The sequence below is a fragment of the Apteryx mantelli genome, chromosome 18 (genome assembly GCF_036417845.1).
Source record: "Apteryx mantelli isolate bAptMan1 chromosome 18, bAptMan1.hap1, whole genome shotgun sequence".
In the NCBI taxonomy this organism is placed as follows: Eukaryota; Metazoa; Chordata; class Aves; order Apterygiformes; family Apterygidae; genus Apteryx; species Apteryx mantelli.
In genome coordinates, this window is record NC_089995.1 from 4030444 (window position 1) to 4171971 (window position 141528).

Sequence of the window (141528 nt, forward strand, 5' to 3'; positions counted from 1 at the left end):
GGACGGGCCTAGGGACTCTGCAGCTGGGTCAGAGCAGGTGTGGAGCCCCCCGGGGCCAGAGCAGGCCTTGGAGCCCCCTGGTACCGGACCAGGCCCCAGGGCTGGCCTTGGAGCCCCCGGTACTGGGGCAGGCCCCAGGACAGGCCCCAGGACAGGCCTTGGGCCCCCTCCAGAACCAAAGGGGGCCATGGGGCAGTGCCAGGGCAGGCCTCAGAGCCCTGCGGTACCCGAGCAGGCCCAGGGCAGCCCTCTGAGCCCCCCGGTACCTGAGCAGACCCAGGGCAGGCCTCAGAGCCCCCCGATACCTGAGCAGGCCCAGGACAGGCCTCGGAGCTCCCCGGTACCCGAGCAGGCCCAGGACAGGCCTCGGAGCCCCCCGGTACCCGAGCAGGCCCAGGGCAGCCCTCGGAGCCCCCCAGTACCTGAGCAGGCCCAGGGCAGGCCTCAGAGCCCCCCGCTCCTGAGCAGGCCCAGGACAGGCCTCGGAGCTCCCCGGTACCCGAGCAGACCCAGGACAGGCCTCGGAGCCCCCCGATACCCGAGCAGGCCCAGGACAGGCCTCGGAGCTCCCCGCTCCTGAGCAGGCCCAGGACAGGCCTCGGAGCCCCCCGGTACCCGAGCAGGCCCAGGGCAGCCCTCTGAGCCCCCCGGTACCCGAACAGACCCAGGGCAGGCCTCGGAGCCCTCCGGTACCCAAGCAGTCCCAGGACAGGCCTCGGAGCCCCCCGGTACCCGAGCAGGCCCAGGGCAGCCCTCTGAGCCCCCCGGTACCCGAGCAGACCCAGGGCAGGCCTCGGAGCCCTCCGGTACCCAAGCAGTCCCAGGGCAGGCCTCGGAGCCCCCCGGTACCCGAGCAGACCCAGGGCAGGCCTCGGAGCCCCCCGATACCCGAGCAGGCCCAGGGCAGCCCTCTGAGCCCCCCGGTACCCGAGCAGACCCAGGGCAGGCCTCGGAGCCCTCCGGTACCCAAGCAGTCCCAGGGCAGGTCTCGGAGCCCCCCGATACCCGAGCAGACCCAGGACAGGCCTCGGAGCCCCCCGATACCCGAGCAGGCCCAGGGCAGCCCTCTGAGCCCCCTGGTGCCAGCCCAGGGCAGTGCCAGGGCAGGCTTTGGAGCCCCCTCACTACCCGCGCAGGCGCTATGGTAGCGCTGGCCAGGCCTCGGAGCCTCCCAGTAGCAGAGAAGGCCCCAGGGATTTGTTCCCCTGGTGCCAGCGCAGGGCCATGGAGCTGCTGCAGGCGCTGACCAGGCAGCACAGCCCGGCCTGCTCTCCTGCGAGGGGCTTCTCACAGGGCGGCCTCTTCTGCGAGCCTCTCCCCGCCATGCCGTAGCAGTTAAACGGCGCGCTGCTGGTGCCGGGCATGCCACTGCAGTCACTGAGTCACTTCTGCCTGAACCCTGGACTTGGCTGAAGTGCGTCCTTGTTCCCAGCCTCCAGCGAACGAGCCAGTTTGCAGGCGCAGGGAGAGAACGGATCAGGCAGGCCTGTTGGCTGCCACAATGTGGCCTCTGCCCACGGCGGCAGCCAATGCCCGCTGTGCTGGCGGGACGCAAGGCCCTTTTTCTGCCTCGCCTAGGGGTCCTGCGTACATTGGCTTTGCTCTTATTCCTGCTCTAACACATGAATGTTTTTGACAAGTCTAAGTCATAAACTGGGGAGAATTTTGCCACCAGTATGTTTTATAATAGGTTCACCTCTTTTTTTATCAGTGTAATATTTACAAGCAGATGAGGATTTCCTCATACTTACTCAGAAATTCTCAATTATTTTGCAAAGTTTGAAATAATTCTCTGAGTGGATCAGTGCAGAGTTTGTCTCTGCTCCCTGTATCTGAGGTTCAGTATTTGTTACCTAAGCAGCAATTTATCTTCTGTGACTGGTCCTACAGAGAGCAGTTCAAATGAAGATACAGAAGTCCCAGTGGGAAACCAATATAGCTAGTATATGTGCAAGTGCTAATATTCATGTTTGATGTTCAGAGTGCTAGCAGGCTGCACCATCACATCTGATGCCATACCAAGCAGTTATGTAAGTCAGAAGGTCCCCAGGGGAGCAACAGGCCAGTTCTTCTGGGACAGGTTCACCTAATTCAGTCATGCTTTCCTCTTTCCAGGAAAGGCAGCGGTGGGGAGGTAATTTGTTGGTGTACATTACTAACAACCCTTTGTCACAGCTCCAGTACACTGGCTCGCAGCAGTGGGACAGCAGTTTAGGTTCTGGAGGTTCCCCACCGACTAGCCAGATACCTACACCAAGGCTGCATCTGCTAGCAGGACGCAGCTTCTGCATGCCTCTGCGTGGCTGCCTCTGCAGACATGTAAATGAGGGACTTCCCAACAGCCCTATTTTATACAGTGTGGCCTAAAGGCAGCAAAACACCCCGCATACGCCTTGCCTTAGATGCCAGCCCACAGCCTCCCCAGCAAACATGATTGTCAGTTTGTCAGTTATAGCAAATGTCTTTATGCAGTATCCCACAGCGACCTCTACACATAAAATGTCCTTCCTAAATTAATCAGCAAGGCCAGGACAAAGAAATCATTTCATATAACTCCTGCTAATTTCAGCTTGAGACATACTTCCCTGTGAAGGCTGAAAAGAACCAACCACCTGCAGATAAGCCAAAGAGTGGGTGGTCGGAGTTGATATGTATTTATTAAATGAGGACAGATCAGCCCCACCTAGAATGAAGATGCTCCACCACTTGACAAAATATTTCCAGTTGTTTATAACTGTGCATAAAGAGTACTTGAAGATAAGTCGTTAGCTTCTTATTTTGCCCTGACCCTTTGATTTAAGAGATAAAGATAAAAGAGAGAAAAGATAAAGACCTGCTATCATTGCATTCTATTATATCTTCATTAGAAAGTCAGTGCCTCAAATATTCACGTACACCCTGGGTCCCTTCATTGTTGCTGTCAGTGGTGGATTTGGGACACCAGATGGCACAAGATAGGTATGAAATGGCAGGGAGTAGGACGGAGTGAAGCAGAGGGTACAGGGAAAGAAAAAGAAGAGTCCAAAAAGCGCTCTGCAGCAGAGAACACGAAACAATAGCAGGATGTTTTTCATGTTATACATCCTGTTACTGTTGCATTTACTGCAGTAATTCAAATAGGGAAGTTCTGGGCTGTAAATTTAAATATCTCAGAGTCACTGAAAAGCTGTGAAACTCAGGGGAAAAAAAAAGCTTTTTCCTCATAATAAGCATATGACAAATTGAAGAACTGTATTTAAAAAGATTGGGCTCAAAAGCCTTGGTTAGGAAATACTGTAACTTTCAAGACTAGGAGAAAACATCAGTCTAAACTTTTGTATAATACAGGTGATATTTCATGCAAGTACTCTATACTAAAACAGTTAATTGCTTGACTAAGGCAAATTATACATTATATACATTATAATAAACATATTATGCAATATGAGAGCACCTTTTATAAAAAGAATGCCATTATTTGTTCAACAGGATTCTCACGGGATAGCGCACTGGGATGGCCAGTGTTGAGTGTGAATTAAAGTATACAGCAAATGAGGCTGTTTGTAGAACTTCATTGTCACAGCAGGTAGAAGACATGTATCATACAGCAGCAAGAACGGTCATACGACTAAGGAGCGCTGTGGGAGCATGGAGAGCTGCGTTCTACCCCTACCTCAGCCCAGCACCCCTTTGTGGCACTGGCGCAGTCTCTTAGGACAGGTTTTGCGTGAACAATCATTAACTGAATATTCCTCATTTTCTAGACGCCTGCATTAAAAAACCTGACACCACATTTTATTTGGCACACAGGTTCAAGCTATTACCTGACTCCAGCTTCACAGGCTTTATGTAAGCCTGAGAGGCAACAAGGGGAGAAAGCTAGATTCACACTTAGTGGTACCTACAGATCAGCCCACAGCATCTAACCCACACCAGCTACCATGTAGCCTGTCACCCCTCCCCATGATGTCAGGTGGCCAATAAAAGTCACACAGTCTCTCACCACTGCAGGCCACAAAGGCAGAGGTGATATGTGGGATGCCCAAGGTCAGGCTGTCCTTAGGATCAGGTTGCTGGACACAATGCACCCAGCTACAGGCATCCTGGAGCCTGTGAGGAGCAGGCTATGCTCTTTCCTATTCCTAAATCAATGTTCTGCCGGGCAGTGTGGACTGAAGTCCAGAATACATCACTGAGCTTAGAAAATGCTGCACAGTGCTAAATATTCTGACAAATCAAACCCTGCGTGTCTCAAAGTGGTACCTGCAAGCAGTGAGAACATTTGATGTTATATTCTGTACCTCAGTTTTCCCTCACCTATAAAAAGAGACAATGATTCCACTTACCCACAAACACACACATACTGCAAAAATAAATTCATTTCTATCTATGAAGCACTAAGATATTGTGGTGGCAGCATTCAGGAGCACCCTTAAGGAAATGAATGTTGTTTTATCCTGCATAAAGGTTTGATGAGAAGCAGTAAAGAAGAATCCTCATACTGAATGATGCATATAAAGTAGATGCTAGGTAACTACTGTTTCACCAAGGACGAACCATTCTGTGCAGTAAGGCAGAGAGAGTGTCCGATGATCCAATTAGACTGTATGATGGTAAATGTCACAAGGTACCTAAAGAAGGTCATGACAGTGATTCGCATCTACTAAGTAAAGCACTTTGCTCTGTAGGCTTAGTGTTCTCTTAGCCAGAGCCAACAGTAGGTTTGTGAAGGCCCCAGCCAACAGTTGAAGGTTGCAGCAGCCTTCTTAGATGCACTCTGGCTAACTCACACTGCTTAGTGGGGGTCCCATGTGGTCTAGAGCCTTTGTTGTTCATGCTTAAATTGGCTTTTAACATGAGGCTGCTATAGATAGCATATACATATGCTCATAATACTCACAAATATATTACAGCTCAGGTTGTGAGTAAGCCCTCCCTACCTGCCTCAAGCATAAAATCTCTGAGACATGTTGCCGTATGTGTTTGCACAAAGTCCTTCAAAATGTGGTTTCGCATTCTCTATCATCTTGTGCAGCAATATAGATAACAACAGCAGGGTTCTAGTTCAGCTTTGAGTTATACTATCTCAATCCACAGAAGCATTTATATCACTGCAACTAGCACTAACATTGTTATGATGATATCATTTGTCCCAATGATGTTAAATTCAACACATTCCAGATTCACCACAGCTGACTTTCTCCTCGTATGTCCCTGGTAAAGACTTCTGCACTTTCCAGGTTCTGATTTTGTGTGTATGGTGCCATCCACTTTCCATCATTAACTCCCCAACAGAGGGCAGAGAGAGCCTTCAATTTGACTTCCTTGTGAATGCGAACTATCAACATTTTAGGTAAGAGTTTGGTATGACCAAGCTGGTGCCTTCTGGGAGGAGCATGGGTGGTCCAAGGATTTCAAGTAGGCTATGTTTTTGCTGCAAGATCACTAGAAATTATTTACATGAAAACATGTAGTCTGTACACCCAGTGCAGGCAAGAAATGAAACAAGAGCTAGAAGAGAATAAATGAACTAGTGTGAAGGGAAGTTTGGACTAATTTTTCCTCTTGCCTCTTATTTTCCCTATGGCACCGACAGGAGAAAAACAACCAGTTTTTGTTTCTTAGAGAAACCCTGTGGCCAGCTTAAGCTACACAAGAAGCTGGTTCAGTCCCTGACAGCTTTGCAGCTCTGGGTTGGTGGTAAGTCTGTGAAACGTCATCTTCACCTCCCTCTCACCGTTGTAACAAGCATGAGCATAACATGAACTGAGGACCAAGCCCTGAGCCTTGTAGAACAAGTTTAGCCAAGTAAATTCTCTCTTAATCCAGTCTGGGAAATCATGAGAACTGTATCTGGTATGTTAATGGCATGCGATGGGACTGGTATAGCAACCTTCATGCTCCATGCTGTTACTCACCTTAAGTTTGCAATTCAGCTGCGCAGGTACTTAGTGCACTCAGAGCATAAGAAAAGCTGGATAAAGTAAATGGAATGAATGAGCAAAATTGCCAGTCAGCAAGGGATATTCAAAGCCTGGACCTGTAGTTTCTGTGCAGTCCAGGACCAGAGGTTTGGTTCAGAGTTCTTGTCCAGAAGGGTAATGTTGCGGCTCCAAGGGACAGAGGGACTTAGTGAAACACAGAGCTCAACCTCTGGCTTGATGGAATTTAGAGCTTGGGTTGTTTTGTTCCTTGTAGTGGATGGGAGGAGCTCAGGGATTTGGAATATAGGGGCATTGGGATACCCTGATACTAGGGACTGCAGAAGGTAAAGAAGGTACAGACTTCTGAAATTGATACACAGACACTTGCTGAATTCATAATGGAAAAGGTTCCCATTGGCTTTATTTGGCTTTGGATCAAGCCCCAAGTATTTAAACAGAAGCTTCTCTCTTTGCATTAGTTTTGACATTACATAGCTTTTTATCACCACCTGTTCTGGTCTGAAATGCAAGCTGATTTATACTAGAACAATTTGCAAGGAGGTAAACCACTTGGGGGATGAGTCAGCCGTTCTGATGTAGATAATTTACAACTGTACAAATGAGGGAGGTTATTAGGGTGGGACAGGAATAAACCTGGGTCTAAACAACATAAAGGTTTCCTCTCTGTTATCATCTCCATTTCAAAAACACTTCTCAAGGAACCTGGTAGAAACAGGCATCCAGCTTGCACAGAAACGGAGTAAATGTATGTGTTCCAGTCCTTTGAAAGTCCTAGCTGTAGCATTTGGAGAGCAAAGCTGTAAGTGGGATCCAAGGGGTGCCTGTGGGTACCTTGCATGTCTACCATGCTGTATCACTACTGGCCCAGCTGAAATGAAGGCTGCCTACAAGGCCGCTGTGTAGACAAGAGCTGGGCAGAGCTGTCAATTAAAGAACACATGGTATGCATCAACACATCCCAGTATCAGCATGTGATGTCTTTTTCTGAAAAATCCCCAGGAGATCTATGTTACCGTGTTCTTCAGTCCCAGGGTAAAATAATGTTCAGCCTTCTGTGTGGGGAGGAAAGAAACAATTTTCCCAGTATCTTGTCCTTCCTTTAAAACATATCCATATCTTAGTTGTGTCATTTCCGTTCCCAAGACACTTAATCATTCCCTCCCAATTTTCTGATTATGCACTGGAGAGCAATTGAGCAATAAAATACTTAATTAAATAGCCACATGTCTTTGTTTTACCCTTTCATTAGATTACCTGAAAATAATAATAGTCTCTCACCAACCTTGAGGGCTTTGTTCATTTTTTCCACAGATAACAGGAAGTAATTTATCTTTTCCTACTAATACTTTTCTATATCCCAAGTCAAAGTTATCAATTCAGATTTTAAAGGCAATTAGAAATAGACACACTGTGACGTGGTATTTTTATCTTCATGAGGGAAATCACGAGTTCAGACTCTGATAACAAGGCAGAACAACAAAAATTCTCTTTTTAAGGATGGTGACTTCAAAATAAGAAGTCTGATTTTAAAATATTAATCATTGCTGGAATAATTACCTAGCTGACAAAGACTGTAGAAGACTTATTTATAAGAAGACTTACTTTACAGTTGTTTATAAAGTGCTTTAAAATCTGATAATGAAAAATGCTGTGAAAAATGAAATATTCATGCATTTATTAATCACTAGCTTTACAAAGCCTTAAGTCAGGCAGAAGTGTCAAGCCACTGTTAAAGATTTAAAATAGCTCATCAGCTAATGGATGTTGGTGACATCTGATGACTACTCAATACTCATTGTGTGATACTTGCTTGGGGCTGTGTCTCTCCCCAGGTGGGTAAGCATCCACACTACCAAAACTGCTTCCCTGGACAGATGTCATTGTGGTCTTTTCAGTACCAGGACTGGCTTTATGTTATCAACTTATTTAGCATTAGTGGATGGAGGACCTAACCCATGGTGGACAAAAACCTCATGAAACTCAACAATGACAAAAGCACAGCCCTGCCCCTCGTAGGGAATAACCCCATGCAGCCGGACACGCTGGGGGGGACTGCCTAGAGCAGTTCTGTGTAAGAGGCCCTGGGATCATGGTGGACAAGTTGAGCAGGAGTCCAGTGTGCCACTGTGGCAAAGAAGGCTGACCACATCCTGGGCTGTGTTATCAAGCATGCAGCCAGCAGGATGAGGGAAGGGATCCTTCTTCTTTATTTGGCAGTGGTAAAATCCCATCTGCAGTGAGGTGTCCACTTTGAGCTCCCCAGTATAAGACAGACACTGACATACTGGTGCTAGTCCAGCAGAGGCCATCAGGATGGTCAGGGCTGGAGCACAGGATGTAGGAAGAGAGGTTGAGACAGCTGCGCCTGTTCAGCTGGAGAAGAGAAGGTGAAGGGGGATCTTACCGCTGTCTGCAACTGCCTGATGATGGGAGGGCGCAGAGAAGACAGAACCAGATTTTTTATGGAAGTGCACAGGGACAGGACAAGAGGAACACATAAAAGTTCCTACAAGTGAAATTCCTGATAAGAAGTAAAGAAAAATGTTTTCAGTATATGGGTAGTCAAACACTGGACCAGGGGCACAGAGAGTCTGTAGCATGTCCATCCTTGGAGATAGTTAAATCTCAACTGGACAAGGCCCTGAGCAACATTATCTAAGTTGGACCTAGTTTGAGCAGGCGGTTTGAGCAGTTTGAGCAGAGACCCCTTCCTACCTAAATTATTCTTTATTTCTGTGATTCTGTGTCTGGATTTACGTGTGCTTCACTAACATTAAAACAAAAATTAAAAAATTGAGCATTAAGCACTTGCCAAAGAGTTGAGAAATCTGGATTCTCTTTCCAGCTCTACCAGTGACTTGCTATGCAATCTTGAGTAAATTATGTAATCTTGGAAAAAACAAGTTTGTCATCTGTGAGGTCCATGGGGACCTGTCTGCTGGGAGTGGAAAAAGGGAGTGAATGAAGGCAGAGTCTATATTAGGAGAGGGGATCCCATGCTTGCAGAATAGGAGGATAAGATGGGGGTCCAGTGCTTCTGTTATGGGGTCTAGTCCCAGCCCCCTAACTGAAAGATCCTGGGGCTTAGAAGAATCAGAGAGAGCAATCCCCATTTACAGACTCCTGTTCAAAAATCTAATAGAATCACAATACTTCAGTGATACTGCAGCATTTTTTATTACCACAGCATGAAAGATTCAAACATGGAAATGATTCATACAGCTCTATACAATACAGATGCTTATCCTGAGTGGTTTCCCAGTCAACTCCAAGCACCAACAGCACTAACCAACTGTGCTAGATATGGCCGTAACAACACAGTTAAGACCACGTTAGTGATTTGAATATTATTATTTACAGTAGCATCTAGAGACCCAACTGAGAAAAAACACTGTATATATTTTGCTGTGCCACAAGAAATAATCTCTCTCCCAGAGACCTTAAAATCTACATAGATAGGACTACGGAAATCTACATAGATAGGACAAAGAATGGGAAAAATATTATCAGCCATCTGTATCATCTCTCAGAAAATAATTCACAGAAGCATTGTTTGACTGTTGTTTGACCAAGCCTAGAAAATGTGGAAAGCTAAAAGGTATACACAGCTTTCCCAAACTCCTTTTACAAGATCATTCTGACAGTTGTTGCAAACCATCCCAGTCTGCTGGAGTTTTTAGCAGTCAAAATGAAGTTATGACAGAGAATAGCAAGAAAATTCCATCCTGTCTGAGTATCTTGTGGCAATCACAACCTTAAGTATAGGGAAAAAAAAACAAAAAAACCCCCCAGTCTTTTCCTTTCCCCAATTAAGTAAATAAAGCAGCAGAAATAGTAAGGAACGTACAAAAGAATAGGTAAAATCTTGGATATGCAGCTCTTCTGCTGCTCCGTTACATTCATCTGTGCTCGCCACATTGTTCTAGTGTTAATTCATTATTTGATGTTCCAGTTCATTGACAGAGCGTGACTTTTAACAGGGAAAATGATCTCTGGAAGAGTCTGAATGTAAAGATTGCATTAAGTTCATCTTGTCCTGGCAAGCATGAACTAATCAGTAGTCTGTGCACCTGGAATGTGTTTTCTTTCTCATGAATTTTACAGAGCAGCCAGCACCAAGGTAACTTGATTTGAGATATCAGCAGGCTAAAAGATTAGGGTTGCTGAGGCTGAACAGTAACACTTTTCTGAAATGCCAGTTACAAAAGGAGGAGAAAAATTCTTACACAAGGAAAACTGAGCGGTGTCCTTGAAAAAGGCTACTGGTTGTTATTAATCTATCTCTGCTTTAGCAACCTGTACCTTGGAAACCTAAAAATCAGCAAGACAAAAATAGAGATTGCAAGTGGCCAAGCTGCCCAAGTAATATATGCACATCTGTTGAAGTCTATAGGAGTCACACATACATGTTTGTGACAGCATTTAGCTTTTTCCTGCAAACACTGAACTTCCACTAAAGTCAGAAAGAATTCAGATGGCTGGGGAAATGCTCATGGTATAACTAGCTGTCGTGTTCCTACAGTTTGGGGAATCAAACTACAGATACTCTACAAAAACAAGCCTAATATTATGTACCAGTTGTGGGACGGAACAAATACACCACAGAGGAAACCCAGCTCTGCAGATGTGGAACTCCAGCTAAGATCAACAATAAGGATGTGTACCTCAGCAACGGATGGGAGATGACTGCTTATATAGATGACGCATGAGAAAGAAACTCCACATGTGTAACGCTTGCAAAAATTCATTTTTATTATTAATTTGAATGGACCACTGTAAATATGTAACTGTAAATATGTGTATATATCTGTATATCTGTAATATCTGTAAAGGAATGTGAACCTAAAGCTGCATGGAAAAGCGTTATTGAAAAAAAAATCTCCAAATTTATTTCAGCCTTTCAGTTGGTTTGCTTCTTATATTGGGCTGTAACCTTGTCTTCAAACTTGCTTCCCCGGGATGCACATTTTTCTGACAAATCCACACACTCTTCTGACTTTTAAGTACCTGCAGGCTCTGATTCAGCAGCACTTAGCGTTCTGTGCTGAAACAAAAGTGACTGCTGGGTTCGAAGTTATATGTGTGTATACCTTGCTCAGTCACAGCTGGGGATTGCTAATTGGCATTGAAAGATATTTATTATTCTGCCAAGGGAAAACAAGCTGAGTTGTTTTCTGGCTTAGGCCTCACCAACAGAAATGCTAACTTAATGCCGGCTGTGGGATCTTCACTACGGGAGTTTGTGCAAGCTAGGGATGACAAGCTGAATTTTCAGATCCCTAGCAGTTATGACCCCCCACCCCCAAACTTTGCACTTGTGAAGTAAGCAGTTTTACTAAGAAATTAGTGAGGATCTGCTCCTGCTTTTTGAAAATTAAGGGGAGTCTTTGCTCTCATTTCAGACCATGGAAACTGAACTTGCATATCCCACTTTTAAAAGAGGAAGCGTGTTCTAGTTTCTGTGTACTCAGTTACGCAATTGTGCATTCCGGTTATGCAAAAACAGTCACTTTAAACAAGAAAGGTTTTCAATACAAAGATTAAACGAGATAAATATCTGCAGCGGAGACGTTAGAAGCTTACTCGCGTCTCACAACGCCTGCAGCGCTGCTCACGACGCTGCTGTTGCCCAGCCGGTGGAAGCTCCGGATTGCACAGCGCTGCCTTCGGCGCCCTCGGAAACGCTCGGGCGGCATCAGCGCGTGCCGGGATAACCGGGAGCCACGCGGGCCTCGGGCGCGCGAAGGCGGTCTTGAAACTTCAGACTAGCGCCAGCCTCGTCTGTAGAGTTGTTAGGACGATCAAGCAGTGATTTTTAGTGCACTTTTAAAATAAATGAATAAATAAATATGCCAGCACATATGTTTTTATATGCATACACACACACACATATAGTTTATTTTCCAGGAAAGCTGTGGTACGAGGGCAGGGAGTGGGAAGGAGCAGGCCCCGGCGGACCTCACCGGAGCGGGGCAAACCGCAGCCGCGCCCCGGTGCCGGCTGCCCGGGCACCACGCTCAGGCGAGCTCAGCGCCAAAGCCCCGGCTGCCCCAGGCCTCCGGCTGCTCCCGCGACGCGCACAAACCGCAGCCGCGGGCCAACGGGAGAGGCCCCGCCGCGGCCCAGCCCGGCCCCGCCCCCTCAGGAGGGCGGAAAGGCGGTGCGCGCATGCGCGGGGCACGCCGGGACTTGTAGTCACCGGGCCCCCGCGGCCTCTCGGAGACTCCGCGCGTGCGCACGGCCCGCCCGACTTTGGAAAGTCGCTGCCTCAGGTTGGGCTCGGAGCGGCTGCCATCTTGGCCGAGGGACGGAGGAGCTGCTACGCCGCCGTGCCCGGTGAGGGGAGCAGGGGGTCTCCGCGCTGCGGGCGGGCGGAAAGGGCGGAGGCGGCGGCGGCGGTGGGAACGGGAGCGCGCGGGGCGGCGCGGTGCCGCTGCTGTCCCGGCTCGCAGCTCGGCGCGGAGCCGGGGGGCGCGGGGACCCGGCGGGCGGAGGCCTGGCGTCTCGGGGGGCTCCTCGCCCCCGGCCGGCCTCGCTGGGGGGGGGGGGTGGGGGCGCCCCCGCCGCGCTGCCTCGCCGTGCCCCGGCGGAGGCGGCTCTCGGGGCGGGGGGCGCGACGGGACGGGACGGGGCGGGAGGCAGCATCGTCCCTGCCCGGGGCCCCCGGTGGCGCTCCCGGGACCCCGGCGCTCCCCCGCGAGCGCTGCCTGCCCCGGGCCCGTCTCCGGCCTGTGCTGCGCGGCGCCGCCTGGCTGCCGCTGCCGCTGCGCTGGGGCCGCTGCCCGGAGCCCGGCCCGGGGCGGCCGTTTCCCGCAGCTCTGCGTGGTTTGCCGCGGCTCTGCCCTGCCGGATTGGCTTCCCCTGCCCGGTCGGTCCCTGCCTGCCTTGCCACTGAGCTCCGTGCCTGAACCTGAGGGCCCCGGGGATTCGCTGCCGCCAGAGGCTTTGCTTTCCGGCGGTGCTTCCCTGCCACAGCCCTGCCTGTAGCCGCTGCGCGCAGCCCCCCCGAGGGGGGCGGCCCGTGCCCTGCCCTGGGGTCCCTGTCTAGGGGGCTGCTGCTGCCGCCGCCGTTTCGCTGGGCTTCGCTTTGTCTCCTCAAGGTACAGCCGCGGCTTGAAGTAGTGGTCCCCAGCGGTAAAGCGCGAGTGTAGCTGGAGGTTTATACTGAACTGTGTTCCCTCTTAGGAACACAGCAGAATGGCAGCACTGGTGCCACCGTTTTATTTTGGAAACATTGATAAGTTCTGGCTGTTAACCCTCCCACTTCCAGATGGGTGTCTTTGACCTTGTGTGGCAATAATATCTAAATAACAGCAGAAGAGGATGTTTATGTGGCTGCCTTTAGTTGGCTCTGAAATCTGAGGACTTTTGATAGCTATAATTTGTCATCTTAAATTGACAATAGAACTTCAGATCTGTGTGTGATGCAGAGAGAAAACTGAGTGTAGCATTTGGGATATCTATTGTCACTTGTGTGGCATCCTTTACCCTTCAAACTTCAGAAAATGTCCCCAGCAAAACTAATCTTTATAGCTCAGTTAGAATTGAAGAAATCAGAAACCAGAGTCTTCTAGACTATCTTTTTCTCAAGGTATTATTATTTCAGTGAGTTTCTCATTGCTTTCTTCCATCCCTGTTGCCTTGTCACTTGTCCTTTTCACAGAGAAAAGGAGAGAATTCTGGACTGATATTCATGAGAAAACAGTCAATATGACAGTAGATCAAGACACTGCTTGCTTCAATCTACCTGGAAAAAGGCATAGATGCTTAGGAATGAAGCATCAAATGGAATCTGTCATCACCTCTCGGGAACTTAATGCTTTAAAAAACATCTTGTTTGAAGACATGAATTTAAGCTCTGTTCTCTCTTCTTACAGTGAAAGTCTAAAGCAGTTCTGATTTAATTACAGTTACATTGCTCTTTGCTACAGCCGTTTAAATCTGAACTTGGTCTAGTGTGCATTCTTAGTTGTGGTTTGACTGACAATTTTAATCACCACTCTGAATGCATTCACTTCCAAGTGATCATCAGAATAATATGCAGCATTCTGATCCGAAGTGAATTTTCTTGTCTTTGAACAAAGAACTGATACAGTACATGTGAAAGATGGTGTTGTAGTGGAAAATAACTGAGACTTCTGAGTGCTAACTTTGAAAGCTTCTTACAGATTAAACAGTTATTTTGGTGCTTAAGAGATTGAAAGAAGATTATTTATATGAATTTATTACTTAAGCAACATCACCTCATTTTTTTTCCCCACTCCATTATCTCTCCCTGTGTAAAGTTCTGTTTCTTCCATGGTGAAACAGACCTGAAATATGAAGCTGTTTTGTTTATTTGTTTAAAAGTTTCAAAATGGTTTGGGGAAGCTGTCTGCAGAATAAACAAAGTAGTAGGAGGACATGTATTAAGTATCATAATGTTTCTGTTGTAGAGGTTACATCTATCACTGTTTTTAAGAAAGCTTGTCCATAGGACTGCTTTAAAGCTATGTGTGCTTCTTGAGTGTTTTACAAAATAAATGTATATCCTTCTATTTTGTAGCATATCCAATAGTTAAGTCACTTCTCAACAGTGTTATCAGTTCATGTCTGTTGATGATAGCATCCAAACAAACATATTTTGTAAATTTGAGGTTGTTTAAACAAAGTTATAAGCTTATTCAACTGTAGTAAAATATCTTTCATGTTGCAGCAGAAAACAATTTTATCTCTGCTTAAAAGCAAGGAAAATAATATATAGGGTTAGAGGAGAAGAAAAACTCAGTGTAAAGGATAATAATGAAGCTTCTGAGAGTACTGTCACTGTTGCTGTTTATTTTTAAGCCTCACTGTTTGGCTATCCAGTTATGCTCACTCGATGTTGTAATTTTTGTCAGTCTGAGCTATTTATGCCTAAAAGCAGGAACTACTTTGTGCTTTTACACCTAAGGAGAGGGAACATGCATGCCTAACTGAGAGGAGAGCATTTACCTCTGTTGCTTACCCTATCTGTGCTTTGCCCAGCTATAGAAGCACCTGGAAGTGTGTGCTTGCCTCTGAAGAGGAAATAGATAAGCTGTGTTTAAAGGCTAGCTTGGGAGTATTCTGTTTTTCTAGATATTTACTTTGTGCTATCTCATAAAATGAGTATTTTTAAAGGTTTTAAGCAGTCTACTTGCTTGTTTTCATTCCTTAGCTGTGGTTCGACTTATCTAATTCTGCCCGTATTTTGGAGATGGGAAGGTGTTTTTTGTTTACTCTCATCCAGACAATGAAGCAGTAAGGACTCAAGCATTTTCTCTAAGTGTCTAGCACTCTGGTCCTACTCATTGTACTGCAGAGTTGCTGTAGCTGAAGGACTTATCTTTTTCTTCATCAGTATTGCAAATTACATTGCACAGAAATGAAAGTAGCGTAACAAACTGGGAAAGAACATTTTAAAAAAATGCAGCCCTGTTTCATATGACCAGCTCTTAAGTTATGTCTGGAATTTCTACTTTTACTATAGTGGTGTGCAGAACAAACGGTGATAAAACATCAAGGACATATTTTCTTTCTTTCTTTCTTGGGAAACATGATACTAGATGTTGTTACACTGGTTATTCAGATAATTTAAAAAAAGCTGGCAGTATGTTCATATGCTTGTTCTTTTTTTTAAAAAAAAGTTTTATTACAGTCGTCTCATTTAGAAACTGATAACGCCTGCTTTCCACCCACCTGTCTAAGCTATTCTAAACTGTGTTCGTAGGAGCTGCCTATTGTTTCACTCATGAAGAGAACTACTTATATGTTTGCCTCTCAATGGTCCATCTTGAAGTTCAAAGCTCAGATTCAGATAGAGTTGTGACTGAGCAGGAAAAGGCTCGTTTTCTTCAGGTGGATTGTTAAAGTACGATTGTGTGAAACTGTTTCTTGTCAAGAGGAGAAAAAGTTAAGTAACACTGCCTTTTACCTGAGCTGTGCAGAGCTTGGGCTTTAGGTTAGGCAGATCATGAAGCTGGAGCTTTCAGGGAGAATATTAAATATTAGCCTCCATAAAATCTTAATGTTCTCTGTTAACAGTTCATTATTGGTCTTTTTGTCAGGGTTTCACTTCAGACATACTTTTTCTCTGTTAGTATTAGCTTCTGGCTGGTAGATACTTGGTAATCTTTCTAAGGTTTAATACCAAGAAAAAGTTCAGTTTAAGTTGAAAGAGCTCTTGAATAGGAAAAGACATAGTAAGGGTCGTTAATCTAGTCCTACTTTATTCATTAATTCATCAAATGGTTAGCCGTCTGCAGTGAACTCTCCATCAAGAACATAAAATTTGTGACTGTTTGGGAGCATATCCATTTACTTAAAATTAAAGCGGGCTGTTCATGATTCCTTCACTTTCACATGACTGTGACTGAACTTCCTCCTGTGCAAGTCTCATGTTCTCTGCAGGATTATATCTGAGAATGGATTAGAGTGGTTACAGCCTTTTTAGCTTTGCTCCTTCCAGTGCAGTAAAGTAAGTTAAGGAAAACTAGATGCTGAGTAGGTTGAAGAATGTGTACTGAGACATGGAAGAGTGGGGTGTATTAATTTTTAACATGCTTTTGATCAGTATCCGTCCCTCATGCCTGCTCCTATCCTCAGTGCTAGTTGTCTTTTAATTATATATTAATAACCATTACTCTTGCTTGGCAGTTAGAGTTGTTGAACATCCACATTTTGACTTCTCCAGTGTTTAAATGGATTAAGTCCTATTGCTCCAAACACCACATTTGTACTTTCCTGATTCTGTAACTTTTGCTCTGCCAGTGCCATGAGCTGCTCTTTTCTTGATTTATTTGCAAAGCAGTTAGATGGAGTGAGTTCTTTCTTTGTAAAGATTCCTTAACTTTGATTTTTATTTATTTACTTATTTTTACTTTGGCTTGTCAGGGCTTGAATTAATTGACCTTTGGATTACTCTGTTTATTTTCTTTTCACAGAGCTTGTCCCTACAAGTGTGTGTGTGTGTATATATTTCCTCTACTACTATATATATGTGTGTGTGTATATACACACACACATATATATGTGTATATATATATACACACACATATATATAAAATTTCCCTTACTGTTATAATTATATCACTTCAAAAAGTAGCTAGATTTAATGATTAATATGTAAAAGTGTCCATAATGGGATGATATGGTTAGTCTAATCTTTAACCAGACTTGGTAACTTCTGTGAAAACAATGAGCTGCCATATACTGACTAGATTCTACCTTAAGTTGAACACCCTTTCCTCCCTATTTAGCCTCCTGGGGTAATCTTGCAGGAGAAGGGCACTTCAGTCTATAAAGAAAGAGAGGAAAAGAAAATACAGGAGCTTAGGAGACTGGAGGAAAAAAACAACCAAACAAAAACCACACAACAGTGTAGCACTGATTGGACTTTTTTTTTTGTATAAAGTTAGCAAGACTGCCTCTTTTCTAAATGTATGCAATTCATCTATCACGTGTGTTGTCATCAATGGTGTAATTTTCAAAGAAGCTTCTTATTTCAGCTGTTTGAAGGAGACTAAAGTGCATACTAGTAACAGGAAAGAGGAGTGAAATGCCAAAGATTAAGGAAAATACCTTGGCCACCTTGTTCTACATTTAAAAAAAAAAAAAAAAAAGTTCTTATAGCTATCCAAGCTAACAGGTTGGCATGTGTGTTTTCAGTTTTTTACATTTTGCTTATTTAGTGAATACTGGTCACGTGTAATATTTCTTATTCCGATTAAGAAGCGTTCATCACTGAAATGTACAGAGGAAAACTTATGATTAATGGGCAGTACTTGTAGATAATTGGCATACTTCTTTCTGTGACTGCCAAATTAAATTTACCAGTAAGACATTAGAATATCTTTTTTTTTAAATATTAGTTAATTTAAACCATTAATATCCCAGTTTAGTATAAAAATCTTAAGGAAGTCTGTGGAATATTCTGAAATAATAGAATACTACTTATCTACATAAAATAAGTGCAAATATTTGTCTTTTGTAAATGCGGCATATGCCGTGTATTACAACGGCCGATTTCCAGAGCAATACTACATTTGTTAAACATTTGCCTGAACCAAATCTAGTTCAGGTCAATGAATAAGCTATCACAAGGCAATGGTTTTCTCATTGTTCCTCTCTTTGTGCACCCCTTGAATCAGTGTGTTTAACCCTTGTTCTGAAGTGTAAATTGGGTGCGTGGATTTTCTCTGTGTAGAAACCTGTTGACATTGCTGGTGGTTTGTTTGAGGTGAAGGTTTGGAGCATAGACCTGTGAAGTGTGGAGTATCGTTATTTTTTTCCTTTTGCTTCCCCCCCCCTTGTGAGTCCTTCAGAGCTGTAGGACTTTTCTGCCATTAGTGATAATTTGACAGTTATTAAAGCAAAAGATAATGTTTAAGGAAAGTCTTGCTTTCCTGTCCATCTGGGATGTGAACTTCTGAACAAAAAGACACCCTCCTCATGGTGATATTGCAGGCGAAAATACACGCAGTAATGTGTGTTCCCTCTAACACTGTGCACTTCATAGTGAACTGTATTAAAGGTGTGTCTGGGTGTAGAAGATACCAACAAAATGAAGTTCACAGTTAAAGGTGGATAATGCTGGGGTGGAGGGTCGGGGAGTTCCTAGACAGTAATGCTAGGGGTATGATCTAATATGAGAGAGAACCTGTGACACAGTTGAATTTCTTTGCTTTCTGAAATTTCACTTTCTATTTTTAAAATACTTAATTCAGTACTTTGTATTTTATAATTCTGCTTTCACGCTTTATAATCAACACAATAAGGGTCCTGATGCTTTACAAACTAAATAAAACATATCTAACAAAATGTTTAGCAGTACAATTATTAGAACTCTTGAAATGGCTTAAGACTCTTTGGTTTTGTATCCAGAAGAATGCTTTGCTGATTACAAAGGTCATTACATTGCATTATAATGCTGTGGACGTATACTCTTATTCCAGGATGCGAGCGTTGTTTTGGTTTGCCTCATAATGCATGAAAAGGTGTGTGTGCGCGCACTGTAATAAGTGGGTTCACACTGGATTATACTCATAAATAAAATGCTAACCAATATAGAAGACTTTGCCAGGGCTCTTTATCTGAAAACATGTTTTGCTGTTATTGGGGATCCTAGGCTTTTTTTTTCCCCTCCCCTCTGAGGATTTACTGAATTGAAACAGGTCAGTGAGTGTCAATTTAGCGGTAGCACTGGCAAAAAGATGGGAAGGGACTGTGTGGCTGGGAGAAAGAGTGTAGAAGGGGAAAAGTGGGACCCCTGTTTCAGCAACATCAGGCTGCTAGAACAGCTCCACAGACTTATGAAATCTCACCTTCTGTGCCTCTGGTGGTAGCTGCGTTGTTTCCCAACCAACTATACTGCTGTCACTCTCACTATACACCTACCTCTAGCTCGCTGTCAAGTTTTAGTTTAGGAACCAGTTCCAGGCTTCTTCGCAGGTCTGTGGGCTTTAAGTCACTTACCTGTAACGTGGCAGTTCCCTTGAAACGGAAGGATGCAAGTAATGTTTATTGTTAGCAGACAGTCCTGTTCTTTTTTTAAACATGTAATCTTCAGTTTCTCGTACAGAAGATCTAGGGCATAAAGCCTGAGACTTTCATTCAAGGGTGTTATTTATTACTACTGTCAGAAGTGTCCTGGGTGATCTAGAGGGTGATCAAGGTTTCGTTTGGGAAGTCTACTTTATCTTCTGATTAAAAAAACACAAAAACAAACTAGATGGAAGAGCTGAGAATATGGAAATAGTGGTGCAGTTCTATGCCATCTTCCTTTTCTCCACTTTCTATTTTATTTTTCAGGGCAGCATGGGCTGAAATGCAACAAACAGTTGCATTTTGCAGATTATTTGGGATGGTTCTGTTGTCCAGTCCTGGCTATGCTTTCATGCTGCCCTCTGGTCTCTTGCAAAAGATCCTCAAGAAGCAGGTGATAGACTCTTTTGCAATTAGATAATATGAAGATGTTTCCTCCAGAATTTAAGAGGGAAAAGATTTCACTTGCAGCAGTTTGCACTTCTAAAAAAGACAGTGACCCCTGCTAGATGTTTACCTAAATTGTCTGAAGACTTGTGAGAAATTCTCATTTCCATTACATCCCTTTCTGATTTATGTACTTGAGTAATGGTAATTTAGACTGGAAAGATACAATCTTTATTTCCAGATAGCACTGAGTTTAGCACACAGGAATATTATTTCACTTTGTCGAAAAGAATAGATTTCTTAGTTTGAGTTACTTTTCTTCAGTCATTTACAGTGTTTCAGAGTATTTACAAAGAAAACAACTTATTTTTCTTGTGGGGCAATGCATGTGTATCCATATCTTGGTAAATAGTTAACTGTAAGAAATTTAGTGCATTGGGTACAATAGCTAAGAGTATATTCCTGTTCTTCTAGCTGAGTCTCAAAGTTGATTGAGAGAAACTGCATCTCCTACCACTGCATTTACTGGTTCAGTTATAAGCAGCAGGTGACAAAGCTCTCTCTTAAAGAAATTTCAAATAATCAGCAGATCTTAGATTCGCAGTTGCGTCATTGGTGGTAGAAAATGATTCATCATTTCTTTGGTAATCCTTGCCAGGTTGAATTGCGAATCTATACGGTCTGTTTTGATTTGGTTTATTGCTCAGGCACCCACAGTGAGAATCTGTTCAGCAAGGTAATTTTTGTCAGGGGAGATCATTTGCCAATATCTTTCTACTGATACCTCTGTGGCCCTCGTTGTGCATGTTCTTGAGAGAAAAGAGGTTGAAGCATATCTGGTGCTTTCTTCGTTTTCATGATCCTTGGAGGAGGAGCCTTAGTACAAGTGTGGATTCTCATCAGTGTTACTGATGCAAATACTTGGAACTGTACCAAGGAACACTCGTAAAACAGACATTATCTGCTGTACAGTTCTGTACAGAGCATATTAAAGAATTATAATTAGTTTAATATAGGCATCATCTTCATTATGCTTTTGAAAAAGTATCTGCTAAACTCCGGTCCTGCAAATACCACGATCTTATTTTGGTTCTGGGTTTACAGATGAGTAGGATACAACAGCTAGCTGTTTTATGGTAATCTTAAGCAGCAAGGTACTTTCATGGGACTGCTGATCTAATATTTTTGATCAAGTGATGCTATTTTTCTAGAAGAGAGTAGCCAATATGCAAGGCCACTTTTTAAAACATTCTTTAAAACAGCTATAAGTGCAGGTGAAGTTTTCATACTTAGTAATGAATACAGATAACAGCAATTTAATGGTCAAGATTTCTCCCCCCACCTCCCCGAGATTGAAAGCTTTGTATGGGTTTGTTTGAATAAAGGTGTGTATGAACCATTTATAATGGAGGGTAGCACTGAGATTGGAATGGGAAAATGTGTTAAAGCAAGCACTGAGCTGTAAACAAGAAGAGAAACTACCTGGCACAGATTACAGAATCCTCTGTAGATGCTGTCCTCTTTTAATAACCGGGTATGTAAGTGCTTCTAAAGCAGCTTGTTTAAAAGCTGCAAGCTGCGTGGTGAAACAGAAGGCGATAGCCTTGTGTTTTGTTTTACTATGAGAGTTTATAATATAGAGGCCGTTTATAATGTTTAGATTCTTATAGACACTTCAAAGGTAATGCCTTTGAAATACATTTAAAACTAAGTGGTTCTCCAGCATAGCTGCTGATACCAGTCATTGTTTTCTCTCCCTCCCCAAGAGAATCAAATTAAGGGGTTCTGCAGTGTTTCTGAAGCTTGTTCGTGAAGGTTAATGAATTCAGCCTTTTTACACAGTTTTGTTTTGTTTTGTTTTTTCTTTAGTTAATGTGAACTGTGTTGTCATTTGGGTATTTCTCAGATAAGTTAGTTGATCTAAAATGTATACACTGGGAACTGAATTTAGTGAATGTTAGTGAGTACGTTGTATCCATAAGGTTAACTTAGTGGAAGAGCACATTGATGTGAAATTGTCAGCTTAGTATGCAGCTATATTTTGACTCCACAGTCAAGATACCTATATGTATTAATGTGATTTTTGGCAGCATAGTTTTTTCATCATAAGTGAAACTGCATTGCTATTCTTTCCCACTTAGTTTTGGAGAATTTATGTGGGTATCCAGGAGAAATTCTTAGAAAGCATTGGAGGATGAACAGGCTTTGAGTGACTCTCTGGCCCAAATTAAAGTAATGCTTGGGATGTTATTTTTTATGCAAAGTAGGGTAATTAATTTGGCTGAAAATACTGCAAAACTTGAGCTAGAGGCTTTGTAGGTGCGTGGGACATAAAAAGCAACACATAAATAACTGTCCAGACTTGCTCGGGAAAGTTATCCCAGTAAGAGTCAAAAAGGAGGAGATTCTTAAAGGTGGAAGCATATGGACACTTGCCAATAACAACATAAAGATATCTTTTTGAGTAAACAGAAAATCAACCATGATATTCAATGACTTTCCCATCTCTGATGTTATATAAATAATGAAGGAATACCACAGGTTCCAAGGCAATGATATATGAATGTTTTATGAGGTTACTTATCTGGGTAAAAGAAAATTAAAATAATCCAGGAAAGCAGTGTGTATATATAAAGTGTACAATGACATTCTTACTGTAGGAATGGTTGAATTTGGCCTTGCTTTTTGATTGTTTTTCGATCTCATGTTACTTGATTCTCATTAACTGAAGCTAACTAACATCTTCATATGTGTTGGTTGTGGACATTTTGTAGAAGATTGACTCAAGCTGCATTGCTTTGTTTTTTATCATAGGGATCAGCAATTTAGTAATTGGAGGTAGTTTTTAAAAGACAAAAAATACCGAGTATAGGCTTGGATTCAGATATAATCAATGTAAATCAATGTTGACTGCTCCCAGGCACCTGCTTGTCTTTAATATGTTTGAAAGTGGCTTCCAGGAGGGTTTACTCCCCAACTTTCCCTGGGATTGAGGTGAGGCTGTCTAGCCTGTAGTTCCCTAGATCCTCCTTTTTGCCCTTTTTGAAGATAGGAGTGACATTTGCTCTCTTCCAGTCTTCAGGAACCTTTCAAGAACCTGGAGAGTCACTCAGAGGGAGTTGAGTGACCTTTCTACTTGCACATGGCACAGCGTGGGCTTTGAGCTCAAACATGACTACAGAAGTTTTACCTGTTTGACACATGATTTCATCTGTTGTGCATAGAATGAATGAGGAAAGAAACCTCAGTTTTTCAGCACCTCTGTGGATGCTTAATACTTCTTGAAATTTGTCCTCTTTATAAAAGCAAGTGTTTGCATTTACAGGGATAGTGGTACTCAAGCTACTGGTTTTCATTCCACACAAATCGAATAGTTCTGTGGTCCGGCGCTCTCTAGTTAACTGCTTAGGTCTGAGCAGAAGTCAGATCTCCTGCCCTATTTGAAGACACAAGTATTTTGTGCTTTGTGACAGAGCTTTCCTTCACCTATAGCATTAGTCATTCAAGTTAAGTAGATGTACGTTCAAAACACAATTTTAATCAATTTAACTCAAAAGATTCTTGTTATTTACTTATTTTTAACTACTTTTGTGTCTTTTCAGTAGTTTTGTAGAAACACTAGTTTTCTAGCCTAGATTGTGTGCAGAAGAAGGAAAAAAGCAAATCTATCCCAATGATCAAGGAAAGCGGTAAATTGTGGGGTCACCTCTCCGTATCATTGTAAAGGAAGGAAAGTGTTGTGTGAAAGCATCTCCAGACTGAAAGGGAGAGAGGGAAACCTCTGCTTAACGCTCTCAGGTGAACCTTTGGGACTGTCAAAACTGAGTGAAAGGCAGATTTTTTTTTGAAACAAATAGACTAAGCATGCTCATGCATGGAAGTATTTATATCTGCATTCACTGAATAAAGAAAAAGAACGGAAGTCGTTGAAAGAAGGAAGCTTGAGTTAGTGTACATAACTGACACCTGCTGAGGTTTACTGTTACAGCTAGAACGTGTATTAAATTGGAACGGGTGAAAGGGAAACGGGATGCACCTACGTTAGTGTTTTATTTTGGACAAGGAGTGCGCTTTTGAAGTGAATTTTCTGACTTTCCTCACTGACTGCACTTTGACTTGACTTGTGAAATGATCGCAGGTCATGGAAGCTGAATTCCTTTTGGATGGAACTAAACTGGAAGCTGCAGTGCAACAGCTGGAGGGGGCCATGGGACCGGAGTAAAGCTGCCCAGAGTAAAACTCCAGAAATGTATACGATGTAGATACTGCGTCCTCAGTCCTGTCTTACTGCCTAGCTCCACTTCTGTTACGTTGCACTCCTTGCTGATGTGGACATAGCCACAATAAGTCAGATTAAAGAATGTACAGTGAGAGTTTAAAGACTCTTATCACTGGCAAAAGACTGTAAGAGGTACCATGATAAAATCGCAGCAGCAGAGCTGTGCCTGAAAGGCAAGGAGTTTTTAGAAAGATGGGAACAGAGGAGGTGAAAAATGGGCACGTAGCAAAATAAGGATCTGTTTAGGCAAGTATTTCCTTCACTGAAGCTAAGAGGCCAGAAGAAGACACCATAAGCTAACATAAGTTAAAAGGTAATAGACAGACCTATTTTTAGATGCAACCATTAGAAAGGAATTATTTTGATTCCCCTTGAATGTGTGCAATATGACCAGCGTCGAAAATGAAGAAGCAATAAAATTCTTTAAAAAGAATAAAGAAACAAGCCCAAAAGAACCCTATTTATAAGCATGGAAAGAGAAGTACTTGTGTGGGTTTTTTATTATTATTAATAAGAGGTGCAGAGAAACATACATCAGAAGGTGTTAAAGGAATAGTTATTACATTTACTAAACCTAGAACTATTTTTGGAAAGCAGTGAGTTGGAGAATGCTTCAGAAAGAGGTAGCAAGGAAGCTGTCCTCTGTTTTTAAATTGGAAACCAGTTAAAGTGAACGTACGAACCTACATTGAGAAAAGAATTGTGCTTCTAAATTTTAATCATGTAGCAAAATCTTGTCACACAAAATGCTTTTTAGAACTTGTAGATTTTACTTCAGATACTAGGAAAGCAATTTGATTTACTGTTTCCATGAACTCCTAAAATAAATTATCTTGACTCTGAGAAATGTCGTATGAAATGAAAGCCGGCTTTGTAGTTGAACTTGGTTGGAAGGTGACTGCTTAGGGTAGAAGAGGCAGTCGTCTTTGGAGTTCATCTGTTTCACTTTATTCACTCTGTTTCTCTATATTATCATAAATATTAAGAGGAAAAATCTAAGGAATGCATCTTCAAATTAAACCGCTTCATATTTTAACTTTCATGGACTCCCCTGTTTTTCTTTGGTAGCAGTATGGAAGGGACATGTGAAGGGCCTGAAAGTTAGGAGTGCAAGGCGTTTGTGTGCATTTATGCATTGAGAAAATAGGATGTGCATTTGTGTAAAACCACAGAGCAAATCTCTTCATTGTTATTATACCTGGAAACTTGGACGTCTATTGAGATACATTTGTTACAACTTGTATCTTGCTACTAGTTTGAGGTATTGAATAAGTAACATTGTTACATGACCCTAAGCAGCCTGGTGTAACTTTGAAGTTGGCCCTGTTTCCAGCGGGGTGTTGGACTGGATGACCTCCAGAGGTCCTTCCCAGCCTAAATCATTCTGTGATTCTATTAAAAAAACACCTGGGAGGGAATTAGAAAATGATTCAGAGAATTGGGTTCTCATTTTAAGATACCCTTGTTTCCTTGTATGGTCTTTCAATAACACATTTTTATTTACATTATTTTCAGATCATTTTCAGATAAGTATTTGTAAATATGCACAGAATAGGGGAGAACTGTAATATATGAAGTAAGAAGGTTCTGAAAGATGAAATATAAGTGTTCCTTGACAGTTGGTTAGGCTACATTCAGAATTGTTTAAGAGTAAACCGAAGCAAACTTGTGTTCTCACCCGGTGTGAACGTTTTCCCCAGGCTTTCTACCATTGCAGTAGAATCACTGACTGCTCTACATACTGTGTCTCCCTGTCCTTCATTTTCTAGGCACTTGGGATCACATGAGGCAAAATTTTTGGTTTGTTTTATGGTGTATTTTTTGTCTTTTAGTTTTGGTCATGTGTATTATGTGAAGAAACTTTTTAACTTTGAATATCTTTCTGTTTTAGATATGGAAGTGCTCATTAGTGTTTTTCCTGGCTATTGCTAATAACTTCTTGCTTTTCAGTAAAACTGTTAAGCTGCTACAAGACAGGAAAAAGGGAGGTGATTTAAAATATCTCTTCCAGGTAATCAATCATCAGATTATCAGATTTCAATCATCAGTTAACAGATTTCAAGGAAGAAGTTTGCTTAAAGGGCAGGGAGGGGGAAGTAACAAAGTTTTGACTTAATATTTTTGCTCTGGGTGATCACATTAAGATTATTGCATTACCCTAATTAAAAATTAATTGAATACAGTGAATAAGTAGCTTATGTGTGACCATCTCTTCTCGCTACTGTGTCATATGGCTAAAGCAGTGATAAGCAGAGGGCCTCCACGTAATTCTTCCTTCACCCTGCTATAACAAAAGGCAGGAGGAGACTTTAGGCAAATTTCTTCAGAAAACTTCTTTTTCATGCTTTTAAGGTAAGGTCCAAAATAATCTGCTGCTGTCAACACCGGCATTAATATTTGACTCTGAGGTGCTGGAGATTAGAATTTTGCTCTGTAGAAACTGCTTAACCTCAGAGCTGGCTGAAGGTTAACAGTACTGTAGGACTAAATGAGGTGTTATAAACTAGACAGAATGAAAAATACTGCTGCTTTTAGTAACTTTGTTTTTTGTAACTGTCATGGGCTTGTTCTCTTAAATATTTGTTCCATGCTCAAAGTTGTCCTTTGACATTTATGCAGAGTGGCATTGAAGAACATAACCTCAAAGCTGTAAAACAAATATATGTATTTCTATGGTTGCAATGGAATCTTATTTAGATAAATTGCAAACAAGGCTGTATGCTGTAGAATATTATCTTTATAAAACAACTGCTATTCAAAGAAAGTACTAATGCTTGTACATGTGTCTGATCAGTTTACTGTTAGCGCACAGTTCAACAGTGACTGCTTATAAACTGTATGGGCGCACTAGCTGCTTTTCAGCTGGGAAAATTTTCTTCCAGGATTGCCACTGGAAAATGTGATTTATGCTTTCTAGTTATTTTATTTTTAGAAACCTGGAAATATGACAATGTTTTCTTTAAAAGAATGAAGTGAAAAGAAAAAAGGCTTTGTCCGTTAGGGTTCAGTCAACACAAGACTGTAGGTTATGTGCTATGTCACTCTTTAACTGTCTTTCCTTCCTCTCTCAGGAAGGATGGCCCTGAAGTTACAGCATGGATATTTTTTTATTTCAGAGAACTATATTTCCACAAAACTCAGTACAGGAGACAGTTCAGGGTGCACAGAAGTGGAAGAATTAGGAGGGAGAGCTATGTCTAATTTCTACAGGATGCGTTAGTTCTGATTGCAGGGACCTGACACCTTTTTATCGGAGATCTGTAATAAGAGCCTGGAAGGAATTGTGTAAGGTTAGAGAAACTTAGGTATTTGAAGGTGCCAGAAGGAATATTTTCGTGTGAGAAGAAGTTAAGAATACTGCTCGTTCTGAGAACTTGATCCACAGTATAATCAGTCACCGCCACTTCTGGAGCCTTCCCCTCTTCAAGGCAGCAACTCTCTAATCATAATATTATCTGCTGATAGTTTTCAGGTCGTGAATTTAAGCTGTGTGTTGGAAGCTGAACTGTTTTTAAACCATCCATAAATAAATGTGGTGTAGTTGTCTGCACTCACAGTAGACCAGCTGCTATGGAGGCAGATTTGGGGCTAAAGTTGATTAGTCTTTTTTGATTAATTATGTTCTGCAGTCAGATGTATAGGGGTTTGTTTCTCCATTAAAAAAGGTCAACCAGCATTGATTTTAAAATTTTGACATATAGAGTAGGCTACCTGAAGAGGGAGCCTAGAAAAATAGTGTTTCACCCATTAAGAAATGGATAAAAGAGCACAAACTCTTACAGACTGACTTCAGTTTTGCAAGTGTATTTTTGGCCCTGATAACACTTGGGTACTTTCAGACATAAAAAGAATAAAACTTGAATACCTGGTTTCTTGAAAGAAAGACCATTTATCTTGCCTTGAGGGTAGCAAGGTGGCTGCTTACTTCCCAATCCAGAATTGATAACATTGCTCTGGATGTGCACTAACAGTGAAAAATTTTCATGAAAACCCATCACATAAGTATTAACACGAGGCTTAGCTTTGAGTCAATGCAGTATTGTGTTGAAACTATATTATAACAATAAACTTTTTTTTTTTAAGATAGAAAAGGCCAAAATGAATTATTTAATGTTGTGGTTTGTAAAATGCAGGAGCCCTAATAGGTTAATGTCGGTAACTCCAGCATAGTTAAGAAATACGCTACGTTTTTGGTAGTTACGAAGCTATCAGTTTCCCGACTCCTCCTTTGTGTACCTAAAAATACTTTAATACTGTCTATTGTGTGTTAAAAAGCATGCCAAGTTTAATATATCTTGTTTTCCCACTCTGGTATTTAAGAGCCAGCCATTTTAAGTATTGCTCCCTCTTTAAGATTACAGTAGTGAACCAGTTTTAGCTTAGTGGTTTGCATGTACGAATTATTGTCTTCCTTGAAATGGATTGCGCCATGACGAGGAAACAGCTGAAATAAAAATAGACTATCTCTTTGTTTTCGCAAATGGTTTTAATTATCTTGTGCAGCTCTGCAGTGGCTTTTCTTGCCAGACTTCTTGGAATTAAGCAAAAGGCATATGATGTTCGTGTACTTTTTTGTCTTTTTTCCCCATTTGAACATATATTAAAAATTAGTCACAACTAACATCCTCTTAGTTACGAAGAATAAAAAATGAATTATAGGAAATTCATTGGCAAGTTATCTGAGTTGGTAGCAAAGCCTGTTTTGTCCCTTGTCTATCTCTCCTGACTGCCACATTTTTACTGTCTTTGAGAACGACTTATGGTTGGAGAAATAATGGCATATTACTGAAAGGTGAAATTACCAAATTATATATTTTTTTCTTTTAATTTTACAAGTTGCAATACTGTTTCTTCGCATTTCTTTTTTTTCCCCCAAGTATTTTATTCAATATCAAATGAATCATTTATACGGAAAAGTTCAAGTGTAATATTTCTATTGAGCTGGAAGTTACACAAGCAGGTTTTGGGTGCACAGAAATGCTAATGAATGAATTCTATTTAATTTTGATGCAAGTCTTTGGGAGGCCTGAAGACACAGTTTAATTCAGATTGCAAGCAGTGCTGTTGGAAGCATTTTTTTCTGCAGATTTAAGTTGACAGACAGGTTTTTCTAACCTGTGAGGTTTGCTTCAGGAACACTGCTGATCACTAGGTGAATGTCGTCTTGGTATCTGGTTACAATGTTCCCAGACCACTTTTGCCTTTCTTTGGGTGGTCTTTTTATTTGGATAGCCAAGACTAATATTTCTTATCTTTTCCAATTTAGAAACTGTGGATTCACAACACTTCCTATGTTAAATTCCTCTTTGAGGTAGGTATCAAGGTAGATATTCAGGAAAAACAAGGAATCAGCCCTGAGGATTAATCTTGCAGAAGTAATTGTCCCAGGTTTTTTTAGGAAAGGTGTATGAGGCTGTTATTAGTTCCCTAGTCCTTCACCACTGCAATTTTTAATCTGTTCATAATGCAAAGAGGAGAGCCATCTTTTGGTCCTAGTCTAGGATATCAATGCGGTGCAGGCAGGTGATCATTCACTCTCGTGCATGAGGTTGCGGGAAACTAGTGTAACAGAAACAAACTAGCAAACTAGAAACAAACTGTGTGAGAGCTATCAGATGCCCTTTCTGTAATTTACTTTGAAAGTCTTTGAGTCAGTTAATTTTACCCGCTCACACTCACCCTCTCATAGATTTCATGTATTCACTCTCTCATGCTCATATACTCACAAGCACCAGGTTGTTTTTCTGTGTTCGGGTGGTTTAGCCAGTATCCCTTCTGGGCAAAATGGAAGATGGACCTCATGCCGTCGGGCAACTGCTTAACATGTCTCTTGGGTTCCTCTTGGTGACAACAAACTACTCTTTGGATAGATCTTTTAAACCTTATAGGAGTCAGTAGCTGTTCCAGGGTGGTCCTTGGCTTCGGGATCTTGCTTGTTTCAGCCTCCGTAAATCTGCAGTGAAGGCTAATGCTGGCTCTTTGTTTCTTCCTCGGTTGGAATATGGGCCTCTTTATAGCTGCAGTACGTTTTCTTTTGGGGGGGCTAACAGGAGAAGGAATGAGGTATGTGATGTGCCATAACCCTGTCGCCAGTCCCCTCTCTTTTAAAGCACAGGTTCTTCTGCTGGCCGGTCATCTGTGCTGTAGTTTTATTGGAGCGAAGGCATTCTGGTCTTGACACAAGCACACTCCTCAGTTTTATTGCTGCAAGAATCGTCCTTTGTTACCAATAAAGGCCATTCTTTTAATCTTTGTTCTTCTGTTTTTTTTTCCTGGTACTTACACATGCACATTTCCATTCTTTCTTTGTTTATACCAATCTTAATGTTCCCATTACAATTCTATACATGGTATGTTTACTTGTTGCAGAAGTAAAGTTGAATAGAAGACTCATGAGGATATTAATCTAGAACAGATTCAGACATTCTCGCACACAAAATATAATTAGGCCATTTGATTTAAAGGACATGTGATTTCTGACGCTGATATACCACTGTACTTTGAAAGAGAGGAAGAAAGATGATCTGTAAGTAGACTGATAAAAAAGTGGTTCCTGTCTTGAGCCAAAAAATACAATAGGCCATATGTGTTGTATACTTTAATTAGATGTCAAAACTCCAGAATACTTGCTTACATCTTTTGAGACAGCAAAAGGGATAGAGGTTCTACTTCAATGTCAAGGATTTCTCAGTAGCCAGTCCATAGCAGGGAAAGAACAGAAGCTGGGCAGCTTTTCTATGTTTCATAGGTTATATATCTTGTTTTTTCATCATTGCAACCTCTGAAAGTCATGTCACTTGACTTGCTTCCCAAACTGACTAAAATGTATTTCCCAGAAAACTATATTTTTAGCTATTATATTGAATTCACTCTAAAATCACAGAATTGCAGGACAGTTGAGGTTGGAAGGGACCTTTGCAGATCCTCTAATCCAACCCTCCTGCTCAAGCAGAGTCCCCTACAGCAGGTTGCCCAGGACCCTGTCCAGGTGCCTTTTGAATATATCCAAGGATGGAGACTAAACTGCCTCACTGGGCAAACTTCCAGTGTTCTGTCACCCTCACAGTAAAAAAGTTTTTTCTCATATTCAGACAGAACTTCTTGTGTCTCAGGTTGCGCCCATCAATTCTTGTCCTGTCACTGGCCACCACTGAAAAGAATCTGGCCCCATCATCTTTACACCCTCCCTTAAGATATTTATACACATTGATAAGATCCCCCCTCGGTCCTCTCTTCTCCAGGCTGAACAGTCCCAGCTCTTTCAGCCTTTCCTCATGTGATAGGTGCTCCAGTCCCTTCATCATCTTGGTGGCCCTTCACTGGACTCACTCCAGTAGCTCCATGTCTCTCTTGTACTGTGAGGACCAACACTGACACAGCACTGCAGATGTGGCCTCACAAGGGCTGAGTAGAGCAGAAGGATCACCTCCCTCGACCTGCTGGCAATGCTCTTCCTAATGCAACCCAGGATGCCATTGGCCTTCTTGGCGACAAGGGCATGTTGCTGGCTCACGGTCAACTTGTCCACCAGGAATCCCAGGTCCTTCTCCGCAGAACTACTTTCCAGCAGGTCAGCCCCCAGCCTGTCCTGCTGCATGGGGTTATTCCTCCTTAAGGTGCAGGACCCTGCACTTGCCTTTGTTGAACTTCATGAGGTTCCTCTCCGCCCACCTCTCCAGCCTGTCCAGGTCCCTCTGAATGGCAGCACAGCCCTCTGGGGTATCAGCCACTCCTCCCAGTTTGGTATCGTCAGCAAACTTGCTGAGGGTGCACTCTGTCCCTTCATCCAGGTCACTGATGAAGAAGTTGAACAAGACTGGACCCAGTACTGACCCCTGGGTACACTATTAGCAACAGGACTCCAACTAGACTTTGCCCCACTGATCACAACCCTCTGAGCTCTGCCATTCAGCCAGTTCTCAATCCACCTCATGGTCTGCTCATCTAGCCGGTACTTCCTCAGCTTGCCTATGAGGATGTTATGGGAGGCAGTGTTGTCTTTGAATCTGCACCTCACTACTGTTTATCAGAACAGTGGCCTGTATGTTAGCTCTGTAAATAGTTAAAATAAATATACGTACAGCAAAACGGAGGCATGCCTGTTGTGTTAGCTGGCGTATCAGTGCTGGCTCTAATCTAGCCTGTACAGTTATTGATAGCAGTGCAGATATGACATCGTGAACTTGCATAGCTCGCGCACACTTCTGTACCTTGCTTCTCTGTCAGGCTCACACAGCACTCAAGGAAATCCGTTTTATAGTTTCCTTGCTCTTGTTAGCTTTGCTAGCTAAAAGCAAGTTGGTATGGCAATGTTTGCCTATGCCACAATAGCATTTTCACTTAGGTGTAAATCTATTTTTTGATGCTGCTTCTGTGCCTACAGTTCAAACAACTGAAAAAGTTTAAAGGGTGCTAAATTCTTTTTAACGCTTGAGTTGTACATGAATATGATCCGTAACGGCTAATATTGGGAAGATGCTTGGTATAACTATTAGGTTTCGTTGCGGAAATTATAGAGTTCTTCCATAATGTGTTACACATTTGCTCTGAATAGCTGTAATAAAGTTATAGTGTTACTTTTGTCTTGAAAACATTCTAGGTGCAAAAGTTATTTTGAGGAATTATGAGACTCGAGCTACTAAGTCAGTAATTGAACCTAGAGTCTATTTTTGGACTCAGCGTGCACTGTATTTCACATCTGGTCAAAACAGGATTTAGGTATCTGGATTTTAAATTTCAGCAGATGTATTATGGCAGATACTGTTTTCAGTGAATTGCTGTAGTGCTGCACACATGCAATAATGGCGAAGGAAGCTAAGCTGCTTTCTGCTGTTAGACCTTTTTGTTTCCATTCCTTCTGCAAATATCCCCTGGGGCAAAACTCATAATTGCTTCCCTTTCCACCCTCTACTCAATATTCTTATAATCTGTGTCTGTTCTTTTCTTCCTTGTTGACACTTATTTAACTTACATATTTCTTCTTGTTTGGGCAAAACGGACCGTGTTTCTTAAAGCTTATTTTAAGGAAAAGCCAATAAAAATGTAGAACAATAGAAAGAGTGTGTAAAACCATTTTTTAAAGGATGAAAGTTGAACACTTTAAATAGCTGTGAATTTGCTATCAATTTTTTAAAATGTTTTTAAACAAGAAAGTTGCCAAACTAACTGTGTCTACTTAGGCTTACTAGATAATTATATTCAACCTTTAATAGAAAAGAACTTTGCTATAATGCAGGCCTGCGGTTAAGGAGAGGTTACAGTATTTGGGTGGGGGACAGTGTTTGTGTTTAAGTTCTTACACATAAAAAAGTACAATATAAGCATGAACAAGTGACTTTGAACTTCCTCTGAAATACGTAGTCTAATCTCAGCTGCATGCAATGCACTTACATATCTGTTGATTAAAAATTAATCTGCTGTAAAGGGAACATAGATATGACATCTGACATGCAGATATTTACACAAAATTTTGTATGGTTTGCACTTATTCCAAAAGTCTGTATTCCTGTGTGCGCAGTGAGGTTTTCAAAACTGTTGTTAAAATTACTCAGCATAATTAAAGTAATATTTTTTCGTTATTGCAAATATCTTTACTGGATCATTAGTAAAATGGTAAGTAGTAAATACCCTTTCTGAACTGACACACTTCTAAAGACTACATGATGATTGCAGTGCTTGAATTGTGTAAAGCAGGCCCTATGCTTCTAAAACTTTGAGGGAAAGAGCAGTTCAGTCTGTGTTCTTAAAATTGATTACTGCACCAACACCATAAAAGTGTTACAGGGGCCAAGCGTGTGCAATTATTTCAGTACTTTTTACATTATAAAGAGCACATGCAGCATATTTTCAAAGCTATGTATTAATAATATGCAACCACAAAATTTCATTCTGGCATAGTTATGTCTTCTGTTCATTGAAATGAATATATACAACATAAAATTACCGTGTTAGATAAGTCAGTTCTTTAACAGATTAATCCTGTTATTGAATAAAATCACAAGTTAAACTGGTATGACACTGCCTAAAGATCTTTAAAGCCTTAGATAGCATTTTTCTTCTATTTATACCCCTTGTTTTTTTTGTGGTAAGAAGCTCCTTCCCTTTTCTTACCTTTGCTTCAATGACGAAGGGCTTAAAGCTCCCCACTTCTTCTCATCCTTTGTTAAAGCAAAATAGGTGAGCGGACTCTCCCTTCCTGCCGCCTTGTTTCCGAAAGTGCTGGTGGTATCTGGGCTGTGTTCCTCTAGAATTTCTTCCTTTTCTCCCCCCGCACAAAGTTGGGTATCGAAGTTTGCTGTCTTGGATTAAAATGCCACTGAAGATGATGTAATTTGGCCTCACAGCATCAGTTTGTGCCTTAGGGGAGACTTTCTAAGAAAGAACTAAAGCTAGAGGTGGGAGTGAAAGAGCTCTGAATCCCCAAAGGATTCGTGGACCAACTTCATTACTGTAGGCTGAGTTATTTTAAGCCCTGGTTGTTGGGACCTGCCTGCACACCAGCGGTGCCATACGCCGTTTCTGAAACTGCACAACATAACTGTAGTTTGTCTTGTTGTTAATATGTTGTGTTAAGCATGCAAAAATTTTGTAGCTACTTGCATTAGAGTGCAAGTGTCCACAGCAAGTCTATTGCTGGTTTTTTATTTTCGCCACTGTTTTCTTCATACCGTGAGTTTAATGAATTCTGACTATCTGCTTTTGTACTGCTCTCTTCAAAAGTAGGAATGAGAGACATGTTTTGCATTGAACGGCCAAAGCATCAAGTAGTTATCAACCTGATAAAACCTGTGGAGATCTCCCTTGAATCTTAGCACTGGGTTTGATTTAATTGAGATATGAAGTACTATGCGTGGACTGACTTCGTTACAACTTAATAGCCCTGTCGAGTGGCAACACAGAACGGTCGCTTGAAGGAATGACAGGATGGGGTCAGCTAGTAGCTGGCGTTGCTTCCCGTTTTGTCAGGACCGGGAAGAAGCTCCGGTTCTGTGATCTCTTGGAATATGTTCGGCATGTCGACCCCATGTTGTGTCCTTCCCTAGGCCTTGTAGGCTACCATACTTATTTCAGTAAGTTTGCTTTTCCAAAGGTGAAATGTAAACTTCTGAAGCTAATGTTGGCTGATGCATCTACTGCCACTACGTCTCTTTGCCAGCCCTCTTAAAGTGGTAACAATTCCTGATTCGTTTTGCATGCACGTACGCAAAGGAAAAATAATAAAAAGCCTTTCAGCTGTTTGAAAACAGTGGAAAATACTAGGTTGCTTAAAATTGAAGGTTGTCAGATGATTTAAAATCAACCAGCGTTGCAGCATAGTTCAGTGCAACTTTCTGCTGGGACCATATAAACAGTGACCAATGCAGCATAATTTATCTAATAATCTGCGCGTTATTGTAGCATGTTACAAAAACAAATCCAGCTGGGAGGATATATGCAGCCACTGAAGTCATTCCTGTGAGCATTTGAATGATTATTTCTGCTGGTTGAAAACATTAGTCCTGTATCATGATGTATTATTTTATCTTTTTGTATGCCCAATTTGAGCTTTAAAAGTCACAGGTAAAAATGATTTAACTGACCTAATACAAAGGCTTGTGTGCAAACCCTTGTTCCCAGTCTAGTTATGATGAAAGGCGCTAAGGGAAAATGTTGCATGTGCTTCAAAAATAAACTTCAGTTTTTCTCATACAACTTTTGTATGGCTATTTTGGTTCCAGGCAGCTGTAGATTAACTCAAGCCTGTGGCTGCCCAGGAACGGTTAAATCCTTATTGCTGTTGATGAGAATGGAGAAGAAGGGTAAATCATTTCGGGCTGAGTTGCAAATTTGGGAATCACAGAAAAAAGTCTGGTTATTTTTAATCTTTGCCATCAGTATGGGAATTTCCTATGTAATTTTAAATACTTTTTCAGAAGTGCACAATGGTTTAAATGAATGCTATTTTTGTAGCAAATTTATTCAGTATAATAAACATATTTCTGCTGTTTCTTAATATCAGCACTTTTCACCATGCTTGAAGCCATCTCTATGCTGCATTGAACTTGCATACTTTATTTAGAACTGCAGGGCTCAATCCAGCCCGAGCAGCTTGTAAAATCTTGTTGTTTGACCTGTGGGTGCAGGTCTTTCCTGCACAGTGTGTGGAACCTGTGGCTGCTTCTATTTTGGGAGAAACAAATGAGACTTCTGTAAAACTTGCTTTTAGCTAGTTGGTGTTGTAACAGGGATAAAACAAATAAAAGCTTTAGAACATGTAGAAGATTTGTATAACGTGAAGAAACTAGCTGACAGAAAACATAGCAAAATTAAGGTCAGTGATTCGAAAGACCGTAGTAGTAGAATAGCTATTTTAGATTAAAACTAAATGGGAAACATTTTTTTTTATTAAGTATATTCAATATGAGTTCCTAATATACACAAGAGGAGTTAAGTGCTAAAAATTAAGTATAAAAATAGAAATCAGCTGGATGTGTGTGTTTTATAGGGTTCTTGTTTTTTGCCGTCTCTCTGGGCTCCTTCAAAATGTTGCTCATTTAATCATCATGGATTCTTATTTAAATAATTAAAGTAATTTTAGCCGTGTTTCCCAAGGAAATGAGGTTTACGCAGTTGCACTGTCAGCCTGCCCTGTTACGCTCTCTTCTTCCCTTTTCCCCCCTCTGTCACCCCACAAACCTAAAATGGATGGGGAGGGAGGTATCAAAGATGATTAAATACGAGTTTATAGATGTGAGTTATGAAAAATCTGGAGAGAATATGTATGTGCATGGCAGGAAAGAGACTGAAAGTGGTGCCCAGCTGAGAGGAGAGCTGCAGTGCGAGTTCGGTAATGCTTCCTTGCCGGATGCCTGGCAGTGCGTGCGTGCGGCTTGGAACCAGCCATGGTGTTTCCTGGCTCTTCCCACCGGTGGTTAAGGGGGAATAGAGGAGGCGCGGGGGTCGGGTTTTAGGAAACACAGAATAGAGTTATTGATGTGCAGGGCACAGTTGATTGGTACAAAAAGATCTAGGACGCGAGCTCGCTTGCTGCTTCTTCCTGCGGAGCTTCCTCCGGTTAACTAAGGAAGCTTGCATTAGGTGAAGAGCCTCTGAGTTTTGGCAAACGCGCGGTGAAACAAAAGCCTTCGTTTTTATTGTTCAAAAAATAATAGGGAACTTTACTGCCGCTGAGAGAGCTGAACAATGTGTAACGGTGTAGTTTCTTATTTTTAGAAGGCTTGGGAAGCTAGTTTCTTGAAATCTGGCTAAAGCTGATTATTAGTAAAAACGGCAGGTCTCATGTCAATACCTGGACAGATCAATGTGATAACAAATTGATTTGTGTGTTTGCAGGACAGTCATTTTCGTTGTAATAAAGCTGCTAGAATTTATTTTTCTGCATATTTTCAATGAAAATGAGATCAAATATTACTAAGATTATTTAATGAGTGTATTTTTCAGGCTTAGAAATGAAAATTAGCTTTGAAGTATTTCTGAGGGAATGTATGCTGTATGTGCTTACCTTGCGACTTCAGATGTAAAGTAATTATCACCTTCAGTAAATGCATTTGTGTTGTGTGCAATGTTACTTCTCCAGGTGGAAAATAGCAGCTCTTCTCTACTGCAAACTCCTTTAGGCTGTCTTATATGTCTGTATTGGTCTAGACACCTTATTCAGCTGCCTCCTTAAAGCATAAGGAATACCTACTTAAGTTTGGTAGAACTAGTTACAAGATCAAACTTAAGAATTGTCCTCTAAAGTCTGTTAAATTTTAGATTGCTTTTGAAATACTTATATTAAAAGCTTTCACACTCTAGCAAGATTTAGATTTGTGTGATTCACACCTGGAATCTAGTAATTAAAAGCACTTACTTCCATCAGTAGCACTATAAGCTATTGAAGCAAGTTGTTAGTATGCTTTTTTGGTGGCGTCATGTTCTCCAGTAGTTAATACCGGTATCACCAAGCTGTTATGTGCAAGGACTTCATATTCTGTCACTTTTGAAATGTGCATGGAGTTCCCGATTTCACGTTTTCACAGAATATAGACTTTTCCTTTAAACTGCTGCTTCTAAAATGGAATTTGTGATACTCAAACTTATTTTCCAAATTCTATTTTGCATGGCATGCAGATGGTAACGTGTTCACCTGTTACTTAGTCTGTTTGTGCTGTTATCAGTTGGGAAATTATCCGTATGAATAGCCTTTTGCACTCGAGATACAAACATCAGCGCCTTAAGTTAACATGTTACTTCCTTTGTTGGAAATGATATTTGCGCGTGGCAAATGGCCTGAGACCTGGTATGTGAAGCCCGGTCTGCTTAAGGATTCGGATTTAGTGGTGAACCAAAGATGTGCAGCAGTGGGCTAGCAGCTTTGCGCGCCGGGAATAGCCGGCCGCTTGGCTAGAGAGTCCTCGGAATAGCTTAGCAGCGGGCACTGCCTCTCCACCGTTGGGAGCCCAAAGAAAGACAAGTTGCACACCTAGGTGGGTGAACGGTGTTGCAGTACGTCATGAACACCGGAGACTCTGAAGAGGTGACACAAGGGACATGGTGTGAGAGGGACTGAAGTATGAAATCTGGGAGGGAAGTGATCTTCAGCTGGTAATTTGGAGTCTTTAATAGGCTGTTCATTCTGCTGTAGGTAAATCCTGCTGTGGGTTTATTAATATAGATATTATAATAATACCATTTTATCATATGATAAATCGTATAATAATATAATATAATCATAATATCTTTATATAATACTACATATACATAGATTTACTAATATATTTAGCTGCTAAGGAAGGTTAAGTTGAGAATACATTTTAAAAACAAATAGGAGACAAGGATATCTGGATATTTCTGACATAACCTTTATTTTAAATGAAATACTACACCATTTCATTTATATCTGTTAACATCAGAGTAATATGATGCATCTTGTCCCTGTCTCCCCCTTCCTCCCCTGCAACCAGACAGTGAATTAAGTTCAAAGTGCAGTAGGAATCTGTTCACTACAGTGTGTTTTGCAGAGGGCGGTGGGACACTCCGGCTGGTCTGGCAGTGGGGCTTGAGGTACGGTAGAGGGGGAAGGTTGGGCTGTAAATTAAATTTGTTACATACTCTTTCAGGAATGATGTTTCCTCTTTAGGAAAGCTCTTTGTAGAGTTTCATACCGCATTGGTGGACTCAATCTGGCCAAGTGGAAGCAAAGACACACAGAAGCAGGCTTTTCTAAATCTGAAATTTACTTTTTAATTTGTAAGTTCCAGGATTAATCTCTTTTGGGAAAAAGAAGGAATGGTTCCTTTGTAATCTTTTTTTTCTCTCCTGGTGGGTTTTGTTTTCTAAACCAAGTAGAACTTGTCTTTGGTAGGTAAACTTCTTATCCAGGATTTATGACATCAAAAAGGGCAGAGGTTGTCAGACACAAGAGGTACAGTAAATTTTGCAAAGATTAGAACTTCATTCACGCTCAGTTAATTGGCAAATTAAGAGGACAAAATCAAAAGACCTTTTTTTTGCCCAGCACGTGAATGTTTGCAGTTGACATAATGGTAGAGACTAGGCCCTTTGTGGACCATATTTTGCGCTTTGAGAAAATGGAGAGCAACTAGAAAGAAAACAAGTGTGGTGGGTTTGCTTCCAGTGTAATGTATCTGCACATCAGAAAGTAGGTCATTTGGTTTTTAGGTTTTCTGAGGTTTTAAACTTTTGCATTTCCTCTTCATCCAGATTCAAGATCCAGCCCATATTATGGCTGGCAGTGGCTCCAGATCAGGATCAGCCAGTGGATTTTCCATGAAATCGCAGCTTCAAATCACTGGTAAGTCTTTTGAAACAATATATCCTTTTCTGGTTAAAAAAATGTAAACATAAAAAGTTTTTTTGCATAATTCAGTAGAAGTTACTAGTATGTTGTGTTTCAGGAAGTTTTGAGTAGTACAAAACTCAAGAGAAGTTGCAAACTAAAATTGATGGTGTAACATCATCATGACTTAGCAGAAACATTGCTTTTTTTATTCAGGGTTTTATTTGAGGTGCCTTTTTGAAATGATAGGTTTTCCTACAAGGAAGAAAGAAATAATTGTTTTTGAATATTGTTAAGTCAAATGTACAGAACAATTCTCTTTTAAATGTGAGAATGTAAGATAATATTCCTTTCTGTTACTAACACTTGACATAACATTGAATCTAGCACTTTCATTTAATAATCAAGCTAAATGAATCGGAACTGATGTTTATCAAGTCTGAGTTCTTGATTCTCATTTGTTAACGTGTTTTTATGGCCAGCGTTGTAAAGGAGCTTTAATCAAAGTGTTAGTGAGAATATTACTGTAAGTGAGCACCTGCAGATTGCATGGGAATGGATTTCCATGGCATACTTCTTGTAGTGCCCCACCAACAGAGTAGCCGTTCAGACTTTAGCACCAAGTTTTCTCACTTGTTCTCTATCTGGCAAATATTACTGAAATATCAAGACTGAATCCTGAAGCATGGGAATGGGACGTCTGTGGATGTATGCAAATCTTTGTTTAGAAGCATCAAGCGTAAATTTTGCACCCTTGGTGTGGAAGATATGTGGGTATGTGAAGAACTTTCACAAATTTTATATCATGGGGATGAAAAGAATCATCAAAAATAAGTGGGAACTTTAAAACAGGAAGAAGAGTGAAACTAAATAAATTATATACTGCCTCTAGCCATCACAATGAGGTCAAGCTTTCTGTTGTCTCAGTGGGCCATGTGACTGAGAGAAATCTTGTCTCCGCAGATGGGTGTTGGAGGGAAAGATTGATGAACTTTGCAAGGAGGTTTGTTCTCCCCATAGCCAAGTAGAGCAGAGCTAAGAATGAAAATAGTGATTCCTGTCTAAGGTTTGTCCCATTAAAAGGCCTATGACTCATATGGAGAAAGTGAAGCTGAAGAAATGTCTCCTGTTTAGACTGGAGACTCTTGAGATGTTTGATTCTTGATTTCTTTAGAACTTCAGCCACAGTCTGCAAGAAAGCTATTTCCTGTGCAAGCAGACTTTACCTTTTTTTGTAGAAAGTTCTGTAAACACCTCTTCCTTCTCTTTTAGTTGTGCTGTCTCCATTATAGTTTTAAGTGAGCTTTCAGGTTTTCTGGGCAAATAAGAACTTTGAAAATAGGTACAACACTGCAGAGCTGTACTGTATCAAACCAGGTCTTGATGTCTTAGGAGAGCCAGTGATGTTGAGGCATGAGATGCTGCAGTATTTAAATACTGCTGATGCAAGGGGAAGGGAAGGGGAGCTATTCATGAAGACTAACGGTGGCTAACTGAAGAAATTTCCATAGGATCTCTGTAATATAAAGAGAAAGAAGTTCCTTTGGGAGCAGTTCAGAGCAGTTTATACTAAGCTACTTCTCTAAATCTCTAAAGGAGTGTAGACTAGAAATGGAATCTAGGTAGATTAGCCATATGGGCTTGAATTAGTCTGCTTTTTTTCTTAAGCCTATAGTGCAGCTGAGATGGACGATGAAAACAGAGGAGACCAGGCTGTCATTTGTCAGAACAGAGTGGGGTTCACTAGCCAGCTAGAAATGGTAGTATATTTGTTTTAAGTACTGTTTTGTGAGCTTAGTGTTGTTGAGGAATCCAAGAACATTCCTTATCTGTGAATCAAATAGACATTGAGGGTGGGCAGGTGCACCCGTACATTTCTTTGGCTAAATGGAGGCAGCAGGATCAGTGTTTGGCAAGATAGCATCTCAGTCAATGATGTTGAATTTTTTTATTTATTTATTTTCTGAAACAAACAGGAGAAGGGTGATGGGGGGTTGCTGTCCAGACGTTATCATCAAGAATATATTCACTACCATGAGTAAAGCTCTAGAGAGTTCCAAGTCCTGTCCAGATTTGTTTTTTGTCTAGAAAAGTAGGTAGTTATTGAAACTCAGAGTTACCTGTAGCTAGTTTTTCTGGAAATTTGCTTTGCTATAGAAAACTTAACACAAAATGCATTCTCTTACTTTTATTTAGTTAGTTAGTTTTGCCAGAAGTGACAGCAGCTGCTCATGACTCTTTAGTGAGAGAGACAGATCATGTTTTGGACTTCTTGACAAGCGAGTGTAATAAACTGCAGGAGTTTTCTCGACAGGTGGAGGCTGTAGAGGATATTTTCTACATTCAACACATAAGTGTGTTTGTAGAACTTATACTGATGATTATCAATTATAGTGTCTGATCCTCTAGAAAAAGTACTGTTGCATGTTTTAGGCTTTCACGTGAGCGATTGCGTTGTATAAAATGGTCTGGAATGCAAGAGTAGGTGCATTTAACGTATTTGTTCTCTTGAGCGTTATTGTCAAGCATCAATGACCTGACACTTGGATACTGAAGCGCCCAACTGAAAAACATCACTTGCAGTTGAAGTCTCATCGAGTCTGTTTTGTTTTTCTCTTTCTTAACAGTTATTTCAGCAAAACTAAAAGAAAAAAATAAATGGTTTGGACCTAGCCCTTATGTGGAAGTCTCAGTAGATGGACAGTCAAAGAAGACAGAAAAATGCAACAATACAAGTAGTCCGAAGTGGAAACAGCATCTTACAGTGTAGGTTTGATGGCTTGGCTTTCCAGTTGGATTAGTTGAGCTAAATTAATGCCATGTAATTGACATCAGACTTAAGGGTTGGGGTTTTTGTCTTTTATTTTATTTATTTATTTATTTATTTTTAAGCAATGTGTTCTATTTTACATGATACGAAGATATCTGTGTAATTTCTGGAGCGCATGCGATACCACAGTCGGGAATATATATCTATAAAACAATTGTATAACTTTCCAATAGAAAGGCACAGTGCTTAAGAGGGAATGCATTGTGTATTAATGTACATGGCATATAAAAACAGCTTTAATTGCATGAGTAATAAGGAAAGCAAGGTAATTTGATAATAAAACTCAGTGTCCCATATATGTTTTTGTTGCCATATTTAAGATTACAACATTGTAAAAATACCATGGCTGGAAAGCATGGCATAGTTTGTGTAGCAGTGTCGATTGTATAGTATGTCATAGCACTGTTAGCTCCATCTTGCACGCTTCTAACTTCGGTCACAAGTACAAAATTCCTGACGAGTTTGTGCTCACAAAGCGCAAAACCAACGTTAGTCTGAAGAGGAATGCAGTTACTGATTTTTGTTTATCCCAGTGTTTGTGTGGTGAGATAATAGCAAGTATAAAGCACAGGTGTTAAAGACAAAAACCAAAAACCTGCACTCTTTATGACATTTTTTGCACAAGAACGCATGACATGAAACATTGCAATAAACAGCACTCTTCTGCTGATACATTCATTTACACTTAAGTCACAGATTATTAGTCTTGGGGCACCTTGAACATTCCTGTCTGGTGGAAAACCTCTGTGCCTGTGCATTTCTTGTAACTCAGGCCGTTGTGAAGTTAGCTGTTAGAATTCACCTTATTTATGTTTTCCACTGTGAAGAAATATATCAAGAAAAAAACGTTCCTTTTGCACTTCATGCACATCACTGTGCTAAGATTCCAAGAGCAGGTTGTTCTAGCTTCTATAACCTGCTTCTTTTATTTATTTATTTATTTTATTTTATTTTTATGTTTGTGGCTTATGCTACCCAAGTCCACACAGTCATACATGGACAATTTTTGCTCTTGTTCCTTGTATGCTGAAAAGAGACACTGAATGCATTTCAACTTCATTGAAGATTCCACTAATGCTACACAGAACTTAGTGGCCTAAGTGTCAAAATGTTTCATGAAACACATGTTGCTTAGGCTCAGAATAGTAACAAAAAATATAACGGTTTCTGCAAGTGATACGGACCATAGCTGCTTCTTTTCAAAGGCAGTCTGTTAGATGGAGCTGCATGTCCTGCAGGGGTTGCCTGTTAAAAAACAGACAAAAAAGCCTATGAGCATGGAAGTGTAGGCTTCTCAACCACGTTTGAGTGAAATGCTCTACTGAGAAAATAAGCAGCTGTTTGTACACCAGCCTCTAGCAAGTAAAGTACTTTAAAATGTTAAAATATTCTCTATAGGAAAGGAATATCAATATTAAACATGACCCTGAAGTTGATGTTAGGGATGTTTTTGGAAAAACAGAAATGTGTTCATACAACGTCAGAAACTAATATTGACATAAATTTGTTTCTCTGTCGTAATGCTTCTCAAAACTTAAGGGAACACATTTTTGTATCAATAAAGCAAGTCTCCTTTAAAATTTAAGACAAGCATTGAGAAAATGAAAGGGAAGTAGAAGGGAACAATTGAACTCTTATTTGCATTATTTGATTTGGAATGGAGAGAAACTGAAACAGGCCTGAAACCTGTTCTCTAAGAACATAATCAGATTGGGATACCATAAAAGGAAAACACCCTGCTCCTGGATATGACGAGGAAAGTTCTTTGAATCATTTAGTCATGGAACATGTAATCTTCTGGTCTCAGGAAATACATTTTGCAACGAGAAGTATACTAGTAAAATGTTAAATAATTTTGTATATATTCCTGATTCTTTGTCATAGCATGATTTAAGTATGTGGGAGCTTATTAGGGGAACAATCGGCTCTGAAAATATGTAAGATAGTTTTGGGTACATCCCTTTTTATGGAAAGTCCTGAATTTTCAGATAACCTCTTCAGCAAGCAAACTTGTCTTACCTCTGTATGTGAACAATTCTAACATCAAGGTACATATGCTCTGAACACTCACAAAACGTGAAACTGCAAGAATAAGTGGGGTTTTTTTTTCTAATGTTGATTACACTTAAATATTAATTGTGAGTTTTTTCCTTAAAAAAAAGTACTCAAACTATTAATAATCTTGAAACAATTTTGACTTTAATGCATCTTTCCTATATGATAACAAGAAGATGACTGCATATTAAAATGTCATAATTAGCAAGGGCTTAATGTTACCACCATTATTTCTTTATTTTAAAATATTTTTAAGTGACAGTTGAAGAGTATTGTTCAGTTCCATGCACATGGTATTCAACAAATACCTTTACACAGTGTTCAACTTTCTTTTTCTTCATGTTTTTTTTTCTTGTTTTTTTTTTTTCCCCTCCTCTCAGAATTGTCACTCCTGTGAGTAAATTAAACTTTCGAGTCTGGAGCCATCAGACACTAAAATCTGATGTTCTTCTGGGAAGTGCTGCCCTGGATATTCATGAGACTTTGAAATCAAACAGTATGAAGCGTAAGTATAAGATGAAAAATACTTTGGAACAAAATTTGTCAGACATCTGTAAACTTGAGTGCTATGTGCAAATCTTTAAAGACTCTGTTGGTCCTTAGGAGTTCCCTTTGCTAGAGACTCTTGCTACTACAGATTGCATTTAAGAACTTTCTCACATTTGTGAGATAGATAGATAGATACACGCACACACATATATGTACATATGTATATGTATGTATATGTATATAAATAATATATAAATATGTGTAATATTTACATATAAATAATATGTAAATATAATGTGTAATATAAATATTACACAGTCTGCTATGATGTCATTGAAAACATGGTGTTTTTCACTTTGCTAGTATGTGCAAGAGTGAAAGCCTAATTGAAAACAGTGTTTTTCCTTTTACATAAGAACAAAAACTCTGACGTGTTCCTGATTCCAGACCAGGATATACGTGAAGTTTATTTTTTCTGTTCTAGACAGTGTTATAAGGGTAATATTGTATTATTTCATGCATCTCAGAACTATTTAGCCTTTAGGTGGTATGTGCATCCTATGAAGCCTGAAAGGGGAATACAGAATGCTACAGCCCATTACAGAATTTATGTCGCTACAACATACAACCTTGTGTTGTCATCCTTGCCTTCTGTCCTTCGATGGAGCATTTGCTTCTGGCCTTTCAAGCGTGTGCATCGTAGTTGCAGCATGTTAGCAGCATTGTAGCGTGCTGTCCTCCTGCCAGTGTTATTCTTGCTGAATCTGGGCGATAATTACCTTGGGTAACTACGTTGTTCTGTATGACACCGGATACCCTGCTGTAATTCAGTGAATTTTGTTTCAAGTCATTTCATCGAGAGTGCGTGCTTATGATTGTGTTTTACTGTGACATGGAGTCATTTATCCTACGAGTATCGTTGGTCTAGGGATGTGATACAAAATCTTATTTTAACTGTGGATCTTGTGGTGATTAGATAAATGTGGAATCTTTTAATCTGAAGGTAGATTTGATATCTGCCCTGAACGAAGAAAAATATGAATTACATTTCCAAACTTTAGGTTTTTGAGGACAGCTGTTCTATTTGCTTCAAAGTGTGGGCAAAAACTTGAGTCTCAACTTTGGCTGTAATGATGATCCTTTCCTTAGGTAGCAATGGGTTTATGCTCCAGTTTTCCTCTTTTCATAGAAACAATATCTTTTTAGTGATATCTAGGCATGATTAATTTTATACAAAACAAAAAATTATGGACACAGAGCTGCGGTTCTGGGATTTTTTTCTTGATTGCTGTGGTCTGTGATTTGCTTCTTGAATAAAATGTACTTTTTTGTCATGTAGTAAGATAATTTCCATTTTTTTAATGTACTTTTTCAGTCGAGCAGGTAGTTGTGACATTGCACCTTGTTGGCGACAGAGAACCAGCAGAAATGGTAGGAGATTTGTCCGTCTGTCTAGATGGGATGCAAGTAGATCCTGAGCTCCTAACCAATGGTGATGCCTCAAGTGTAAGAAGTGAGTAATACTCAATTCAAGTGTACAATGATTGTAGTCTCTGGTATACAAAGCTTTTTTCTGGAAGCTTTAACACAGTATTTTACTAATGAAATATCAGTGGTCACTATAACTTCATGTTTATAAAGACCAGAGCTCGTCTGTGCTTTTATATGAGGTGGACTCACAGTCCACAGTGAAGATTTTCAGCCTTACTGTAATACAAATAAGATCCAAATCTTTATTTTCTGGACGGTGGTAAGTTAACCTAGCATTTCCAAACTACCTTTATGACTTACTTGAATGAAAGCCTCCAGCTCCCTGCCATGTTTAGAACATCATAAATAGAAGAGCAATAAAAATAAGTCAGTTTAATTTCAGAATAATAGGAGGTTGTATTCTACTGGCTAGAAAACTCAGTTTTATATTTATTTTCTTGAAATATGTCTTTTAATTTATGTAAAAGTTCTCATAGACTTTGTTAACTGTGGAGTGCTGCAGAGAGGGATCACTTATTTTTCCTGTTTTGCTGGCATCTTCAGTCTCAGATAACTAGTATAATTTTTAACTGAAAATCTTGAAGAATAAGTGTAAGATGTGTAATTACACTAAAATAACAACTAAGGGTTTTCAATTCCATTGCTGCAGAGCAGGCAAAAGAATATTTTTTGAGGGTGATGCAGAGTGCAAGTTAGGAATAGGTAAGAGATTATTTCCCCAGAAGAATCTGGCATCAGAGATACTGTCTCCTATAGCAGCCAGGTAGGTGGTTCATTGGCTTATTTAAGCAAGGCAGTTTTTAGTTTTCTGTTCCTTTTTAAAGTCTAAAAGAAGTTGCTTTCAAATTCCACCTAAATATCGTAGGAATATTGAATTAGCACACTAGCATTTCTTAAAGTTTTTAACATGATTCAAAGGAAGATGGATTAATAGATCGATCACGTGATCTGAGGGCTTGGGGGGTTATTTTTGTAAAGAAAAGCTGAATACTGGGATTGTATGGGGCTTGTAGAGCAAGGTTGAGGTATGTTGATAGAAGTATGTGGTGAAAGTAACAGTTTCCTGATGCATACTTATTTTTCATCTGTGCTTTTACTTCTTCCCTTTCCTGAAATTCACCTACTGAGTTGAGAAAAAGGTGCTAGTGAATAGAAGAAGGAAGGCAGGTAGTGGAAGTGAGTACTGTGTCTAGTTTTGGGCTCCCCAGTACAAGAAAGGCTTGTAACAAGTGGAAGTTTAGCAGAGGGTTTCCGAACGATCAGCAGACTGGAGCATATGAGGAAGGAATGAAATCTTGCAAAGACGTAGTGCATTCTTGTTGGGCAAGCTAAAGGTGCTCATAGGCAGTTACGTTGTTTACTCAATAGCCTTGTAAATCTAAATTTAAGATATTTGAGTTTCTGGAATTAAAATCACTTCCCTTGGCCCGTTAACTTCACATTACCGTAAGCCTTTACATGACTACATTCTTCTCTTTGTACGTAGTTCCCATCAAAACTGGTAACAGACTTCCTTGCTAAATAACATTTGTTTAATTCTGTGGAACTGAAGTATTTGTGCTATCTACGTGAATGAGCGGTTCAGTGCTGCATATTCAAGTATCACGAGTGCTGGCACAAAAGGCAAATATTTGCAAGATAGCTGAATAAGCAGCTGCAAAATGTTTGCAGATCTGGGCTGAGCTGCTATAATTCTGCTTGGAAAGTAGCCAAAAGTTGCACCTGCTTGAATGCCCTTCTGCTAAATAATTTACAGAGCAAGGGGAGGGTCCGGGATAGAGAGCCCCTGAAAGCAAAGGCCTTGCAGTTTCTTGCCAGCCATCCGGAGAGAAGATTTTAGAGAAGTTGTGGTCCTACCTGCTTTCCCTGTCATCATCAAAAGAAGGGAGAAAATATGAAAAGCCAGATCCACTTGAAGAGTGGATAAAACCTGCTTGTTATTGCTACATCAACAGGAGAGAATATTATTGAACTGTGTGTGCTTGGGAATATTCATACAGTTAAATAATGTCCTGTTATATCTTCCATAAGGAGAAAATATTACTGCTTTTATACTTCACAGCAGCAGTAGTTTACAAAACGAATACACATACACACACGCAGCCTTGAAATGAGACTATAGAGAAGCAGCATGTAGTGTAGCACCTCGCTATTTTAAGGAAATCTGGGCATTAAAGACTGCTTTTTAAGTTGAAAATCATTCAGGATGTTGCTTATAATTTTATTGTCTTTTTCTTTCTGGTATTTAAGGTCCTACACAGAATGATACCTCCAGAGTAAAGAATGATGCACGGTAAGACTTTTTCTTCCTTTTTTTTTGTACTGAGAGAGAGGGGGAAAAAAAAAAGAGAGAAAATTCTGACTGTGTCTTGCAAAGGTATCTGTTAAGATCCAAGCAGATTCTTAAACAAAAATACTGTAACCATTGGACATGCAAATACTAAACTGACTTTTCTGTATCAGCTGTTTTCTAGCTTCAGTTTGCCTCCATACCTGAATGATCTTTTGATTTTTCCCTTCACGTTCCCCACCTCCCCATAAAGCTTTATTTTAGGAGAAAATACACTGGAGAGATCATAAAACGTTTTTCAGCATTATAAAGACTTTAACTAATGCCTTATGGATGTGAATTTATTTAAATGTGTTAAGTGTCTTTAAAAACAAATTAATTACAATTTTATTTAACATATTAGGATAGAAACCTTTTTCCAAAATTAAGCAAAACTGTATCACATCGGTTCAAAATCTTGTCAAGCTTTTGACTCTGCATTTGGTAACTTGTTCTTTGCAGGTCTATGCTGTGTTTATGCACAAGCTCTCTGATTTAACTATTTCATTTAAACTGTTATAAAATTGTGTGGACTTCCGTACTTTGGTGTCAGAACACTTACTTGCATTTGGTTGTGTGTCCAGAAGCAAATCAAGCTGGCATGTTTTAAGAGGTGAATAACCCCAGTAATTTGTTCGGTCCCTACCCTGACCCATACCAGAATTGGTGAAAGAGGTACACAATCGGTGCATATTATCTTTAACTGATCTTCACTGGGCAGTTTAAGCTGACTTACTCTCTGCAGCTGAAGTGCAGGCATGTTCTGCTGTCTCTGTTGTGAGGATGGCAATTTATGTTAAGAGTTCTGACAACTATGAGACCAGTAATGTTTTAATGCCACAGTAGTTTGCTTAGTAAATGTATGTCTTAAACAGAACTGAAATGAGCCGGATATTAAGCTAAATCTCATACATTGATTTGCATTTATAATTCAAAAAATGTGAATCTTTTCACATGCATTATTCTTGGATTTGTAGCTCTTGAAAATTCTTGACCTCAGTGCAGTTTTTTCAGTATCACAGGCAAATTCTGTGGGACGCTTTGAGGACGTGTGGTACTGTCTCTGCGGTGAGAAACTGTTCAGAGTGTAGAGCAGCAGTGTACCTTATTTTTGTGAAAGAAAATTAAGCAAGCAGAAGTTTAGAACTAGTCTAAAAAGGGATTGTCTCACTCCAAAGTACAGAGTATTTCTCGGTTTTGGGTATGTTGAATGTAGCCTCCATTCTTGAGGTTCTTCCTATGTCTCAAAATAGAAAGACCTCTTTGAGAATTCTCAGTGGTTAACGAACTTGTAAAAAATCCTCACTGGTGAGTAAACTAGTTATTTTTACACTGTTGTTTGTTTTAGAATTACATTTAGCTTTGTTAAATAAGATACCAGAAGCAGTCTAGCACTGGCAATTTTTAAGTTCCACATGGGATTACATATCCTGCTGCTTGGTAGGTCGACAGCGTGACCACACTCCATGACAGATTAACCTTCAGTGAGCTCAGAGCCACTTCAGTTAGTTTTCCAGTGCTACAAGTGTCTTAACAATCTGTACAATGCACGACACTTTTGGATGACATCTGGAGTAGCCGAGTTAAATATCACCATTCTTTTATAGATCATGAATATAACTGCCTTAGCTATGTAGTCTAGTCTTCCCATGACAGTTTTATTTTTGTTCTGTTTCTTTTCACCCTCAGAAGAATGTTTTCTAGGCTTGGGCATTCAGAATGTCTGGGTGTTTGAGTAATAATAGCTGCATAGTTTTAGTACCAGCCAGCGGAGATCTTGGTGTTCATTCAAGGTCCATTTTGAGGATCCTTTGTATGGTCATGTCAATGATCTGAACCTGGAATATGTCTATCAGTGCTTGTTGTTATATGTATAAAAATGTCTTGATATGGATCATTATATCTTAAAGTGTCAGGTCAAATATATGAAAGATAAAAGGTTAAGCTTTTGACTTTCATATTCAGATAACAGCACTGTGCCTTCTGCAGCTGAGAAAAACTAGGCTTTAGTTCCTACAAACTTTAGATCAGTAATGACTAGTGCATGCTTGCACAGTCATTTAGTTTTAAGTTTCTTCTGGGTTGATGTGGTATGGTATAAATTATCATGTGCACCATACCTGATGTAGATCAAAGGTATATTTGACATTTTGATATTGAGATCAAATATATATTGATTTTCCTTGATCCTCTATGACTAATGATTTAAATTAAGCCTACCTACTTGCTTTTATTTTGTGCACATTTAAAAGGATGAGTTACACAGATTTTAGAGGTACTATGCTGACACCGTAACTTACGGTTTTATTACTAGGGACCTGTGTATTTGGGCTGTCAATCCACTAGAATTTTTAATTGATAATCTCTTTACTGAACATGCTAATTCTGAAAATAAGATGCTTTGGATATAAGGATTCAGATACCTGAAACTCTACTTACGGAGCTACAAGTATATCAGAATACTATATAGCTAAACATAACTGAACAGTACAGGATGGCTGAAAACTTTAAAGTTTCTGAGGGCTTGAAAAGTTGAGGATAGTAATTCACAACTGTTTGTCAAAACTTCAACACTCAAGTCCGAAATTCTCTGTTACGCCCTGCTTCAGACTGATAGTTTTGAAACAACAAAAACTAGGCACTTCCAGAACTGAGTTTAGGGGAAAATTTGTGTATCTTAATGAAGTCTTCTAAAATTTTCAAGAGTACTGTCTGCTCTGAGCATATTCCAGCCCCATGGGGCAAATGCATATAGGCAATTCCCAGGTCTTAGCTTCTTGTCTCATCAGAACAAACAGAATTCAGGGGAGGAAATAGCTCAGCAGCAAAATCCAGAGACTGGACCAAAGGGCAGGTGTATTGAACTGGGAAATGAAAAAGGAATTTTCAGCAATAAATGTTAGTAATATATGTATATATCTCACAACCTTTTCGTCAATTGACGCCTCATACAGCTTAGTATGTTTATACAAATATATGGTAATGACAGTTTTTTGTCATCTTTAATGAATGTAAGAATCTTACCTTGTTGCATTCTAGTGTCTTCCATTAAAATTTAATGTCTTCCATAAGTTCTTACAATAGTTCTCCTTTCTGTCTTTTGCTGCAAAGGACTAACTCAAATGGCCTTGAAAGCTGTGAAGATGCAGCTCCCAGTGAAAACAAGACTGTTAATGGCGGTGATTCTCCATTACTCTCAAATGGAAGCTATAAACCGTCTAGACCTCCCAGGCCTTCTAGACCACCTCCACCCACTCCCCGTAGACCCACTTCAGTAGCTGGTATGTATTCTAGTGCCAGGCATTCATTTCAGAGCTATTTATAAGCTACACACTGTTTGAATGAACATAGCCAGTTCTGGTACTGTTTTTGAAATACTACATTTTTCAGAGCAAATTTCTCGTGGGCAGATTATTTCTAAATGATTATTTGTAGCTTGCCTTCAATATATGTTGCTTAGTCATTGTTCTTATTATTAGAAATTTCTTGCTTCAGTGTCTGCTAAAGAATGATTGCAATGATAAATGATGCTAAATATAGTGGAGCTGGTCCAAAAGAACATAAGAGAGTGCTACCACTGCCCTAAGACATCCCATTGAATTTGATGAGACTTCATTAGGAAGAAATCTACTGAAGGATTCACAGAATAGTCCAAAGTAGATAATATTGGGTCTGAAAGACTAGTGATTTGTTTTTACAATTCTAGTTAGTCTTTTAAATAGCAGCGCTTAATGTTTTGATTACTCTTGCATTGAAACAGGTAGATGTTTTTTATGTTACCCGATTATTTAAATGCTACGATTCTTAACACTTCTTTTAAATTTTAAAACTTGGTCTCTGATTGCTCCCCAAGCAATCCATCTTAAGCTATATCCGTAGCTGTGTACTGTATGTCATCTGTATTTTGTTGTAGAGTGCTTCCAAAACCTTACCAGAGTTGCTTTTTAAGGGGTTTTAGCAGACTCCCTTTTGTCTTTGTAGCAAAGAACAGACCATCTTAGTGGCTTACTAGGAACTGGGAACCATTAAATGTGGTTGAGAAACAGTTACATTGAATGGCAATCCTTTAATGCAGCCTAGGCAATCCTAGAAGAATAGCAAAACAGAATTTCATGCATACTCATGAAGTAGAATGACTCAGAGGAAAAAAGTACTCCTGCAAAGTTAGTCGATAAATGTTTTTAGGTAACTCTTTCATCCTCATACACTGCCAGTAGTTTCAGCAGTTGCTGAAATGCTGAGTCTGGTTGGGAAACTGGACTATAGTAACTGCTTCAAAAGATGAATGCGGTGTAGTTCAGTACTAAGGCCTGACTTGTATACAACTTTTAATCGCTCTCGCCTCCCGCCCCCACAAATGACATACATTTTTAAAATATTTTCACTTGGTTCTTTGTATCTGTTTCTCTCCCCCTGCTCCCCCCCTTCCCCCCCCCATTTCTTCGCATGCAGATGTCAGGTCTCTTCTTGGAAATCTTATGTTTACCATATCTGAAGTGATTACAAGTAATGAATGATGAATAGCTAGCTTATCAGTGCAAGCGAGAAGGTTTTTGTTTATAATTATTTAGTGTTTACAGAATACAGACAACTTGTTTTGGTAAAGATTATATATCCTATCAGAAATCCCAAAGCTGGGCAGTTGATGGCAATTCTTGGATTAAAGCATTTCTATGACGTAAGACAAAGTTTCTTCTGAGTTTTTGTGTAAGGTGCAAAATATGTGGCTGTATGTGTGCACTCTGAAATACCGATTTTATCTCTGATATCACAGGAAGTGCCAATGGTCCTTCATCCACGTCCACGGAAAATGATGGGGCCAGTGCAGGGTCGCTGCCGGGCACAGCTGCAAGTGCTTCTTCAGAACAGAGCCCCGAGGGGGCAACAGCTGGAACCACAGCTCCTGCCACTGCTGCACTGACCACACCTCCAGTGTCAAGACAAGTCCAGCCAGTAAATCCTCCACCTCAGGCACTTACTACAGTCAGCCAAGGTCCTCTTCCACCTGGGTAGGAGCTCAATGATTTTTTTTTATATTTTTTTTTGTGGTGACACATCTGTTCATTTGGTTTAGGCTTGAATTTTTGGGGGGAGGTGAGAGGGATTGGATTTTTGTTGTTTCTTTTTTTTTTGTCTCTTTTTACTTACAGTAGGTATTACAAAACAAAACATTCGTAACATCAGGCTTTTACCTCATTAACAAATATCCCCCCAATACTCAGTTTGGAGGTTTTCATAACTTTGGTTTGGTAGGAAAACAAAGACTTCCCAATGTGAATGGTGTAACTGGTGAAATGTTATCTGCCTTAATTTGCCAGCAGTTGAAGCAGTACATGGGAGAGGTTTCACTTACCTCACAGAGTAATTCTGAAGTACAAAAGCAGTCTTGAAAAAATCAGTTGTCAGTTTATGACTTCGGTTTCAATAGAACCAGTAAATTAATATGCTTTTTTCCCCCCATGCTATATTTAATACAAATAAAAAAGTAAGTCAGCATCCCAAATACTGCATATACAGAAAATAAATCATCAGTGCCCTTCTGAAGAATTCTGCATATATATGATCTGTGCAAAAGTTGCCTATTTGGGAGAATTAAATTAAATGAATGTTACTATTCTAACATGGGATTATGCTCAACAGGTTACACTGTTTTGATATTCAATACAAAACACTGTTTCATTGCTTTCTAAAATTGTATGCGAAGGCATGAAATTTAGCTTCATTTTCCCATAACAGGCAGTCGTGCAGAACTTTTTTTTTTTTATTCTTTGTCATGTTGAAATAGAATTACTGTTAATGTGGACGTCATACCACTGTATATTGTACAGCATTTCGGTGCATCTCATGAACCAAATATTAGTTATAAGTGTTTTACTTGCAGTTTGTTTTTATAAAATGCTTGTTTATAATATTTCTCATAGTTGCGCAGTAGATGAATGGTTGGAACAGTTTTATCTGGGGAAAGATAAAATTATTGTTTTATTTTTAGTTGGGAGCAAAGAGTAGATCAACATGGTCGAGTATACTATGTAGATCACGTTGAAAAAAGAACCACGTGGGATCGGCCAGAGCCTCTTCCTCCAGGGTGAGTCAGGAAAAGTCATCTGATTGTTTAGGATATGTCTGGACTGGATTTATCTAAAGTTAATTGACGGTTTACTAAAGCTAGCAAGCATATTTGTAAATAGTAATGTGAACGCAGTGCAAAGAGTTGCTGCAGGATATCTCTGATGAGCTCCACAATAATAGTGTGTAGTACGGGAAGGAGGGGAATGTCGAAGATAACAGAATTGGAATTCAGCCTTACTGTCAAAGATTAGGCAAGTGCATGTATATTGAGAGACTGGTCCAAGCTGAAGAAAATAGACGCCCCCAAGTCTAAAAGAGAACCAAAGCTATAAAAAGGTGTTTTGAGATTAACCTATTAGCTTTGAGCAAGAATGTCCTTGGCTACCCCTTTATCCTGAGGTTACTCTTTTCAGGCCTTTGATCGTGTCTCAGGGTTCCCAGCTGCTAATTTACTGTGCTTTTATGAAACAGTTTTGGTTATCAGATTTTTCCAGCTGTTAGTGTCAGAACCGCCAATGGTGTAGTCATTGTTAGAGCCTGTGTTCCCATTTTGTTCTATTTTTCTTGTTTTTTCAAAAACGAAAGGAAAACGTAAGAATTGTACTGTTATGCTTCATTCGTACTCAAGTCATTCACACTTAGCTATACAGTTTACAAAGTAAAAGCCTGCAGAATGGTAAGGAGAACTTGATTTTAAAGAGCAAATCAAGCCTGCAGAAAGTCTCATGAAGGTAGCCCACCTGTCGTACTCAATTGGTCTTAAACTTTGTGACAGGATTGACTATCATGTTACTAAAACTTATTCAAAACCTTCATGTTTTCACTCAAATTTTGTAAATAACTTATATGAACTGAAAACCAAAAAAAACTCCCCCCATACCAAACCCCCCCCCCAGCCATTCCTTGTTTGTGCTAAATCAGACTGAACTTGTGCCAGAAGGGGCATAAGGGAATCTTGTGTAGTACAGACCAGTGTGCCAGGGTTTTTTGCAGTTTTTTAGGAGAAACCAGAAGACTATTATCTTCAGGGGTTGGGAGGGATAAATGCAGTAATAACAGTACAGTAATGACAGTGGTTTATGTAGCACTTGAAAAGTAGGTTTAAACTACTCTGAAACTATTTTAAAAGAACTGAAAGCACAGTAAATGGTATGAGTCTGATTTGGTATACCATGGAACAAAGTAAAAGTCATTCTCTTCAGAAAGAATTTTAGCTCTTTACAATTTTAATGGAGGGTAAAGGGAGGAAAAAATGTCTGCTGATGAGTCCATACTTTTATATCCAGTTCCAAATGTACTATCTCTTTGCTTTGCAATTAGTCTGACCCTAAAAATGCTTCTTAGCCTTTAAAATTACTGTGTGTTATTGAGAACTGTTGCTTGTAATTTTTTTAAAAGCTGGGAGCGACGAGTTGACAACATGGGGAGAATTTATTATGTTGACCACTTCACTAGAACAACCACGTGGCAGAGACCAACGTTAGAATCTGTCCGGAATTACGAGCAGTGGCAGCTTCAGCGCAGTCAGCTTCAAGGAGCTATGCAGCAATTTAATCAAAGATTTATATATGGGGTAAGGAATGTAATGCTGAAGTTGAGAGAAATGCCTTTTCCAGATTCTCAATCTATTAGATCATAATTTCCCTCTCTCTTCTGCATTTTGAAACTGTGTATGTACTTTGTTACTGGGAAAAGTCTACCGCAAGCATTCCCAAAAAAGATATCAGACTTCAATGGTATGTCTTATTCTTCGTGATATATTCTACCTTTGTGTGTGTTGTTACTTCCTGCCATATAATTGGTAACCTTAGCTTGTGTCCTTGCAACAGCTGCAGGCAGCATGTGCAGTATAATGGTTTTTATCCGTCAGCTGAATATAGCTGGTGCAAAATTTCTTTGGTAAAATTCATGTTCAATATTGACAAAAGCCAATGGTTCAAAACAAACTGCGGCTTAGTAATAAGCTGTTTTATTTATATCGTGTCTTGCATTGGTTTGGCCAAAGACCAGGAAGGAAAGGTAGCTCAGAGGAAACAGATTATTCCTGCTTAGGTAAAATGTAATATGTGCAGTGAATGTTATGAAAGCAAGGGGATTTAAAATAACCATTCCAGAATTTCAAATCCAATGTTTATCTCTCTTGAATAGTAGACTTTAGACTTTAGATAGCTCCAAATAAAGCTACAAGTTTATCAAGAATGCTGTAGGTTCTAAATTACTGTTTGTATATGGAGTAAAAATGTACCTCATACATGGCAGTAGGGAGAACTGTACTGAGTGCAGAAATAAAGGAGAGGTGCCTGAGGACTGGAAGAAAGCAAATGTCATTCCAGAGTTCAAAAACCACCCAGGGAACTACAGGCCAGTCAGCCTCACCTCAATCCCTGTGATGTAGCAGCTAATCCTGGATACCATTTACAAGCATATGAAGGATACAAAGGTGATCAGGAGTAGTCAGCATGGATTCACAAAGAGGAAATCTTTCTTAACCAGCCTGATAGCCTTCCAGGATGGAATGACTGGCTGAGTAGATGGGGGCAGAGCAGTGGAAGTCTACCTTGACTTCAGGAAGGCTTTTGACACTGTCTTCCATAACATCCTCATAGGCAAGCTGAGGAAGTACAGGCTAGATGCACAGACAGTGAGGGTGAATTGCAAATTGCCTGAATGGCAGAGTTCAGAGGGTTGTGACCAGTGGCGCAGAGCCTAACTGGAGGCTAGTAACTAGCAGTGTAACCCAGGGATTAACACTGGGGCCAATACTGTTTAATGTCTTCATCAATGACCTGGATGAAGGGACAGAGTGCCTCCTCAGCAAGTTTGCTGATGATACAAAACTGGGAGGAGTAGCTGATACGCCAGAAGGCTGTGCTGCCATTCAGAGGGACCTGGACAGGCTGGAGAGATGGGCAGAGAGGAACCTCATAAAGTTCAGCAAAGACAAGTGCAGGGTCCTGCAGCTAGGGAGGAATAACCCCCTGCACCAGTACAGGCTGGGGGCTGACCTGTTGGGAAGTAGCTCTGCGGAGAAGGACCTGGGGGTCATGGTGGACAACAAGTTGATCATGAGACAGCAATGTTCTCTTGTGGCAAAGATGGCTAATTGTATCCTGGGTTGCATTAGGAAGAGCGTTGCCAGCAGGTCGAGGGAGGTGATCCTTCTGCTCTACTCAGCCCTTGTGAGGCCACCTCTGGAGTACTGCATCCAGTTCTGGGCTCCCCAATATAAAAGAGACATGGAGCTACTGGAGCAGGTCCAGTGAAGGGCCACTAAGATGATTAATTAAGGGCCTGGAGCATCTCTCACGTGAGGAAAGGCTGGGAGAGCTGGGACTGTTTAGCCTGGAGAAGAGAGGTCTGAGGGGGGAGGTCTTATCAATGCGTATAAATATCTGAAGGGAGGATGTAAAGAGGATAGGGCCAGATTCTTTTCAGTGGTGGCCAGTGACAGGACAAGAATCAATGGGCTCCACCTGAGACACAGGAAGTTCTGTCTGAATATGAGGAAAAAAACGCTTTTTTCCTGTGAGGGTGACAGAACACTGGAACAGTTTGCCCAGTGAGGCTGTTTAGTCTCCATCCTTGGAGATATTCAAAAGGCACCTGGACAGGGTCCTGGGCAACGTACTGTAGGTGACCCTGCTTGAACAGGGGAGTTGGACTAGATGATCTCTAAATGTTCCTTCCAACCTCAACCATTCTGTGACTGTGTGATGAAGTGATTTTCTTTCTGATTGTTTTGGGTACCACTGTACTGATTTTCTGTGTAGGAAGGTGCATTTCACAAAGAATATTTATTTTCTTGGCACTGAAGTTAATTAACCATGCCAACTGCTGTAAAATTAGCTAACAGAAGAGCTTTCAATCTTTAGTACCAAGAAGTAAAAGAGCCCCCCCCAAAAGATCAGTTTATAATGAACTTAAGGCTTCTCTGTGAAGAGGGGGGAAAAAAAAAAGCTTTTTGGCATCTTTGCTATATGTAACATTAACAAAAATGCATTTACTTCAATAATTTATGGTGGCTACACTTAGAACATCTGGAAAGAAAATGGATAATGGCTAGTTATTAATGCACCATTTGTTGTATGACTTGCAGAACCAGGACTTTTCTTCCACGCAGAACAAAGAGTTTGATCCTCTTGGCCCTCTGCCACATGGATGGGGTAAGACTGACTGAAACAATGTTTTGTAATGTAATTTAATTAAACATTAAAGCATGCTTCTGCTAAATTTTGTCAGCTGTTTTAGATTTTGTGTGTGTGTGTGTGTGAAAATCCATATTTAAAATCTTCTTAAATTAAATCTAATCAAATGTGCTGTTAAAGTACCAAGTCCAGACAAGGATGAGTGGTTCCAAAATAGATTTAAAAGTTTGAAGTATACTGTTTTGCTTCCAGTAACTGCCATGTTGTATGGCTTCTTTCATACTGTCATCATTATCTTCAGTATTTACATTATGCAGGACTTTTCTCCCTTCCTTCCCTTCATCCCCTCCCCCCCCCCGTTATATAGTGAATTCTTGGAGAGTTTTGTTGGTCTGAAAAGTTTTTGTAAAGACTAATAAGCACCCATCTTCACTTCCCCCTCCCTCCAAAATAAATTTGGGGATTTTTTGCACTTTACATTGCTAACAATTTACAATTAGTATAACTGCTTTCTTGTGTACAAAAATGTAAGTGTAAACTAATTCCTGACCAGATAGGTGACTATGAAGTATATGTAATAATTCAATGATATTCATGATGTGTAGGCAAAGTTTGAAGAGTCATGTAATTTAAATGTCCCTACTTGGCAGAGCTAGACCTAGTTTTTGTCTTAAGGTTTTTCAAACATAGCTACTTGGATTTTTAGTTAAGTTAGGGATGCAATTTCATGTCATAAAATAGTTGTGCCCACACTTGTGCCTTGTTGCACTATCTATATGACATTTCAAGAAATGTTGTTTGTTAGGCTGAAATTGGCCCAGGAAACAACAAAGCTGAGTTTCCACAGTGTACTGTTTGCTATCAGTATAACTTCTATGGACAAGAGTCTACTTCCAAACCTCTCTTCTAAACTGAAGCTTGTTACCTGCTGTAGTCAGATTTTGGCCTGGTTTTATAATTTGGATTCTATATTCTGTGTTACTTTTGCAACACTCTAAATAAAAAAAATCATAAAGAACTGCAGAATGATGCCAGAAGACCAAATCATGGCATTTATCATAAGTAAGTTTCAATCATGGGCATAGGCTTAACTATTTGAGTGAAAGAATTTGTCTATTTTCCTGGAATGTGCACTGATCTTTTTTTTTCTGAATATGAAGGATTATTCCACTGTTCATATGGCTGTGTACTTTCCTGATACTTGTATATATGTCTCTTAAATATTTGTGTTTGCTACCTATATTGTATGTAAGGTACACAGCAATAATCAAAGCACCTGTGGAGAAAACAGCTTACATTTTTGTTTTTTTCCAATTAATTTTTTCCTCTAATTGAAAAAACAAATAGCATAGTAAGTGATCTTTAAATGGAAACTTCAGCTTTATCAATATTTTAATCTATTTAATTTTTTAGCTTTGAAAAATATCTGAAAAAGCTTTTTAAAAACTTTTAGCAGTACGCCAATAGATCTGGTGAAGGTAAATATCCCACATTGAACTTTCCTTCACGCAAATATCTATGCTGTGCTGATACTCAGAATCTGACTTGTTATCAAGATTTCGTCATATAAGCTGTGCAGATGTAGGTAGGTGAGCTTTTCAGGGTAAGCTTTAGGATATAAGGAACTTATCCGTGAACGCTTCAGTGCAGCTTTTCATTCAGGATAGGTGACGGTGAAGTTTCATGTGATTATCTTAATAGTACTGACTGCTAATATAGTCTATTCAGCAACAGGAATCTTAAAGAGTAATGTCCATGTGAATGAAAAGATGTTGAGTCAAAGTAGGTACAGAGAAACTCAAAGACAGAGGCTGGTGCAGGGGCTATTGATTTTTTTTTTTTTTTAATTTGATGTAGTCTGAGCAATACTTTAAGCAGGTATTGAAATATTTTCAATTTTTGCTTCCTTTCAGAAAAGAGAACTGACAGCAATGGCAGAGTGTATTTTGTCAATCACAACACACGTATTACTCAGTGGGAAGATCCCAGGAGTCAGGGGTAAGAAATCAGATACAGTTTCACGTAGATCTGGAATGACAAATTAACTAAGTGGTGACATTGAGAACTAGGAGACATGGCTCACAGCTGAAAGATGGGTTGTCCTATACAGACTTCTCAGAGTGTCCCTTAAAATATGTGCAAAAGTACAAGACGAAATAGAAACTGTCAAAATGTTGCTTGCTAATAGCACAATTATCAGGAATGTCTTGTTAAACAGTGATATGTTGTTATTTATTAGAGAGTTAGTAACTAAGAGAGAGAAAGAAAGTAGACAAACTCCAAAAAGCTGCAGCACCTTCCCCCACTCCCCCCCAAAAAAACCCAAACCAAAACAAAACACCTTCTACCAAACTTCAGGCTGTAGATTAAGACAGGGGCAGTTCAGTTACTTTGATTCTTTGAAGTGGGGAGCGTCGGCACGAGGTTGGAGATGTTCTATCCCAGCTCCTCCATGCTTGAGCTGAAAAATTCCATTTGGTGAAGAAACTTCATCTGTCCCCGTAGAAGGAATAAGAGGAGAGGGAATGAAATGACCTAATATGTGGGCAGGGGCTGCTGGTTTTAGCCAGCACTGGCACCTTTCCATCTATCACATCTGCAGCAGCTGACCATGTAGAAAAGCACTATGATTTTTAGTAGCAACCCAACAACCAAAAGTTCTGGCTTTACAGTTGGAAACATAGTCCTATCATGTGGTTCTGTGGAGGAAAGTACGATCTGAGACTGCTGTGGTGGAGTGATACTACTCAGGCCTTCCAGTTGTATCGAGATCCATTTATGTTTATACCAAACTTGAGTTGGAAGTTACCAAAAATTATACAAGATCGGTATTTGTATTTTCTTGATATTCTTTTATTTTGATCACCCTGAAACCCCTTTTTGACTACTGTGATTACATATGAGGTACCAAAAGCTCATTAAAATGGTGTCAGTTTTAGAATAAAAGTCTAATAGCTAGAAGATAAAACTCTATTACTTAAGTGGAGGAAATATCCATAAAATTTATGTAAGTTTTTTTTCCCCAAAGTTCTTTTTGCTGTTATTCCAGATAGTGCAACTGAATGAGCTAATTCTTGTTTAAATAAGCATTTCACTCTTTGTGATAGCTGACATTAAAATTTAAGATAAAAACAAGCTGAATAAATGTTGAATAGAAAGTTTCTCAATCTGTCATTTTTTCAGTTCTGCTAAATTTTTTACTGTCTCAAGTATTGATAAATTAACTTCATGTATAAAGTTGATGAGTTACCATATATTTTCTTGTATCCACAGTCAATTAAATGAGAAACCCTTACCAGAAGGCTGGGAAATGCGATTTACTGTGGATGGTATTCCATATTTTGTTGATCATAATAGAAGAACCACTACGTATATAGATCCCCGCACGGGCAAGTCTGCTCTGTAAGTGTTTTTAAACTTTGTATTAGGCTTTTAAAAGTAAAGTTTAACAGGCAACATTTTTGAATTTTTTTTTCTTTTCTTTGTATGGCTTTTGCAGGAGGTTTGGCAAGTAGCAAAGCTTCCTAGTTTTCTAGTTTTTCTTCCACTGTCCCTGCAGAAGGCAGTGTTCTGAGCACTTCAGAATCCGTCTTGCCAAATACTAGATAAGATTTGCGAGTTATGGAGGGGCTCCATCAGTCCTTCTGATGACAAGATCCCTTTCTTCCTTCTAGTTACTGGTCTTACTTTTTAGATGTACAGTCAAGCCTTTATTTCCTTGATTCTCAGGAATGAGGATGGAGTTAAAAACAATTTGATTCCCAACTTAAATTAACTGAATGTCACCCCACCCTAATTGTTAGAATCCTTTTGTTTGCACTTAATAATCAGATACTGTTAATAAATACTGCATTTGCATCCCACAATATTACAAATAAGATTTTTTTAGTTATACAAGCCAATTACACTCCAAAAATAAAAAAAATTGTGACTGCATAAGAATCTTCCAACTAGATATATTTGTAGCCAACTAAACAACCTAAGTACCTAACTAATAAACGTGCAGACTTATTTCTTAAATTACCAAAACACTGAAATTCATTTTTCTCCTTTTGGTTTCAGAGACAACGGACCCCAGATAGCTTATGTGCGTGATTTCAAGGCAAAGGTTCAGTACTTCCGATTCTGGTGTCAGGTACAGAATTATTTCTTGGGGATATTTGTTGCTTGTTTGTTTACTTGCTTTAAGTGGACTCTTTGATACCTTTCAAGTAAAGCTAATTGAACTACTTTAAGGTTAAATGTGAGTTAAATTAAGAAGCGGTAAATACAGGCCTTGTGTAAACTCATGTAAGATTCAAAGCTAGGTAAGCTGAGGGCTGTCTTTTAAGCCTTTTAGAATAAAGGAAGACATCAATTTAGTTACAGTGTTTTTGGAAAGTGGTAGGCTTCAGAATAGTGGGGGTTTTTTGTGCTTTTAATAAAGGATTATAGGAAAGCACAGTAGTGATTTTTAAATACAGTTAATAGGAGATCTAGTTTCTGCACAAATACATTCTTCCAGAAGAAAATGCAGAGCACTTGACAAAGAACATGTATGTCTAATCACTGAAGAATATACTGTGTTGCAGGCTAGCATATTCTAACAGAATTTCAATTTATTATGTCAGTCTTGGTCCTTTAAACTTTACATATATCAAAAGATTAAGAAACTTAGTATTTATGAAAAACTCCTGGGTTTAAATATTGCAATTTTCAAGAGTCAGTGAATTATCCTTTGAAAAATAGCAGAGACACTAGCCTGCTTAATTTTTCACTTTGAATTTTGTGCAGAATAACCTAAATTCTCTAATTTTTATTAAATTTTGAGATAGAAGGCTTTGCTAACTTAAAATATATTGTTGATCTTAATGCTTTCCTATGTCTTGTAAGAATAAAGTGTTTGAGCCTGTTCAAGGCAGTGTGAGGAGGTCCTATATACCTCACTGTAGATAACAATATTGGAAACAGTTTGTTCTTGGAATAAATTAAAATTCAGAATATATTAATTACTGATTTTATTTTATATGGGTTAGTGAAATTCACCTGTACCTCTTAAAACAACATATACAACAAATAACAGTCATGACATAGTATTAGAAATTTTAGGTGATTGCGCATTTCATCTCTGAAAAATATTTCATTACAGCAACTGGCAATGCCACAACACATAAAGATTACAGTGAGCAGAAAAACACTATTTGAGGACTCATTTCAACAGGTATTTCATTTAAACATATTTTAGTACTGGTTTTGCAAAGTTGGATTGATGAGCTTCATAGTCAGGTGTCGTTCTTGATCCTTTAACATCTTGCTATTATTTTTAAAGCGACAGAAACAAAAACTAATGCTTAAAATAGTGTGTTTAGCATACAGTTATGCTTATGTATAAGAAGATCATGCTAAAATGTGAAGTCCTGGATCCACCTGACTGTTTCCAGAGACAGTGATTACGTAGCTCAGTATTCTTTTAAATCTGCTGAGCTCGTTTTGAGGGGAGGGCAGTGGGAGAACAGCTACCCGTTCTCAGGAAGTTATCAGTTCAGCTTCTTTTTGTGGGCACATTTTGCTAGTAGTGTTTCATATAAGCATGGTAATGTACCAGAATATATTGATATGTTGATCTTATTCTAGATATTGTGGGTCTTTAAAAGAGTAATGAAATGATTAAAAGAAACCCAAAATTATTAGTTACGTTTAGATTATTAGTAGTAAAAATCTCATCGGTGTCAGTAGACCTAAACCATGATTAAAATTTATGGTTCTACAGCTTTTTGAAGTACTTTTTGAATTTGTTTGAATGCTCATTGTGACAGTAAATCGCTCCTGTTGTTTTGTTAAGTAGAAGCAGAAAGCAGCTGTTTGTCAGTCCAACAAGATACATAGAAATAAGACTGGAAGTGCAGGGAAAACAGTATGAGATTCCTCTGGCCACTTCTGTATTTTTCTGATTTAAAAGTAACTTAAGAAAATGCAGACCTTATCTAAGAAGATAGGAGCTTTTAGCTTCCTCTGTCTTTACTGTCAATAGCTGAGTTTTATGAATCTTCTTATATATCTTCAGACTTCATTTCTTAGAAATTATCATTGATGTGTCAAGGCAGGAAATTCATACACATAGAATAATATGTTTGGAGACAAGAAAACATGTTCTTAAATAAAGCTTAATATCTTCCTGTTCAAATTACTGTAAACTGGCTTAGCAGAAGCAATAAATATTAGTGCAATTGGCTATTCTTGCCTTTTAGAACACTAATGGCTTCAAATAAAAGGGATTAAAGTGGACAAAGTAAATCCTGTAACGGAAAGTTGGCTGCAGCCTTAATTCCTAAATTTGCACTTTATCCTTTTACAATAATTGCAAAGGTAATAAAATCATATTGTACTGAAAAGAATCAAAAGAGATAGATTATGTAATCATGTAGATATCAGCAAACCTAGATTTACTCTAGAAAACAGGGTGTCTCATCAGTAATTTAGATGATATAATCACAAAGATCTGAGCAAATTTTTTTATGCTTATTAATTGCTTATCATTTGCAGGTATTTCTATTGGGGATATAAAAGTTATTGTAATAACTACAGACATATAGGGGAGATTTTAAAATACAGATTTTTCTTCCAAATTCTGCGTCTCTCATTGCAAACAAAAACTTAATGCTCTGAGACACGCAAGCGTTATGTGAAATCACAGCCCTGTTTTGCTAGGAAAACCTCTGATATTTGACCAAATCAGCAAATTTGGTCATTGTATTAAAAATGGCATTGCGATAGTTGCTTTAGCAGCTATGATTCTCCTTGATGCAGAACTGACAGCCGGCCTCCTTTTTAGGGAGTGAAGCTGTAAAATGAAAAAAAAATATATATATATAATGCATGTTTATTATTGTTTTTTTTAATTTATTTCTTTGAGTCTTTGCTCATGTTGCTTCATGAAGTGTAACTGCGGTACTATTCAGAATGTTATTCTAGAAAGCCCAAAGTTACTCTCTGTGAGCCTCTCTTATTTATTGGCCAGGTTTTTGTTGCATACTTATAGGCTGCTGACCTAAATATGACAGTCTTTCTTTTAAGAATTATTTTCTTCTCTTACTTTTCCATCTTTTACTTTTCACATCTGCTAGCAGGAAATAAGTTTGCACTAACCCCTCAAATTCCATGAACATTTCCTGAATAGGTAGCTTATGTATTTCTCATAGTTCCTTTTATGGTCTGATGTATTAAATGCCATATTGTTTGATAACAAATAGTAATAAGTTTAGCCTGTGCTGGCAGCTATTTTCTTTATATAAATTGATTGTTTTTCTTTTACTAAGATAATGAGCTTCAGCCCTCAGGATCTCCGGAGACGTTTGTGGGTTATTTTTCCTGGTGAAGAAGGCTTGGATTATGGAGGTGTCGCAAGGTAAACCAAACTAAAATGGCAAAAAGTCTTTTCTACAAATTGCTGGTGTGAAAACTTCTCCAAAGGAGATACTTAGACTACAATGCTTTAAAAATATTAGTGAGGCTTATATTTCATCTTTCCTTAGAGTATCAACGCATGTCTTCAAATAGTTTTGTGCAGTTTTTAAATCACATAAGGAATTATTCGAATGTCTCAATGATTAGAGAAAAAAGATGCACAGTTTACAGAACTATAGTAAGTCTTTGGCAAAGTCATTAATATCAAAGTAAAGGTCTATTGAAAAGTGAATACAAATCCCCAGAAGTCTTTACTGGAATGTAACTGAAAAGTATGTTAGCATTCCCTAAAAACTGAAAGTTTAGATCTGTGATAACCTCTTAAAAGAACTACTCTAATCTGCCCATTAAGATAAGGGTGTCTTTTCCAAACCATTGATAGTTGTATAACGTGGTAAATTTGCATACTAATTCCTAAATTGTGTTAGTTATAGTTGGTCTAGCCATACGTTCTGGAAAAGAAGTCAGGTTACTGCCTATGTGCCAACAAGTTCCTAAGTCAATTTTCAGCATATGAATTAACTAAAATAATTTTTGAATACAACTGAAATGTGTTTTTTTGTGTTTGTATGATTTCAGGGAATGGTTCTTTCTATTGTCGCATGAAGTTTTGAACCCAATGTATTGCCTGTTTGAATATGCAGGGAAAGATAACTACTGCTTACAGATAAACCCAGCCTCTTACATTAATCCAGACCATCTGAAATACTTCCGTTTTATTGGAAGATTCATTGCCATGGTAAGTTCAAAAGTAGATAAAAGCTAACTTCTGCAGTTTTTCCTATAGATAAATATTGTACATTTAGATGGATAATTAAATAATTCATCTTTGAGCTGAAACTATTATTAGGTGTTTGGATATAACTGCCTTTGGTATAAATGATTTAAAACGTATTAGTAGTCATGATATTCTAGGATGCTTTAATTCTTTGGCTGTCAAATTTCATTGGTACAGAGTACAGAATGTTGTCCTTTTGGGTATTCAATCATCCTTTACATTATTTTGTCTGTTTTCATGTCCTTCAGGCTTTGTTCCATGGGAAATTCATTGACACTGGTTTCTCTCTGCCGTTCTATAAACGTATCCTAAACAAGCCAGTAGGACTCAAGGATTTAGAATCCGTTGACCCAGAGTTTTACAACTCTCTCATCTGGGTAAAGTGAGTTTGATTTGATTTTTGTTCTTGAAATAGCAATAAAATGTTTTTGATTTTCACTTATGCCAGGAAGTAGGTGTAAATTCATCACCGAAAACCCACTGAACAGTAGAATATATCAATTACAGAATAGTACTGGAATTGCCTTTCTGGTTTACTGAATATTCTGCACAGAATCTCGCATTCCATTTTCGCTGCTTTTTGAATAAAACTAGCTAGACATAATACAGATGTGATAGTATCGCACACTGTTAAAAATAAAACGGCTTGTGTAAATTCCACTGAAACATTTTTCAGATAATTGATTTAAAAAAAAAATCAGAAAATATCCATTCATTAATGCTTTCTTTCCAAAATATCTGGTTTAGTTAGAAAATGTAAATAGTTTAGTGCTACAATAATTTGAAGTTAGCAAACATAGCTTATTACTTACTATCACATAACTGTTGTTGGTCATCCTTGAAATTTGACTTAAAGGTTAATAGTTTAAAATTAACTAGCATGCATTCTGCTAGCTAGCATTGGTTTTTGCACCAATCTGGATGATTCAAGACCATTTGCACATGCAGCCTTCCGTGTACGCATTGTCAGTCATCCGTCTATTCTACATTCACACTCTTTCCGAGTTTTTCCTTCTCCACTCCTTAATAGATTCCTCTCCAGAAAGTGGCAGGTAAAATGAATCTGGAGTTTTTAGACACACAGTTATTTTGGAAATATGTGTTCAAAATATTTTTAGAAATAATTTTAAAACCCTTCAGATTTAAAGGCACTGTAACTCTGTGCTTACTTGATAATAGCAAGATTCCAGGATGTTGTAGTCCATGGTTGATATGCACCATTAAAAGTGTCAGTAACAGTGGTGTTTTTTTCTTCCAAAAATAAAAAAGGAAAATGGAAGGGAAAGACAAATCCAATTTAAAAAAAAATACTGTTACTTCTGTTATAATAAAACAAATCTAGCAGAAAAACCAGTCTGTTATGCGTGACTGGTGAAATAAAACATACTAAAGAATGATATACAATCAATTTAAAAAATTGTTTTAAATTGCTTTGTAAACTTCATAAAAAAATTAGGATAGATTGATTTTTAAAAAGCGAAAATAGCTATAAAAGGAAAAAATGTCATCTCCTGTAGTGGTGAATCATGGAAGTATTGTCTGGAATAATTGGGGGGGGGGGGAGAGCTTTAGGTTATATTTACAAATAGAGATGTGGATTTTGCTTTCATTTTCAGAGTAGTATGTTCTGTACCCAATCATTTGTGGCTAAAAGGTACAGTAAGTTAAAATTCCGATAGCAAAACTATAGTTGCTATTTGGACAAAGATGCCATGAAACTGAGACCTGAGAGAGAAGAAAAGGTCTCAAAGCTTTAAGTCCTGATTCTTGCAATTAAACTTGCTGTTTTATAGTCAGGTAATGTATACATTATTTTTTTTTAAAGGAAGGGGTCATTTGTTGTTACCTTATGACTACAGGTGTTTTAGAGATCAGGCAAAAGGCACTGAAAATGCAAGGTGTTTTTGAGAAAGGTATAGAGAAGAGATTTACAGTGCTTGATCTGTAATCACGGGGGAAGCTACTATGGGTGAATGAGCTTGTGACTAACTGGTGATGAGCTGCGCATATAAAATCATTTACCTTATGAACAGCATCAATTCATTAATCATCTGCGGAAGGTCGAGAGTAGAAGGATATTATTTTTAAGCTGTTTTCCTTAGACATAGTCGCATCTTTGCATTTGTGTCTAATGCGCATAAGCTGGAGACTTGTGCTCAGCATTGCCCTCACGCATTTTATAGTAATGGTTTTCACTGATGACACCCGATACTTGCGGGGCCTTTCAGTACCGCTGGAGTGTCATATTTAATCCATGAATGCTTCTTTTGGATGATACATTATTTATGAGGGCTCAGAAGAGAGCACAGAGGCTTTTGGAAATCGGTATCAGGCTGCCTGGCCATGGCAATAAACGGGGGCTTGTTACAGCCATGGCAGACTCTTTCCCTGCACCTTTATTTCAAAGCATGCAGTGTTGCCAGGTACCATCCAGTTGACTGCTGGTGTGAAACTGTTCTTGGGTACCAGCAGTCCCTAGTGAAAGGTTTTGTCAGGGACAGGAGAAGCTTATGTTTAAAGTAAGGAACCAGAAAACTTGGAACTTACTGTCGAATAATGGTTCTTGTATCTCCAGTCTGTAAATTAAGGTTTCAAATGACTAAGCTGTGTTGGCTACATATGCTTTTATTAATCTGCGCTGAGTGTTTTGGTTTTTTATTTGATTGCTGCAGAAGAAAGCTCTGGGGAAGCTTAAGACAGTAGCAAGAACTTTCCTAAGGCTGTCTCTAGAGCAGATATGACCTGTATATCGACAGCAATTTCTGTAGCGATGCAGAGTTCTTCTAAGTTGGAGTCCAAGAAGGCTTTACTGCCTTGAAAAAAAAACACCCAAGGATATGAACATTCTGGAGAAGAGCCTTCAGACCTCTGAGGTGTAGACATTGGTCTCTAAGTAGAGAGATGGAAATTTCAGGTTTAGCAGAGGTGAACCTGCGTATTAGCAATGCCAATGGAGTTATTCTGCAAGGAAACAGTCATAAATCTGTAGGAAAAATTCATGTCTGGCAGGGAGGACATCATTTCATTCAGCCTCAAAAGACCAAGAAACTTTTCAGTAGTTTTGAATCTGGTTGGAGCTTCTCCTATTGAGTAGCTATTTTTTACATTCCCACCATTTCTGGTAAACTGTTTCAATAAATCATTAATATTAGAAAATGATGAAGAAGGCTATGCAATTCATGTCCTTTTTCACGTGCATATCTCACAAGGAAACTTGAGACCAAGTATCCAGATACTTTTGTATCCTGATGCAATATGAAGGAGGTCTGTTTCCTTTTAAAAGGAAGGAGTGATTTTATTTGAGGTATTTAATCAGCCTGAAGCCTGAAGCCTTTCCTCCTTATCCAAGTTTTAAATAGCATGTATTTTGGGAAGATCAAGTTCAGAAGCACCATCATATCACAGTGCTAGATAAACCACAGTGACATTATATTCAAGACTGGCATTTCCATATTATGGTTCAGGAAACTGTCTTGTTTGTTCAGTCTATCTTGGGGAAAATGGTCATGAGCCCCACTGCATATGCAGATGATTCTTCACATTATAGAAGCATGCATCACCATACAAATTACATTGTTATACCTGTTATTCTGCTGGTTATTAAACCCTATAGAGAGAATAAAGTTTATTGAAGCAGCATCTGTTGGTTACAGATTAGCAAAAGTTTCTTCCTGTGTTACATTTTCTAGTAAGAGAATTCCTCTTTAGCAGGAGAGCCAATACATATATTTTGTTAATTTAGGAGCTTAGAACATTTTAGGATATGCTCACCAAACAGACCCATAAATATACAGATGTTAAAGATAATTCCTTAAGCATGCAAAGCCTTTCTTAGTTACTTCTGGTCTGGTATTACCTGAAGAAAGGACATCTACCTTTCAGCAAGGTCTTTGTTACCAATTAGAAGAAGCAATCATGCCTTAAAAAAAAATGCAAAAATGTTATTACTTGAAAAGTTTCTATACTGCATTGAGCTACTAGATAGAGTCAGCAAGGTAATATGTCAGCCTTAGTGACTGACTAATTTAACGGTACTATTAATAAAAAATTGCTGGTCAGGAGTGCAATTCATGTATGTACCTAGCATCAGTGAAATCAAGTCCGTATATCTTGCAAAACCACAGTTATTGTGTAAGTAACGTTTCCTTAACTTGATTTGTGAACTCTAATCCTTTTTTTTTTTCTTAGGGTTCTTTATACACATCTCCTGTACTGAGTACAAGGTCTCTTTATTCAGTATTTGCAATATTTATTTTTTCTTACAGAGAGAACGATATTGAAGAATGTGGCTTGGAAATGTTTTTCTCAGTTGATAAAGAAATTCTAGGTGAAATCAAAAGCCATGATTTGAAACCAAATGGTAGCAACATTCTAGTCACAGAAGAAAACAAAGAAGAATATATAAGGTAAGAACAAATGAAGATTTTAAAATACTTGTTTCTGTCCATTTTCTTTCTTTAGTTCTAGCAAGAAAAGATTGTCCAGCTGTGTAATAATCTGAAGCATTGTTGAAAACTTGCCTATAAGTAACTGCTGCTGATGTAACTAGTGGCAATTGTTTGGATATCATATTTGAAAGAAAAAAAATGATGGAAATAAAAATCCACTTTTCCCTAAATACTAAGTTTAGCAGATGATCTGCTTTTTTTCTAGAGATTTTTAAATTAGCAGAATATCGCAACGAGAAACATGAATGTCAGGTATTTCAGCAAATCACTGCATGTGTTTATTATTCGAATTATGCTCATTCAAAACCTACTCATAGTCTAGCAAGCCATTTTTGTTTTAAACTGAACATTTTTGGATGCTTTCTTGATAATTTTTAATTTTTAAAGGTATTTAGCATCACTATTGGTTTTATTTGAACTGGCCTTATAGTACAGTTAGATCTTGGCATTTCTAACAGCCCAGTGTTATGAATGATGGAATAACTTGTATTGTCATAAACTAAGTATTTTGATTGCAGTATGGGAGTTTTTCAAGGCAATAGATTAGGAGGGGAGGATCTTTCACTAAGAATGATTAAAGAAGGACAACGTGAACAATGAGCTGGTTTGTCTTGATATATCCCTTCCTTAATGTGCAGCAGTACATAAGCTCTGCTTTAAGGTGTGATCCTTAACGTATAAGCTTAGGTGAATGTGCTTGCCAAAGAAAATCACGTATTGCAGGCACAAAATGAACTGAATCTCACTGGAGTTTTCCTCTCTCTTGTGATGATTTTGGTGAAGTCTGCTTTTCCGGGGGCAGGTGCAAGGGAGAAGGGAGTGGATGTTGTTTTCGTTGCATGAGTAATCTGTGAAAACATTTCAGTGCTTCACAGAAAAGGTAACATTTGCAGAAGGAACATTCTGGCATTTTGTAATTTTGCAAAGTATTCATATTGGGGTTGAAAATGGGGAGGATCTGCAGAAAACCATTCTCTCCTAGTTTCCAGGAACCCAGGGAGAGCTCGGATTCCAGCTTCACTCATACTCTTCTGTGTCTTACTCTGGGTCCTGCTTTAAGTCCCCAAGGTTTCTAGGATTGAAATCAGAAAATAGCCATCTCTCCTTTAGACTCCAATTCTCCTGACAGGTTAGGCTTGAATTCAGCATAATATCTGCTTCTCCCTGGGTTCAGGTTCTTCGGGTCTCCTGCCTGCTTTTCACCCTTTTATTAATGGAGAGTGGAGTTTCTGCCACAGAGCAAAGTTTCATGATTAACAGAAACAAATATGGAACTTTCCAAATGGACATAGTCGTTTCTTGGTAAGCTGGCAGTCCTACTTATCTTCACCAGTACAACTTGACCTAGTTTTTTTTTTCTTTTTTTTACCTTTCCATGGATAATGATTGAGATTTCTGGGGAGAATATTAGACAAAGATAGCTCTGCATTTTTTTTTTCTTTCCTCAAATATCTAGGGACTGCTGTGCTCTCATTAATATAATCAGTGAATAGATGCTGCCTCCTCTTTGAGCCTAAAATACTTTTCATAGCAGAATGGTTGGAAACATAGGGTTTTAACTTGCATTTAAAAACCTGTTTGCAGAGAGTAAAGGTTACGAATAAAATTATACGATGTTCTATCCCCAGAACTTTCCAGACTTTCCATAATACTTTTAACATAGCTTACAGTTCATCTCAAAATAGGCTAACAAAAGATGTGGACTTTGGGCAGCATGGGCCAGCTTAAATTGTCTTTCTATATTTTCTTTTGCAGGCTAGTAGCAGAATGGAGGCTTTCCCGAGGTGTCGAGGAACAGACACAGGCTTTCTTCGAGGGCTTCAATGAAATTCTGCCACAACAGTATTTGCAGTATTTTGATGCTAAGGAACTGGAGGTAAAGAATTACTTGGCTATCACTAGATCCAGTTTGTTGCATGTAATACTTAAATTCCAGTCATTATGTTCGAAGAACAGAGTTTGCTAATGCTGACAGCTTTGTTTTATAGGGGATAAGGGGAAAACTTCATGGAGCAGTATTTGATTAATGTGTTTCCCTTTGCTTTCCTCTTTGCCAGCCACTGACACGTTTCTAAGGGATAAGATTCTGCCAACACAAAATTGTTGTTGAATTGCTTTTGAAATCCTCAGCAATTTGATTTACTTGTGTTTAAGGAATGAGTAACTTGACAGAGAGGGAGATAAAACCAGATATGCAATGAATGACCAAATATAGAGTGGACCAGGCTCTAGTTGGTTTTCATCTCACAAAATTACTCTTCCTGAAGCATCTCTAATTTAAAAAAAAATGAAAACCAAACAGCTTATACCCAGCACAGAATTATATGGTTGGGCAATGATAAAGTATATGTTTTTGGTTTGAATGTCCAAATGCAAGCAATTATTCCCTGTGTCATGAATGAGACTCTTGCTATTTTGTGGCCTCTCAAAATACACTTCATAAGTAATGGTTATTCTTTGTTGTGGAAGTTTGGGATAAAGTTTAAAATTAAAAGTGAGCATCCAGTCTTTGCAGATACTTCCATGTATGGTACAACTGGCGTTCTTTGTTGCTATGTGGGCAGCCGTAGAAACGGAGTGATAGCTTGTACTTGCATACTTATTTCCCTTTTTCTCCCCCAAAAGGTGCTTTTATGTGGAATGCAAGAAATTGATTTGAATGACTGGCAAAGGCATACCATCTACCGGCATTATACCAGGACCAGCAGACAGATAGTATGGTTCTGGCAGGTTTGTAGACTTTGTTTTATTCTCAGAACAGCAGAAATTACAGAGTACAGCTACAACTGAGTGAGCAATAGTCAGAATTGCTGAACAGATCAGTGGCATGTAAATAAAAATTGTTACTGCTAATCTAGCTATTCTTAACAGTAGTGTGACTTGTAAATCTGTGGATGATGAGGTGAAAATACAAATATCAAATGTGTACCTAAGTGTTTATTTCAATTATTATTTTTCAGTTTGTGAAAGAAATAGATAATGAGAAGAGAATGAGACTCCTGCAGTTTGTTACTGGAACATGCAGATTACCAGTGGGAGGATTTGCTGACCTCATGGGTATGCATAATAATCCTTCTAATGGGTTAGCTATTTTTTTTGTTTATGGACATTTTTATGAATTTTATATTGACTGTTAAGTCCTCCATATATTTCAGCTATGACAGAAAGATTGTTAATACCCGTTACATTGTTGAGTTTCTTTCAGAATCACTTCTTTAAGTTTGTGTGTTTTTTACCACATTAATACTTTTATGTGGATAGAGTTGTGTAATGAAAGACTTTTGTTCTGTGTGAGTAATGATAGCCTTGTCTTGTTTTTAAGTCTTTTATATTTCAGCTGTCATATATTAACTACTGATACTAAGTTAGCTAGACCAATGTCTTATTTACTTGAATTTATTACAGGGAGCAATGGACCCCAAAAGTTTTGTATTGAAAAAGTTGGAAAGGAAAACTGGTTACCTAGAAGTCACACCTGGTGAGTACATAATATATCAGAGTATTACGGTGGTTCTATTTCTGCTGACAACAGTCTACTTGGAGATTGTTAGTAAATGGGTAATCTGCTTAAACGTCTGCGATTGTGTGAAATCAAACACCAAGCTATGCTAAACAGCTTGATCACGGAATAAAAGTTGAGCTTCTGAAAAACTATTCTGTGGCATGCAGTAGATTCCATTATTGAATTTTGTGGATTTGTGTATTACTGAAAATTTAAAGTAATAAACAGTACTTTCTAAAGACAGCGGGACTGATCTTTTGTTCTCACCGCACTCCATTGTGATAAAAAAATAAATAGCTCCATTCACACTGCCTCTTCCCTAGAGAAAAGGTAGCTTATGCTCATTTCTTCAGTTACAGTAATACTCAGTAAAAAGAAACAAGTTTAACATTTCAAATATGAATGATGTCTCTAGTTAACCAACTAGGAAAATGTAGCAAGGCTTATTACCAAATATGCTGCATTTCTGGAAAACTAACTCTTTTGAAGCATTTTTACTCTAACTTTTGCTCTCAGAAATAAATTATATCTGGTCCATGGTCAGCTTTTGACAGGGTATAAATCCAGGATTTTCCTGGACTTTCTTTTCCCCTTCCAACTGTAAAATAGCTGTGAATTAATTGTTGTATCCATTTTACATAGCAAAAGGTTCGATTACCCGTATTCATAGCAGATCTTTTTGGTGATGTTTAAATTATTTTTCAATACTTAAGTTTTTATTTTTTACTTTCAGTTTCAATCGCTTAGACCTTCCACCCTATAAGAATTATGAGCAGTTGAAGGAAAAGTTGTTATTCGCAATTGAAGAAACAGAAGGATTTGGGCAAGAGTAACCAGCTATAATTTGCACCTTGAAGAACGTGAACTCAACACATGATGTATGTTCTTCACTTCTTCTGCTTGTTGCACACTTCATTGTAAAGTAGACTTGACTTGGATTATTTAACAAATACTAGCGTGTAAGTAAATGGATGTTATCCTGAGATTTTACCCACATTAACTCTGGATTTTTACTGAGCACTTTCAGAAATCAAATGAGCAATCAGATGAATTATGAACTAAGTAGATATTTAAAACAGCTTTGGGCTCTGCTATGTTTCACTGTTCATTAATTAGAATGTGTCCTTAATGACTGACAGATTTTTAAGAATAGTTTTGTCTTTCCTTTTTAGTAGCATTTTTTGCTACTGATGCACTGGGAAGTTCATTGGTAGCTGCAATGCTGCAGCATCCTCATAAGCCTCTTTACAGCAGTGTTATTAGAACCAGCCTATAACTGTCCTCTGGGTACTATGAGCAAATTCATTGCTTATGCTCTTTTTTCTAACTAACTCAAGTGTGGCCAGACTGTTTTTTCCCCACCTGGAGTCTGCTCAAATGCCAGCTGGATTCAAGCTGCTGTTAAGGGGATGTAGAAGTGTGGCACAAATCCAGGCCGTAGCTTTGATTTTTTTTGTTTTTTAATCCTGCTTTTTTTCAGCAAAATAAACGCCTGCCCAAAGTTGTTGGAACATTTTCATGTCCCCTCAGAAGAATTCTGATCTTTTTCTGCATAACACATTTAACTTTTACAATAATAAAACACTGTGGTACTTCACTCATTTTGCAAAAGTCAAGACCACCTGGGATTGCACTGATTCCATTTAGATTCATGTATGCAGACTGATGTTTCTCATCAAAAGTGTTCATGGAAATTTTACTCAGTGTTATTCTTACATGTTGCAGTCAGTTTTCTCCAAATATTTTATTGGTTTCTCAGGAAGAGGTGTAAAACAACTGGATTTAAAAATGGTAATACTTATCATTTTTTTTTGGTGATGAACTGAAGGCTGATATTGACTAAGGCTAACAGGGCTAGAAAGTTCAGACATGGATTACAGACTTTTGAAATGTTGGAGCATCGGTAAGTAATTCTATAAACAGTAGAACTAAAGAATCTGGGGGAGGTTTCTAAATTAATTCATCCCTCAGCTGCTTATAGCTAGTAACTTTTGTAGTGAGTTCTTATTGGATTAATAACATCTTTTACTTCCTTTTAGAATCTGTTGATGTTCAGTTCTCTTCTGGTTTACAATGGCATTGTACATTTTACTGCTCCTTTAGACTGAATGCACTTTTTGGGTATGGTCAGCTCTTTTCTTATCTGAAGGGACGAAAGCAAACTTCAATGAGATGGGCTGTTAGCCATAGTAAGAGATGTGACACTTGAAATGGTATGTAGCACATGTTAAAGCATAACTGCAGCTCCAAGCATTGGGATAGGAGCTGTTTTTAAGAGACTTCCAGATTTAGAGCTGGAACAGGACAAGGGGAAATTCTAAAACTGAATTTCTGGTCTTTGAAAAGAATATTTCCTTCCTGCTATCCCTTCAGTCTTAACTATAAGATGGAAAAACTGATTCAGGGCTAAGAAGAACCAAGACACTACAGTTTGATAACTGACTTCAAGGGAGTTTTTCAGGTCGTATAAGGTGATACGTGCTCGCCGGAAGGCAGAATGATTAGACCCTACAGTGTACAACTCTTGCCACGCATCTTTAAGAAAAACATAAAGCGTTTCTGATGGTATAGAAATGACCCACTTTTGTCTTCTCACTGGTGGTGAGAACTAACCTGACTTCATGGTTTTACTAAGAGGAAAATCTGCCAACTTCAAAATATTTGATGGCTCTTTTACAGTACACAGTTCATGAGAAGAAAAAAAGCCTTATAAATATTTTCTGTTGATGTTAATTCTTACAATGAAATCTAGTTATCTAACATATTTACAAGAGATTAAATTAAGCAAGTTAATGCAAGATTAAGCTATGAAAAATAGTTTGTGTTCTGCATAATGCTTTATGATTCATGTAGGGAACCTAGAAATATTATTAATGTATAAATATCACCCAAAAGGCTTTCAGCCCTATATTTTTAAAATAAAGAATAGTTATAATTGAAATAGCCTTAGCCCTAGTTCTATAGGGTATGGCTGTTTAATATTTTTATGGTTGAAATGTTTAGTTCAGGAAAAAGGTAAATGCTTGTATATATTTTTGCAGTCTGGGATTCCACTTATTCCATTTTTTTCTTTCTTTAATTTAAATAGCATGTTTATATGTCTTTTCTGCTGTATTAGAATGGGAGAAAGGGGGCTGGATATCCCAAGCACCAGAAATAATTTTCAAATATTGCAATTAAAGAATTCACTGGAAAAACAAACAAACAAACTGTAAAACATTGGATTTGGCCAAAATACAAGTATTTAAAATAAGTTTACTATGTTAAATAGCAATATTTCTGAAGTCAGAATTAAAGATTACTTGCACATTTTACTTTGTAAGCATTGTAAATGCTAACAAATCTGTTAATTTTCTACAGCATGTTGTGTAGAAATAACAAGGAATTATTATGAGCCACTGATGCACTCTTCTGTTCTTTATGGGGGTCTGGTGGAAACATCATGTGGATAAGCCCACAGGGTATAGTATACCAGATAATAAGTTGTTATGAATTGGACTACAAGCAAGACTTTCAGCAGAGATTAATGAATGTGTCTCCCACTGCTTCAACTGATTTAGCAGCCTGAACTCCATAAATTCATAGGGTGTAACAAGTACATGTTCATGTGCAACTGTCAATTGATCCAAATTTACAAGTATTAGAATAACTTTTATTTAGAATTTTGCCTTATGAGAATGACATCAGAATTAACGAAATGCTGAGCCACTGATCTATGATTTAACAAAGCCTTATTTGTCCTGGGTAGCCCAGGAAATGTTAATATATTAATGAAGTACGCAGTAAATGCGTCACGTCTTCATCTGATTTAGTATGGAATTTTTTTTAATCCAGTTGCTTGTGTTAAAACTTGATTTTTTTTTCTATTATCTGTGAAATGTAAAAGCAAAAAAAAACTTCCTAATTAATTTTTTTTGGTTTGCATTTTCATTACATGCTGCACTGGATTTGTAATCTCAACTCTATATTGGTATCTCCAGCCCCCTTTTTTTGTGGTGTCTTAATTTTCTTTCAGAATCATTGTTTGTGTATATGTGCTCTAGTGAACTAGTATATAAACTGGGATCAGCAGCACTGGATTGTAAAATACTGGACTGAAATTCGTTGTTGAAATTTCCTTGCATTGTAATTTCAAATACTCAGGTAACTGTAACAGTATCTCAGTAAGTCAAATACTTTTATAAAACCTACTTAAAGAGCTGGTTGTCTTGTCGTTATTCCTTTGGTGTTACGAAGCATATGTGTGCCTATAAACTGTTGTCCGTCTGCTCTTTGGGGATGGGGGTGAGGCTGCATGAAGTTGTCCTTCTAGCAAAGTCCCTTCGGGAATGTTTCTTTCCCGAGAACTCTTCTGCCAGTGTTTACTGCGTGGAAATTCATTAGACTTCAGACCCGGTATGTGGTTGCCTATGTGACTGTTAGTCTCCAGCTAGAATAAATCCTGAATTTAGTGCTAAAGAACCTAGGGATACTACCCCAAGAAGACAGTGAGGCTGCTGGTCTGTGAACAATGGTCTTCTGACGTCTTCTGGTCTGCAGGAGACGCACCAGAAGTAAGGAGGCCAATTGAGGTGGCGGGACTGTTTGGAGAGAGGGAAATGGTCTGGAGAAAGATTGTATAGGATCTGTGGCTTTAGCATTTTCTTTTATCGCTACTGCAGAGATAGCGAAGACGAGATGTGATTGTGATGCAAGGTTTTGTGTTTTTTTTTTTCTTTCCTGTTCAGGAATGAGGGGATGATGGGCAGTAGGAAAAAAATATATTAACAAAATTTTTATTTAGAGATTATCTAGGGCAAAATCCCGGATTCCTAATGGAAACATTTTCATGATACTTGATTGTATCATTGTAATTAAAATACGTTGTATTACTGTAATTGAAATAGAATGACTTGTACTGTAGAAGAAACTTCTACAGCTGGTATCTTTATTAATGCACTGCTGAGAGTATAAGTTCCATAGTCCTTAACAGAAAAAAGTGGATCTGGGATTCTCTCTGTTTCCTAGTTCTCCTGCATGCCATAATGTGACTTAGTATGACCAGATGCAGCTGAGTCTCAACTCTCATGGTCCCTTGTCCTGTTACTAGAGACCACTGAGAAGAGTCTGGCTTAGTCGTCTTTGCCCCCCCCCCCCCCCGTGAAGTATTTATGCAAATTGATAAGATCCCTCTGAGGCTTCTCTTCTCTAAGCTAAACAATCCCAGCTCTCTCACCTCTCCTCATAGGACCCAGTCCCTTCATTACCTCCATGGCCCTCTGATGGACTTGCTCCAGCAGCTCCATGTCTCTTTTGTACTGCAGAGCCCACCACTGAACACAGCACTCCAGGTGTGGCCTCACCAGTGCTGAGTTGAAGGTAAGGGTCACCTCTCTTGACCTGCTGACAAGGCTCTTCCTAATGTAGCCCAGGATAGTGCTGGCCTTTTTTGCTGCGAGGGCACGTTGCTGGCTCATGGTCAACTTGTCCACCATGACTGCCAGGTCCTTTTCTGCAGAGCTGCTTTCCAGCCAGTTGTCCCCCACCCTGTCCTGGTGCATGGTGTTATTCTTCCCCAGGTCCAGGACTCTGCACTTCCCTTTATTGAACTTCATGAGGTTCCTCTCTGCCCATACCTCCAGCCTGCGGAGGTCTCTCTGAATGGCAGCACAACCCTCTGGTGTATGAACCAATCTGCCTAGCTTTGAATCATTGCAAGTTTGATGAGCGTGCGCTCTGTCCTGTCATCCAGGTCATTAATGAAAAGGTTAAACAGTATTGACCCTGAGGGTATGCCACCAGTGACTGGCCTCCAGCTGGGCTTTGTGCTGCTGATTGCAGCCCTCTGAGCCCAACAGTTTAGCCAGTTCTCAATGCACCTTGCAGTCCATTTATCTAGTCTGTACTTCATCAGTTTGTCTGTGAGGATGTTATGGGAGACAGCGACAAAAGCCTTATAGAAGTTGAGATAAACAATATCAATGTCCCTCCCTTTGTTCCCAGAGCCAGTTGTCTCATTGTAGAAGGCTCTCAGGTTGGTCAGGCGTGATTTCCCCTTCGTAAATCAATGCTGACTACTTCCAACCACCTTCTTGTCTTTAATATGTTTGGAAATGGCTTCCAGGAGGGTTTACTCCCCAGCCTTCCCAGGGATCAAGGTGGGGCTGTCTAGCCTGTAGTTCCCTGGGTCCTCCCTTTTGCTGTCCTTGAAGATAGGAGTGACACCTGCTTTCTTCTTGGCCTCAGAAACATCCCCTGATTACCATGACCTTTAAAGGTAATTGAGAGCAGCCTCACAATGACATCGGCCAGCTCCCTCAGCACTCGTGGGTGCATCCCATCAGGGCCCATGGACTTGTGTAAGTCCAGTTTGTTTAAATGTTCCCTAACCTGATCCTCCTCTACTCAGGATAAGTCTTCATTGCTCCAGACTGTCCCCTTGTTCATACAGATCTTTACACTGTTCATTTTCCACAAGTTCAAACAGGGAAGCTCAGTAAACAGTTTCATCAGTAAGAATCAAATTCAAAGTTTGCTTTTCTATGCAAAGTAAATATGGGCTGTGGACTTGCCTTTTTTTGTGCAGCAGGAAACATTAATTTCAAGTTGATTAATCCATGCTTACATGACATCACTTAAAAGCATGCTGGCAAGTAGTGTAGACCTAAATTTGACACTGTTTTGGGCAGCTTTAAAGTTAATACAACTGTGGGAATATTTCATATCTACTTGAAGTTAAAAAAAAAAAAAAAAAGTGAATCAGAGCTCTATGAAAAATGTACAACTTCAGTTGCATCATTGCATTAGTTCCTTCTTCTATGATATTGCTTAATGTTGGTACCAGTCCTGATGGGATATTGGGGTTTTTGTATGTTGTAAGCTGCGAGTGCTCTGTTCCTTGCTTGGTTTAGGTCTGTGATGGCACCTTTGCATTGCTTACTTATTGGCCAAATCTTATGTTCATTGGTAGGACTAGAAGTTGAATCAAGCTATGGTAAATGTCTTTCTGTAGCCAACCTCTAGAATTTATTGCTGGACTAATAAGAGATACTAGCATTAAAAAGAACTAGGTTGCAAAGCTGTAAATATCCACTGAAACAGAAAATAACCATATCTCAATGATCCTAATGATGGATTTGTTCCTGATCTCAGATGTCCGATCCCATGTCCACCCTCACCCTCCCTACCAACTCTACAGTAACACAACAATGACAATGTTCATTAGAGAAATTCTGTTTTCTCTGAGTCACCAGAAAGTAGCCCTGCTAAGAACAGGATTCTAGATTTGAAGGGCCAGTGACCTGAACTGCTATGGCAAATCCTGTTTTTCAAAGTTTCTTGGAAATAAATGCAAAAAAAAGAAGAAAAACTTTGAGGTCGTTATTCCACTTTCTATAATATCTTCTCTCCGTGAACAATAGACTGCTTTTTCAGCTCCGTTAATTTGAACTCTTGTTCTTAAATGTGGACAGTCACTGCTTTTAATCATTAGAAAAGTCAGAAATGGCTACATTCAGTAAGATTAATCTTTAAAAAAAGGAGTTGAGTCATTGTATAAGGTGGATTTCCACGTGCCTTTGCTCTAACACCTGCTTTCTGTAACTGCTGTGAGCAGTTCGGGGTCAGTTTTTTGGATGCAACTGCTCACAGGATCACAACGCCAAAAGGAGCAACGTTTGATGCAGGCCGAGAATGGTTCCAGGTAAACAAGGAAAATGAGAGGAATCCAACAGATTTTGTTACTGCATATATTTAACACCGACTGTGTTCGATATGGGGGGGGGGGGCAGGGGGTTGTTGTTTTGCCTGAAGAACGCAGGACATCTCGCACCTCCCCAAACCACAGGCAGGCGGAGCCCCCGTGCGGGCACGGCACTGCGCAGGGCGGCGGAGCAGGCGCTACGGCCCTGGTGACATTAACCTCCAGAGCTCGGGGCCGGGAGGCTCCCAGGCCTTTGCCAGCGCCGGCGCGTCGCGGGGGCGGCGCAGGGGGAGGCCCGGGCCGCCTCGCCCCTCCCGGGCTCTGCCCAGGCCCGGCGCGTCGCGGAGCGGCCTGGGCCGCAGCCGAGCAGCGGAAGGCACCGCTTGTTTGCCTGCTGCGCAGAGAGAGTCCCGTGAGAAGCAGGGCAGAGCCAGGACGCCTTCTGGAATGAAGGAAGAAAAGAGGGAATTTGGGTTCCAGCGGAGGCCCGAGAAACGGCAGCAGCAGGAGCGCGGGGCCCCCGGGCCGGGCCCGCTGAGCGCCCCGGTACGGCGGCGGCGCAGCCGCTTGACCCGCCTCCCCTGCCGTAGAGCAAGTCCTTCCGGGGCCGGGGCGGGGCTAGTCGCCCCAAAGGGGCGTGGCTTGCCGCCCCTGCGCCGTGATTGGCGGCGGGGGAGGCGCATGCGTGGGGGAGCCGTGACTGGGCTGTGGCAGCGGCAGCGCTCGAGATGGTGGGTGAGGGCCGTGGGGGGGGGGAGAGCCCCCGGGGCGGGGAGCGGCGGCGGCGGTGGCGCGGCGCGGCCCTGCCGAGGTCCCGGGCGGGGCGGCGCCCCCGCCCCCTCCTTCCCTCCCTCCCGGCGCGCCGCCGCCGCCTGCCCGCAGCAGCCGGCCGGGCCGGGGCGCCGCGCTCCGCCCCTCCCCTCCCCTCCCCGCCTCGGGGGCCGAGCTGGGCGCGGCCCCGCGGGGCTGCCTCGCCGGGGGGTGGGGGGGAGGCTCCGCTCCCGGCCCGGCCCGGCCCGGCCCGGCCTGGCCCGGCAGGAGCGCGGCTGCGGCTGCGGCCCGCCTCGCGTTGGGGGCCCGCGGCGGGTGCTTCCCGCTCGGATGTGCTGCTGGGTGACAGATACTTGTGAAATCGGGGGGTAAAGCGGCTGGAAAAGTTTCTTAGGGAATAAAAACACTGACCCGCGCTGTGGGCGGGAAAACCGGCGCGGTCCGCTAGGCCCGGTAGCGGAACCGAGGCGCCCGGGTACCGGGGCCTTGGGGCTGTTGGGGTGAACCCGGAGGGCCGGGGGCGGCCGCTGCGCTGCGGCCGCGCTTGGGCGGGAGCCCGCGAGGGGCAGCGTGAGGCTGCGGCCTCCTCCTGCCTCGGCGCCCTCGCCGCCCGCGCGTGCCATCTCCTGTGCTCGTTCGGCCTCTGTTACGATAGTTTTTTTGTCTGGTTAGCAAGATGACGTCTAATTTCTTTTTTTTTTTCCTGAGTAATATCTTTGCTGGTCCAGTCAGTTGACTTGGCTCACGGAGGTGGCGGAGGAGCATCAGAGCTGGTGCCAAAGTGCTATGTGTGTGCCCGGCAGTGAGAATAGGAGAAGCAGGACTCTCCTGTTTAAGCAGCAGTCAGCTGCTAGATCAGTTCACCCCAACCTGTGAATGAGACTAGGTTATCTGTCTGTTGGCTGTGAAAATCAAAACTGGGTGTGATTCTGGACGGCTGCATCGTTGTGTCCAAACAGGGTTTGTTAAGGTCTGATGAAGGAAAGTATTTCATAAATTGGGACTTAAATAAGAAGTCAGGAAATTAGTTCAGACTCAACGGTCCACCACCATTTATTTCTCAGCTTTTTTGCACCCTGTAATTTGCTCTTTGTTTCAGCTCCTTTTTCTTCCATTTGGAATTTGCCCAGCATTAAAAAATAATCAAAAGCTTTGTCAAAATGCTTGAGGTCTGATTTTTCCATGCTGGAAAGGACAGACAAACTCTTCTTCATAAAGGCAAAATCAGGTAGTAGCATCTCGCAGTAGCAACAGTTTGTGTTACTCCAAGCTCCTTACACTAACAAAGTCCTGCAGAAAGGTTGCTGCTAGTTCTGAAGTTTAGACCAGGTTGAGATGAGCCCTCTTCCCAGAGAACAGGACTTATAATGTGACTGTGCTCGTTTGGTGGCGACAGAGAGGGTTATTCACAGTGCCTAACAAACACAGCTGTGTTGGCCAAACGCACCATGCATATCTGGCCTTTTCGCTGGGTTTAGGCAACCTCTTTCTTCTATTCTAGATCCTTTCTGGGGGGCTTTGATTTGCTTTTGGAAGATGCTGTGTGCTGCTGTTCCCTTTAGTGGGAATCAAAAATATCAAACATCTCAGTAAGGGGGTTCACCCAGCAGTGAAATAAAGCTTTGGTGGTGACATATTTATGGCTCTGTTAGAGGACCTATAGGTAAATTTTGATTGATCTCTTGTAGCAATTAAAATTTTGCAGAGGGGTTTGTAAGCTCTTACAAAGTTGTTAGTGATTTTACAGAGCTGGCAAATGGACTAACAGCTGGGCCTTCAGTGTGTGTGTGTGGTTTTTTTTTTTGATAAGTCGATTCCTTGAAGTAGTAAATTATTGTTAGTGCTTATAATCTTGTAGCTCTCCCAGCAAGAATCATAATTATAAGGAAAGAGCATAGTTCACTTTTTTCCTTCACTTTTCTTATATTTAATTGCTCTTAGCATTCGTTTGATAAAAGGGAAGATAGTCTTACACCCAGAATTTATCTTTTTCTGTTTTGTTCCTAAATTCTCCGTGTATTTTCCTACATGATTTTTGCATGACACCTAAACTGTAGCAGTCTGACTAGGCAATCTTCCAGTTACAAGCCAGCAAGCCTGCAGTAAGAAACTGATGCATGAGGTTGCAGAAGGGTTTGGGGAAGAGGAGAGAAGGAAAAGATTAGAAGAAAGTCCAAGTTTGCATCACAGATGAGTGATGCTCTCCTCACAAATGAGTGAACACAGCTGGGAAACAGCTGAAAAGGGCTTGCTGAAATGGTAGTATCTGTTTGAATCATCTTGGTGCAGCTTTATTTTCAGATACGTTATTACAAAGAATTATTTGAAGTCCAATAGCCCCTGTAAGGCATCACGATGCCTCATCTTCTGTTGATTTTCACTGTCTATTTTTGCAGGCTGAGGTGGAAGAAACACTGAAGCGAATTCAGAGCCAAAAGGGAGTGCAAGGAATAATTGTTGTTAATTCTGAAGGTATAGTGCCAGTTGCAGTTTTCTAAAATATAACTTATTCAGAGCATGCGCTTTAAGGACCACTGATTGTGCTACTTGCATTTAGGTTAAATGTCTTTCCTTAGCAAAGGTTTTCTGGTAGCCAATGCAAGTTGACAATAATTAGTGGCTGCAGGAGCAAGTTGGGTTCTCTTTCCTGTTTTTATACCAGCTCATTTATATTATTTAAATAAATAAATTAAGCTCACACTGGAAAAGCTTTTAAGTGTCTTGAGTTCTGCCAGTGTTTGAGATTGTAGTCTGCCAAAGCCTCACCTTTTTGAGGTGTTTGCATTTTTATCGATAGCACTAAAAGCTCTTATGACATCTAAAATCTGGCTGAGGTGCATGTCTGGGAGGCTGCTATCTTGGCAGAGGCAAGTAGCTGTCTCATGCTGATGGCCTCGTGGGACTCGTAAGCTGGTTGTCTCTTTTTGAAGCCCCTGTGGAGTCTGATGCGGTTGGGCATGTTCAGAGTACTCCAGATACACTGACAGTACTGTGGGCAGCCCAGTTTTTTAAAACTGTGTGATTATCTTTTTAAATTGAATATTTCTTGGAAATATTCCTTGAAAAAGATGACAAATAGGTAGCAACTATATGTGAATATATTGAAGACTGGGTCATTGCATGCTTAGCTCACCTGAACATATTCAGCTTGTGTTCCTGCTTGCTGTTTTTACATAATGGTTTGTAATGATTGTGCTCTCCAGGCTGAAGGCCACTTATTTGAGCATATACCTTCATCATTTTTTCAGTCATGCCAGTATTTGGTAATAAGCTGCTTTACTGTTGCCTGACACAAGCTGAATTTTGGCTGGCTTTTAGGGGAAAAGTGCATCTGATGGATGGCAGAAGTATAAAGGAGGGAAAGCTCTGGCCAAACAGTGTCAATGTAACTGCCCTCTTGGTGGGTGCACAGGAATCGAACCAGAGAACCTGCGGGACTGCATCAACTGTTATGGCTAAATACAAGAGCCTCAGCTCTGATGCAGCAGCTCATGTCCTCTATACTCTGATCCCAGCCCAAGTTACTTGACTGCCATTTAACTGTGATATTCAGGAGACTTTCTGAAAGGAAGAGTTGACCCCAGTCAGAAAAGCAAAACTGAAACACTGGTATTCCCAGTCTTCCCCAAAATATCTATTTTTATTTTTGTTTATATATATTATGCATCTTATAAGTAAATGAATAACTGAGAGAGCAAGAGTAAGACACTGATGCTACTAGAGGCAAGCAATTCTGCACATCTTATTTCTGTTCATGTTCTTCTGTTCAGCCTTTTAAAAAGAACACTCCTAATTCCATTCCCCAGGTGTTGCTATAACATCTGCTTAGGTTAAATGGCCCCCACAGTTGGACCTGATGATGAATTAGTTCCAGTGTTTCATCACTGCCCCTTGCTGTCCTCACGGTGACTTCTTGCAGGTATTCCTATCAAAAGCACTATGGACAACTCCACAACGATTCAGTATGCGGGCCTGATGCACAGTTTCATCATGAAGGCAAGGAGCACTGTGCGAGACATTGATCCCCAGAATGACCTCACATTCCTGCGGATCCGTTCCAAGAAAAATGAAATCATGGTTGCACCAGGTAAAAGTGAGTGGTGTGAATGGAGGCATCAGAGAAAACGGTAGAACTCTTCTCGTGAGATTTGTCACACTTGCCAATTGCGTATTTTTTTGGCATAGATGTTGTGCGAGCCTGAAAGAAATGAGTCCCCCGTGTTGCTTTTGTTTGTATTACGTGCTCTCCTTTTCCAAGGAATTTGAGCTGTCTTGCTATCTTCAGAGCTGAATCTTTTTCTCATTGACCGAAGTTTGCTGCTTCATGTTTGAATGTGGGAATTCAAAATGGAATGAGCAAAATGATCAAAGTGGAAGACATTGCATGGCATTTGAGAGAGTGTTGCAGCCTTCTGTGTTTTATGTTTTTTCAGCGTAAAACCAGAAAAGTCCAAAACTAATGTTTTTAGAGTGGTTTCAGATCAGCACTCTAGGCAAAGTGATGTAAAGCAAAACAGTCAAAGAGATTCTCAGTTTCAGAGGAGGGGAACACAGCACGCTGCAGCTGCACTCATGAGTCTTAAAATATAGCAGCAGCAGCAGCAACTTTCTCTTCAGGAAACGACCTCTGTATTTCATCAAATTATGAAACGGGGAGTGGTGGGATGAGTACAGTTCACTGATGTGGCAAAAACTTTGCTTTGTTCCTTCATACTGCGTCAGATTTGTGGTGGGATTGTGCTGATGGGGAGGCAGAGGATGGGATTCCAGTCCCAGTAGGCTGCTCCACAGGGCGGTTCTTGAGAAAGAAAGGCTTTTTGGTTAATGCTGATCTCATGTGAAAGATGAAAAGGGAAGAGTAAACGTTGCTCCAGAACAAATGCAGCTGCAGCCATTTCAGGCCAGCAGTCTGCCTGTGGGATATGGGAAATCACTGTCTTGCGCCACCTATTTTGGTTTGATCATTTCATGTGCCAGTTTTAACTACATCTTAAGGCACAAACTGAGTTAAATTTGATTAGTTTGCAAGCACGCAGTTTCCTAGATTGCGACCCTTTCCTCAGTAAGACTCAAGGGATCTGACATGTCAAACCTCTGTTGTTCACTGAGGGTGAATGTGAGGACTCTTCAGTTTCTAAAGTATATCAGTGAGGTATGGAAAAATGCTGAAATTTACTGTTGCTAAATACAAATGTGGTTTTTTTTGGTGAACAATTATCAGCAATGAAAGAATAACTTCTTTTTTTTTCCCTTCCAGATAAAGACTACTTCCTGATTGTCATCCAGAATCCAACTGAATGATTACACTAACTTGGTCTCTTTTTTCCCTTTACCCAACTTTTTTAATTTAATAGCAAAGAGTAGAGCATTAGTGTTAACTCTGTTGTGCCACTTTGATAACGTCTGGAAAAACAAAAGTGGGTTTTTTTGTTGCTTACAAAGAGAAAAAAGTGCCCCCCCCCCCCCCAACGGGTATCACAAAAGTCATTTTGAGGGAGATTCTCTGAATTAGAATCAGGTGGCTTAGGCTGTCAAAAGTGCAACAGATTCTTTTAATAGTTAAGATAATATAATATTCTAATAATGTTCTAAAAAAAGATTATTCCTTGTATGTTTCCATACTCCTGTCACTGCTATTTGAGACATGCTTTTACACTATTGCTTTTGAATGACTGTAAATAAGAAACTTGCCTGTCTTCATGTTCTCTCTTACTCTTAGTTTTACAAGGTGGTTTTTTTTGAAGAAGAAGTCTGGCCATATCAAATTAAAAAGTGTCATCAGTGATTGCTTTTGTCTTGTGCGTTTTCCTTCTCTTGTAAATACATTAATGATTCTCTTGGTTGACTGAGGTTTTTTTCTTCAAAAAAATGAAATTTTCCGGGGGCAGTTTTTGGCTACCAGTTGCTTTTTCTAAATCTCTAAACAGTAACTTATTCAAAGTGAGTGTACTATATACTTGTTATTGCCTGCCATGTTGGAGCATCTTCCCACCACTTCCTTTTCTTTCCAGACAGAGAAGTGTTGTGGTTGAGTAAGACCATAGAAGCTGCCTGTTGGAGCTCTCATACTAACCCAGTTCACAGCCGGCCTGATCTGGTATCTTGCCTTGGTAATTTTTCAAGCATTGGCCATTAAGTACAAAAAAGGTCATCTGGTTCCTCCAAACTAATAAAAGGGATTATTTTCTAGCCTTGAAAGTGTCTTGTAATTGCATGCAGAACTTAAGAACGTTTGCCAAATGTCTGCATAGAAATTAATAATTACTTGTACAATGTTAGTAATTAGCAAACAAGTTGAAAACTTGCTCCATGTAAATTAAATTACATGAATGTTTTGTGCCTCTTTGCATGTGTGACCCCCTCTTCTAAAGTATTGTTTGTTTGTTTGTTTACTTATTGCCTTAGTAACCTTATACGGTGAACTCGGTCCTTCTGGGTAGGAATTTTTGCTCAGGCACTAGGTAAGCAGCAGTGTCCCTGTGTGGGCTTGTCTGTGAGTGGTGCTAGTTACAGGACAAAATTCTTTGGTCTCACTTCTCCCACGGGGAATGAGAGGAAGCCCATCCTTCCTATTCCATTCATTTAGCACTCCATGAAGACCTTGTGCTTTTTGTTGCTCCTGGGGTAAGATTAGAGAAAAGTCTATGTCATGGTGTATTACTGATGTACGAAATTGCCATTCAAATAGTGTTTAACAAGATGCAGAAATGGCTGGTGAATATACCATTACTGATCTTCATGACTATCGCAATGTGCTAGGAATTGCCTGAGTTCCGTATGAGCAGAGTTGCTGTCCAAAGGAATTCATGAATAGAGGAAATCATAAATTTTCTTATGTTCCTTAAAGTTGCCGATGCATATTGTGACAGAGGGGATATTTTTAAACTGTGCATTATTATCCTGCTAATTTCTTGTTACTCTTTGACACAACAGGTCAAAATTTTACTGCAGATTTTCCTGAATCCTGCACTGGTGCTAACTAAGCTCCAGGAAAAACTTTCTTCCCCTCCCAAATGCAAACACAACTCTGGCTTGTACTGAAGGTCTTAGTGACGCACAGAACATAATAGCTCACATTCAAAAAAGATGCATATTGTTTTTTCCACTTGGTTTTTTTTCACTGCGTGCACACGTAGCTCAATACTAGGAACTGCTTCAGGAGGGAGCAGTGCTCCGAGTTCCTTTCCCAGTCTGGTTTGTTCCACAGAAAAGGGAGGGGGTTGCAGTCTGCTGCTGTGTCTTGTAGGTAGTATAGCTGCCAGCTTGTGCTTTAGCCTTCTCATGCGTCTGGCCTCAAACTGTACTTGTGGAAGTGCTCTACCAGCATGAAGAGGACTTTCTCCCAAAGTGCACCTGAGCAGAGACAGCTGACGCACATGAAACGTGCTGTACAATAAAAGAGAAAACCTTGACTGCAATTTCACTAGGGGATGCTGTTACTTGTGCCTGTGAGGGATCACTCCTGATTGATGTATCTGTTAGCAAACGCGTATAACCTGGATTTAGCCCTGTTCCCTCAAAATTACAAGCAGGAGTAGGAGCAAGTGATACTGTCCAATTCTGCACCTAGGAACAGAGTAAGAACTTAAGGGTGATCTCAGCAGGTCAGGGTGATGAAGGGATATTCCAGGTGAGGGGCTGCGGTGCAGTTTTGGAGTCTCTAATACAAATGTCCAAGTGTTGACTTGGACACTTGTTGGATTTCCAGATCACAAAGCAAGGGGGTGCGTGTATGGTGACTCAGATCTCTAAGACGGTCTGTATCTTCAAGGTGCATTTTCTATGCCTTTTCAGAGGTGAACATTAATTTGTGGATTTTTTTGATAGTGTTTATGACCAGGAAGGCCATTAACATTTTTTTGGAAAATAAGTGGAATTTTTTCTTACAATTATATGTATAGGGTCTGGAGTTATGCTGTGTATCTGGTGTAGTTCCTAATATCCAGCAGCTTATATAATGCATATGATCTGTTGTAATTTATTTTAATTTAATATTGTCTCCATAAAATGATCTTCTGCAACCTGAAGCCTCTGGATGATAACTGGATCGTGAGACAAGACAGAAGGAAAATGTGATTTCAGTTATTTTCTCTATCTTCTATTGTTCACAGGCAGAAATATGTTTCCTTGGAGATGGTGACTCCATATGTATTTTGGCTTTTCCCTATTAGGTGGCAGTGTTACTCTTGTGAACAGTGAAAAACTCTTTTAGTGTCCTCTGTTATTCTGGACACCTCCTTAAGGATGACTGTCCTACCAATGGTTCTGTGTTGTATCTGGATTTGTGACAGTGTTGAGTGTGTGGGTGACTTTTTTTTTTTAGTCTTGAAATAAATAAGCCTATTGCAGAATTAAGATGATGCACGCTTTCTGCATTATGCTGAGATCATCAAACTTAGTGAAATTACTAGATTCCTGCCATATGCTGATTATTTTTCAATGACTGTTAACAATCAGTCAAGCTTGAATATACTCAGGACCTTGAGTATAAGGGTCTTGAAGAAGCTGGTATTGAGTCTGAAGGAGTTTACTGAACCCAACTGGCTAGGGCAGGGCTGTGCTTATGCCAGACTAGTACTGCTTTTACACTACACTTCAAAGTTAATTTGGATTTTAAAAAGAGGGAAGGGGTGAAGCTGAAGAACAACAACTTCTGTTCAGGTACTTACTATGGAGGAAAAAGTGTCTGATTTGGATTGGGAGCATCAGAGAGTCATAAAGATGTGGCTGGAAGTTATTCCTTTGCATGCAGAGTTAGGGGAGCCATCTTAATGAGCTGCAAGAAAGATTGGATGAAATCCTGTTTCTTGTCCTGTGCTTGCTGAGGCTGGGCCTAGCCCTTCACATGATAAAATAATAATTGCAGTTGAGGAAGAACAGAAAAATAAGCATTATGGATCTAGCCAGAAATCATTACAAGGTGATTCAGAGGAGGGCTTGAATAACCTCTAGGCTGTGTGCCGAAGTGCTGCTTTGTGTTGTGCTTGGAGCATGGCCTAACCTTCTGTCTCTGAGTAGATCTTGATGGGTCCCTCTCTGAAGGCAGAGGGAGCATTTGCTCTTAAGACATGGAAAGCAAAGCCTAAAGTATTAACAAGCTAATGAAGTACAGTTTGAGGTATGGCTCTGGGCTGTGAACAGCAGCACTTGAGACCCAAGAACATATTCCCTTTTGCTGACTCGGCTCTGAGATAAGGCTCTGGCAGAGGATTGGAGGTGATATCATTTTAAAATGGCAAAAGCTAGACTTGTGGAAACTCATCTTCTGTGGACCTTAGAACAGCTCGTTTGAGCTGCTCCAGCTTGCATGTGTTCTAGTGCCCTCCCAAGCAGCTCCTCTATCTGCCTGCGATGGCTGAGTTCTGACTGTGCAGCACTCCTCTTAACATGCCAGGCCTTTATCTCTGATCTAGTCTTAACAGCTTTATTATGTATAGCTATATCTATAGGTGATGAAAGCCTGGCATAGATGGCTAGGCCCATATAGGCTGGCCTTATGTTAGGAATGGCTAAGAAAAGCTGTGCCAGCTGGGATGATCTGGGGGTGCAGGGGCAGAGAGCTCTGATGGACACAGCCATGTCAATAGAAACCTGAGCATCAGCACAGTTTCTGTTGGCAAAAATGCCAAAAGTTTTTTGTCTTGTTTTTGTTTTGTTTTTTTAACCAGCATGACAGGATTCCTTCGGGGAAATTTCCTTCCACTGGCATGGTTTTGCAAACATCCAGGGGTGCTTATCAGTGTTCTTTGCCCCATAGGAATGCTGACATATGTAAAGCTTAATTTTTGATTCTAGGTCATGTTAGGACAGCTCTCTGGTGCTGGATTGATATAGTTGGATCCTCCATCCTCTTTAAACCTCTGCTTGAGCTGGGGTTTTTGGATTTCAGATCTGAAATCCAATAGATCTAAGGAGTTGTACCAATGACATCAGAAAGAACAGGCAAGAGAGGTAGGTGCAAGATTTTTCAAGAAAGGTGGCTGAAGGGAGAAGTGTATAAATCTCTGGGAGTATTCTGCTGTATTAGCAGTAAAGTTTCCTTGGTCAATGTCCCATTTATATAAATAAAATAATATGTTGGAGAGCTCCAGAGCTTCCATGAATCAGTATCCTTTCTCCCAATCTATGTGTATGAAGAGTGTTCTATGGAATTATGGCCCTGGTCCTGCAACCTGATCTGCATGTACAGGATCAGGGATTAAATCACTAATTTAGAGTTCCTCATGCCTTTCATCAAAAACTGGTTAACACTATCACATAATAGTAATAGAAAATATCTTTTGTCTGAGCATGCAGTATGTAGTTAATCAGCCTGCTAGGTCTAATTCAGCTCCACTTACTTCACTTTTCTAATTAAAGGAACCTATACTGGAAATGAATTTGAACCTGCATTTAGTTATAATGAACCTGCACTTTAGTTATAAAAGTGAATCTGAAGAGTTTACATTTTCTTTTCAGTATGCGTACAATTCTTGTTCAGGCAAGAAAAATCCATTAAGTTAGCCTTGAAAGTTTAAAGGCAAATTATTTCCTTTTTAGGTAAAACTCTACAAGGGGGGGGAAAAAGTTAGAATCTAGTTAGCTTTCTTTTAATCGGTGACACTTAATAATTGGAGCTGATTTTTTAACAGATGCAAACTTTCATGTCTCTTTTTACCAAATGTGTACTTTAACATTTGGTGATCACCCAGGTTTCATGCTGATTCACTGTAAACACTGAAACATTGTATCAGCATGATACAGCTTTTGTTGCAGCATACATCTAGAAGGAATATTAAGTATGGTTCTTTGTGCAACATTGTCATTTTATTTCTGTTGTTTTTATTTACAGTAGGTCTAGAAATAGCCTGTCCTATTTGTAGTTGTGTGGCAGGCTTTAAAATACGCAGCATAGAAGTGGCTTTAAATGCAAGATGGAGAAGAGAGGAGCACAACAGAGTCATCAGGTGAGAAGTGACAGAGGCAGCCACGTGTCCCGTGAATACCCGATCGTCTTGGTAAGCCTGGTTTCGGCGGTCACCGAGGCGGCCCTGAGCTGAGCCCTGTCCCAGCAGCCGTCACCGCCTGGTGACCCCCCCCTCCCTCCAGCCTCACGGCATCAGCGTTTCCCGACAGGCGCCAACGGTGTGAAGGTGGGAACGTATTTGAGATGGGATCTTCTGAGGCAGCCAGGGCATGCAGTAGCCACCTGACATCCGCCCTTCATGACTGCCCGAAAATCCCAACCGAGGATGCCGCTGCTGTCTTCCAGCGGGGCCCTGTACTCGCCGCCCCGACCGGAGCGAGGGACCCGCCGGTCGCCGGTGGGGCCTGGTGCGGCGAGTAGCGCCTGAGCCCCTACTGCTGGGGAGCCGCGTTCTCTCCTTGCGTTGGCTGTTGACTGGAGGCGACCTTCCTGCCGCCCTCCAAGCCTGTCTGGTTTATAGAATTACGAGTCATTGTAGTAGCCGTGTGCTGATGGAGAGGAAACCCTTCCCCCACGGGTGGAAGCCATCCCAAACCTTTGCAAAGGAGTGTGAACGCTGGAAAGCAGCGTGGGGAAAGAGTCTTTGCTGCCGCCGGGTAATGGGGGAGGCAGAAGGGAATAAGCAGGACTCATGGCGCCTTGTCTCCTACGGGCTGGCCTTTCACCCTCTAAGCGTTTCTTTCCCGCGGAGAAGCCCCAACCCCCCGCCAGCAAGGCAGCGCCCCCGGCCGCCATCTTCCCGCGGCCCCGCCCGCCGGGCGGCCGCTGCCGGCCGAGCGCGGCCGAGCGCCTCCCCTTTAAGGAGTGTTGCGGTGACGTCACCGGGCCGGCTGCGGCTCCCGCTCGAGCGCAGGCCGCGCCGCTGCCGCCGCCGCGCGCTAGACGCCGCCGCCGCCGCCGCCGCCGCCGCCATGCCCTCGGACCGGCCCTTCAAGCAGCGCCGCGCCTTCGGTGAGCCGGGGCCGAGGGGCCGCGCGGGGCGGGCGGGCCGCGCCGGGCTGCCGGGCCCCGCGGCGCCGCGCTCCCCGCGGCGGGGGCGCCTCGCCCGCCCTCCCTCGCTCCGCCGCGGGCACCCGCCGTGCCCGGCGGCCGGGCCCCCAGAGCAGCCGGAGGCAGCCCCGCTCCCGGTCCCGGTTCCGGTCCCGCGGCCCGGTCCTGGCCCGGCGGGGGGCGGCGCCGCAGCCGCGCGGTGATGTAATCCCGGCCGCGAGCGGGGGGCGCGCGGCGGCGGCCGTTGGCTTTAACGGCCGCGTTTTGACGGGGCCGCCGCCCCTCGACCCCCGGCGGGCGGGAGCGAGCCGGAGCCTGGTGGGTCGCGTGTCCCCCCCCCCCCCCCAGCAGTCCGCGCGGGGGCGAGGAGGAGGAGGAGGAGGAGGAGGAGGAGGAGGAGGAAGGCGCCCGCGGGCTGCCGCAGGGAGCCCCCCTGCCGCCCTCCTGCCTGCGGCCGCCGGCTGCGCCGGTCCGCGGGCGCGCAGGTGGGTCTCAGGCGCGGGGGGCCTCGCTCCTCGTGCGCCAGCGCAGCCCTGACGAAGTCCTGCGCGAAACGCCCGTGTGCGGAATGCCCAGCCGCGTACGTGCGTGACCGGTGTGTATTTATAGTGACACACATGCGGCGCCTGCTGCGGGAAGGTGGCTGTGGACCCGGGAGTGTCACCAAGTCGCCTCCTGACTTTTTATAGGCACTTCTGAATATATGTCATTCTAAATATCTAGCCTCAAAAGGATAAATACTGTTGCTTTTTATCGAAATATTTATCTCCTTGGCTTATATCGACTTTGGTTGTTGTGCTTGACCAGGGAGATGCTTGCTGAATAAGCCCCCGTTTTTTATAAAGCATGAAATCATACATTTGTCCAGAGTAAGTGTCATCGCAAGGGTAGCTGCTGTAACCGAGGGCAAGAAATTTGTATTCTGTACCTGGCTGAGCCATCAGCCTCCTGTGTGACTTCTTTGTGTCTCCATTAGAAGTGGGGTGACTAACTACCCTCTTAGAAAGGGCTTTGAAGTCTACAGAACAAGAGTAGGAGTCAAAAGCTAAATGTTCTTGTTGCATGTTTGCCCTTGGTCCTGTCTTTAAATTCTTGACTGTCAGAGAACAGTATTCTCTTCAGAAATTACTCTCCCTCTTCCCTGTCCAGTTAGCATTAGAGTAGTTATTGTTCCAAGGACTTGATATACCTCTCTAAATGTTCTTGAGAAGCAGAAGATTTAATGCTGAGACCATACCCGTTACTGTGTTGAAATGTACATGGTGGGAAAACTCAAATGACAAAAAGGTTTCCATAAATGGTACCAGATTTGACTGCCAGACTTGATAGTGAAATCAGATGAACATGGACTTCTGTTTCCCTTGACCTTTTCCAGTTGGCATTGGGAAACATGTATGTTTCTGTCGGATTAAATCCTGAGACGGGAGAGTATCAGCTGATCTTTACTGTCTGAATAATGCTGAAGTCAATGTCTTCAGGCCAAATAAGTCCTTCTTTTGTGTCAGATACTGTCCCAACAGAGGTGAGGGTGTTTCTTATGTGAATTTTAAAACGGGAGTTTTTTCTTATTGAACTGTGGATCCAACCCCTTGCTGCTCTCTTGGAAACTGTAAATATTTGGTAATTTGCTATCACAGCCCTTCTGGCCTTAAACGCTTACCCAGCCTTCCCATGCTGCAGCAACCAATCCAAGCAAATGTGCACAAGCAAGAATAAAATGAACTCTGGGTGCCCTGGGATACTTGCTTGGGTCCCTGCTGTGTCTTGTGTTCTCTTAAGCTGTGTGTTAAAGGCCAATAAAGTTCTAAATGAAACCCTTAGTAGCTACTTAATCTGGTGAGAGTCAGCTGTTTATGGCCAGTTTGGTTTCCCTTTGCAAATTGCTCAGCTTTTCTACAAGCCAGAAGGGGGAAAAAAATATCCGAGAAGGCTCAGAGTAGTTGAAAGCAAGCAGGATTAAAATAGCCCAGGAGGGACGGGGTGCGGGGTGAGGGAGTTTGGTGCTGGCAGCTGCAAGTGCTCCTTGTTTCTGTGTACTTTCCTCTGCCCTTTTGCTCTCTCAGCTGACCGGTTTGCAGAATTCTCCCAAGGGGAGGGGGAGGAGGAGGAGGAGGAGGAGGAGGAGGAGGCCTGGCAGCCCAGGCAGTTGTTTTGGGTCAGAGCTGGAATTGCTCAGCTGGAGAAAGTAAATACATGGTGTTTTCGTCTTCAAATCATTACACAACAGGAGCAGGAAGTGACTGTTTACCATGCAGTTGGAGAGGGCTGATGGAAAATACCTCCAGCTACACTGTGTGCTCAGAATGGCTTAATTTTTAAGGCTTCAGAACTACAGAAGTGGAACAGTTCCAAAAAAACAGAGAAAAGGCAGAGTCAGGAGCATGACTGTTTACAAAAGCTGCCCAGGCTCCGGTTGCATGGCAAATGGCTTTCTTGGTCTTGTTCTGCCACCCATTGCTGAAGACTCCACTTTCCTCAATGCCTGTTTTTCCCCTTCTTGTATTTTTGAGACTGAGATTTATTTTTCCATGGATTTCTTCTGCTTGTTCTTCAGCTTGGTCTCAGGTCTATTCTGAATAAGCTTTCTTGATTCATATTCATAGCTGTCGAGGAACTGGAAAAGAGACTGGCTGGCAAACTCTGAGGGCTCAAGTGTGTTGAGGGCAGGGAGCGCTGGCTTCTCATGTGATCTGAAGTGCCCTTAACGGTGAGACTCTGTGAGCTGGTCCAGTCCTTGGTGCGTCTGCAGCAGAACCTCTTTGATCTGGATGCATGAAGGAAAAACCTGACAGTAACCCTCTGCTTTCATGTGCTAAACCTGACCGTGTGGTCAGATCCATTGTAGGAGTCCAGAACAATTCCCAGAGCAGAGTTAAGGTCTGTGTGGGAGGAACAGGGTGTACTGACTGCAGTGAGAGTGTGCGGTTGCTGGACCACACCACTGCACTTCCTGTAGAAAGTGCAAGTCCTTCGAAGCATTGGGTACTGATTGCACCTCCCACTGTTCTCGAAGTTATTGTTTTGAACTGGCTGATTTACTGTTGAGAGGCTGCCAAAAGCTTCAAGCTTTGCAGCGCAGTGCATAACCAGCGTAATTATGGACACGGACCTTAAACGTCGCTGACCAGTTGGCTAACGTCAAATCTAGAGTAGGTTGGCCTTGTGCCCCAGCACCCTGCTGAAATGGAGACGCATCGCAGTAATGCACATATATGTGTATCCTCTGTTAACAGTCAGTGGCAGCCCCTGGCTAGATGATAAACATAGAGGTTTGACCTCAGCCTCTCTGAACTGAATATTCCCACACCTCTCTGAACTGAATATTCCCACACCAGTGCTTTAAGAACTGGGATTCCTTGAACTGAGGCTTGCTGTTGCAATCTGATGTGTCTATATCTAGTTGTATTAATTACCAAGGACATTCTGTGACATGATGTAATATGAGGTTGATTAACGGTGTTGAGGAAAATACTGGTACAAGAGGAACTAAACAAATGTCTAAAATACCAGCTAGATTTGTAGACCACAAATACTGATTTAGTTCATAACAACAGTTATGAACTGGCTGCCAGGAATAATAAAGCCCATATGTCTTTTTTTTATTACTTAAGTTTTTGTAGCAAAGAAAGTATTATCCCCTTGAACCAGAAAAGAGGGAGAACCCTGTGAATCTAGGAGCTATACCACTGGTAACTCTTCCTGCTGTTGCCATTGATTAGCTGTGAGCTACGGATAAGTCATTTGCCTTGACTTTATTCCTTCCACTGTTAACCACAGTGGGGATCTCTGGCAGGTGAGTCATACAGGAGATCTCCCTCTAAGACACCCTCTTTGTGTAATGCTCTGCTGTGTGTAAACGCTGCTGACTGGGTGGTCAGGGAATTTGTTTGATGCTTTTAGTCTTCAGAAGGCAGTTTGGAGATAGGCTGCGAGAGGAAAATGAAAGAACTAATTTAATACTCTTGCGTTTGGCATATCTCCCCAAATAGGCCCTGCAAATCTGTGCATGTCCAGGCATGTTTGCATACAAATAGCAATGACTGCAATGACCTGAACTGTGCAAAGTGTATCTTTGTACATCCACGTGTGTGTTCTTCTGAATTAAAATGTAGTTCTATCAGGAATGCTGATTCTTTGAGCAATTTGAAGTAGCCTGAGTAGTTCTGAGAAATCTGAGAGCATTTCTGCTGTCTTGGAGGGTTACAATGGTGAAGGTTTTCAAGATCAAAGGAGTGAGAAAAGGTCAAATGAGAGCTAGAGGGAAGCCCTTCCAGAAGACAGACTTCTAACTCCTTGTAAAAAGGGAACTTGCTGTTCTTTTTCCAAGGCTAATAAAACTGTGATTAAATGCTAAGCAAAAAACCCCCAGTTCTTTATCTGGAACACTAATGTAAATACTCTGTCCTTGCTAATGTAAGTACAGAATCCAAATGTGGTGTAGAAGGTATTGCCCACTTGCCAACATACACAGGAGACAAGCTCTCAACGTGCCGCTTTCTCTGTGATAATGTCTTATAGGTCGACTCCGTGAAGACGCTCAAGAGCATCTTGCTCTGATCCTCAACAACAGGCTCATGTTAAGGAGTCTGGGCATGTGTGTATGGAGCAGAGCCGTGAGCTTCCTCCTGCCTTCCGGCAGGTGTTGTTGAACAGTGCCTTTATGGGCATGCGCCTTCAGATTAAAAGAGCTGAAGGGCCCCAAACTACTTTTCTGAGTCTCCCTGTTTTAATATGCTTGCTGGAATATGCAGTACTTGTGTCTATGAATTGTGGATATCCCTGGGCAGGTGTGGTGGGTTGGAAACCTGTGTTTTAAGCTATTTGAATGATGGAGGTCTGCTGAGCATCCTACGTGTTCTGTGTCAGGGGTGACAGGGTACTGTGCAACCAGACAAGTGTCTTGACATGAATTTAGATTTCACAGTTCTTGTGTGGCTCTGCTTTGTCATGAGCTGAGCCCCAATCATGGATTTGCCAGATACAAATACTCATTCCTGGAGCTGGGCTCAAAATCATGCTCTTAAATTTTGAAACTGCTAAGAAAATCTGGGGTGGTTTCTGTTTCCCTTTTTTAATACACTTCCAAGCTCTGCTCTGAAGCCACGAGGATTGGGAGCTTATAGAAATGAATGTGATTGCTGAGATCCCTCTGCAAAGACATGACTCCAGGAACTGGGCATTCAGAAATCCTTCCATCCGTTAGGGGTCTTGTGATAAAACTGTAACAATAAAATGGATGTTCACCCAGACAGATTGTCGGTTGTTCCAAGTTCATACTGGTAAAACCCTCCTGTGACAGCAAGGTATCAGACTCTACCCACGCCATTTTACAGACGCACTGTCTATCAGAGAGCAAGTTTAAAACAGCGTACTTTGTTGTCCGAGTCCTTTGCTTGGCGCCTTAGCTGTTTGGAAGCCCTGCAGCTCTAGACTTTGAGGACAAAAGAAGTAACACATGAGCAATAATCAAAATCACTAACAACGTTCCTGTAATGTTGCTGTCCTACATAGACTGAGGCAGCAGCCTTTTCTCAGTAGTAAGGGCTGCTTTCGCAGGGCAGGGCTGGCCTGGCAAGCTTCATCCTCTCTTCTCAAATGTGAGAGTCTCCTCTTGCTCCTTTTGCAGAGCCACTGGCCTGAGAACAAGCTCTCCAGCATTGGGCAAGGACAGGTCAGGTCAGCTGTGGTATGATCCATGGTACGTAAACAGGGGTGTGTTTCCTGGTAGTTAGAGGTGTCTGGCCTTAGTCAGGGTGGTGTGATACTACATAAATATTTATTAACGTTCATCTGCAGTGACCTGCATGACTTGCCCTTGGCTTCAGCATTTGCCAGCAGAGGGCTTGTCCCAGACATACCCTGATTTAAAACTATCCAATTCTTCCTTTCCTTGCTAAAAATCTTCTAGAAAGAGGATCATGCTTCAATACTGCTCCCCGAGACTGACCACAGCAGCTTCTTGAAGAGATGTGTTGATTTTTTGCATCTGCTTCAGACCTGAGGCAGCACCCGCTGCCCCCCCGCCCCGCCAAGCTTTCTGTAAGAGCATGTTGTGGATGGGAATGAAAGCCGCAGGGCTGGCAGCCCGCCGCGAGCAGCAAGGCTGTCCGCACGTTGCCTTCATGATAAGGGCAGCAGCACTTGAAGCCTCCAGGGTATGGGGCAACAGGGGGAGGCAGAAGCTATTGGCTCTGGCTGAATTGCTACTCTCTGCTTTGCCCTCCACATGCAGCTTTTGCGCAGTTCTGGAGCTGTTGACCTTGCAGCATGCTGATAACCTGTTTAGGTGGTGTTTTTTTCTTGACGGAAGTTGTGGTCTGTTGATCACAGACAGCAGGGCTGGTCACCTAGTCCATCCATTGCCCCGGGGCAGTACCAATGCCTGACCAGTGTTTGTCTAGTGTTCCCTGAAAGAGCTGTCCCTTACGCAACTGCACTGTCAAAGACTTTGCCATGTGTTTTCCTTATGTTCTACCATCTGTATTAAGCTCTTTGTAGCTGGGGCTGTCCTTTCGTTCTGTGCCTGTACAGCACCCAGCACGGTAGAGGACTGTGTCCTGTAGCCAGGGTTCCTGGGCACTTCCAACACAAAAGGCTGATGCTGTGAAAGTCTGGCTTAAAATTTTCTGCTGTTCTCTTGAACTCTCATAGAGATCTCATCCTTTCTTGCCATGGGGTATGTTGTATGCCCACATCTTTGGGAGAACAGCTTCAGAACAATTTCAGATCTGCCCAATTTGGAAGCTTTGCTGTTGGTGCTTAACGGTTGGAACAGCAGTTGGAGGACAAACAGGCAATTTTCCTGGCTTATGCAATGCTACAAAAATATTTCTGTCTTTCAAGAGGCCTTAGCAGTGAAATTTTGCCAGGCAGAGCCAATAAAACGTGTGCGTGTTTTTCTTATTGCGATCATGAGCTCTTACATCCTGGCACTGTGGCGATTCCCAGCTGCCTTAGTGATGGATGTCTGGTGATCTCACGTGTGAGCAGAGACGGTGCTTTTCACCCTCTGGCGGGTGCGTGCAGTTTAATCTTTGCTTGGCTCTTTCAAAACAGCAGTTGCAATCGGCACGGCAGTGTATACCTGTACCGCCTGCCTCCAGCTCCCCTCAGTGCCGGCTGAAGCCCCTCGGTCCCCTCCTGTTTGGAGTCCCTGAGCTGCTGAAATCAGGAGTGCTGTGTTGCTAGTGAAGAAAGGCCAGCAAAAAAGTGTGGATGCAGACTGGGTTGTGTAAACAGTTCTGGTTCGCTTTACATGTAGGCCAAGGATAAACTGTAGCTGGGCGCTGCAGCACAGGGGAAAGTGTTACCTCGGTGAGCACAGCTACAGTTTTGGAAGAGCTGCAGGGGAAGAATGAGGCTTGTAAAATCCGACCTGTAGTATGAAATGCAAGTCTGCAGATACCGCTAGTGAAAGCGGGGAGGAAACCTGTCTGCAGTGCCATAGCTGGCATGAACCTGGGTGCTAGGCTTGCATTTCCAGTCAGGGTCTCTCTGAAGTGCCTCTTGTGGGTCTGTGCCCTCCTAGTCCCTGCTCTGTCCATTCTTACTACACTTTCTTATTATTCCTGTGATTTACTTAGAGTTTGCTTAGATTAGACTAAATCTAAATTTGGTTAAAGGTTGTATTTATAGCCATTCCTTGCTGCCTGGTGTTGAGGATACTTTGCTGAGATACAGAATCAACATCTACCTCCCACCACAGGCTGAAGAGGGTGTGGGTGACTGTCAGCTATTTCTTGCATGAGAGCTCTAGCTCCTGAACTATTGTGCAAATGGAAATGATCGCTGTATGATGTTTGATGTGAGCTCACCTTCAGGGTGTTTGAGAGCAGAGTTGTTCCTCCTGATTCGCAACCCTGCTTGGGCAGGAGATACTTGTGGAAGCAGTTGGCTCACCAAGACTAGGATGGGACTGAATGTGCTCCTTAGCAGAGCTTTAGATGTCCTGGAGACTTCTGTCTGAATCTTCAGGTGCCTGAACAGCTAAGGTAGGGTTGCCCTGAACTGCTTTCCTGAATGAAGATTCTGAAATGGGCATCGCCTGGACAGAGGAGGAAGTGAAGTGCTTTAAGTGTTTGCCATAGCAATGATATTTTCCTGTTGAAAGGATCCAGCAGCCCCTGGAGCAAAGCAGCATGTACAGTCATCACACTATGGTAACCTGCTGATCAACCGTGTCCAGCAGGGAGGCTCCCAAGGCCCTGGCCTAGCTGATCAGAAAGGCCAGGTGCTGGGTGCGTGGCAGGTCTTGAAGATGCTGCAAACAGGCAGGTGGGACAGGAGAGCTGCAACTATGGTGCATCAGACTTGAGACTAGGGAGGGCTTTAGAGCTGCTGGCTTGTGCCCTGGATTCCTTCTGAGCAAGTAGTCAGCAAGACCCGGAAGAAACGTGCCATAGCAGCAGCCTGGCCTGTCTTAGTCTAAGGCACGTGCAACCCGAGCCCATCAGGGGATAAAGGACAGCTATTTTAGAGGTGGGATCCTGAGGCACTGACATGTAGCTGGTACCTTATCCTGCTGTTCAGCTGTGTTCTTGCTTAGCTGCTGCTTCCCCTTTTCCTTTGCTGTTATGCTTAAACCAGTTTTTCCCCGCTCTCAAGGTTACGTTTGTCAGTGACCAGTATTTGAGCGTCAGTGAGCTGTTTATAGTTCTGGGGCCTTTGGTTTATAGTGCCCTTGTTTTCAAGGCTTTTGTTAGTATTCTCTGCTTAAACTCCATATGCAACAAGAGATACCTGGTGCCGTGATCTCGTTCACACGCCAAGTTCTTGCAGTGTTTTCAGGCTGATAACAAGTCTAATAGGCCCTAGTTCTGAGGCCTTGCAAAGTTAACATAAGACAGTGTTGGCATAAGGCCTGTGACCTGTCACTAGCAATGATAATTGCTGCATTTACTGGAGCATCAGGCAACAAAGTGCTGTTGGAAGATGAGCCGGTGTGGGGTAGTGACTCTTGATGCTGCTCACCAGAACGTGATCCGCATAACTACTTCCCTTGTGCATTCCCTGGGTAGCCCTTTCTAGACCAGCAGTAATGCAAGAGGGAGTTCAGGTTTGTAGTGAGCCAGCGTCCCAGGAACAGTGTACGCACAGGGAGCACAGCGCAGCCACCTCCAGTGCTTCCTCTTTCCCCACCTTCCTGCCGTTTTGAACTGTGGTCCCCAGGTCCCCTCCGGGGACTGGAGGGCCCTGTGATAAAGCAATGAGTGTGAGTATTGAAATTCTCGTGGAAGCTCAAAGAGCACACAAGCTTTTACATAATGCCTGTTGTGTGTGTCAGTAAATAGGAAAATGGGTTACAAGTGTGAGAATAACTATAGAAAAAATCTTTTGGTATGGCGGTCACCCCCCCCCCCCTTTGCTTAATTTTTTTCCCTGTTTCTACAATGGGTTTAGAAATATATTCTCTCAGGCTGATAGCTATTGTAGCTCCAGATGTATGGCAGTGAGGGAGGTCCTTCTTGGCAAGGCCTGTCTCTTTAGGATTGAGGCACTGTGCCAGAGTGTGCCTGGAAATGGCTAAAATCCAGTCCCACTTGGGGCATCATCTCCTCTGGGGAAACAGCCAGAAGACTTAATGGACTTCTGGAAGCCTAAACTTCCAGAGTCAAGACCCTAAAGCTACACTGCTGCCCAGCACTGAAGGTCACAAGCTGCATTTGCTTAACATGGATTTGTGAGTAGAACTATGTAATCCCTGGGGTCTTATTTAAGTTACTTTGCTTCTGTGTGTGTTGCCCTGTTTTACCAGGCAGGGTAATGCTTCCCTGTCTTGGGGGATGATTGGGGTGGTAGGAAGCCATGAAGGGTTGATGACTGAACCTGAGATTTGGCTGAAAACCTCACTGCAGCAAAATGCGCAAAATGTCCCAATGAACAGAATTTGCATTTCTTTTGCAATGTCCCTCTTGCCTGTGTGGGGCTTACAGGGTGGTTACTTTTTTTTTGAATGAACTAGCACAGCCAGATGTTTCTAATTTTTTTCTTCATTTTTTTCTTTCCAGCGGATCGTTGTAAAGAAGTGCAGCAGATCCGAGAGCAGCATCCAAACAAAATCCCGGTAAGTGCCAGTTCTTGCTCTTCTGCATTTGACTTCATTCTCTCGACCACTCTATGCTACTGAATAGCCTCCACCAACCAGCCACTGAAGTTACAAAGCTTTAGTCCCCAGACTCAGCACAGGAGGCTCTCTATAAGCCTTGTGCATGCCAACTGCTCAGTAGTAGACCTCATTCTTAGCAGCGCAAAATGCTGTCTTTCTTTTAAGCTTGATGCCTGTCCTCAGGGGAAGGAACTGATTTGATGTCAAATTTTCTTCCAAGCTAGTGCAGCAGGAGAAGATTCTGAAATGGCCAGTTTTTTGTTGCAGTAGCTAGCTGACTTTTACTGAATAACCTGGTGAGGATTTCTCTGCATCTGTCCAGAGAAGGATGCGTGAGAGGATCTTCATTGTACTGAAAACAAAGAGACTCTTAGGATAATTCATACCACAGCCAGACAATGATACCAGTTCTGTGCTGGCCCAGTGCCTGCCGTTGCATGAACTGCCTCCAGTTCTTATGGCCCATCTCAGGCCTAACATGCTGTCTCCCTCCCTCTGCTCTTGCTTGTGAGTATACTGTCTCCATCCTAGCTGAATATCTGGGAGGATGGAGAGCTTAGAAAAAGTGTCGTCAGGGCTTGCTCAGGTTAGTATTTGCAATACCAGAGCGTGTGTGACCCCAAGAAGTGAGACCTGTTCCTAGTCTCTAGGTGTTGGCTGCACATCAGCCTTGTCTCAAAATTGCATCTGTCTACAGTCTCTCCTTCACTGTTTAGCCTTCAAGACTTACTGTCCCAAACTCTCTCCTTGGCACATGCTAGTCCGTTCCTGTCTTGCCCTTCTCTTGATTTTAACATAGCATCTTCTAGCAAAGAGAGTTCTTCCTCTTCCTCTTCCTCCCCCCCTGCATTGTCAATATGGTGTCCTTGCATTGTCAGCTCAGCAGAGCAGGACTTGTCCCGTGCAGCACACTCAATAATACTGCTTCAATGCCAGTATACTGCATCATCTACGTGTTTACTGACTGCTGTGCTTAAGACAGTATTCATGACACTAGGCTGGCTCTGTATTTCTTCAGAGTTGTGGCAGAGCTAATTACAGGGCCTTAAGGCTCTAATAATGAGGAGAGGCTAGAGATGGGCTGTACATAAATACATAAACACATGCGTATATCAAGTGCCTGTACACAAACGCATGTTGCCCGGGAAACAAACAGAAAGAGCCAGAGCTCTGCACCCACTTGCAGAATTTCACTGGCATCACTGAGACATGGTGGGAGAGCTTCCACAGCTGGAGTGCTCTTTTTCTATGTTGAGATCAAACACCATGTGCCCCAGGGGAGAGCTTCTGTGTCATCAGGCCTTGGCCACCAGTGTGATTGTTGGGGAGTCCTGTGTGTGCAAGGACGTTTAGCTCTGGAAGGGACCTCAGCCCTCCCACACCTGCTCTAGTGACCTCTTTATTCTATGCCTTAACATCCTTGACAGTGTCCTGAGTGCCAGCAGTGTGAAAGGATGAGGGAATCCCCTGGGTTTTTGTATATTGCTGGGGGATTGGATAGGTGCTTCCCTCTTACCACAGGCCTGGTGCTTAGCTTTTGTTTGTGTGACAGGACATGAGCACTAGAGAAGGCTCTACCTCTGTGTGTGGTTGTGGAGTGAGGGAAGAGCAACTGAATTTCTTTCTAAGGCTGTGTGATCTCGTTATTTGTACTTCATCCATCCTCTGCAGAGCTAAATGAGCCCTTTGGTTTCCTCCTGGGCTGACTGACACAACAGGAGTGGTGGTGGGGATACATTTAGTCACAAGCTTGCTGGAACAATAAAAATAATCAGGAGGAGAGAAGGAAGAGTGCTTTGGGTGGTCTGGCTGTGTTTCTGTCTTTGGTATCTCTAATGGTCTGATCCTGATTAGACCCTGACACCAGGTTTGGTGCTGTCTCTTGTCACATATGCAGCCTGTAAGTCACTGGGCTTAGCTTTCGGTGCTAAGGCTGTGAGTAAAGCCAGGTACTACGAAATGGAGCAGGGTGGGGGGGGAAAGCTGTGATTCCAAGCAGTGCGGTGCAGGTGAATTAAGTGCAGGAAGGTCTTGATCTTTTGTGAAAAACAGGAACTGTTTTTGCCAAGTGACTGGCTTGCCTGGAGAGGCCTTTGGAATGAGCAAAGGGGTTTGAACCCACAGCCCAGGGTGAGTTTGGGAAGAAGAGGCAGGATATTGCCTCAAGCCACACCCTTGCTGCTGGTGGACAATATAGCAGACTGTGCTGTAGCTGCTGCTCTCTTCCTGCATCTCCAGTTGCTGCTCTGAGCCTTGGGTGAGTTCCCCTTTGCTTTGACGGAGGGCCAGGAGGATTGCAGAGTGCTTGGCTTGGCTTGGTTTTGTGCCTGGTATTTCTCTCCTCTTTCCCTGAGAGTGCTTTGAGAGGAGGCTGAGGAAGGGGCTGTGCCATGTGCATGCAGGGGGGCTGAAAGAGCAACAAAACCTGGCTTTTCCTGGTGTTTTGCTCTGGGCACCCTTGCTCGGTATCAAGAGAAGTGGCCAATGTATAAGTACCTTTGTCGGCCCCCATATGCTGCTTGTCTTGCTCGTCGGGCTCGCTTTGTCCTGGATGGGCTTTTCAGAGGGCGTCTAGGTGAAGAGCTTCCCCCGAGGCCCCTTACACCTCTCCTTTGTCTGGGAACTGTCTGTGATGTAAGGTCAGCCCCTCCTGGTGGACTGTCTGAGCACTCACTGGATGCTCCCAGCTCGCTGATGATGTTTGCAGCATCCTGACAAATGTGTTTGATTGGCTTTGATGAAGACAGAGCCTGGGACTTCTGCCCAGGTGGCAGTCCTCAGTCTCTCCCTGTATTTCCTGTGTTCCCCATCGCTGTCCCTTTCCAGTGCACACATGGTCCTTCCCTGCACACTCTCTCCATGTTGGCTAGCTCTAGTTCAGGGTTTTAGAGTTAGGTAAAAACAGGGCATGAGGAAGAGTCTTGTTTGAGCTGTGTCTGTGTCTAGGCTCTGTGGAGCTGGAGTTCAGCTGGGGCTGCAGTACTGGGTGAAGCTGAGCAGCTGTTCTGTGAGCTCTGTGCTCTTGAAGTGTCCCGCTGCCCCAGTGAAGGGAGTTCTTGCATGTGGAGGCTGTGACAAAGCTATGTAATAAGCCAAGTGACCTCTTGGTGCTGCCTCTTGGGGAGAGCTAGTGCTGCTTGGCTTAAGCACAATGTCCCACAGTTCCCCCAGCTCTCTGCTGGCTTTTGTCTGGTAAGGCTTCTTGTTCTGGTAAGGTCAGCATTGGAGCTGTCTCTACCAGCTCGGTTTCACTCTGCTCCAGGGTAATATCTTTGGAGATGCCTCTCTCTGGGGAAGAAATGAGTCTTCCAGTTGCCAGTGTGCTCAGTGGATGAGCATAAAGGCTGTGGTCCCTGGATCTCTCCCTGTCATGCGGGGTGGCAGCTGGTTCCCTGCATTCTGGGAATTGGTGTCTCTTTCTTGCCCCAGTCTTGCTCCTGGTTGCTTCTGCTTGCATTTGGCTTCCCTTCTACAGCTAGAGCAGGGACTGAGAGCCCAGTGAAGGAGAGAGCTGGGCAGCAGGCAGATCCAAGGAGAATCTAGTTCCTCAGCATCACACCACTCCCCAGCAGCTGTCCGAGATGAGTTGCATGTATGTAGGCTAGAGGCCTGCTGTTATGGAGGTGCTGCCCCACCGACAGCCAAGCTTCTTGTGGATCATTCGCATCTCATGGATGCTGAGGGCTCTTTTCCTTGCTGTGTCCTTGCCATACAGGCAGGCAATCACTGTGCAGGCCAGGGAGCTTTCTGCAGGACAGCTTCCCTCTGCTGCAGAGGGAGAAGCAACAGGAGGGTGGAAGGGATGGACAGGAGGCCTTCCGGTGGGAAGAAAGATCTGCGTGTTCCTCCACTGTGCCTCTGGTGGCTTTCTGCAGGGACCCCAAAGCTAGTAGTTACTGCTTTTATCAGTGATCAGACAGCAGGAGTTATGTTGCTGCTGCTGACAGAGGCTGGTGTATCATCAAATGATCAAGGAAAAGGCAAACTGAGCAATGTTGCCACAGATTTGCCTGTTCCCTTTGGTGCCACAGAGCCGCCTTCTTGGGATCTTGATCTCTGCCTGCTACTCAGGACCTACGCTGTCCAAAGGGATTTACAGTCTCCCTTATTTTTTGGGAAAGCTGTGAAAATGATTTGTGGGACCTTCTTGCCTTACAGCAAAAAATGATGTTCTGTCTCAATTTGGAGAGGACAATGAACTGATTAGTATACAAGTATCTTTCTGGGGAGAAACCGATTAGGTACTGAAGAGATGAGGGAGGCTTAAGTATCGCTGTAATGGGAATGTATTGAGCTTGATAAATAGATATTACTAATTATTTTAACTGCCTACCAGCTTGTTTCTTAGTATACAAATAGTACATTTTCAAGTGGATTTAAAATAGCAATTTTAGCTGTCAACAAGCAACCCTGAACAGAAGAAAATTATTAATTGTAATAGGCAGGAAAACTGGACAGAAATCATTGGGGTTTTTTTTTGAGCATAGGTGTGGTAAGCTCATCCCAAGCGAGACCTCTAGAAGGAGAGGTTGGGTTGGGCTGTCCCCTTGCTGGCACTGTGCTGAAGGGCCTTGGAAGCTCGCTCTGCGCAGTTTCTGTGGCACATTTGGGGAAGTGACCTGAGGTTTGTGATCCATTTTGGAGTTGATGTGTCTGAGTGGTAATGTGAGGAACGTACTGGCTATATTCAAACTTCCCCTTTCTGAAGGAATGCCTTGGGTAACTGCGCAATTATTTCTAAAAATGCTACTTGTTCTTGAGTCTTCCCAGTTCCACCTAAGGCACCAGAGTGGTGCTGAACTGCAGCAGCCCGGAGCCTTGCACAAAAGGGAAGGAAAATGTCTCTTGCTGTGCGGAGGCTGTCTGGGCTGGGGCTTGTAGGGTGGTGCCGGTTCCTCCTCCCCCCCACCCCCCATGATGCATCTGGGATCCTGGTCCTTAGCTCAAGCCAGTGGAACCTGTGGTTTTGGTCAGTCTGAAAGTGATGATAAAACACCCCTCGCAGCCTGCTAAAGAGTCTTCTGCCTGTCAGGGGAGAGAACTGAGTCTACCCACTAGTGCCTGCTGTTCCTCAGCCAGTCAGGGCAGTGGATGCTTTAGTTCACTCGTCTGGCAGGATCTCCATCGTCTTGTTCAGGCAAACGGACATCTCTGTTGTGGAGAGCTCTTCAGCAAAGCCGAGGGGCCCTGCTCTGCTCAGGTCCCTTTTCTGTTTCTCTGCCAGAAGGAAGCTAGGGGGAGCCTTACCTCAACTTTTCCACTTGTGTTACTTTTTCTTGTATGTCTTTGAGGCCTGTGCTTGGGGCACTGCATACTGAGGCTAACCCTACCCTTGTCTTTCTGCCCAGGTCATCATTGAACGCTACAAAGGTGAGAAGCAGCTGCCAGTGCTGGACAAGACCAAGTTTCTTGTCCCAGACCATGTCAACATGAGTGAATTAGTCAAAATAATCCGGTGAGTGGGACAGCCAGGACTGGCATGCTCTGAACCCACCCTCACCCACAGGTCCTGAGCACAGCGAGAGTGGTGAGATGAGGATGAGATAGAGGCAGCTACTGAGGGTGGGGATTGAGGACAGGACATCCATAGTGTCCTTTTGTTGGGGCACAGACCAGTAGAGTTGTGCCCAGCATTGTAGCACCTGGTGAAAGACAGTGGCCTCTGCCTTGTTTGGCTGTTCCATGAGCTGATGAGGAGGACTCCAATCCTCTTCCTGTATCCTGCAGCTGAGATAGAAGAGGCCCCTCTGCTCTAGGCAGCAGCACTGGGTGAAAGATGCTTTACAGAGCCCAACTAAGGAGCTGCTGGAGCCCAGAGCAGCTCCGCATGGCTCATAAGCACCATGTCCTGACCATGCGGGAGAAGGTCCTGGCCGTGCAGGCCTGGCTCTGCATGAATGGTATTGAAGGGGGGGCAGGCAAGACTTGCTGTCACAGCACCTGACTCGGGCCTTCCTGCTCTTGTCCCCACAGGCGTCGCTTGCAGCTGAATCCCACCCAGGCTTTCTTCCTGCTGGTGAACCAGCACAGCATGGTGAGTGTGTCTACCCCCATCTCGGAGATCTATGAGCAGGAGAAGGACGAAGATGGCTTCCTCTACATGGTCTATGCCTCACAGGAGACCTTTGGCTACTGAGTCCTTGTGAGAGATGGCATGCAGAGATGGACAAACTGTGGTGCACAGGCCCCCAGCCTTGGAAGATGGTGCAACCAGAGGCTTGCAAGAGGGGGACTGTGCTGGTTCCCTTCCTGGTCACCAAAAAGGCTCATGGTGTGTGTTGGACTTGCACAACCCTTTGCCTCTCTATGTAGATTAGTCTCATTTCTTCCTCAACCCCCCACACATGCTCATTTACACACATCCACGCGCACACACCAGGCCTCAGCTTCCCGTCCCATTCCCTCAGTGTAACCTTCAGCTGCTCTCTGTGTGTTGTGTGTGTGTACGTGTGCGTATTTCTAGCCTACTGCCAAAACAGTTCGGCTGGTGACGGGGAGAGGAGAGGGCAGTGTCGCCTTGGCTTTCAGTACAGGGAGAGCTGCCTCCTCCTCCGAGACACTAACAAAAGGCAGGAAGTCTGCTAAAACAGCAAACAAATGTTATCATTGCTCCTGAGTTTTAATTGATTTTAATTACACGCGTATCAGATTCTTGGTGCTACTGAGTAGATGTAGGCATCTTTATAGGACTGTGGATAATGTATATCCTTTAGATTTGTTTTATTGGTTTGGGGTCTTTTTTTGAGGGATGGATTGGAATGGGGAGATGGGATAATCATTCTTGTATTCTGTAGGTAAGAAAGACAGGCTTTGTTGCACTTTAAAGCATAGTAGATGTGAGAGTGGAATTTACTCTTAATTTATACGTTTGCCATATATAGTGCTGCTCCTCTGTTGACAGTTGTACCTAGATTGTTTTTTTTCTTTTGTTAATAAAATTGACTTCCCCTCTCTCTGTCTCCCCATTGCATGCAATTTTTTCCTCTCAATATGGCAAAGAGACAGTTCACTCAAGGATGTACTGATTTATATTTGCTACGTTCCCCTTCCTATTTTTCATGTGTTATACCCCCAAAATGTATATGATAAAAATTCCGCCCAGTTTAATCTATACAAATGTGTATATATAAATATATATATATTAAAAAATAAATATAAATTCAAGTTGAGTCTTGTAGGAATGTTCTGTTCCCATCTCATTTGTCTGTGTTGATGTCTCTAGTAGCAAGTAAGAATGATGCATGTTGGCTGGTGCACTGTAGGCGCAGTGCTTGGAAGTGGTTAGTCCAAGCTGTGGTGAAAGGGGCTGGATGGAGTTCAGGGTGGAAGGTGGAAGCTTGATCTAGAGAACAGAGCACTTGGATGGTGATTTGGGAAACCTGGTTATCCTTGACCTACATGTGAGATAGTGCTAGGTGGGTCTCTTGTCTTATAACCAAGTTTTCCTCATCTGTAAAAATGTAGACCCAATAAGCAAAAATGCATGTGTTAATGCTGGTTGTTTTGCTCATGATATAAAAGAGGGTGAAACCTGGAGATGGGCATGGCAGTTCTAGAGGACACTTCTGGTCCTCTTTTGTGCCATTCCCCTTATCACAGGTATGTACATCCTAATGCCTGCTGCTTACTCTTTAGGCCAAGCATATTGGTGCTGGGTTGGTGTGCAACAGACCTGGCTGAATCTTTGCACACTGCCAAGACTGTGGTGGTCTTTTAAGACAAATATGAGTGCTACAAGCTCCTGAATGTGACACTTGACCGCTCAGCAACCCCAACCATGACAATTGGGCCTGGGTGGGGACCAAAAGGCACACATGGAGGTCTAGAGTGGAAGAAAGAACAGATGGAGCTCTCTGGGGCACGCAGAAAGTCGAAGTGACGGCTCTGGGGAGGACAGTACTGAGAGGCACATGGAGGGTTCAGGATGGCACCGAAGGGGCATGTTCCCCTGGATCTGTCCATCCCCCAGGTAGGACTGGGTAGGTCCACAGTTACTGCAAATGCCTCCCTGTCCCTGGCAGCCTGGCACCCCAGCAGCTACAATGGCTTGACCACGACAGGTCTGAGAAGGGACTTGGCATCTGCATTGCACCACAACCCCTCTGTGATGCTCGCTGGGTCTGTGAAGAGCTGTGGTATCACAGCAACTGCAACAAGCCACATGACTCATGCTTTGGTGAATTTACGGAAGGCGTTTGACTGCTGGCCATGGAAATATTTCACAAGAACTCTGAAGCAGTCTTTGTGCCACAGGCACCCTAACCTAGGGACATGAGCTTAGCTCAGCAACACAGGCAAGGGCAAGTGCTGGGAGTCCCCTCTCCTTCCCTGATGACTCCTTGATAGCCCAGGCCTTCCCAGTCCACACGAGAAAACTCATTGTGGCTGGTTGAAGAGAAACTCCCGCTCCTCTGCCTTGCCAGTTAGGCATAAGGTCTTGTCCCACTGTTGGAGGAGTTGCTGGTGACTGTTGTGATGAGCTGTAAATCACGAGAGCAGCAAAAGAATCCCAGGAGGCAAGAGCAGCGCTTGCAAGTAAAGCCTTTATTCTCTGCTGGGGAGGCGCGGGGAAGGGAGGAGGCGCGGGGGGGCAGGGGGCTCCGCTCCCCGGGGGCTCTGCGGCTCTGGGCAGCAGCTATGCTGGAAGATCCTTGGGAGGGCAGCCGGAGGGGCTGTGCCACGCGGCGAGGCCTCTTCTGCACTGACGCGCGAGTCGCACCATCGGCAGCCCCTGCGGCTCCGAGGGAGGCAGGCAGGGAAGGACAGGGCCGTGAGTGCCACAGGGTGCCGAGCCTTCCCCGGCCCGGCAAAGGCAGCAGGAGTGAGGTGGAGCGCAGCCCTCTGCCATGTGCTTTGTGCATGTTCTTTTCCCCACGGACTGTTCAAGAGTCTGAGCACACTCCCTCGCTTCTCTTGCTGGCCGTTACTTCTCAGCACCGGTGCGAGAAGCAGCTCTGAAGGCCGGAGCCACACACCTCCTCAGCTCAGCCCCCGGCAGCCACGCAGCCAGCGGCCTCTCTCAGCACTCGCCTGGCTCGCTCTTGCCCGTCAGAGGCTTTACGCGCGTGGCTCTCCGCCGGGCCCCTCTCTGGGAAGGGGGCTTTGGAGCTGATGGAGGGACGGGCTGCCTGCAATACTGCTGGCCCGTGGAGGGGAAGGTGTCTCGCGTGCTCCCGGGCCTCGCTTGAGGTCGGCTTTCCAGCACTGGAGCACAAGGTCTTGATGCGGGTGCCGAGGGGTGATAGAGGGGCTTCTGCACGCCTTCTGGTGTGCTCTGAGCATCTTGCTCGGAGCTTTGCAGGACAGGTGGGAGGAGATTAGGTGACAGTTCCTCTTCAGATTCTTCAGATTCTGCTTCGTCCTCTGAAGGCATGACCATTCCGGGGATGGTGATAGGTGGGAGCTTTGTTCTTGGTTGACTCTCCTCTAATTTTCCAGCAGGAGTTTTCTTTCCTTCTGGCCTTAGAAAGCCCTGGCCCAGAGAGCTCTCCTTCCCACCTCTTGGTCTGGGCTCTTTTGCGACCCACCTTCCACAGTTGCCTCCTGAAGCCGCTGTGCTCAGAGGGCGAGCACACTGCTCTACTAGCTGCTCCACTAGCCCACTCTCCTCGGTGCTTTCTTCTGAAGTGTCCTCAAAGCATCTTGCCTTGGCATGCATTTCTTTTTCTAACAACTTCTTCTCCTTCTTCAGGGTGTCAAGAGCATCACGGACAATCATTTCCGCATACGCTTTTAATTCTGCATGGAGGTGCTGAACGTTGGAAATGGCATTTTGGGTGCCACGCCTTGCAAGTGTGCTACTCTCTTGTGACACAGCAGCAACATTTTGCAAAGGTTGCAGCAGGGGCAACCTTGCGGCGTCTGGTGTCCGATGTCCAGAGGCACTAGCTGATCCTTGCCCTTCTTTTGTGACCTGGGTGGAGACAGGTGTCTGGGGTGGCTGCGGTTCTCTCTTGGAAATAGCCTCAAGGGGCAGCTTCGGGATGTCAGAAAATTTGCGCTGGAAGTGCCGTTCAAACTGGGAAGCTACGAAGGATTGCAAGGTGGCTGCAACACGCTCAACAGCATCTGTGGTGATTTGGTCGAGAGACGGCAGAGAAGATGCTCCCTCACAGCCTGCCACCTCAGCTTGCCTCGCTCTGCTTTCTCCCCATTTGCCAGCTCGCGTGGCTCCTCCGGCAACGCGCTGCTGCCTCCGCCTGGCCGACAGCCTGGCCTCAGAGGCGTCTGATGGGCTGCCTACCAAACGCTTCCCCAAGCGATCCAAAAGGGTTGCTGCAATCGCTCTAGCCACCTGTGCAATTTCCTGCTGGAGATCTGCAGGTGACGTCTCCGAAGGCTCTGCCCTTCTCGCGCTAGCAAATAACCTTCCACTGATTGCCAGGGGAGCCCTCCTTAGAAGGTGCACTGACGGACGCAGCTCTTTCACCCTCTCCAGCACTTCCTCGAGCACGCTCTCAGCCAGCTCTTCCAGCTCCTGGGCTTCTGTCAGCGAAGTCCACGCCAGCGTGGTGCGGACTTGGTGATGCGCTTCTTTCATTACAGGCTTCTGTAAGAGAAAGCAGCAGGAAGTGATGAGTGACTGGTGAAGAAAAGGGTAGAGGAGGGGGAGGAGGTTAGGTTGTTGGACTGGACTCTTTGCGCTCTTCTGCCATGGCTGCTGCCTGCTCTCATGACACCTCCGCCTCTTCTCGGAGGCTGGCTTGCACCTTTTCCAGTGCTGATGGAAAGAAGGTGAGTTTTGAGACCAAGAGGAAAAAAATAAGTCCTTCTTCCTGCAGCACCCAGCTGCTGTCATGCTTTGCCTGTCAGGCTGTGCCACAGGACGGAGCCGGGCAGCATTTAACATGCCCCGCTAATGAGAATCGGGCAACAGCAGGCTCTTCTCTAAGCTAACCTCTGAGCTCCTGCAGGAGGAAACTAACCCGCCAATGGCTAAGCACCGCCACTATTGGCCTCAGGGACGCTGCATGCTTGGCTGCTCGCCACACGAGAAACCAGCAACAGGGACCGTGGGGACACGTGGTGCAGCTAAGGGATTTGTGCTGAGTGTGGGAGTCTGCGAGCACAAGAGCCCACTAAGAGTGCCAGGCGCACCTGCTCCTGCTCAGCCGGCTGGGGGAGGCGTGCGTCTTCTTCAGGAGCCTCGGGCTTCTCCATGCTCTCCGCAGTCCTGGCGAGATACCTTGGAAGAGACATACAGATGGCTGAAAGAGAGCGCCTGGAGCTGTCTTGCCCAGACCGTTGCCTGCTCAGCCCCTGCCCTCATCCTGCTCTGGGCTTCCTGGCTCCAGTGCCCCAAAGAGCTTCCAGCTGCCTTTGCCAGCCTCCAGGCACTGCTTGCACCACTCTAGGCACAACCAGCCTCTGCTCACGCAGCAACTGGGCACTTGCCTGGAACGCAAGGCCCCAGGCAGCACCTCGCCGAAGGGCCACGGGCCCGCTCCGAGCGCAAGCCTTCCTTGTGCTGCCTCTTACCTGGCCCTCACGTCCTGCTCTGCAGCTCTCAGGCTCTCTCGTTGCTCCCACAGCAGCCGCTCTCGCAGGCGAGAAATGTCCACGCCTTGCGGCAGTTCGGGGGCATCCTTTAATTTTGCCAGTTGTTCTCGAAGCATTTGCTGAAAGTTGACAGCAGGCTTTAGCTCCCCTTTGCCACAACATGCTCTCACGCGCCTGCGTGTGGAGGCTTCACGCCGGCCCAGAGCAGCGCTCTGCTTCAGCCGCGCACCCAGGGCAGGAGAGAAGGACTTCCCTCGGCACTGCCGGCAGGCGCTGGGGGATGACTTTCCTGGCCGCCCCCAGCCCCAGCCCTGTGAACCCTGAGCTTTACGTACTTGTTCTCGACGGTACATTTTGTCAGCCTCTATCCTGAGCGTGGTCAGGTACTGCCTGTACTCGTTGAACTCCCGCAGGGTGCAAACGACCTATGGCGAGATGAGGGGAGAAAGCAGCCACCACTTGTCACGCTCACTCCGCAGCCTGCCTTGCCCCAAAGAGCGCTAAGGCGGCGGGAGCTGCTCCCCTGCACAGCCTGCCCTGCCCAGCGGCTGGCGGCTTTGCTCCCACCCAGCCAGCCAGCCAGCCAGCCAGCCAGCGGGGAGCAGCGCCCCTCGCTCCGCCGCCAGCCCACACGCCCGCTGCTCCGTCGGCGCCGAGGCAGCGCGGCACAGCCTTGCAAGAGCAGCCTCTGGGCTCCTTCTGCCCCCAGGGAAATCAGCACAGCAGCCCTGCGCCCTGCACCCACAAGAGGCGGCTGCAGCAAGCGCTCTGGCAACCTGCCGCTGCCCCTCCGATGGAAACTGTTCTTCTCGCCCTGATGTCCAACCTACTTTGCCATCCCTGGTGATGTAACCTCCTCTCCTTAGTCGCCGGAGGTTGTCTTTGCGGTGGTAGTAGGCTCGCAAATGTGGGTCGTGCAGACTGTTGTACTCGGAGCTCAGGGAGCGGCAGTACGGATCTCCCAGATTGAAATAACCGGATGGCTGGTGAAGCTGCAGAAAGTATCGTCCGCAGCATGAGCAGGGTAGGAGAGATCAGGAAAGAGAGAAAGAGACTTCCGAGCTTTGTCAGCCCATAGGGTAGTGCTTTCAAGCCTCCGAGGCTGAGAGTATTGCCTGCAGAGCCTGTATTCACATCTCGGGCCCTGCCAGAAGGAGCCCTTCCCCCAGCACCTGGACGCCTTGCTGCCTACTGCACGCAGGGCATGAGCGGCACGCTTGCACGGCGCCACAAGGCAGGCTGGCGTTGGCTCTGGCAAGCTCGTGCACGGGCAGAGAGCAGCGGTGGGAGAGGCTCTGCCGACCTGTGGCCAGTATCGGGCCCTGCTCTTTGCAACTCCTGCCTTCTGTCAGCGGCACGGAGCCCGGAGCTTGCTTTGCCCGCTGAGGCCTGCCTCATTTAAGGACTGCAGCTCCCACTCTACAGCACGTCGCCACGCTGATTTCTGTGAAAGGCTCTTTCTTTTGCAGGCTGCTCAATGGGTCTGGGCAAGGAGATAATGCAAAAGGAGGGACTTTTCCTCCCCCGTTGCCCTGCTTTTACCTTTTCCCCCAGCTTGGTCCGGTAGAAGACAGGGTTGGAGCCAGGCAGCACCGGGAGTTTGACCCCGAGCGGGATATCCAGCAGCTCAGGACATCCTACTCGGAGTTGCTGTCTTCTGCGCCCGAGCTAAAAAGACAGAGACGCTCGTGGGCATTCGGGCCACCATCTCAAGAGGCTTCTTGCCCAGCACGTACCGGAAATGCTCTTTAAAGAGCCCAAGGAGAGCGCAAAGAGTGGCCTATTCCACAGCAGCTCTCTGCTTCATCGCCTCCTTCCCTACAGCTCCAAAGCCTGTAGACCGAAGCCCTTGTGTCCTTGCACACCACCCCTGCCGTCTGCCGAGCTGGAATCCAGCATGGGCAGAGAGACAGGAGCTCCGGAGAGCCTCCACTGCCCTATGTCTATCGCTGCCACTTCCCTCCGCACTGCCGCATGCCCCAGAGCAGCCCTGCGTGGTCGCCGGCTCCCAAGCTGAGCCCTCTGCATCCGTCCAGCACGCACCTTGCCCCTCTTCTCCTCTGCACTCAGCAGTCCCTCTAGGTCTCGGAGGCCAGCAGCGAGATAATGCTCCATGGCTCCTATCAAGAGCCCTTCTGCAGCTGCGACCCTCTGCTGGCACCTCTCGCTCCAGCGGCACGCAGCTCTGCTCGCCGCAGCCGGTCTCCCAGCGCTTGCCGCTACCAGCACAATCGCGCACTGTTGCATCGCCGCTTTCCCGCGCCACCGCCCCGCTGCTGCGAGGCCACCGCGGGGCCGGCCTGCAGCCCTGGCCTGCCCTTGGCTTGCAGGAGAGTTCAAGAGCAAGGCCGAGCCAGCCCTTGACAAGCCTATGCCAGGCCTTCCCCGGGCACGGCCATGTGTGCACAGGGCTAGGCCTTTCCTAAGCACCAGCCAGAGCACCCAAGCCAGTAAATGGGTGCTCAGAGACATGCCCAGGCAGCGCTGCTGACCAGGATGCTGCTCTGGCTCACTCCGTGCTGCCCCACACCTCCCCCTCCCCAAAGACCCCTTTTCCTGGCAGGCACCGAGCGGTGAAGGGCGAGCCCCCGAATTCCCCCCAAACCACACAAAACTGGGATGAGACTCAGCCAAAGCTCTTGGGACCTCTTCCTGCTCAGTTAGGGGAAGGACACCGCCTTCCTAGAAGAGCAGGCTAAACTAGAGGCCTGTCAGGCGGGGATGGTGCTGCTCTTTAGCTCAGGAAGGTCTCTCTGAGCATGGCTGCCCTTTCTCCTTTGAGCAGGGAGAGGCCGTGATGCTGAGTGTCAGCAGTCATCACCTGCTCCAAGTGTGCCGGGACCCCCAATCAGCAGGGCCTGGCGTTCCTTCCACGCCAGTGTGCCGTGAAGGCAGTGCAGCACTCACTGCTGCCCTACCTGCCTGGGGCTGGCTGAGCAAGGGCTTTCAGAGGCACCCACCGCTTGCACACCTGTTCACGGAGCCAACAGGCGGCCTTTCTTGCCTCGCTGAAACATGTTGCTATCGTCCATAACCCGGCCGCCTGCTTTAGCCTGCCTTCCCCTGGCCAGCAGGAGGCTGGCACTGCCACGTCCTGCTGCTGGGCAGCTGTCCTGGCCGCTGCCCTGGGCAGCTTTCCCATGGGGTAGCATGTGGGTTCAGGATGCCCAAAGCTGGCTAGGTTTCAAAGCGGACAGCTGGGCACTGCAAAGGGGCCTTCTTCCTTGCTTGCCGCTTCACCCCAACCCTTACAGGCCAGAGCACTGCCTTGGGGCCCAGAAGCTCCAGCACATGCATTGCTCCTGGCCATGGGCCGCCTCAACTCTAATGCTTCTTTTGAAGGCTCTGTCGTGCTGGGCATCCTTGGAGCCTGCAGAATTAGACGCACCTCGTTCATCTGCAGCCAGCAGATTCTGGCAAATGGTGAGCACCACTCTGCATTCCCAGCCTTTCCTTTTGCTTCCCAAAGTATCGTTTCTTTCCCCACGCAACTGCGGCTATGAGCCAGAAAAGATGTGGCTGGGCCTGCAGGGAGCACCGCTCCTCAGGGCTAGCGCCCAGGTGCGATTTGGAGGCCTGATTCCGGTCAGCCTTCGGGTTCTCAGGCGGCCAAAGGCTTAGCCAAAGACTACGAACTGTGTGAGAAAGACACTGCCTTTGCTGCAGTGCCCAAAGGGGCGCGAGGTGCTGCTGAACGGGAAGGTCTGACAAAGGGGCAGTGTGCACGTGCCAGGAGGATTTCTCAGGCATTGTGTGTGTGTGTGTGTGTGTGTGTGTTCTTTGAAGAGAGCAGCCATTGCTTTCTTGCATGTGGCTGGGGTATGCGACCCTTTGTTGATGCCAGTGTGTGCTGATGGCCTTGAGCAGCTTTGAGAGACTCCTGGCATCCTGAGGGTACCAGGTCTTGGAGATTCAGTAGCACTACTAAGTCTCCAGGGCACATCAGGTCTGTGCACCAGGACGGGCTGGGGGCTGACCTGCTAGAAAGCAGCTCTGTGGAGAAGGACCTGGGAGTGCTGGTGGACACCAAGTTGACCATGAGGCAGCAATGAGCCCTTGTGGCCAAGAAGGCCAGTGGTATGCTGGGCTGCATTAGGAAGAGCATTGCCAGCAGGTCAAGGGAGGTAATCCTCCCTCTCTACTCAGCCCTGGTGAGGCCGCATCTGGAGTACTGTGTCCAGTTCTGGGCTCCCCAATAGAAGAGAGACATGGAGCTACTGGAGCAAGTCCAGCGGAGGGCTACTAAGATGATGAAGGGCCCGGAGCATCTCTCATATGAGGAAAGGCTGAGAGGGCTGGGACTCTTCAGCCTGGAGAAGAGAAGACTGAGGGGGGATCTTATCAATGCGTATAAGTGTCTGAAGGGAGGGCGTAAAGAGGATGGGGCCAGACTCTTCTCAGTGGTGCCCAGTGACAGGACAAGGGGCAACGGGCACAAACTGAAACACAGGAAATTCCTCCTGAACATGAGGAAAAACTTCTTTGCTGTGAGGGTGACTGAGCACTGGAAGAGGTTGCCCAGAGAGGCTGTGGAGTCTCCCTCTTTGGAGATATTCAAAACCAGTTTGCACACGGTCCTGGGCAAGGTGCTGTAGGTGACCCTGCTTGAGCAGGGGGTTTGGACTAGATGATCTCCAGAGGTCCCTTCCAACCTCAACCATTCTGTGATTCTGTACAGGCAGCGGGATAACTGAGTCCTTAGCAAGGTCAACTGTTTTCCCAGACAGCTGCATATCGCCTTCTGGAGTATATTTTCAAAATTCAGTCACCTTTTCTGTTGCTTCAAAGAACTGAAAAAACAGTTTGGTGCCTTTTATGTTTTACAGCTACCTCTTAGCTGGTTCCTGCTGCACACTAAACTGCTCGTGCAGATGCACCCTTGCGGCACAGGGTAAATGTATATTCTTGATTACCAGGGCTGTGAGGTACTTTGTAATAACTCCAAATGACTCGTTAACCTTTTGAAAGTCCAGGAGCTGACCACGGCACAAGTTCAAATCAACTCTACAGCATTGGTGCAGTAGAGCACACTCGCACATTGAGGCCAATACACCCCCAAAGCATCAAGATTCACTGCACACACATAACACATGAGAGTAAGACAACCCCTCCAGGGCACTGCAGTTATTCGTATATTCGTCACATGCACATGATATCGGAAATCATGGGGCTATTTAGCAAAGCTCAGCAAACATACCTACAGTCTGCATGCATTCTGTCACTGGAGCTCACTTAAAAACAACACACAACACTTAAGAACTACACATCAATATATATTTAAAAAACACAAAAACACAAAAACACAACATTCTCTTCACTAAAAATCTACATAACTGAAGAAAAAGCTAAAGACGGAGGCCTGAGGAAGCGCAGCGCTTCCTAGCAGCAGCCAGGGTGAAGGGTGTTGTGGCCTGCAACAGAAAAGGAGGCATTTTTAGGGGAAAGGAATGTGTTGGGGGCATCCCAGCATTAACAGAGCCTCTTTCCCCGCTTCCCAGACTCTTTCCGAGGAGAGCTGCTGCCAGTCGCGCACTGCCAGAGGCTTCCCGTGCAGACCTGAGGCCACAGCCAGGGAGAGGGCTCAGGCAGCCAGCCCCCGAGGGCTTTGCCGCTGCTGCACGTTGAGCAGCTCTGCCCCAGCGCCCATGCCTGCGAGACCTCCCTGACACCCTGCCAGGATCCCCGCTGGCTGCTCTTGGAAGCCACCCCAAGGCTCTTGGAAGCCATCCCAGGAGCAATGGGAAGGGTAAGGGCCAAGCCCCCACCTCTCCCCATCCAGCCGGCAGCAGGGGGAATACCTGGCCGCTGCAGCCGTAACTCTCCCATTCCATGGGTTCAGGCTGGCTGCAGCCTGCCAGCCTGTCGGTGCCCAGAGCCTGGAAGAGAAAAGGAGGCTTTGGCAGGGGAAGCCACGAAGCCAGAGACTCTGGCCCCAGGGCCTCTCTTCCTCCCCCGGCCCGGGGCAGGCGGTGCACAGCACAGGCAGTGCTGTCTGCCTGGAGTGGGCTCTCTCCCACCAGCAGTCCCTCTTCCCGCACTGCAGAAGACTGTGCACAAGGGAGCCCTGAGAAAGGTTTCCACTAGGAACCGCCCTGAAGAGTTTGCCTCTGTCACTGGCTGCAAGGCACGTGTGGATGGTTGTTCGCTGGGCTTTGCCTGCTGCTGCAACTGCTTCCGTGCAGCTGGGAGAGGGCCTGGGAGGCGTCAGGGCCCTGGTGCCAGGCACGTGTCTCCTCCTTCCCCCCTGCAGCTGCAGGAGCTGTCCCACTTGCCCCCCGGCCTCTGCGAGGCCAGCTCCTCTCCAAGAGGCTGGCAAGCACCTCTGCCAGGATCCCCTCTGGATGCTCTTGGAAAACCAAGGCCCCATCTGTCCCCGTGCAGCCAGCTGGCTGCGGGGGCAGTACCTGGCCACTGCAGTCATAGCTTTCCCAGTCCATCGCTTCCGGGATGCCCCAGCCAGCCATGCCGTCGGTCTCCAAAGCCTGCAAGAGAAAAGGAGGCATTTGCAGGGAAGGCCATGAAGCCAGCGGGCTCTGGCCCCAGGGCCTCTTGTCCTCTCTCTGCCCGGGACAGGTGATGCACAGTGCAGGCAGTGCTAGGCCTGCCCGCAGCAGCCTCCTTCCCACCGGCAGTCCATCTTCCAGCGTGGGAGCAAAGTGAAAACTGGAGAAAAGAGAAAACTGACATCTGGCCTGAGCCTGCTCTGGCCTGCAGTGGATTTGGGCCATCCCTCTGAGCCATCACGCAGGCCCTCCTGTCCCCGCGCAGCTCCCCTGCATCTTCTCCCGAGCATCGGTGGCCCCTGGTGCTGGCCGGCGCTGCTACACACCTGACCTTGTGGCTCCGTGGCCAGCACTGGAGACACTGTGGGACGGAACCTTGGAAGCATCCGTGTTCCCGTGGCAATAACAGCCCCGTCGGGAGGTGCCCGGGAGGGGGGGGGAGGGCAGGGCCAGTGGGGACGCAGTGAGGAAGGGTGGTCTTATGTTGGCCTTACCCTAGCACTGATGACCGTGGCGGCAGAGACAAATCCTTGGGGTTGGGCATGCTGTCTGGGAATGAGGTCTCCTAGCGCCATGCTGGCTGCTCTCCCAAAGCTGCTTTCAGCTGGTGATGGAGCCAGCCCAGCAGCGTGGCACCCAGGGGTCAGTGGTAAGGGCTGCGGAGACCCCCGTGCGGCTTGCCAGGCCCCGGCGGTGGAGGCAGCAAGCAGCTGGGGCTTGTCGGGGGCTGCCGGCTGGTGGACACTGGCATCAGCCAGCACAGCCGCAGCAAACCCCTTGGCGCAGAGCTGGGCAGCGGGATGGCCCCATCGTGTCCCCGAGTGCTCCTGGCCTCGGGCTCCTGGGCAGGCAGCAGCCCGGCAGCAGCCCCACCGGGGCCAGGTAGTCGTGCCCATGGCCCAGCTCTGGCCCCGCTGCAGCCCTGGGGCCGGGGGGCCCGGCATGTGAGACAGCAAAGGCGGTGGCAGACGTTTGCATGGGGCTGCTGCTCCCGGAGGGCAGGCCCTTTCCCACCCGGAGACACACATCTCATTAGCAACACACTCACAAATGACTGCCCGCACGCACTCCCTGGCAGCGACCCTCTTTTCCGGCACCAGCTCGCTGCCACTGCCCCTCGGGTGCTCAGGGCCACGGTGCCAGTCGTCCACATGAAGAAAGGAGGGCGATTGCGGGAGTTGTCAGCATCCTCCGTTCTTCTCCAGAGGCAGAGCAATGCTGGTGACGGGGTTTCTTCCTCTGGTGGGAGCAGTCCCATGTTGATGCTGATGGTTGCCTCCTCCAGAGGCTGGCGTCCACTTGGCGCTTTTTTTAGACCTTTGCAAGCATGCGTTAACGCCTTGCTCTTTCTTCACCGCTCTGCAGCTCCCCTTACAACCCAATTTACTCTAGAAGGTGTGCTTTACACGGTCGAGACGTGTTCTTTGGTAGCCCAGCTACCCCAAGCGCCCGTTTTGCCCAGCTGCCAGGTCTGCATCCCTTCAGCAGACCACTTGTGAGTTGTTGGTGGCCTGCGAGCCTCTGGCGTCCTCTTGGGCTCCTTCTCTTCTCATGCTGGGCACCTTGCAGGCGCCGTGTCCCGCGGCTGAGCCCAGCCTTCGCACGGCTCCTGCGCTACTGCCCATCACGCGGGTTCCCTTGGCCTGCTCCGCCTGGAGAGGGCAGAAGGGGCACGTGGCCGCCCTGACCAGCGGAGACCTGAAGCTGTCGCAGAGCCGCTGAGCAAAGGCCTCAGCCCAGCGAGGCTCGCGGGCTGGCAGGGGGAGCCCGCAGGCACCCTGGGTATAAGACGGTGGTTCCTTGCCTGGCAGCTCAGCCCCCTGCAGCCTCCGTGGGGCCTACGCCAGGGCTTGCAAAGGCACAAGGCCCCCCACTGCCATTGCCCAGCCTGGCATTTCTGGAGGCCGTTGGGCAGCGTCCTCCCTCTGCTGCCCGGCAGGAGACGCAAGTCTCTGCACGGGCTTTGCTCCGCAGCGCAGCTCGGCAGCGCCGTGCGCGGGACCGTCAGCAGGGTTTGCAGGGGCTGCTCAGCCTGGGCAAAGGGGCTGCGAGCAGTGCCATGGCCACAGCCCAGCGCCAGCGTGGGCCAGCTGCAGGCAGTGGGGGAGCTCGTGCATTTGAGCAGCGCACCTGCCCTCCCCAAGCCCCGACGCGCTCGCGGCTCCGCCACAGCCGAAACAGAGCGGCCTCGACAAAGCTGGCAACCAGACACAGGCGTGGGTTCCCTGCCCGGCATGCGTGCTGCGCAGCAGCTCTGGCTCCCCGTGGCCGCCTCAGCCCCCTCCCCTAGGAGCTCCTCCACCTGCGCTGGCCCTTGAAGGACAAGAGAGAAGAGAAGAGAAGAGAAGAGAAGAGAAGAGAAGAGAAGAGAAGAGAAGAGAAGAGAAGAGAAGAGAAGAGAAGAGAAGAGAAGAGAAGGGGGTGAAACACCGCAGCAGCATCGCAGCTCCCAGGCCACTGGCAGTGGAGAGGGTGCCAAGCGCACGTGGGTCTGCCTATGTGTCTCTGGGCGTGCGCGCGTGCACGTGTGTGTGTGTGCGTGTGCGTGTGCGTGCAGGAGGCTTGTGGGGGCTCTGTGTGCATGCTTGGGGGTTCCTGTGCGTGTGAGAAGAGGCTCCTGGGGGAGCGGGCAAGGAGAGGTGATGGGTGAGCATGTGCGACAGGTGGGACATCCTGCCCTGTCCTGGGAGGTGCCCAAAGGGAGCCCCATGGGCCGCAGGCTGCGCCTGTGCCCCTGCCCGGGCTGAGGAGGAAGTCGCGAGACCCTTCAGAGCTGCGCAGCTCATCGCAGCCTGCGCGCGGGCCGAGCGGGGAGGCTGTCCGCAGCGCAGGTGTGGCGGTCTGGCAGAGACATTTCTGCTGCCTGGCCCCTTGGCGAGATGGAAAAGTCCTGCCGGCCCCGGGGAGGTAACTTGCCTGGAGGAAACTCAGGCTGCCGGCCCCGGCTAGCAGCTCCTCTTCCTGCCCGCAATGCCCCAAGCTGCCTTGCCCCAACAGCCCTCAGGACAGGGGCTGCCCCTTCGCACCCGCCAGCTCCTCTCGCCCAGCGTTTGCGTGCAGTGGTCAGCTCGTCCCTTCCTCAAGCTCTTTGGGAGAGGAAATCCGAGGCGGCTCAGCACAGAGCCATGGGCTGGAGAGCCAGCCAGACGCCCCGGCAGCCGGGAGGCAGGAGGAGGAGAAAGCAGGATGCTGCAAGGGACGGGAAAGCCTGGTCGCAGCCCTGGGACATGAGTGCCACACAACTGAAGCAGACAAAATGGGCCCCAACGCATGAACTCCCACACCCGCCAAGGAACGGGGACGACCTCCCTTGGTCGCTTGGTTCCAGTCCCCGGTGACTGCATAGGGACGGAGCAGCTGCCATCATGGTCTCCAGCACAGGCGCGATTCCTGGCAGCAGGCGGTTTCTTCACGAGGACCCTCCTGGGAAACTGTACCCCCCCGCCCCCCATAAGGCCTTTCCTGACGGTTTCCAAGCCCATGCCGAGCCATGTATTCACCACGAGTCTCTGAGAGCTCGCCTTTGCCTTTCAAGGCCGTACGTCCTTTGGGCCCTACAGCTTCCCTTGCACTTTGGCATGTGGACTGTGCGTAAATGTTCTCGCAGCCATCCTGAAAGCTTCAGAGGTACGCCGGGCGATAGGGCTTGTCGATCTTTCCCCCTCAGGCATCCCCAGACCCACATCTCAAGGGGAGTCCGACAGATACCTTTCTTCGGGACCTCACCTGCACATGATATCGGAAATCACGCGGCTATTTAGCAAAGCTCAACAAACATACCTACAGTCTGCATGCTTTTTGTGACTGGAGCTCACTTAAAAACAACACACAACACTTAAAGAACTACACATCAATATATATTTAAAAAACACAAAAACACAAAAACACAACATTCTCTTCACTAAAAATCTACATAACTGAAGAAAAAGCTAAAGACGGAGGCCTGAGGAAGCGCGGCGCTTCCTAGCAGCAGCCAGGGTGAAGGGTGTTGTGGCCTGCAACAGAAAAGGAGGCATTTTTAGGGGAAAGGAATGTGTTGGGGGCATCCCAGCATTAACAGAGCCTCTTTCCTGGCTTCCCAGACTCTTTCCGAGGAGAGCTGCTGCCAGTCGCGCGCTGCCAGAGGCTTCCCGTGCAGACCTGAGGCCACAGCCAGGGAGAGGGCTCAGGCAGCCAGCCCCCGAGGGCTTTGCCGCTGCTGCACGTTGGGCAGCTCTGCCCCAGCGCCCATGCCTGCGAGACCTCCCTGACACCCCTGCCAGGATCCCCGCTGGCTGCTTTTGGAAGCCACCCCAGGAGCAACGGGAAGGGGAAGGGCCGAGCCCCCACCTCTCCCCATCCAGCCCGCAGCAGGAGGAATACCTGGCCGCTGCAGCCGTAACTCTCCCATTCCATGGGCTCCGGTTGGCTGCAGCCTGCCAGGCTGTTGGTGCCCAGAGCCTGCAACAGAGAAGGGGGCTTTGGCAGGGGAAGCCACAAAGCCAGAGGCTCTGGCCCCAGGGCCTCTTGTCCTCTCCCTGCCCGGGGCAGGCGGTGCACAGCACAGGCAGTGTTATTGCCTGCCCACAGCAGGCTCCTTCCCAGCAGCCCATCCCTTTCAGAGCTGCAGAGCACTGTGGGCAAGCAGGCAGCTCAAGTGGCGGTTTTGTGCCTCTCCTTGGCTACCAGGAGCCTCGGGAAGGCTCTTCTCCAGCACATGCTTGGTCCTTCAGTGTCTTCCCTGCCGCTGGCAGAGGGCCTGGGAGGTGGCAGGGCCCTTGTCGCCGGCATGTTTCACCACCTTCCCCTCTGCAGCCGTGGCAGCTGTGCCACTTGCCCTCAAATCCTCGGAGTGGCCAGCTCCTCTCCAGGAGGGTGGCAAGCGCCTGTGGCCTTTTTGCCCACCCGGGAGGTGACAGCAGTGCCGCGCTCCCATGAGCACTGCTGAGAGCTTGTCCCCAAGTGCGCCTGCCCAGGAAGTGCTTGCAGGAGGAGGCTGATGGGTTTTCTGCAGCCAAAGGCATCGCAGTGTCCTGAGGACGCCTCCTGGCCTGTTCTCCCAGGACTTGCTCAACTGACATGCTTGGGAGGCAGAGGAAGGAGCAAGCCCCCATCTGTCCCCGTCCAGCCGGCTGCGCGGGGAGTACCTGGCCACTGCTGCCATAGCTCTGCCAGTCCATGGGTTCAGGCTGGTCACCACCAGCCTGCCCGTTGGTGCCCAGAGCCTGAAAGAGAGAAGGAGGCATTTGCAGGGAAAGCCACAAAGCCAGCGGGCTCTGGCCCCAGGGCCTGTCTTCCTCCCAGACTCTTTCCGAGGAGAGCTGCTGCCAGTCGCGCACTGCCAGAGGCTTCCCGTGCAGACCTGAGGCCACAGCCAGGGAGAGGGCTCAGGCAGCCAGCCCCCGAGGGCTTTGCCGCTGCTGCACGTTGGGCAGCTCTGCCCCAGCGCCCATGCCTGCGAGACCTCCCTGACACCCCTGCCAGGATCCCCGCTGGCTGCTTTTGGAAGCCACCCCAAGGCTCTTGGAAGCCACCCCAGGAGCAACGGGAAGGGGAAGGGCCAAGCCCCCACCTCTCCCCATCCAGCCCGCAGCAGGAAGAATACCTGGCCGCTGCAGCCGTAACTCTCCCACTCCATTGGCCTGTGTTTGGAGCCTGGAAAGGCAGGTGGAAGCTGTTCAGGTGTCTTGAACAAACACCCCCCAGAGAGAGCTGATGGCAGTGGCTGAGCAGCACACAGCCTGGGGGCAAGATGTAGGCACTGCTGACCCTTGCCTGTCACCTTGATTTCTCTGTACAGAAAGGGAGGAGTGTTCGAGGAGCCAGTGTATCCTTTGGGCTGCTCCAGCAGCCGTAGTGCCTGCAGGGAGGAGCTACCTGGTACGATGGGAAGTCTGCCCTGCTCCAGGACTGGGAAGGTCATCGCAGAGGGCAGCATGAAACCCACTGGCTCACCAAGTGTTTTCAGCTCAGCAACGAGAGGAGGCTCAACTCCACTGAAGTTGCCACCCTTCGCACCCCCACCCACAAGCACACAGTTCTGCTGGGAAGTGGAGTGCTGGAGAAGAGGAAAAGCGCCTCAGGCTGACCCCGGGTGTCAGAGAGCTGTTACAAGCAGGGGACAACCAAGGCAGTTACCGGAGAAGGTCCCTGGGAGCCAAGCTTACTCTAGCTCAGGTGGTGCCAAGCTCCGCAGGGGCCTTAAGGGGCACATCAGCTCAGCGAGAAAGCAAAACTTGGTGAGAGGTAGTACTTTTAAAACCGTGTTGGAACAGCAAAGAGCAACCCCAGAAGCCCAGGGGCTTGTCGAGGTGGCTGAGAACATGGTGCCGGAGCGTTGCAGAATCACAGAATCACAGAATCACAGAATCACTGAGGTTGGAAGGGACCTCTGGAGATCATCTAGTCCAACCCCCCTGCTCAAGCAGGGTCACCTAGAGCATATTGCACAGGATTGCATCCAGGCGCATTTTGAATATCTCCAGAGAAGGAGACTCCACCACCTCTCGGGGCAACCTGTTCCAGTGCTCTGTCACCCTCACAGTGAAAAAGTTTTTCCTCATGTTAAGATGGAAGTGTCTGTGTTTCAGTTTGTGCCCATTGCCTCGCGTCCTGTCGCTGGGCACCACTGAAAAGAGTCTGGCCCCATCCTCTCGACACCCTCCCTTCAGATACTTGTACACATTGATAAGATCTCCTCTCAGCCTTCTCTTCTCCAAGCTAAACAGGCCAAGCTCTCTCAGCCTTTCCTCATAAGAGAGATGCTCCAGTCCCCTAATCATCTTTGTGGCCCTTCGCTGGACTTGCTCCAGTAGTGCCACATCCCTCTTGTACTGGGGAGCCCAGAACTGGACGCAGTACTCCAGATGGGGCCTCACCAGGGCTGAGTAGAGGGGGAGAATCACCTCCCTCGACCTGCTGGCAACACTCTTTCTGATGCAGCCCAGGATACCATTGGCCTTCTTGGCCACAAGGGCACATTGCTGCCTCATGCTTAACTTGGTGTCCACCAGCACTCCCAGGTCCTTCTCAGCAGAGCTGCTTTCCAGCAGGTCAACCCCCAACCTGTACTGCTGCATGGGGTTATTCCTCCCCAGGTGCAGGACCCTGCACTTCCCTTTGTTGAATTTCATGAGGTTCCTCTCTGCCCACCTCTCCAGCCTGTCCACGTCTCTTTGAATGGCAGCACAGCCCTCTGGCGTATCGGCCACTCCTCCCAGTTTTGTATCGTCAGCAAACTTGCTGAGGGTGCACTCTGTGCCTTCATCCAGGTCATTGATGAAGAAGTTGAACAAGACTGGACCCAGGACTGACCCCTGGGGGACACCGCTAGCTACAGGCCTCCAACTAGACTCTGTGCCACTGAGCACAACTCTCTGAGCTCTGCCATTCAGCCAGTTCTCAATCCACCTCACTGTCCACTCATCTAACCCACACTTCCTGAGCTTGTCTATGAGGATGCTATGGGAGACAGTGTCAAAAGCCTTGCTGAAGTCTAGGTAGACAACATCCACTGCTCTCCCCTCATCTACCCAGCCAGTCATTCCATCATAGAAGGCTATCAGATTGGTTAGGCATGATTTCCCCTTGGTGAAGCCATGCTGACTACTCCTGATCACCTTCTTTTCCTCCACATGCGTGGAGATGGCTTCCAGGATGAGCTGCTCCATCACCTTTCCAGGGATGGAGGTGAGGCTGACTGGCCTGTAGTTCCCTGGGTCCTCCTTCTTGCCCTTTTTAAAGACTGGGGTGACATTGGCTTTCTTCCAGTCCTCGGGCACCTCTCCTGTTCTCCATGACCTTTCAAAGATGATGGAGAGTGGCTTAGCAGAAGGGGAAAGAGCTGGAGCCGTCTGTCTGCGTTTCAAGGAGGGCTCCCCTTGCAGTTAGTGGAAGGTAGGGCTGGAAGGCCAGAGCCTTCTGCGCCTTTTCATCCAGATCTCCAGGAGGAAATTGGACTGGTGGCTAGAGAGATCGTGGCTGGTATGCAGCTCACTGGACTCTGATGTTGGGCAAACTGTTAGTCCTCTCTAAGCTTTGTCAGCACGCTGCCCCAAAGAGCTGGGCTCTTGAGTACTGAGTACTGAAGCTGTCCAGGAACCATTTGAAGAAGAATGTGACACTCCCAGCCATTAATGTAGCCATTGGTTTTGTTCCCGAAGGACATCTCCTTACAGTTGAGAATATGACTGTAGCTAATACTGTAGCTTCTTCCGGGTGCTCCAGCTCTTGCAGTGGAATATCCCAGGTCCCCTGTGAATGGATGGTGGTTTCTAATCCTGTCCTTGGAACCTTCCACTGCTCCATCTGCAGGTCTGGGCGCCTTGGAGCACTTTTATGTGCTCCAGGAAGCACAACCTGTGGCTCTTGCAGGAACGCACCTCTCTCCATTGTTCATTTCATGCTGCTCTTTCCCCTGAAAGAAAGCAGGCACCACTAGCGTCTGGCTGCACAAGTCATCTGTTGGTTACAAGGGCAGCATTTTCTCGGAGCTGTCGCTCTTGTCTCAGTAGTTCAGTACTGCATTTGCTCTGGTTGCAGCAGTGGGGAGAGAAAAAGCCATCATGTCAAATACAGCGTGGGGACAAAGTGGCCACTAATCAAGTAGAATCACCTAGGGTGGCACTTGCAACGAGAGGTGGTGGGAGGACTTGAACTGCCATGGCCGTCCCTCTGGCCAAGGTGCATAAAGACCAAGGCCTGGGGCACGTACGAGAGATGCCTCCCCGGCCAGAGAACCTGTCTTCTCTGCAGCGTGTCTCTCCTGTGCTGCAGGAGCCTGGCGCCTTGAGGCAGCTCTGGGCCTGCTGGGACAAGGCTTCTTTCCGCCGTGTAACGCCAGGGCTGCTTGCGGAGCCTCAGGTTTTACACGCAGCAGCCGCAGGCTGCGGCCCAAGGCTATTGCAGTGCCTACCACTCTTCTCCCCCACCTGCTTCCTCCCCTTGCTCGAGCAGGCTCTGGCGTAACAGCAGTGGCGGCCCTTCAGCCGCCCTTTGGAGGCAACGCCGCTCGCTCGGTGCCTGGTACCCAGCTTTGTCGAGGCCGCTCTGTTTCGGCTGTGGCGGAGCCGCGAGCGCGTCGGGGCTTGGGGAGGGCAGGTGCGCTGCTCAAATGCACGAGCTCCCCCACTGCCTGCAGCTGGCCCACGCTGGCGCTGGGCTGTGGCCATGGCACTGCTCGCAGCCCCTTTGCCCAGGCTGAGCAGCCCCTGCAAACCCTGCTGACGGTCCCGCGCACGGCGCTGCCGAGCTGCGCTGCGGAGCAAAGCCCGTGCAGAGACTTGCGTCTCCTGCCGGGCAGCAGAGGGAGGACGCTGCCCAACGGCCTCCAGAAATGCCAGGCTGGGCAATGGCAGTGGGGGGCCTTGTGCCTTTGCAAGCCCTGGCGTAGGCCCCACGGAGGCTGCAGGGGGCTGAGCTGCCAGGCAAGGAACCACCGTCTTATACCCAGGGTGCCTGCGGGCTCCCCCTGCCAGCCCGCGAGCCTCGCTGGGCTGAGGCCTTTGCTCAGCGGCTCTGCGACAGCTCCAGGTCTCCGCTGGTCAGGGCGGCCACGTGCCCCTTCTGCCCTCTCCAGGCGGAGCAGGCCAAGGGAACCCGCGTGATGGGCAGTAGCGCAGGAGCCGTGCGAAGGCTGGGCTCAGCCGCGGGACACGGCGCCTGCAAGGTGCCCAGCATGAGAAGAGAAGGAGCCCAAGAGGACGCCAGAGGCTCGCAGGCCACCAACAACTCACAAGTGGTCTGCTGAAGGGATGCAGACCTGGCAGCTGGGCAAAACGGGCGCTTGGGGTAGCTGGGCTACCAAAGAACACGTCTCGACCGTGTAAAGCACACCTTCTAGAGTAAATTGGGTTGTAAGGGGAGCTGCAGAGCGGTGAAGAAAGAGCAAGGCATTAACGCATGCTTGCAAAGGTCTAAAAAAAGCGCCAAGTGGACGCCAGCCTCTGGAGGAGGCAACCATCAGCATCAACATGGGACTGCTCCCACCAGAGGAAGAAACCCCGTCACCAGCATTGCTCTGCCTCTGGAGAAGAACGGAGGATGCTGACAACTCCCGCAATCGCCCTCCTTTCTTCATGTGGACGACTGGCACCGTGGCCCTGAGCACCCGAGGGGCAGTGGCAGCGAGCTGGTGCCGGAAAAGAGGGTCGCTGCCAGGGAGTGCGTGCGGGCAGTCATTTGTGAGTGTGTTGCTAATGAGATGTGTGTCTCCGGGTGGGAAAGGGCCTGCCCTCCGGGAGCAGCAGCCCCATGCAAACGTCCGCCACCGCCTTTGCTGTCTCACATGCCGGGCCCCCAGGCCCCAGGGCTGCAGCGGGGCCAGAGCTGGGCCATGGGCACGACTACCTGGCCCCGGTGGGGCTGCTGCCGGGCTGCTGCCTGCCCAGGAGCCCGAGGCCAGGAGCACTCGGGGACACGATGGGGCCATCCCGCTGCCCAGCTCTGCGCCAAGGGGTTTGCTGCGGCTGTGCTGGCTGATGCCAGTGTCCACCAGCCGGCAGCCCCCGACAAGCCCCAGCTGCTTGCTGCCTCCACCGCCGGGGCCTGGCAAGCCGCACGGGGGTCTCCGCAGCCCTTACCACTGACCCCTGGGTGCCACGCTGCTGGGCTGGCTCCATCACCAGCTGAAAGCAGCTTTGGGAGAGCAGCCAGCATGGCGCTAGGAGACCTCATTCCCAGACAGCATGCCCAACCCCAAGGATTTGTCTCTGCCGCCACGGTCATCAGTGCTAGGGTAAGGCCAACATAAGACCACCCTTCCTCACTGCGTCCCCACTGGCCCTGCCCTCCCCCCCCCTCCCGGGCACCTCCCGACGGGGCTGTTATCGGCACGGGAACACGGATGCTTCCAAGGTTCCGTCCCACAGCGTCTCCAGTGCTGGCCACGGAGCGACAAGGTCAGGTGTGTAGCAGCGCCGGCCAGCACCAGGGGCCACCGATGCTCGGGAGAAGATGCAGGGGAGCTGCGCGGGGACAGGAGGGCCTGCGTGATGGCTCAGAGGGATGGCCCAAATCCACTGCAGGCCAGAGCAGGCTCAGGCCAGATGTCAGTTTTCTCTTTTCTCCAGTTTTCACTTTGCTCCCACGCTGGAAGATGGACTGCCGGTGGGAAGGAGGCTGCTGCGGGCAGGCCTAGCACTGCCTGCACAGTGCATCACCTGTCCCGGGCAGAGAGAGGACAAGAGGCCCTGGGGCCAGAGCCCGCTGGCTTCATGGCCTTCCCTGCAAATGCCTCCTTTTCTCTTGCAGGCTTTGGAGACCGACGGCATGGCTGGCTGGGGCATCCCGGAAGCGATGGACTGGGAAAGCTATGACTGCAGTGGCCAGGTACTGCCCCCGCAGCCAGCTGGCTGCACGGGGACAGATGGGGCCTTGGTTTTCCAAGAGCATCCAGAGGGGATCCTGGCAGAGGTGCTTGCCAGCCTCTTGGAGAGGAGCTGGCCTCGCAGAGGCCGGGGGGCAAGTGGGACAGCTCCTGCAGCTGCAGGGGGGAAGGAGGAGACACGTGCCTGGCACCAGGGCCCTGACGCCTCCCACGCCCTCTCCCAGCTGCACGGAAGCAGTTGCAGCAGCAGGCAAAGCCCAGCGAACAACCATCCACACGTGCCTTGCAGCCAGTGACAGAGGCAAACTCTTCAGGGCGGTTCCTAGTGGAAACCTTTCTCAGGGCTCCCTTGTGCACAGTCTTCTGCAGCGCGGGAAGAGGGACTGCTGGTGGGAGAGAGCCCACTCCAGGCAGACAGCACTGCCAGTGCTGTGCACCGCCTGCTCCGGGCCGGGGGAGGAAGAGAGGCCCTGGGGCCAGAGTCTCTGGCTTCGTGGCTTGCCCTGCCAAAGCCTCCTTTTCTCTTCCAGGCTCTGGGCACCGACAGGCTGGCAGGCTGCAGCCAGCCTGAACCCATGGAATGGGAGAGTTACGGCTGCAGCGGCCAGGTATTCCCCCTGCTGCCGGCTGGACGGGGACAGATGGGGGCTTGCTCCTTCCTCTGCCTCCCAAGCATGTCAGTTGAGCAAGTGCTGGGAGAACAGGCCAGGAGGCGTCCTCAGGACACTGCGATGCCTTTGGCTGCAGAAAACCCATCAGCCTCCTCCTGCAAGCACTTCCTGGGCAGGCGCACTTGGGGACAAGCTCTCAGCAGTGCTCATGGGAGCGCGGCACTGCTGTCACCTCCCGGGTGGGCAAAAAGGCCACAGGCGCTTGCCACCCTCCTGGAGAGGAGCTGGCCACTCCGAGGATTTGAGGGCAAGTGGCACAGCTGCCACGGCTGCAGAGGGGAAGGTGGTGAAACATGCCGGCGACAAGGGCCCTGCCACCTCCCAGGCCCTCTGCCAGCGGCAGGGAAGACACTGAAGGACCAAGCATGTGCTGGAGAAGAGCCTTCCCGAGGCTCCTGGTAGCCAAGGAGAGGCACAAAACCGCCACTTGAGCTGCCTGCTTGCCCACAGTGCTCTGCAGCTCTGAAAGGGATGGGCTGCTGGGAAGGAGCCTGCTGTGGGCAGGCAATAACACTGCCTGTGCTGTGCGCCGCCTGCCCCGGGCAGGGAGAGGACAAGAGGCCCTGGGGCCAGAGCCTCTGGCTTTGTGGCTTCCCCTGCCAAAGCCCCCTTCTCTGTTGCAGGCTCTGGGCACCAACAGCCTGGCAGGCTGCAGCCAACCGGAGCCCATGGAATGGGAGAGTTACGGCTGCAGCGGCCAGGTATTCCTCCTGCTGCGGGCTGGATGGGGAGAGGTGGGGGCTCGGCCCTTCCCCTTCCCGTTGCTCCTGGGGTGGCTTCCAAGAGCAGCCAGCGGGGATCCTGGCAGGGGTGTCAGGGAGGTCTCGCAGGCATGGGCGCTGGGGCAGAGCTGCCCAACGTGCAGCAGCGGCAAAGCCCTCGGGGGCTGGCTGCCTGAGCCCTCTCCCTGGCTGTGGCCTCAGGTCTGCACGGGAAGCCTCTGGCAGTGCGCGACTGGCAGCAGCTCTCCTCGGAAAGAGTCTGGGAAGCGGGGAAAGAGGCTCTGTTAATGCTGGGATGCCCCCAACACATTCCTTTCCCCTAAAAATGCCTCCTTTTCTGTTGCAGGCCACAACGTCCTTCACCCTGGCTGCTGCTAGGAAGCGCCGCGCTTCCTCAGGCCTCCGTCTTTAGCTTTTTCTTCAGTTATGTAGATTTTTAGTGAAGAGAATGTTGTGTTTTTGTGTTTTTGTGTTTTTTAAATATATATTGATGTGTAGTTCTTTAAGTGTTGTGTGTTGTTTTTAAGTGAGCTCCAGTCACAAAAAGCATGCAGACTGTAGGTATGTTTGTTGAGCTTTGCTAAATAGCCGCGTGATTTCTGATATCATGTGCAGGTGAGGTCCCGAAGAAAGGTATCTGTCGGACTCCCCTTGAGATGTGGGTCTGGGGATGCCTGAGGGGGAAAGATCGACAAGCCCTATCGCCCGGCGTACCTCTGAAGCTTTCAGGATGGCTGCGAGAACATTTACGCACAGTCCACATGCCAAAGTGCAAGGGAAGCTGTAGGGCCCAAAGGACGGACAGCCTTGAAAGGCAAAGGCGAGCTCTCAGAGACTCGTGGTGAATACATGGCTCGGCACGGGCTTGGAAACCGTCAGGAAAGGCCTTATGGGGGGCGGGGGGGTACAGTTTCCCAGGAGGGTCCTCGTGAAGAAATCGCCTGCTGCCAGGAATCGCGCCCGTGCTGGAGACCATGATGGCAGCTGCTCTGTCCCTATGCAGTCACCGGGGACTGGAACCAAGTGACCAAGGGAGGTCGTCCCCATTCCTTGGCGGGTGTGGGAGTTCATGCGTTGGGGCCCATTTTGTCTGCTTCAGTTGTGTGGCACTCATGTCCCAGGGCTGCGACCAGGCTTTCCCGTCCCTTGCAGCATCCTGCTTTCTCCTCCTCCTGCCTCCCGGCTGCCGGGGCGTCTGGCTGGCTCTCCAGCCCACGGCTCTGTGCTGAGCCGCCTCGGATTTCCTCTCCCAAAGAGCTCGAGGAAGGGACGAGCTGACCACTGCACGCAAACGCTGGGCGAGAGGAGCTGGCGGGTGCGAAGGGGCAGCCCCTGTCCTGAGGGCTGTTGGGGCAAGGCAGCTTGGGGCATTGCGGGCAGGAAGAGGAGCTGCTAGCCGGGGCCGGCAGCCTGAGTTTCCTCCAGGCAAGTTACCTCCCCGGGGCCGGCAGGACTTTTCCATCTCGCCAAGGGGCCAGGCAGCAGAAATGTCTCTGCCAGACCGCCACACCTGCGCTGCGGACAGCCTCCCCGCTCGGCCCGCGCGCAGGCCTGCGATGAGCTGCGCAGCTCTGAAGGGTCTCGCGACTTCCTCCTCAGCCCGGGCAGGGGCACAGGCGCAGCCTGCGGCCCATGGGGCTCCCTTTGGGCACCTCCCAGGACAGGGCAGGATGTCCCACCTGTCGCACATGCTCACCCATCACCTCTCCTTGCCCGCTCCCCCAGGAGCCTCTTCTCACACGCACAGGAACCCCCAAGCATGCACACAGAGCCCCCACAAGCCTCCTGCACGCACACGCACACGCACACACACACACGTGCACGCGCGCACGCCCAGAGACACATAGGCGGACCCACGTGCGCTTGGCACCCTCTCCACTGCCAGTGGCCTGGGAGCTGCGACGCTGCTGCGGTGCTTCACCCCCTTCTCTTCTCTTCTCTTCTCTTCTCTTCTCTTCTCTTCTCTTCTCTTCTCTTCTCTTCTCTTCTCTTCTCTTCTCTTCTCTTCCCTTCTCCTCTCTTCTCTTCTCTTCTCTTCCCTTCTCTTCTCTTCTCTTCTCTTCTCTTCTCTTCTCTTCTCTTCTCTTCTCTTCTCTTCTCTTCTCTTCTCTTCTCTTCTCTTCTCTTCTCTTCTCTTCTCTTCTCTTCTCTCTTGTCCTTCAAGGGCCAGCGCAGGTGGAGGAGCTCCTAGGGGAGGGGGCTGAGGCGGCCACGGGGAGCCAGAGCTGCTGCGCAGCACGCACGCCGGACAGGGAACCCAGCCCTGTGTCTGGTTGCCAGCTTTGTCGAGGCCGCTCTGTTTCGGCTGTGGCGGAGCCGCGAGCGCGTCGGGGCTTGGGGAGGGCAGGTGCGCTGCTCAAATGCACGAGCTCCCCCACTGCCTGCAGCTGGCCCACGCTGGCGCTGGGCTGTGGCCATGGCACTGCTCGCAGCCCCTTTGCCCAGGCTGAGCAGCCCCTGCAAACCCTGCTGACGGTCCCGCGCACGGCGCTGCCGAGCTGCGCTGCGGAGCAAAGCCCGTGCAGAGACTTGCGTCTCCTGCCGGGCAGCAGAGGGAGGACGCTGCCCAACGGCCTCCAGAAATGCCAGGCTGGGCAATGGCAGTGGGGGGCCTTGTGCCTTTGCAAGCCCTGGCGTAGGCCCCACGGAGGCTGCAGGGGGCTGAGCTGCCAGGCAAGGAACCACCGTCTTATACCCAGGGTGCCTGCGGGCTCCCCCTGCCAGCCCGCGAGCCTCGCTGGGCTGAGGCCTTTGCTCAGCGGCTCTGCGACAGCTCCAGGTCTCCGCTGGTCAGGGCGGCCACGTGCCCCTTCTGCCCTCTCCAGGCGGAGCAGGCCAAGGGAACCCGCGTGATGGGCAGTAGTGCAGGAGCCGTGCGAAGGCTGGGCTCAGCCGCGGGACACGGCGCCTGCAAGGTGCCCAGCATGAGAAGAGAAGGAGCCCAAGAGGACGCCAGAGGCTCGCAGGCCACCAACAACTCACAAGTGGTCTGCTGAAGGGATGCAGACCTGGCAGCTGGGCAAAACGGGCGCTTGGGGTAGCTGGGCTACCAAAGAACACGTCTCGACCGTGTAAAGCACACCTTCTAGAGTAAATTGGGTGTAAGGGGAGCTGCAGAGCGGTGAAGAAAGAGCAAGGCGTTAACGCATGCTTGCAAAGGTCTAAAAAAAGCGCCAAGTGGACGCCAGCCTCTGGAGGAGGCAACCATCAGCATCAACATGGGACTGCTCCCACCAGAGGAAGAAACCCCGTCACCAGCATTGCTCTGCCTCTGGAGAAGAACGGAGGATGCTGACAACTCCCGCAATCGCCCTCCTTTCTTCATGTGGACGACTGGCACCGTGGCCCTGAGCACCCGAGGGGCAGTGGCAGCGAGCTGGTGCCGGAAAAGAGGGTCGCTGCCAGGGAGTGCGTGCGGGCAGTCATTTGTGAGTGTGTTGCTAATGAGATGTGTGTCTCCGGGTGGGAAAGGGCCTGCCCTCCGGGAGCAGCAGCCCCATGCAAACGTCCGCCACCGCCTTTGCTGTCTCACATGCTGGGCCCCCAGGCCCCAGGGCTGCAGCGGGGCCAGAGCTGGGCCATGGGCACGACTACCTGGCCCCGGTGGGGCTGCTGCCGGGCTGCTGCCTGCCCAGGAGCCCGAGGCCAGGAGCACTCGGGGACACGATGGGGCCATCCCGCTGCCCAGCTCTGCGCCAAGGGTTTGCTGCGGCTGTGCTGGCTGATGCCAGTGTCCACCAGCCGGCAGCCCCCGACAAGCCCCAGCTGCTTGCTGCCTCCACCGCCGGGGCCTGGCAAGCCGCACGGGGGTCTCCGCAGCCCTTACCACTGACCCCTGGGTGCCACGCTGCTGGGCTGGCTCCATCACCAGCTGAAAGCAGCTTTGGGAGAGCAGCCAGCATGGCGCTAGGAGACCTCATTCCCAGACAGCAATGCCCAACCCCAAGGATTTGTCTCTGCCGCCACGGTCATCAGTGCTAGGGTAAGGCCAACATAAGACCACCCTTCCTCACTGCGTCCCACTGGCCCTGCCCTCCCCCCCCCTCCCGGGCACCTCCCGACGGGGCTGTTATTGCCACGGGAACACGGATGCTTCCAAGGTTCCGTCCCACAGTGTCTCCAGTGCTGGCCACGGAGCGACAAGGTCAGGTGTGTAGCAGCGCCGGCCAGCACCAGGGGCCACCGATGCTCGGGAGAAGATGCAGGGGAGCTGCGCGGGGACAGGAGGGCCTGCGTGATGGCTCAGAGGGATGGCCCAAATCCACTGCAGGCCAGAGCAGGCTCAGGCCAGATGTCAGTTTTCTCTTTTCTCCAGTTTTCACTTTGCTCCCACGCTGGAAGATGGACTGCCGGTGGGAAGGAGGCTGCTGCGGGCAGGCCTAGCACTGCCTGCACTGTGCATCACCTGTCCCGGGCAGAGAGAGGACAAGAGGCCCTGGGGCCAGAGCCCGCTGGCTTCACGGCCTTCCCTGCAAATGCCTCCTTTTCTCTTGCAGGCTTTGGAGACCGACGGCATGGCTGGCTGGGGCATCCCGGAAGCGATGGACTGGGAAAGCTATGACTGCAGTGGCCAGGTACTGCCCCCGCAGCCAGCTGGCTGCACGGGGACAGATGGGGCCTTGGTTTTCCAAGAGCATCCAGAGGAGATCCTGGCAGAGGTGCTTGCCAGCCTCTTGGAGAGGAGCTGGCCTCGCAGAGGCCGGGGGGCAAGTGGGACAGCTCCTGCAGCTGCAGGGGGGAAGGAGGAGACACGTGCCTGGCACCAGGGCCCTGACGCCTCCCACGCCCTCTCCCAGCTGCATGGAAGCAGTTGCAGCAGCAGG

At 45.3% G+C, this 141528-nt stretch overlaps 3 protein-coding genes across 8 annotated transcripts; all 3 read left to right on the forward strand.

Annotated features, from left to right (window-relative positions):
• The first annotated feature begins 12170 nt into the window (after positions 1-12170).
• On the forward strand, positions 12171-79688 carry ITCH (itchy E3 ubiquitin protein ligase). 3 transcript variants are annotated; one of them, XM_067308007.1, is made up of 25 exons: positions 12171-12260; positions 39838-39928; positions 42541-42679; positions 45179-45303; positions 46663-46800; positions 49029-49071; positions 52219-52388; positions 53882-54116; positions 55097-55192; positions 56575-56749; positions 59273-59339; positions 61235-61319; positions 62595-62723; positions 63384-63456; positions 64450-64521; positions 66617-66705; positions 67344-67503; positions 67791-67924; positions 71808-71948; positions 73746-73866; positions 74616-74720; positions 74951-75047; positions 75396-75468; positions 76226-76370; positions 77321-79688. In XM_067308007.1, exons 2-24 carry the CDS (start codon positions 39859-39861, stop codon positions 76323-76325), a joined length of 2637 nt encoding a protein of 878 aa, XP_067164108.1. In that variant the 5' UTR covers positions 12171-12260; positions 39838-39858; the 3' UTR covers positions 76326-76370; positions 77321-79688. The 3 variants fall into 3 exon arrangements, with proteins under 3 accessions (XP_067164108.1, XP_013800237.1, XP_067164109.1); XM_013944783.2 differs by having other exon boundaries at positions 76226-79688; XM_067308008.1 differs by lacking the exons at positions 73746-73866; positions 74616-74720; positions 74951-75047; ... (1 more) ...; positions 76226-76370; positions 77321-79688 and adding an exon at positions 73165-73230.
• Positions 79689-83453: 3765 nt separating this feature from the next.
• DYNLRB1 (dynein light chain roadblock-type 1) lies at positions 83454-89729 on the forward strand. 3 transcript variants are annotated; one of them, XM_067307584.1, is made up of 4 exons: positions 83454-83719; positions 86341-86416; positions 87864-88037; positions 89202-89729. In XM_067307584.1, the coding sequence occupies exons 1-4, from the start codon at positions 83621-83623 to the stop codon at positions 89243-89245; spliced, it is 393 nt and encodes a 130-aa protein (XP_067163685.1). In that variant the 5' UTR covers positions 83454-83620; the 3' UTR covers positions 89246-89729. The 3 variants fall into 3 exon arrangements, with proteins under 3 accessions (XP_067163685.1, XP_067163686.1, XP_013800239.1); XM_067307585.1 differs by having other exon boundaries at positions 83483-83719; positions 87864-88031; XM_013944785.2 differs by lacking the exon at positions 83454-83719 and adding an exon at positions 84548-84865.
• A 6076-nt stretch (positions 89730-95805) lies between these two features.
• MAP1LC3A (microtubule associated protein 1 light chain 3 alpha) lies at positions 95806-113182 on the forward strand. 2 transcript variants are annotated; one of them, XM_067307565.1, is made up of 4 exons: positions 95806-95861; positions 105908-105963; positions 111354-111460; positions 111979-113182. In XM_067307565.1, exons 1-4 carry the CDS (start codon positions 95822-95824, stop codon positions 112139-112141), a joined length of 366 nt encoding a protein of 121 aa, XP_067163666.1. In that variant the 5' UTR covers positions 95806-95821; the 3' UTR covers positions 112142-113182. The 2 variants fall into 2 exon arrangements, with proteins under 2 accessions (XP_067163666.1, XP_013800227.1); XM_013944773.2 differs by lacking the exon at positions 95806-95861 and adding an exon at positions 101501-101598.
• The last annotated feature ends 28346 nt before the right edge of the window (positions 113183-141528 follow it).

What these genes read in the sequence shown, in the direction of transcription:
- ITCH (XM_013944783.2), top strand. Translation starts at nt 39,859, where the DNA reads ATGGCTGGCAGTGGCTCCAGATCAGGATCAGCCAGTGGATTTTCCATG. An exon ending in TGATGCCTCAAGTGTAAGAA is followed by an intron (nt 46,801 to 49,028) that starts GTGAGTAATACT and finishes CTGGTATTTAAG; the next exon opens with GTCCTACACAGAATGATACC. An exon ending in CCCTCTGCCACATGGATGGG is followed by an intron (nt 59,340 to 61,234) that starts GTAAGACTGACT and finishes GCTTCCTTTCAG; the next exon opens with AAAAGAGAACTGACAGCAAT.
- MAP1LC3A (XM_067307565.1), top strand. Translation starts at nt 95,822, where the DNA reads ATGCCCTCGGACCGGCCCTTCAAGCAGCGCCGCGCCTTCG. An exon ending in AGCATCCAAACAAAATCCCG is followed by an intron (nt 105,964 to 111,353) that starts GTAAGTGCCAGT and finishes CTTTCTGCCCAG; the next exon opens with GTCATCATTGAACGCTACAA. An exon ending in GAATTAGTCAAAATAATCCG is followed by an intron (nt 111,461 to 111,978) that starts GTGAGTGGGACA and finishes TTGTCCCCACAG; the next exon opens with GCGTCGCTTGCAGCTGAATC.
- DYNLRB1 (XM_067307584.1), top strand. Translation starts at nt 83,621, where the DNA reads ATGAAGGAAGAAAAGAGGGAATTTGGGTTCCAGCGGAGGCCCGAGAAA. An exon ending in CGGGCCCGCTGAGCGCCCCG is followed by an intron (nt 83,720 to 86,340) that starts GTACGGCGGCGG and finishes CTATTTTTGCAG; the next exon opens with GCTGAGGTGGAAGAAACACT. An exon ending in CATGGTTGCACCAGGTAAAA is followed by an intron (nt 88,038 to 89,201) that starts GTGAGTGGTGTG and finishes TTTCCCTTCCAG; the next exon opens with ATAAAGACTACTTCCTGATT.